Genomic DNA, 144179 nt, shown 5'->3' with positions numbered 1-144179 from the left:
CCAGTGCTTCCAACTATTTCTTGATATCATGTGAAGTGAATTGAATGGTCTGAAGACTGACATCTGTGATGCTGGTGACCTTATGAGGTGCATTAAAAGTCTTCATAAATTATGTTGTGTTACTGCAATGTTGTTAAGGGGAGATTTCAGTATGATGTGAATTAAACTGTAAATCCACATGAAGTTCCATTGGGATTAGAAGATAATTGAAGATTCATTTTCATTTACTTGAGTCAAGAAATTATTCAGGTTAAAAAACTTTGTTGAACTGCATAAACTGACAGTTTACATAGCAGATGGACAGAGTTTTTGTGAAAATGCAATGCAGTTGAGCCAACATTAACCCTGTGGAAAATGGAATGCGAGGATGACTCTATACAACGAGGAGAAAGTGAGGACTGCAGATGCTGGAGATCAGAGCTGAAAATGTGTTGCTGGAAAAGCGCAACAGGTCAGGCAGCATCCAAAGAGCAAGTGAATCGACGTTTCGGGCATGAACCTTTCTTCAGGAATGAGGAAAATGTGTCCAGCAGGCTAACATAAAAGGTAGGGAGGAGGGACTTGGGGGAGGGGCATTGGAAATGCAATAGGTGGAAGGAGGTCAAGGTGAGGGTGATAGGCCGGAGTCAGGGGGGGTGGGAGTGGAGAGGTCAGGAAGAAGATTGCAGGTTAGGAAGGCAGTGCTGAGTTTCAGGGATTTGACTGAGACAAGGTGGGGGGTGGGGAAATGAGAAAACTGTAGAAATCTAGGTTCATCCATTGTGGTTGGAGGGTTCCTAGGCGGAAGATGAGGCACTCTTCCTCCAGCCGTCGTGTTGCTATGGTCTGGCGATGGAGGAGTCCAAGGACCTGCATGTCCTTAGTGGAGTGGGAGGGGGAGTTGAAGTGTTGAGCCAGTTGGGTTGGTTGGTCCTGGTGTCCCAGAGGTGTTCCCTGAAACATTCTGCAAGTAGGCGGCCTGTCTCCCCAATATAGAGGAGGCCACATCGGGTGCAGCGGATGCAGTAAATGATGTGTGTGGAGGTGCAGGTGAAATTGTGGCGGATATGGAAGGATCTCTTGGGGCCTTGCAGAGAGGTGTGGGCGCAAGTTTTGCATTTCTTTCGGTTGCAGGGGAAGGTGCCGGGAGTGGAGGTTGGGTTGGTGGGGGGTTGGACCTGATGAGGGAGTCACGGAGGGAGTGGTCTTTTCAGAATGCTGATAGGGGAGGGGAGTGAAATATGTCTTTGGTGGTGGGGTCCGTTTTGAGGTGGTGGAAATGACGACGGATGATACGATGTATGTGGAGGTTGGTGGGGTGGTAGGTGAGGACCAGTGGGGTTCTGTCCTGGAGGAGATTACCACTCTAGAAAGATTCATGAATCAGTAAGTACAGTGAGAGAGGTGCATGCACAGAAGCTGTGTAAATATGAATCTCAGAGCACACAAGTGAGATGCAGGTAGGTAGGCAGTAAGTATGAACATGACCTGGACAGTATAGTGAGAGAAGTGTAGGCTGGCAGGGAATGAGAAAATGAATCACAGAGCACTGTGAGAGAGATGTAAGTGGGTAAGCAGTGTGAACATGAAGTATAGAACACAGCGGGAGAGATGCAGGCAGGTAGCATGAATGTGAACCAGATGGCAGAGACAGAGAGATGCCGGCATAAAAGGTGAGTGTGAACCAGAGAGCACAGAGAGTGCAATGCAGGCATGTGAACATAACCAGAGAGCATAGTGAGAGAGATGCAGGCAGGCACACATTGTGAACATGAACCAAAGAACACAGCAAGGGGGATGCAGGCAGGCTGTGTGAACATGAATCTCAGAGTACAGTAAGTGAGAACATAATTGAAGAGTGTGGTGGTGGAAAAGCCCAGTTGGTCAGGCAGCATCTGAGGAACAGTAGAATCAATATTTTGAGCATAAGCCCTTCACCAAGAACGAGGCTTGCGGTCCAAGGGGCTGAGAGATAAATGGGACAGGTGTGGGGCTGGTGTAAGGTAGCTGAAATGCGATAGGCAGATAAAGGTGGTGGTGAAGTTGATGGTGGAGCGGATAGGTGGGAAGGAAGATGGACAGGTAGGATAGTTCAGGAGGGCAGTGCTGAGTTGGAATGTTGGATTGGGAAAAGGTTGGGGGAGGGAAAATGAGAAAACTGGTGAAATCTACATTGATCCCATGTGGTTGGAGGGTCTAAGGCAGAATCAATGTGGATCAACTCTGATCTCCAACATTTGCAGTCCTCACTTTCTCCTGTTAAGTGAGAACTTGGTCCAGAGAGCACAGTAAGGGAGGTAAACAATGAGAAATGAATCAGAGATCTCAGTGAGAGATTGATACAGGAAGTCAGGCAGTGTGAACATGAACCAGAGCAGAAAAAAAGAGGGCTTCAAGCAAATGGGCAGGGTGAACACAATCCAGAGAGCACAGTGACAGAGATGCAGACAGACAATGTAGCCATGAGAGATGTAAGCAAGCAGGCAGGTAGGGAGAGTGAATGTGCACCAGAGAACACAGAAAGAGAGGTGCGGGAAGGGCTATTATGCCCTCAAAGACAGTTCCCCAGCAACACATTGATCTGGACTAAATTCCAATTTCTCCAATAACTTGGACACGGCACAAGAAGTCATCCAGAGATGACTACCTTTTACGTCCTGTTCCTTGCTCCCTAATGTCCGCTTTTATGATGACAATCCCTTTTCTATTCCTGTCTTGGTACCAATATGTACCACAATCTCTGCTTTTTAAAATATGACTCTCTTTACTGTTACTCTGTTTAGAATGTCTGGCAATGAATAACACTCATCCAGCATTTTCACTTCAGAGTGACCCATTATAAACAATGACACGTCACTTGGAGATAATATGGATCGCAGATGCTGGACAGCCAGAGTAGGTAGACTGTGACACTGGAAAAAGCACAGCAGGTCAGTCACCACCTGAAGAGCAGGAGAGTTGATGTTTCAGGCAGGACCCTTCATCCACCATCGCCATCCCAACTTATCGCCATCCCAACTACCTTTCTCCCAGCCCAACCCTGCTCCTCCTATTTGTTTCTCAGCCCCCTTTCCATCCCCAGTCCTAATGCCACATTGCTTGGTGACCCAATATAAATATGAACATATTCCACAGTGAACCATTATAAATGCTGACACACCCTCCAGTGACCCATTGTAAATAGTGGCATACTCCCCAGTGAATCATTGCAAAGACTTATGCATTCCCTTGTTTACTATTCTCAAGACTGAGACATTCCCCTCCGAACCATAAAGATAACACTGTTTCCAGTGAAACATTATCAATTTGGACACATACCCCACTGAACCACCATAAATTTGGGCAAATTCCCCAGTGAGCCATTACAAAATACTGACACATTCCCCACTGAAACATTTTTTAAATAGTGACACATTGACTGGTAACCTAATATAAATACTAGAGTCAAAATTAGAGTGGTGCTAGAAAAGCACAGCAGGTCAGACAGCATCTGGGGAGCAGGAAAATCGAGGCCTCATTCCTGATGAAGGGCTTTTGCCTGAAACATCGATTTTCCTACTCCTCAGATGCTGCCTGACCTGCTGTGCTTTTCCAGTACCACTCTAATCTTGACTCTGATCCCCAACATCTGCAGTCCTCACTTTTGCCAACATAAATACTAACATATTCCCCCTTTAAACATTATAAATAGTGACCCAATCCCAGTGAACCACTATAAATATTGACACACTCCCTAGCTAACCATTATAAATATTGATACATTCCCCAGTAAATCTTTTTAGAGACTGACACATTGATTGATAACTCAACATAAATATAACATAGTCTCCAAATGGTAACATATACCCTCTTGCTACATTATAAATAGAGATCCCTTCCCCAGTGAACAATTATAAATACACATTGACTGGTAAGGAGAAAGTGAAGACTGAAGATGCTGGCGATCAGAGTCGAGAGTATGGTGCTGATAAAGCACAGCAGGTCAGGCAGAATCCAAGGAACAGGAGAATGAATGCGAAGGGCATATGCCCTAAACGTCAATTCCCCTGCTCCTTGGATGCTGCCAGACCTGCTGTGCTTTTCCAGCACCACACTCTCGACATAGACTGGCCAGTATAAAAATTGACACACTCCCCAGGGAAACATTATAAGTACTGGCACATTCCCATGTACACCTTTCTAAAGACTGACATACTGACTGATAACTGTTACGACACGGGGTAAACATTCCTGCTTAATATAAAAGCAGCAACACAGAAAAGATTTATCCCATGCAGTAATCTGTAAAAATTCAAAAGGCCAAGAACGAGTTAAATTGAAAATTAACAATTATATTTCTTAAAGTATAACAGAGAATAATTAGCTAACAACTATTTACAATTCCTTCATCTAACCTATCTTTTACCTTCCCTTCTATAATACTAGTTCGATAAAAGGTCCCAATTACGATTTACAAAGCAAAATGTCTTTTCTCAAAAGTAGGCAGGTTTTATTGTTCTCTATATTTTGGTGCTGTTCTTGGGGGAATAATGTGTCACAGGTTGCTGATTGATAAAGGTACTTTCAAAAGAACTGTTTTTCAAGCAGTCTTTTTTCATGCTGGTAGCTGTGCAGTTCTCCTCTCAACCATTCAATTTTCACTGGTCTTATACCTTCAAAGCTTCGGATTGTGTCATTGGCTTTTAAGATTGTCAATATACTAAATTCAAACTGGATTGGAGTTTGGTATTTTTCAGGGTATAATTTAAACTGATGGGCTGAATTCAAATTTGTTTTTGTCTCCAGGCCACAACCTAATCAAGTTGTTTGACCAAGTGTTACATTGTTACCTTACTGAGAACCCTTGGTGCTGTGTCCAGTAGTTCTGCTGCTTTTAACTCGCTTAAAGGTACAATACACCCAAATCTTCATAACACCTCCCCTTGAGAAAAAAATTAACAATCATAATGATAATATAGCTTCATTTTTTCTCTACTTTTTAAACACATTACCTTAACATACCGATAACTTTAATATAAGTTCACTTTAACATCTTCCCATACACCCATATATAGGAACCTTGATTATCCAAATGAGATGGGTGGGCACTTGTTTTGTTATTTTGTTCAGATAATTGATTATTCAGTTTATAGATTCAATGCCTCTCCTCTCAGGCTCTGAGTTTTCTGTTATGTCCACTCTCCGTTCAGGAGATGAGGCAGTAGCACACCATACGCGAGCCCCTGCTTGCTCCGTCTGCCTCCAAACCCATCCAACACTGACCCCTGCCCGTACCCACCCCCAACCCTGCCCTCACCCTAACCCCGTCCAACACCACTCCCCATCCACCACCACCCCATGCCGCCATCCACCCCTGCCCACCCCAATCCCATGAAAAACGGCCCCATCTGCCCCACCCTCACCCCAACCCCATCCAACATTACACCCCCAACCACCCCCAGCCCCGCACCTCATCCATTCAACACCGCGCTCTCGTCCGCGCCATCTGCCCCTGCCCACCCCAACCCCATCCAATAATGTCCCATCTGCCCACACCGCTCCCAGCCCCAACCCGTCCAACATCGCCCCCATCCTCCCCAACCTCGCCCTCCTGCCTGCCCCATGCCTGTTCAACACTGCTGTCAGTTCCCTGCCCCTCGTCTGCTCTCAAACCCGTCCAACACTGCCCTTTCTACACCCAACACCGCCCCCCCAAAAAATACCCTGTACGCCCCCAACACTGCCCAACACCACCCCCTGCCCCCATCCCTGATAGTTGATATTCAGATAATCGAGGTCCCTCTGTATAACATTAAATAAAGACAAATGTCATTTAAATTTTTCAGTTAAATCCACAATAACGGATCTGCAATTACATTCTTCCAGCCCACAACACATATGACGTTTAAATTAATAGTCTGTAACATAAAACCCCAATGAAATAGTCTCATATACTTATCTTTAAAGCATTCTAAGAATGTAAGCAGATTGTGGTCAGTGTACACGCTATCTCCAGCACACTGTTCATGACATACACATTAAAATATTGTAAGGCTAGTATCAAACTCAATAGTTCTTTTTTGATGGGTATTTTCTCTGGATGTTGAGCTTCTTTAAAAAGTAACTGGCAGTTAAATCCCACCCTTAACTTCCTATAGGAGTGCAGCTCCAACTCCAATGTCACTAGCATCGATGGTGACTTTAAAAGGTTTTGAAAAGTTTGGTATAGCTAAAACTGGTTTGCTGATTAATATCGATTTCAAATGGTCGAATGCCTCCTGGCATGATTCTGTTCACCATAACTTTGTGTATTTCTTCAGCAAATCAATACACTGCCAAAGTTTGGAAAAAACTCCCGACAGAATCCGCTGAGTCCTAAAAATCGAAGCACCTCTTTTTTCAAGGTTGGTTGTGTAAATTCCTTGATGGCCTTCATCTTTGCATTCCGTGGGGTCAACCTTCCATGACCAATGTTATGTCCCAAGTACGTCACCTCTGCTTTCATGAATTCCATTTTATATACATTTACCATCAGCTTTGCTTTTCATAGTCGTTCAAAAAGAGCTCTGATAACTGTACCATGTGATCTTTCCAGGACTTACTAAAGATCACCTACATTGCACCAAGAAACTGCACAGTTTGTTGACCCAGCCACAAGTCTGTTAATGAGTCTTTGGAATGTGGCGAGCGCGTTCTTCATTCCAAAGGGCATCATTTTAAACTGATATTGTCCTTCTAGGGTTACAAACAAAGACATTTCTTTTGCTGTCTCAGATAAAGGTACCTGCCAGTAACCATGCATTAACTCCAACTTGGTGATGTAATTGGCTTGTCTGACTCTCTCAGCATAGTCCTCCGATTTAGGAATTGGATATGAGTCCGATTTTGTAAAGGCATTGACCTTCCGATAATCTATGCAGAGTCATTGAGTCCCAGCTGGTTTGTGAACCAAGACGATCAGCGAACTCTGCTTGTTCTGGCTTGGTTTAATGATGTTCTCATCGAGTATGGCCTCCACCTCCATCTGGACCTTCTGATTTTGAAAGGAGTAAGCCAACAGGAGTGTTGCTTTATTGGAGCAATATTCCTTAAGTCTACTTCATGTACAACAGCAATACTCCTCCCCATCTGATTCTTACATATGTTCTTGAACTGCAGTAACAAATCTTTCAACTGCATTCTATGCTCCTGACACAGATAGCTTACTCACATATCCCATACCTCAAGGACTTCTTCATTTTTAAATCTATTTTGAGGCACATCAATCTGGATTTGATTCCTCACCCTGCGGGGGGCAGTAACTAACACCTGTTTCTCCAGTTCTTTCTCTGTAGTGTAATAGAGTTTCAACATATTCACATGACATACCTGATAACTTTTTTCAATCTAGCGTCTTTATTAAATAGTTCTCAACTTTCTCAATTTCATAGGGACCACTAAACCTGGCTTTGAAGGGATCTCCTATCATTGGTAACAGTATTAAATGCTTGGGAAAATTATCCCCTTTGGGAAAATGTCCAAGTCTCAGAGTTTTTATCTGCCACTTGTTTCACTCTATACTGTTCCCTTTTTACCTACTGTTTAGATAACTGCCTTACTCTATTTAATGTCTCCTTCACCTTCGATATATAATTTAATTGTGAGATCTCTAACTTTGGTCCTGTCAATTTTTCTTTAATTAATTTGAAAGGGCATCTCGCTTCATGACTATATATTAACTCAAAGGGAGTGAACTGAGTAGCTTCATTTGGGACATCCCTAATAGCAAACAATATGAATGGGACACCTTTATCCCAATCATTCAGGTAATCCTGACAATATGCTCTCAACATGGTCTTCAAGGTCTGATGCCATCTTTCTAAAGCTCCCTGGGATTCTGAATGATATACTGGATTTAAAGTACTGTATACCTAAGTTATCCATAACTTCCTTAAAACAGCCTAGCAGTAAAATTTGACCCTTGGTCCAACTAAATCTTTCTGGGTAGCCCATGCCATGTGAAGAAAGCTACCAAATCCTCTACTCCTCTTTTTGTCTTGATACTCTGTCATGGAATTGCCTCCAGAAATCTGGTAGACACATCCATTATGGTTAACAAGTACTGGTTCCCACTTCTAGTTCTTGGGAGGAGACCTATGCAATCAATTAAAACTCATCTGAAAGACACTTCATATGTGAGAATTGGCAGCTGGTTTTATGACTGCCTGTGGTTTATCTATCATTTGGCACGTATGACATGTACGGCAAAAGTTAACCACATCCTTGTGCATTCCAGTCCAATAAATATGTTGTTGTACCTTATCCTGAGTCTTTCGTACCTCTACATGACCTCCTACAGGTAGTTCATGTGCTACCCATAACACCTCCTATCTGTATGCTACTGACAACACAATCTGGTGCACTTCGGCCAATTGCTGTTCTGCACTAAATTGCCATGATCTCAATTTCCGCCTTAGGATTCTATCTTTCAGATAATAACCCTCTGGAATATTCTCTGCCTCCTTTTCAGAGTACACATCCACATATATATCTTTTACTGTGTTGTCTTGCTGTTGGAAGTCTCTTAGCCTTTCAGGACTAAATACTGCTGTCTGACCATCTGCCTGTTCTGGTTTTTCCTGCACCATTACAACAAAACCTCAATTCCTTCATCTTTTCTTTTTTTTTAACTTTTTGCTGTGACTTGCGATAGTAGGATCTGGTTACCACACAGTCTGGGAAAATACCAGGATATTTCTGTTTTAATTCCTCAGTTTCTTGGTCTTCTCCACAACAAAGGGTGTCACTCCCACCTTGGATCCTGCTAAATCATTCCCCAGAACAAATTGTATTCCTGGAACTGACACTGTCAATCACTCCCACTGTAACTTCCCCAGTCTCAAGTTGGCACCCCAACCTGATCTTACATTGGGGAATGCTAAATTTCTGTCCATCTATCCCACAAATTACCACACTCTCGAATAACAGATTAGAAAAAGTGCATATTCGCTTATCTCTTACTATCAGGGACTGGTTAGACCCTGTATCTCTCAAAATTATAACTTCTTGTCCTTCTCCCCCTGTTCATTCTGAGTAAACGGGTGGCACGGTGGCACAGTGGTTAGCACTGCTGCCTCACAGCGCCAGACATCTGGGTTCAATTCCCAGCTCAGGCGACTGACTGTGTGGAGTTTGCACATTCTCCCCGTGTCTGCGTGGGTTTCCTCCAGGTGCTCCGGTTTCCTCCCACAGTCCAAAGATGTGCAGGTCAGGTGAATTGGTCAGGTCAAGCTAAATTGTCCGTAGTGTTAGGTAAGGGGTAAATGTAAGGGTATGGGTGGATTGCGCTTCGGCGGGTTGGTGTGGACTTGTTGGGCCGAAGGGCCTGTTTCCACACTGTAAGTAATCTAATCTAATCTAAACCTTACCCACAGAGGTGAATTCTTTGTAGAGATCAGGTACTAACTCCATACCCAGCCCCTGCATAGGCTGTGCACTCTCCTGCAGCTCCTTGGCTAACATTCCTTACATTCGCTAATGCCACTGGCTTAGCTTCTTTTACCCATCTTTTCCCACAGTATTTTTCTTTAACAACCAATACTATGACTTTACATGTCCCACTTTGCCACAGTGGAAACACCTCAGGCCTTTTCCCACTTTTTCATTCTATTGGGCTTCTTTTTGTACCCTGTGGTTAATTCTTACCAGTGCTCTGTACTCTTCGTCCTTTTCTCCCAACTACTTTCCCTCACAGAACAAGAGATTCTGACTGGGAACTTGTGTTATGCACCAACATGTCTGCTAAATCTGCTACCCTTCTCACTTCCTGAACTTTCTGTTTCTCCACATGAATTTTTGCCATCTCTGCAAGTGAGTTTTTAAGCTCCTTCAAAATGATCTCTGTTAGAGCCTCAAATGTCCTATCTATTTTCAAAGCACACACCCATCGATCAAAATGACTATGTTTAATTCTTTCAAACTCAACATAAGTCTGACCTGGTTCCTTTTTTGTGTTTCTGATCCGCTGTCTATATGCTTCTGGTACCAATTTACAAGCACTTAACCTGTTAACCTCTTCATAATCTCTTGACACCTCATCTGACAGTGCAGCAAATACCTCACTAGCTCTGCCTACCAGTTTAGTCTGAATTAGCATTACCCATAAATCCTCAGACCTAGCCAATTTGCTGAGCCAATTTTTCAAATGAAATGAAGTTTCAACATCTTTCTAATTAAAATGTTGCAGAGTTTTGACACATATATATCTCACTACCTTCTCTTTTAGTCTCCATCTGTTAACTTGACTTTGCTGACTAAGTCACAACTTCTCAAGTTCAACTTTTCTTTCTTTTAGTTTCTCCTTTTCTTCTCTTCCTCTTTGCTCAGATAAGAACCTTCTCTTTCTCTTTTTCTTTTCTCTCTCCTTTTCTTCTCTCTTTCTCTCTCTCTCCCCCCCCCCACCCATTTTCTTTGCTCAGCCAAAAACCTTCTCTCTCTCTCTCTCTTTTTCCTCTCTCTCTCTTTCTCTTTCCTCTTTCTCTCTTTGTTTATCTTCTCACTCCATTTTCCTCAATTATAATTTAAGTTTTTCGATCTGTACTGCACTTATCTGTTTCTGTGATACATCTAAGAGTTTGAGTGAATCCCTTACACTTTCGGCTTTACTTTGTCCTTGTTTAAACCCAAACCTAACTTACTTGCTAATTCTAAAAGTATGGCCATCTTCTTTCCTTCTAAACTTTCTTGGCAAATTTGAGAATTGTCTTCAAATCCCAGCTGAAAATGTGTTGCTGGTTAAAGCACAGCAGGTTAGGCAGCATCCAAGGAACAGGAAATTCGACGTTTCAGGCCAGAGCTCTTCAAATCCCAGAACCTTTTTAGCAATTTTAAGAACCATTTCTCTCACTTTTAATTTAGTCAATCACAAGTAACCAAAATTGAACAAAACATCTCACCTATGTTTTATTTAAAGATCAAGGACACTAACCTGCAAGTGTTTAAATCTGCCAGGATGTTTCATACACCCACATCTATTCAAAACTGTCTAAATCATTTCAAGTCACAAACCTGAGTTTCCAACCTGTTACAACATGGGGTAAACTCTCCTACTTAATATAAAAGCAGCAATATAGAAAGGATTTATCCCATGCAGTAATCTGTGAAAATTTGATAGGCCAAGAACTAGTTAAAGTAAAAAATTAACAACTTTATTTCTTAAAGTGTAACAGAGAATAATGAACTAACAACTACTTACAATTCCTTCAGCTAACCTATCTTTTACATTTCCTTCTCTAATACTAGTCCGATAAAAGTCCCGATTATGATTTATGAAACAAAACATCTTTTCTCAAAACCAGGCAGATTTCGTGGTTCTCTGTATTCTGGTCTTCTTTTCTTTTACTTGGGAATGATGTGTCACAGTTTACTGATCAATAAAGGTACTTTTAATGGAACTATTTTTCAGGCAGTCTTTTTACCTGCTGGTAGCTGGGCAGATCTCCTCTCAACCATTCAGTTTTCACTGGTCTTATACCTTCAAAGCATCGGATTATGTCATTGGCTTTTAAGATTGTCAACATGCTAAACTCAAACTGGATTGGAGTTTGGTATTTTTCAGAGTATTATTTAAACTGATTGATCGAATTCAAATTTGTTTTTGTCTCCAGGCAACAACCTAATCGACTTGTTTGACCAAGTGTTACATTGTTACCTTATTGAGAACACCTGGTGTCATGTCCAGTAGTTCTGCTGCTTTTAACTCTCTTAAAGGTACAATACACCCAAAGCTTCATAATATAACCCAATATAAATGCAAACATAGTCCCCAAATAGATCCATGCCCCAGTAAACAATTATAGATACTGACACATTCTCCAATGTGCACTCAATATAAATGTTAAAACATTCTCCCTTAAAACATTATAAATAGAGATCAACTCCCCAGTGAACTACTATAAATACTAACTCACACCTTGGTGAACCATTATAAAATCTGGCACACTCCACAGTGAACCATTATGAAGACTGACATATTCCCCAGTGACAAACTACAAATACTGACAAACTTCCCAGTGAACCATTACAAATATTGACATAATCACCAGTGAACTATTATAAATACTGACACATTACCCAGTGAACTGATATAACTGCTGAAATTCTCCCCAGTGAGCTATTATAAAAAAATGACGCATTGACTGGTAACACAATATAAATGCTAACATTGTCCCCCTTCAAGCATTATAAATAGAAATCCATTTCCCAGTGAACCATTATAAATACTAAGATGTTCTCCAGTTACCAGTATAAATATTAACAGAATCTTCAGTGAACCATGATAACATTTCTCCAGAGAACCATTACAAATACTGCCATATTCCCCAGTGAACCATTATGAATACTGACACATTCTATAATGAACCATTATAAATGATGACACACTCTCCAACGACCTATTATAAATATTGACACACTCTCCAGTGATCCTTATAAATGTTAACACATGATCCGGTGATCCATTACAATTACGGGCACACTCCCAATGAACCATTATAAATAGTGGCATACTTCCCAGTGAATCATTGCAAACACTCGTGTCCAAGTGTCTTTTAAATGTTGTAATTGTATATACCTAAACTACTACCTCTGCAAGCTTGTTCCATATACATACCATCCTCTTTGGAATAAGTTGCCCTTCAGGCTTTTCCCTCCCACCTTAAATCCCTCTAATTTTGGACTCCTCTACCCTGGAGAAAAGACCTTTGCTCATCACCTTATCTATGCCCCTCACAACTTTAAAAATCTCTGTAAAGTCCCCTCAGCCTCCCATGCTCCAGGGAAAATGTCCCAGTCTCTCCTTATAACTTGAACCCTCCAGTTACGGGAACATCCTTGTAGATCTTTTTTTTTGCACACTTTTTGGTTTAACAGCCCTGTAGCTGGGCAATCAAAATTATACATTGTACTCCGAATGTGTCATATCAATGTCTTGTACAGCTGCAACATGATGTCCCAATTCTTGTACCAAGTGCTGAGACTGATGAAGGCAAGCACCCAAAATGCCTTCTTCACCACCCTGACTACCTGCGACACCACGTTCAAGGAACTATGTACCTGCACCCCAAGGTCTCTTAGTTCGACAACATTACCCAGGGCCCTACCATTACATGTGTACTTCCTGCCCTGATTTTTCTTATCAAAATGTAACACTTCACATTGATCTGAATGAAACTTGCTCTTCCTTGGTCTACTGGCCCAGTTGATCAAGATTCTGTTGTACTCTTAGATAACCTTCTTCACTGTCCACTATACAACCAATGTTCAGATTAATAGATAGAGCACAACTCCCTCTTTATTTTGTGTTTTGGGCTCAGTCAACTATGTTAACACATACCAGGGACAGCCTGTGTCATGTTCAGAGTACAGCTTCCTCAATATTTCATTGTGTTAGCCTCAGACTGCAAAGTTAACACAAATTAGGGCCAATTTGCATTATATACAGAGCACTGCATTCTCATTGTCTCATGGCATAGTCAACTGGATAACACAGACCCGTAACAGTGTGAGTAAGGTACAAAATAAACACCCCTCTTTGTCTCTGTTCTAGGGCACAGCCAATTGTGGAAGGACAGCCACAGTGGCTCAGTGGTTAGCACTGATGCCTCAGTGCCAGGGACCCAGGATAGATTCCCACCTTGGGTGACTGTGTGGAGTTTGAAAATTCTCCCTGTGTCTGCATGGGTTTCCTCCCCCAATACAAAGATGTGCAGGTCAGATGAATTGTCCATGCTGAAATGTCCACAGTGCTAGGTGCATTACTCAGAGGGAAATGGGACTGGGTGGGTTGGAGGGTAGGTATGGACTTGTGGGGCCAAATGGCCTGTTTCCATACTGTAGGAAATCTAATCTATACAAATTACAGATTCCTCATTGCCTCTGCGTAATGAGCTCAGTCATTTGGATTAACGCAAATTAGGCACAGTCTGAATAATATACGGAGCACATACACAGGAGTAGAGGGAGAGGCGACAATGAGGACTGGGGGCTGCCAGGAAGGTAAACTTAACACTGAAAGGACTTACCTCAAGCATTAGCAGCCTTCATTTTACAGGAACAGAGGGAGAAGCGATACCGAGGACCATGGGCTGCCAGGAATATATTTGGGCAGTGGCTAAACCTGAGACACTACATATGTAGTGTCCCCCACCTGCCATCCTCCACTAACCAAAAAAGAGGACTCTGTGGTGTATTGATAAGGTAAGGCCTTTCTATTTATAGTTCTTCAGTATCGTGTGATTGGTTAAAAGTTTACATTGATTTTTATTTATCTACTAATTGGTTATTTGAATAAGGCTATAGCAGAGAAGTAATTATTTAACTCATAAATTTGTATAAATTAATTAACTAAGTAGAGACGATTGGGGCAGGTGATGTGCTATAGCTGTATGATGTGGGAGCTGGCTGATTCCACTGTGAATGGCAGTGATCACATCTGAAGCAAGTGTTGGTTGCTGGAAGATCTCAGGCTCAGAGGTGATGATCTGGAACCTGAACTTCACACACTGGCATATCTGGGAGGGGGCGAGTTACCTGGACGCTTTGTTTCAGGAAGCAATCACACTCGGTAGATTAGTGATCAGGGACAACAGGGTGTGATTGCAAGTGAAGCAAGTGGGGGAATCCTGAGTTCAGGAGTGGAGGAACAAAAAACAAAGAAAATTTACAGCCCAGGAACAGACCCTTCGGCCCTCCAAGCCTGAGCTGATCCAAATGTACTGTCTAAACCTGTCGGTCAATTCCTAAGCATCTGTATCCCTCTACGTCGCACATACTCATGCATTTATCCAGACGCATCTTAAAAGAATCTACCATGCCTGCCTCTACCACCTCTGCTGGCAGTGCATTCCAAAAGCCCACCATCTCTGTGTGAAGTGCTGGCGGCATGTATCTCCCTTAAACTTTCCACCTCTCACCTTGAAAGCGTGATCTCTCATTATGGAATCCTTCACCCTGGGAAAAAGCTTGTCTCTATCCACCCTGTCTATACCCTTCATGATTTTATAAACCTCAATCAGGTCCCTCCTCAATCTCATTTTATAGCTAGCACCTTCCTTCATAGCTAGCACTTTCCATACCAGGCAATATCCTCACAAAACCTTCTCTGCACCCTCTCCAAAGCAACCTTTTGGTAATGTGGCGATCAGAACTGTACACAGTATTCTAAATGCGGCCGAACCAATGTCTTGTACAATGTTAACATGACTTGCCAGATCTTATACGCAATACCCCGTCCATTGAAGGCAAGCATACTATATGCAGTCTTGACCACTCTATCCACCTGTGCAGCAACCTTCAGGGTACAATGGACCTGCACTCGCGGATCTCTCTGCTCATCAACTTTTCCCAAGGCTCTTCCGTTCATTGTATAATTCACCCTAGAATTAGTCTTGCCTAAATGTATCACCTCACATTTGTCTGGATTTAAATCCATCTGCCACTTTTCCGCCCAACTCTCCAGTCTATCAATATCCCCCTCTATTCACTGACATTTCCTTACGCTTTCTGCGACTCCACCAATCTTCGTGTCATCTGCAAACTTGCTGATCATACCAACAGTGCCCTCTTCCAGATAATTTATGTATATTATAAACACCAGTGGCCCCAAAACTCACCCCTGTGGAACACCACTGATTACCTTTCTCCATTTCAAGAAACTCCCTTCAACTACTACTCTCTGCCTCCTGCTGCTCAACCAGTTCTTTATCCATCTAGCTAGAACATCCTGCACACCATGTGACTTCACTTTCTCCATTAGTCTACCATGGGGAATTTTATCAAATGCCTTACTAAAGTCCATGTATATGACATCAACAGCCCTTCCTTCATCTATCAACTTGGTCACTTCCTCGAAGAACTCTGTTAGGCTGGTAAGGCACAATCTCCCCTGCACAAAACCATGTTGCCTATCGCTGATAAACCCATTCTTTTCTAAATATAAATAGATCCTATCCCTCAGTACCCTCTCCAGCAACTTTCCCACCACTGATGTCAGGCTCACTGGTCTGTAGTTACCCGGAATATCTCTGCTACCCTTTTTGTACAGGGGGACAACATGAGCAATCCTCCAGTCTTCTGGCATTTCACCTGTTTTTAATGTTGCCACAAAGATATCCGTCAAGGCCCCAGCTATTTCCTCTCTCGCCTCCCTCTGCAACCTGGGATAGATCCCATCCAGTCCTGGGGTTTTGTCCACCTTAATAGCCTACCCAACACATCTTCCCTACTTATGTTAATGTGATCCAGATTAATCAAACTTCTATCTCTAATCTCAACATTCATCATGTTCCTCTCATCAGTGAACACTAATGCAAAGTATTCATTCAGAATCTCACCCATTCTCTCAGGTTCAACACACAGCCTTCCTTCGTTATCCTTTGGTGGACCAATCCTTTCTCTAGTTACTCACTTGCTTCTTATATAAGAATAAAATACTTTGGGATTCTTCTTAATTCTGCTTGCTAAAGCTATTTCATGACCCCTTTTAGCCCGCTTGATTCTTGTCCTACTCTTCCGATATTCTTGCAGGGCCCATTTTGTTCTTAGCTGCCTAGACCTTATGTGTGCTTCCCTTTTCCTCTTGGCTAATCGTACAATTTCTCCTGTCATCCACGGTTCACGAATCTTGCCCTTCCTGTCCTTTGCCTTGAACAGGACATGCCTATCCTGCACTATCTTTAACCTATCTTTGAAAGCCTCCCACATCTCAAATCCACATTTCCAAGCTTCCGCCTAATTTTGAGGCGGGAAATGAACCCGGGTCTCTGGCGCTGTGAGGCAGCAGTGCTAACCACTGTGCCACTGTGCCACTCACTAATATAATTGGCCTTGGCCCAGTTTAGTACTCTTCCCTTAGGACCACTCTCTTCTTTATCTGCAAGTATTCTAAAACTTACAGAATTGTGGTCACTGTTCCCAAAGAAATCCCCCACCACAACTTCTACCACCTGTCCTGGCTTGTTCCCCAGTACCAGGTCCAATATGGCCCCTTCCCTCTTCGGACAATTGACATACTGCTCTAGAAAACTCTCCTGAACGCGTCTTACCAATTCTACCGTTTGTAGACCTCTGATATTAAGTATATCCCAGTCAATGTTGGGAAAATTAAAATCTCCCATCACGACTACCCTATTGCCTCTACATCTTTCCATAATCTGTTTACTTATTTGATCTTCTACATCACTCTCACTATTGGGAGGCCTGTAATACAGTCCCAACAATGTGACTGCATCCTTCTTATTTCTCAGCTCCACCCATAATTCCTCACTACCCAAGACCTCCAGGAGCTTCAGCTTTTGACCTTATCCAACAGGTATGAAATTCTTGCTCCCTGTGTAGATAGAGCCATAGAGTCATAGAGATGTACAGCATGGAAACAAACCCTTCGGTCCAACCTGTCCATGCCGACCAGATATCCCAACCCAATCTAGTCCCACCTGCCAGCACCTGGCCCATATCCCTCCAAACCCTTCCTATTCATATACCCATCCAAACGCCTTTTAAATGTTGCAATTGTACCAGCCTTCACCACTTCCTCTGGCAGCTTATTCCATACACGTACCACGCTCTGTGTGAAAAAGTTGCCTCTTAGGTCTCTTTTATATATTTTCCCTTCTCATCCTAAACCTATGCCCTCTAGTTCTGGACTCCCCGACCCCAAGGAAAAGACTTTGTCTATTTATCCTATCCATGTCCCTCATGATTTTGTAAGCCTCTATAAGGTAACCCCTCAACCTCCGACGCTCCAGGGAAAACAGCCCCAGCCTATTAAGCATCTCCCTGAGGCTCAAATCCTGGCAACATTCTTGTAAATTTTTTCTGAACCCTTTCAAGTTTCACAACATCTTTCCGATAGGAAGGAGATCAGAATTGCACACAATATTCCAACTGGAAAAGAGCTGCATTGAGGGTGAGCCAACTGACCATGGAACCATGATATAGAAGGCCATTCAAGAGGGGGAGCAAAAAGACAAGTGGTAGTTATAGTGGGACTCTATAATTAGGGCATAGATAGTTTTGTTTGCAATTGTGAGTCCCGCATGATGTGTTGCCTGCCAGGTGCCAGGGTGCAGGACATCTCTGACTGGTTTGAAAGGATATTGGAGCAGGAGGAAGAGTATTCAGTTGTTGCGGTCCATGTGAGGACTAACAACATAGGCAAGCCTGGGGTGGCACGGTGGTACAATGGTTACCACTGCTGCCTCACAGCACCAAGATCTCAGGTTCGACTCCAGCCTCGGGTGACTGCCTGTGTGGAGTTTGCACATTCTCCCTGTGTCTGCGTGAGTTTCCTCTGGGTGCTTTGATTTCCTCTCACAATCTAAAGATGTGCAGGTTAGGTGGATTGGTCATGCTAAATTGCCCATAGTCAGGGGTGAACATGGAGAATAGGTCTGGGTGGGTTTCTCTTCGGAGGGTTGGTGTGGACTTGTTGGGCCGAAGGGCCTGTTTCCATACTGTAGGGAATCTAATCTAAACCTGCTTGCGTATTATCAAGCAAGCACTAGGAATGAAATTAAGGCTCCAACTCTCCAAATTACTGCCTGAGCCACATGTAAATTGGATTAAGGATAAGAAAATTAAGGAAGTAAACATGTGGCTAAGGGAATGGTGTGGGAAAGAGGCATTTCATGGGGCATTGGCATTAGTTTTGGAACCGGAGGGTTCTGTACCGATGAGACCATCTCCACCAGAATCAATCTGGAACCAGTGTTCTAGCAAAAGGATAAACAGGGTGGTCACTAGGACTTTTAATTCATGAGTCGGGGAAAGGGAAAGAGAAGACAACAGGAAGTATGACGATAAATAGAAAGATAAGCAGCAGGTTAGCATATATGCAGGAGAGTTTAAGTTCAAGGCAGACTATGAAAGAAGCAAAAAGGAAGGATAACTCAGGAAATATTAGAGATGTTGTGAATCATGATGGAAGAAAGCTATCATAAAGGCACTTTACCTGAATGCTTGTAGCATTTGTAACAAAGCTGATGAGTTAACAGCACAAATCATCGTGAATGAATAAGCTTTGGTAGCCATTACAGAGACATAGTTACAGAATGGTCACGACTGGGAGTTAAATATCCAGAGGTAACAGACTACTCGGAAGGACAGGCAGGAAGGTAAGGGAGGTGGTGTAGGATGACATCGGGGCGGTGCTGAGAGATGATATAGGTTCTCTAGAGAATGAGGTTGAATCCATTTGGGTGGAAATTAGAAATTCTAAGAAGAAAAGGTCACTGATAGGCCACTAAATAATAATATTACATTGGAGTGGGCAATAAACAAAGAAATAAGTAATGCCTGTAAAAATGGTATGGCTATTACCATGTGGGATTTTAATCTACATGTAGCTTCGTTGAACCAGCTCAGTCAGGGTAGTCTTGAGGAAGGGTTTGTTCCATGTATCCATGATAGTTTTCTTGAACAGTACGTAATGGAACCGAGAAGGGAGCAAGCTATCCTAGATCCAGTCCTGTGTAATGAGACAGGAATAATTAATGACCTCATTGTCAAGGATCCTCTTAGAAGGAGTGTTCACAGCATGGTTGAATTTAGAATACAGATGGAGAGTGTGAAGATAAAATTCAAAACCAGGATCCTATGCTTGAACAAGGGGGACGACAATAGAATGAGGAAGGACCTGGCTAAAGTAGACTAGAACAAATCTACTTTATGGTGGGACAGTTGACAAGCAGTGGTGGACTTTCAAAGAAATCTTTCAAAGTGCTCAATAGAAGTATATTCCAGTGAAAAGGAAGGACTGTAAGAAGAGGAGTAATCTGCCATGGATGTCTAAGGAAATAAGTGAAGCTATCAAATTGAAAGAGAAGGCATACAAAGTGACCAAAAACAGCATGAAACTAGAAGATTGGGAAATCTTTAAAGGTCAACAGAAAGATACAATAAGAGCTATAAAGAAGAGTAAAAATTTCTATAAATATATAAAATGAAAAAGAGTGGCTAAATGTTGGTCCTTTAGTGTACGGGAAAGGACATTTAGTTATGGGATATGATGAAATGGCCTGGGCATTGAAAAGGTATTTTGTGTCGGTCTTCATAGTAGAGGATTTTAATAACAGTAAGTGATGAAGAGATGAAGGTAAGTGAGGACCTGGAAACAACCACTATTACAGAAGAGCTAGTGTTAGGCAAGCTAATGGAGCTAAGGATAGATAAGTCTCCTGGCCCTAATGGATTGCATTCCAGGGTACTAAAAGAGATGGTGGGAGAAATGGTAGGTTCTCTGGCAGTAATTTTCCAAAATTCGCTGGACACTGGAGCAGTCCCAGCAGATTGGACAACAGTAAATGTGGTGCCACTAATTAAAAAAGGAGGTGGACAAAAGATGGAGGATTATAGACCAGTGAGCTTAACAAAGAACAAAGAAAATTTACAGCCCAGGAACAGGCCCTTCGGCCCTCTAAGCCAGAGCCGATCCAAATGTACTGTCTAAACCTGTCGTTCAATTCCTAAGCATGTGTAATCCTTCTGCTGCCCACCTAATCATGAATTTGTACAGACGCATCTTAAATTAATCTATCATGCCTGCCACTATCACCTCTGCCGGCCTCAATAACCTCTATAGTGGGAAAGATGCTTGAGTCGATTATCAAGGAAGAAATAGCAGGGCAGCTCGATAGAAATTGTCTCGTTGGATAGACACAGTATGGGTTCATGAAGGGCAGGTCATGTTTCACAAATCTTTTGGAATTCTTTGAAGACATTTTGAACAAGGTGGACAATAGGGACCCAGTGGATATGACGTACCTTGATTTCCAAAAGACTTTCAACAAGGTTCCGCATAAGAGGCTGCTGCATAAGATAAGGATGCATGGTGTTAGGAGTACAGTATTAGCGTGGATAAAGGATTGCTTCACTAACAGGAAGCAAAGAGGGGGATAAATGAATGCTATTCTGGCTGGCAATCAGTGACTAGTGGTGTGCCTCAGAGATTGCTGTTGGAATTGCAATTATTTCCAATTTATATAGATTATGTGGAGTCACGGACCACATGTACAATGCCAAAGTTTGCAGATGACATGAAGATGAGTGGCAGAGCAAAGTGCGCAGAGGTCTGTAAACCTTGCAGAGGAACATAGATACATTGAATGAATGAGCAAAGGTCTGGCAGATGGAATACAATGTTAATAAATGTGAAGTCATCCATTTTGGTAGGTGTAACAGTAAAAAAAGATTATTACTTGAATGGTAAAAAGTTGCAACATGCTGCTATGCAGAAGGACCTGGGTGTCCTTGTGCATGAATCACAAAGAGTTGGTCTGCAGGTACAACAAGTAATTAGGAAGGCAAATGGAATTTTGTCCTTCATTGCTAAAGGGGTTGAGTTTAAAAGCAGAGAGGTAATGTTACAGCTGTGCAAGGTGCTGGTGACGCCACACCTGGAGTACTGTGTGTCTTGGTCTCCTTTCTTGAGAAAGGATGTACTGGCACTGGAGGAGGTGCAGAGGAGGTTCACTAGGCTGATTCCTGAGTTGAGAGAGTTAGCTCATGAGGAGAGACCGAATAGACTGGGATTATATTCATTGGAATTCAGAGGAACAAGGGGGGAAATCTTATAGAAACGTGTAAAATTATGAAGGGAATAGATAAGATAGAATAGGATGCTTCCATTGGCAGGTGAAGCTAGGACAAAAGGGCATAGTCTCAAGATTAGAGGCAGCAGATTTAGGACTGAATTTAGAAGGAACTTCTTCACCCAGAGGGTGGAATTCCTTGTCCTAGGAAGTAGTTGACGCTACTTCAGTAAATACTTTTAAAGCTAACATAGTTTTTAAAAAAAAATGGAATTAAGGGATACGGTGAGAGCGTGGGTAAGTGGAGTTGAGTCTAGGAGAAGATTAGCCATGATCTTATTGAATGGTGGAGCAGGCTTGAAGGGTCGGATGGCCTGTTCCTGCTCCTAGTTCTTATGTGAGGAGCTCAGTCAGCTGAGTTACACAGACCAAGGGCAATTGAGTAATGAGCAGAGCACAGATACTGCATTGTTTCTGTGTATAGGTCAGAGAAAGCTGGTTAAACACAGAACAGGGGCTTTGTAATATATAGAACACAGCTCTCTTGTCTCTGTGAGTGCCTCAAACTGATGTGTTAACAGAGATCAGGGAAAGCCTGAGAATTATTCAGAACCAGCTTTCCTTCCTCATGGTGTGGAACCTAGAACATAGAACATAGAAAAGCACAGCACAGAATAGGCCCTTTGGCCCATGCCTCCATGCCTCTCATTATCTTGAATACCTCGAACAGGTCACTTCTCTTCCTCCTTCTCTCCAGACAGAAAAGTCTGAGCATAGTCATACTTTCTTCATAAGATAAGCCCTCCAGTCCAGGCAGCATTCTGATAAACCTTCTTCACACCCTCTCCAAAGCCTCCACACCTTTCCTATAGTAAGATGACCAGATTTGGACACAGTATTCCAAGTGTGGTCTCACCAGGGACTTGTAGAGGTGTAGCAAAACCTTGCAGTTCTTAAACTTGATCCCGCTATTAGTGAAAGCCAAAACATCACATGCTTTCTTAACAACCCTATCCACTTGGGTGGCAAGTTGGAAGAATCTATGCACTTGCACACCAAGATTCCTCTGTTCCTCCACACTGCCCAGAATCCTGTCTTTAATCCTATATTCAGCATTCAAGTTTGACCTTCCAAAATGCATCACTTCGCATTTATCCAGTTTGAACTCCATCTGCCATTTCTCAGACCAACTCCGTATACTGTCTATGTCATGCTGCAATAGCCCTCGACACTATCAACGGCACCTCCAACATTTGTGTCATCTGCAAATTTACTGCCCCATTCCTCAACCTCCTCAAAAAACGTCATTCTGTAATTGGGTTTGCAACAGTTGTTTAGTTGTTACAATCTCTTCCTCTGGTGTGGAAGCTTCTTTAGTTTCTCCAAATAGATTAGGATTCTGGACAGAGGAGCATCCAGGCTGTTTCTCCATCATAACAGAGCAGGGAAACAGCACAAAGTGCATTCTCTTTAATGTTTTATTGCTATGAACAGTGACGATATTAAATTAGATTAGTCTCTGCACTGTGACCACCAATCATTGGTTGCTTTTAAATCCAGGTATCTTAGATTTTACAGTGTACTTTAACACTGTTTAAAGATCTGTTTATAAAGGCTACTTTGTGCAATGTTACATGAAAAACACTATTGGACGGCAGAAAACAGCATAAAATATTTGCCATTTTGCTGCCTTCCTTAATAAGTTGCCCAAGAGTATTAGCTCTGATAAATGCAATCTTCAGAAAGAGAGTCTGGGCACTCACTGTCACCCAACAGCTGTTCAAATACCAAGCAAAAATTGAGAGTTAATTGCTTATCCATCAACCATTAAATCCATCTGTAATTCATGAGGCTTGGAATCTGTCAATACTTAAATGCAGCAGATGAATGGACTAACTAACCTCAGCAACCCAATGATACGCCCTTCCAGGTGGTGCTATTATAATCTGGTTCATTCAATTTTCAGTAATTGCACAAAGCCTTTTTTAAAAAAAAATGATGCTTTAAAGATGCTGAACATTTTCCTGTTAAGATTCTTGTGCCTGAATCAAAGTTATGGATACTGGCAAGTATCATTTGGATTATTATAATTTCATATAATATACAATAATAGTGTTTGGATAGGTTCAAAGTTGGAATCTAAGTCAAGCCATTGAAATTATTGAAAATTAACAGCAATTTTGGGACAATTACAGTTGATGTTCAGTAAGCTACATAATATTTACAGCACAGAAACAGGCCATTTGGCATAACTGATCTACGCTGGGTTTATGTTCCATAAGTCTCTCTTTCTATCTTTCTCAGCCAAATTGCATAACCTCTGTTCATTTTCCCCTACATAACTTCATCTTAATACCATCTATGCTAATTCCTTCAACTTCTCCATTTTGAGAGCAGCAGCGGGAGCAGTGAAAGCGAGGACCAGGGTTTGCCAGGAAGGTAAATTAATCCTTTAATAACTTATCTCGTGAATAGACGGAGCACACACTGAGCAGAAGCAGACTTGAGACTGCTGAGTATGTGAGCTAATATATTTGGGTGGTTGCTATACCCGAAACATTACTTAGGTGGCTTCCCCCACCCATCATCCTCCACTAAGCAAAAAAAATGTTCTGTGCGCCGATTTGGGAAGATTACTAGTTTTTTCAATAGTCTCTTTGGGAATTCCGAACAGTGGGAATGGAGGTTAGGGCAGTTGCATGTTCCTCCTGTCGGATGTGGGAGGTAAAGGTCACCATTAGTGTCCTCACTGACTGCAGCTGCAGGAAGTGCACTCAACTCCAGCTCCTCGGAAACTATGTTAGGGAACTGGAGTTGGAGCTGGATGAACTTCGGATCATTCAGGAGGCAGAAGGGTAATAGAGAGAAGTTACAGGGAGATAGTCTCAACTCAGATACAGGAAAAAGGTAGATGGATTACAGTCAGGGATGGAAAGGGAGCAGGCAGACAGTGCAGAGATCCCCTGTGGCCTTTCTCTTCAATAATAAGTATACCATTTTGGATATATCCTACCATAGTGGCCAGGTTTCTGGCACTGAGACATGCTCTATGGCTCAGAAGGGAAGGGGGGAGAATAGAACAGTGCTAGTGGTAGGAGAACCAATAGTTAGAGGAATGGACAGGAGATTCTGTAGTCATGAATGGGACTCCCGAGGGCATGTTGCCTCCCAGGTACCAGGATCAGGATGTCTCTGATCGAGTCTACAAAATTCTGAAGGTGGAAAGTGAGCAACCAGAAGTTGTAGTACACAATGGCACCAATGACAGCCAGGAAAAGGAATGAGGATCTAAAAAGTGATTTCAGGGAGTTGGGCTGGAAGCTAAAAAGCAGGATGAGCAGAGTAACAATCTCAGGATTACTACCGGTGCCACATGTTAGTGAGGCTACAGGGAGTAAGTGCAGTTAAACATGTGGCTGCAGGGCTGGTGCAGGAAGGAGGGCTTCAGATATGTAGATCATTGGGGTACCTTCTGGGACCTGTACACGAAGGATGGGTTGCACTTAAACTGGAGCGGCACCAATGTCCTGGTGGGAGATTTGCTAGAGCACTTTGGGAGGGTTTAAACTAGTTTGGCAGGGGGATGGGAATCAGAGCTACACATCAGGAGAGGGTAGTTGTTGAACAGGCTGAAATAGAATGCAGAGAATGTGTCAAAAAGGATACACATTTGATAGGGCAAAGGGATGGGTTAAAGTGTGTCTGTTTCAATGCAAGGAGTGTCAGGAAGAAGAGTGATGAACTTAGAGCACGGATCAGTATTTGGAACTACGATGTTGTGGCCATAACAGAGACATGAATTTCACAGAAGCAGGAATGGTTGCTGGATGTTCCAGGATTTAGATCTTTTAAAAAGAACAGTCAGGGTGTAAAAGAGGAGGGGGATTAGCATTATTAATTAAAGTGTGCATCACAGCTGCAGGAAAGGAAGTTGGATTTGGTGCTTGGCAACGAGCCAGGCCAGGTGTCCTATCTCTCATTTGGAGAGCATTTCAGTAACAGTTACCACAACGGCCTCACCTTTACCATAACCATAGAGAGGGATAGGAACAGACAGTATGGGAAGTTATTTAACTGGGGGAGGGGAAATTATACTGCTGTTAGACAGGAGCTATGGAGTATAAATTGGGAACAATTGTTTCATGGTCAAAACACAATGGAAATGAGGAAGTTCTTTAAGGAGCACTTGTAGCAAGTATTGGATAACATTATCCCAATGAGACAAACAAGGAATGGTAAGGTGAAGGAACCTTGGATGACAAGAGAAGAGGAGCTTCTCGTCAAGAGGAAGAAGGAAGCTTACTTAAGGTTGAGGAAGCAAGGATCTGGCACAGCTTTAGAGGATTACAGGGTAGTTACAAAAATACTCAAATATGGACTAAGGAGATCTAGGAGGGACACAAAAAAGCCTTGGTGGGAAGGATTTGGGAAAACCCAAAGGCGTTCTGTATATAAGTGAGGAATGAGAGAATGATCAACAAGAAGTTCGGGCCAATCAGGGATAGTGGAGAGAACTTGTGCCTGGTGTCTGACGAGGTAAGGGAGGCACTAAATGAGTTTTTTTGCTTCAGTATTCACTAGAGAGAGGGACCTTGTTGATAATGAGTACACCATAGACCAGGTTAATAGAACAGATTGATATCAAGGAAGTGGATGTGCTGGAAATTCTGGGATGCATCAAGATAGATAAGTCCCCAGGACTGGACCAGATATATCCAAGGTTACTACAGGAAGTGAAGAATGAGATTGCTGTGCCTCTGGCGATGATCTTTGCATCCTCACTCTCCACGGGACTAGAACCTGCTGATTGGAAGGAGGTGAATGTTGTTCCTCTGATCATGAAAGGGAATAGGGAAATCCCTGGGAATTACAGGCCAATCAGTCTTATATCTGTAGTAAGCAAGGTACTGGAAAGGATTCTGACAGATAGGATTTATGACTATTTGGATAAACATAGTTTGATTAGAGATAGTCAGCATGGCTTTATGATGGATAGGACATGCCTCACAAGGCTTATTGAGTTCTTTGAGGATGTGACAAGACATGTTGATGAAGATCGAGCAGTGGATGTGGTGTATATGGATTTCAGTACGGCATTTGATAAGGTTCCCCACGGTAGGCTCATTCAAAAAGTTAGGAAGCATGGGATACAGGGGAATTTGTCTGGATACAGAATTGGCTGGCTGAAAGAAGACAGCGAGTGGTTGTGGATGGAAAGTATTCCGCCTGGAGGTTGATGACCAATGGAGTCCCGCAGGGATCTGGTCTTGGGCCTCTGCTGTTTGTAGTTTTTATAAATGATTTGGATGAAGAAGTGGAAGGGTGGGTTAGTAAGTTTGCCGGTGGCACAAAGGTTGTGGTGTTGTAGATAGTGTCAGGGTTGGTGACAAGGAAGCATTGACAAGATGCAGAGCTGGAGTGAGAAGTGGCATGTGGAGTTCAACCTGGATAAATGCATAGTGATTCATTTTGGATGGTTAAATTTGAATGCTGAATGCAGGGCTAAAGACAGGATTTGTGGCAGTATGGAGGAACAGCAGGATCTTGGGGTCAACGTACACAGATCCCTCAAAGTTGCCACCCAAGTTGATAGGATTGTTAAGAAAGCTTATGGTGGTTTGGCTTTCATTAAGAGGAGGATTGAGTTTAAGAGCCACAAGGTTTTGCTGCAGCTCTATGAAACCCTGGTTAGATCACACTTGGAATATTGTGTCCAATTCTGGTCACCTCATTATAGGAGAAGATTTATCAAGATGCTGTCTGAACTGGAGGGAATGTCTTATGAAGACAGGTCTTATGAGTGAGCTTGAGCTTTTCACACTGGAGAGAGAAAGGAAGAGAGGTGACTTGATAGATATGTACAAGGTAATGAAAGGCATAGATAGAGTAGATGGCCAGAGACTTTTCCCCAGAGCAGACGTGGCTATCACAAGTGGTCATAATTTTAAGGTGATTGGGGGAAGGTAGAGGGGAGATGTCAGAGGTAGGTTCTTTATGCAGAGAGTGATGGGTGTGTGGAATGTACAGCCAGCGGTGATAGTAGAGTCAGAGACATTAGGGACATTTAAGTGACTGCTGGATAAGCACATGGACGGCGGTAAATTGAGGGGTGTGTAGATTAGGTTGATCTTAGATTAAGATAAATGTTCAGCACAACATTGTGGGCTGAAAGGCCTGTACTGTGCTGTATTGTTCTACGTTCTTTATTCTATATTCTACTCCATGTGATCGAGTGCAGAATGTAATCAGGAAAACTAATGGAATGTTAACTCTTATTACAGAGGGATTGGAATATAAGGGAAGCCTTACTGGACTACATCTGGAGTCAAGTTTTGGTCCCCTTATTTAAGGGAAAATATTTCCTCGAAGAAGTTCAGAGGAGGTTCACTGGGGTATCTCTGAGTTGGAAGGGTTGTCTTCTGAGCAAAGCCTACACAGGTTGGCACTGTACTCAGTGGAGTTAAGAAGAATAAGAAGTGATCTCATTGAAACACCATGGATCCTTCAGGGGTTTGACAGGGTGAAGGCCGAGAGGATGCTTCCCCCTCATGGCAGGGTCTAGGACCAGAGGACACCGTCTTAGAATAAAAGGTGTGTCAATTTCGGACTGAGAAGAAAAGGAATTTCTTCCTTCAGATGTTTGTCAGTCTTCAGAACTCTTTGCCACAGAGAGCTGTGAGGGCAGAGTCCTTGTGTATATGAACGGCTGAGATAGACGGATTCTTGATGAGTCATGAATCAAGGATTATGCGGTAAAGGCGGGAAAGTGGACGTGAGCCATGTTGGATTAGGCATCAAGTTATTGAGTGGCGGGACTGGCTCTAGAGGCTGAATGCCTGATCCTATTTCTCACGGTCTTATGACCCTTCCATATTCTAACTACTCTTGAGTTAAACCGAGCAGCATTAACATTAACACTGTAGAAGCACCATATTTGTGCAATTGACTGGATGAATGGAGCACTGATTCCCTGCACCATTTTGTTATCTTTTTGCAATTTGTACTCATTTCCCATTCATGACTTATCATAGAGTCACAAAGTCCTGCAGCATGGAGACAGGCCCTTTGGCCCAAACTAGTCCATGCCAACCCAAATATCCTAACCCCATTAACCCCATTTCCCTGCTGATGGCCCATATCCTTCTAAATCTTTCCTACCCATGTATTTTCCAAATGTCTTTTAAATGTTGTTAATGTAATGTTGTGGGCGGCATGGTGGCACAGTGGTTAGCACTGCTGCCTCACAGCGCCTGAGACCCGGGTTCAACTCCCGACTCAGGCGACTGACTGTGTGGAGTTTGCACATTCTCCCCATGTCTGCGTGGGTTTCCTCCGGGTGCTCCGGTTTCCTCCCACAGTCCAAAGATGTGCGGGTCAGGTGAATTGGCCATGCTAAATTGCCCGTAGTGTTAGGTAAGGGGTATATGTAGTGGTATGGGTGGGTTGCGCTTCGGCGGGTCGGTGTGGACTTGTTGGGCTGAAGGGCCTGTTTCCACTCTGTAAGTAATCTAATCTAATCACCCGCCTCAACTACTTCCGCTGACACCTAATTCCGTATGCGTACCACCCTCTGTGTAAAAATGTTGCCCCTCTAACCTTAAACTGATGCCCTATTATCCTTGATTCCTCAAAACTGAGAAGAAGACTGAGTGCATTCACCCTATCCATACCGTTCATGATCTTATTCACTTCTGTAAGTTCCCACCACAGCCTGCCACACTCTAAAGAAAAATGTCTTAGCTTATCCAACCTCTCCCTATTACTCAGAGCCTTGAGTCCTGGCAACCTCCTTGTAAATTTCTTCTGCACTCTTTCTAGTTTAATAACATCCTTCCTATAACAAGGTGACCAAAACGGAACACAATACTGCAAGCATGGCCTCACCAATATCATGTATAACTGCAACATAACTTCCCGATTTCTATACTCAGTGCCCTGACTGATGAAGGTCAGTGTGCCAAAAGCCTTCGTCACTGCCCTGTCTACCTGGGACTTCACTTTTAGAGAACCATGCACCTGAACTCCAAGGTCCCTCTGTTCCACTCCACTCCTTAAGGTTCTAACATTCACCATGAAACTCCTACCTTGATTTGACTTTCCAAAATGCAAGACCTCACACTTATCTATATTAAACTCCACCTGCAATTTCTCGGCCCACTTCCCCAGCTGATCAAGATCCTGCTGCAATTTCTGATAATCTTCCTCACTATCCACGATACCAGCTATCTTAGTGTCATCTGCAAACTTATTAATCATGCCTTGTACTTTCCCATCCAAATCATTGATCCAGATAACAAACAGTAATGTACCCAGCACTGACCCCAAGGCATTCCACTAGTCACAGATCCTTCTGATAAGTCTGACAAGCATCCTTCCACTATTACCCTCTGCTTCTTACCATCAAAGAACCTCTTTGGATTCACCATAATCTTCTCAGCCAAGGCTACCCTGTGCCCCCTTTTCGCCCTGATTTCCTTCTTCAGTAAACTCCTGTATCCCCTACATATCTCCAGGGATTCCCTTGATCCCAGTTGCCTGTACCTGAGCCATAACTCCCTTTGTTTTGGTCAAAGCCTGAATATCTCTTGTCATCCAGGGCTCCCTTTTTCTGCTAACCTTGCCTTTCACCCCCCAAAAGAACATTATAGACCTTGAACTCTAGCTATCTCATTTTTAAAGGCCTCCCACTTGCCAGAGGTCCCTTTACCTGGAAACAAACTCCTCCAATCAACCCCTGAAAACTCCTGCCTAATTCATCAAAATTCACCTTGCCCCAGTTTAGCACTTGAAGTTGTGGACCAGTTTTGTCCCTCACCATAACTATTTTAAAATTAATAGAACTATGATCACTGGTCCAAAGTGCTCCCCCACTGCCACCTCAGTCACCTATCCTGCCCTATTTGCCAAGAGTAGGTCGAGTTTTGCCCCTCCCCAAGTAGGACCCTCTAGATACTGCTTGAGGAAACTTTCCTGAATGCACTTCACAAATTTCACCCCATCCAAGCCCTTAATGCTATGGCAGTCACAGTCTGTGTCAGGAAAATTAAAATCCCCTACCATGACAACCCTATTAGAGTCATAGTACATAGTACAGCATGGAAACAGACCCTTCGGTCCAACTTGTCCATGCCGACCAGATATCCCAACCCAACCTAGTCCCACCTGCCAGCACCTGGCCCATATCCCTCCAATCCTATTCAAATATCCATCCAAATGCCTTTTAAATGTAACAATTGTACCAGCCTCCATCACTTCCTCTGGCAGCTCATTCCATACACGTGCAACTGTGTAAAAAGTTGCACCTTATATCTTATAAGTTGCCCATTATAAGTTGCCTCTTACCCTAATCTTTCCCCTCTCACCCTAAACCTATGCCCTCTAGTTCTGCACTCCCCAACCCCAGGGAAAAGACTTTGTCTATTTATCCTATCCATGCCCCTCATAATTTTATAAACCTCTATAAGGTCACCCCTAGCCTCCGACGCTCCAGGGAAAACAGCCCCACCAGCCTGTTCAGCCTCTGCCTATAGCTCAAATCCTCCAACCCTGGCAACATCCTTGTAAATCTTTTCTGAACCCTTTCAAGTTTCACAACATCTTTTCGATATGAAGGGAACCAGAATTGCACGCAATATTCCAATAGTGTCCTGTACAGCCACAACATGACCTCCCAACTCCTGTACTCAATACTCTGACCAATAAAAGAAAGCATACCAAACGCCTTTTTCACTATCCTATCTACCTGCGACTCCACTTTCAAGGAGCTATGAACCTGCACTCCCAGGTCTCTTTGTTCAGCAACACTCCCTAGGACCTTGCCATTAAGTGTATTAGTGCTACTAAGATTTGCTTTCCCAAAATGCAGCATTCGCATTTATCTGAATTAAACTCCATCTGCCACTTCTCAACCTATCTCCTACAAGTTTCACCAATCTCCCTGCATATGTGTTCCTCTAATTCCCATCGACTACTTGGGGGCTTACAGTACAACCCTATTAAAAGAGCATTGACTAAGTTTAACAACCTTGCAAGGAACCCCTCCAACCTCATGTGTGTGCATTTAAATATACTGATTAAACAATAGAATTTCGAATTTAAATTCATGCGTATTTTGTACAAGAAAAAAATTCTATGAAAAGTGTAAGTTGCCCTACCATGGCGCCTACATTATGACAGAATCATGATAAAATCATAAGTTACAAAATGTAACCATAAGACAAAGCTCGCTCAGGTCCATTTGAAGGCTCCTGGTCTCCAAGAAATCCGATCAGGAGACGATGGACACAGCCAGACTGAGAACCACATCCACAACGACACTGACACAACGAGATGAAAGCTAAAATGCTGGGACGCCAATCCATCGGGCCGAGAGCCTCTGAAGAAAAACCTCAGCCAAGAACGCCACGTAAATAAAAACCACTGGGCTGTCGGATCACTGAGCCAGGGCAAGACCGCCACCCATGGAAAAAAACGGCATGCCGAGACGTGGGAACACCAAGCCGGAAGCGCTTGCCGAAGATTAAGATTGCATCGAACCGCCGTCCAGATCTCAACCCAGGACAAACCGTTCCATTGGAGACCACTCTCCGCAGGTCGACACCAACGGGAAAGACCACCACTTCGGACCGCCGGAAGCAACAGCCGCTCAGGAGACACTCACGGCTGGAGCTTCCAAATGAAAGTAAAATGAAGTTGATGTTATCTATACTATCTATACTAACTGAAAAAACATTAAAAACAGAAAAAAAAGACAACGTAAAGGCGAACAGAGTAGATAAGCAACAGGCTCCTCGGCTGACAGTGTGGAGTTTGTACACTCTCCCCAAGTCTGTGTGAGTTTCCACCCCCAATCCAAAACTGTGTAGGTTAGGTAGATTGGTTATGCTAAGTAGTCCATAGTGTTAGGTGCATTAGTCAGAGGGAAGTGGGTTACTTCTTGGAGAGTCAGTGTGTACTTGTGGGGCCAAAGGGCCTGTTTCCACACTGTGTAGGGAATCTAATCTAGATGAACAGCACCATGGCAGCGTAATATGCACAGGCTCCTCAGCCTATAACCTCCACACAGTTAGCCGAGGCTGGAATCGAACCTGAGTCCCTGACAACGTAAGGCAGCAGTGCTAACCATTGAGCCACCATGCCAAAGGTACTAATATGCACATTACTCTTTCGTTTTTAAACAGTTAATGTAAATTAAATACTGCAGCCTGCTCTCAACCAACACAATTTTTGCCAAAATGACAGCAGGTTCAGAGAACAATTTTAGTGTTTTTTTTAACATGACTTTAAAAAGACATAAATTTTCTAGATAATAAACATCAAAATCAATCCCACTTTTATTTCCTAAAGCCTTAAGGAATCAGCAAACGTCTGTAAAAGACTTGGTGCAAAAATCATTCAATACATTTGTCAATGATCTGTCAACAGCTGGCTTTTATTAGACCTTTGAGCAATTTAATTGATACCCTGTGTGCACTGTAAAGAGTGAAGACAGGTCATTTCACTCAGATTACAAAGATTCATTAAGTAATTGTTGTTAATAAAGTGATATGAAAGTATTATTCAGCACACTTCTTTTCAGCTCATTTGTCATGAATTTTCTTCACTACCCCATGTACGATGCATCCACCCCACCCTCCAAACTCCCATTCCCTCCACACACCCCCTCCCAAATAAAAGCCTCCTTGCCTTCTTACGGCTGTTTTATTGCTCAGTCTGTACAGTCCCACGGGTGCAAGGAGGGGGTTGGGTAGCAGAGGATTAAGGAGAACAACAACGAGCTTTTTATACAGCAGCTTTAAAGTCGAGAAAACCATCTTACTAATTCATACACAAAACAGGAGCAGAATCTAAAGCTCAACAGGGAGCAGAGACCAAAGTTATCAGTGTGAGGAGATTTTTTAAAAGTGGAGCTTTTGACTGTTTTTTTATTTTCTTGTATTGGTTTGAAAGGATTAATGCTTTATTGGTATAAGCACCACCCGTTGTGATACTGACATGAGGAGTTGGAGGAAGAGGTGAGGTGATAGCCTAATAGTATTATCACTAGACAATCAATAGACAGGAGTGTTCCGTCCCAATTGGGGAGCACTTCAGTGGTCCAGGACATTTGACCTCGGACCTTCCAGTGACCGTCCTCCAAAGTGGACTTCGGGACAGGCAGCAGCGAAAAGTGGCCAAGCAGAGGCTAATAGCTAAGTTCGGTAACCATAGGGAGGGTCTCAACCGGGACCTTGGGTTCATGTCACACTACAGGTGACCACCATTGCATTACACACACACACACACACACACAGACTTAGACCCTTTTACACTCACATACACATCTACACTCTCTCTCACAGACACTCGCAACCCCCACCTCACACACACATGCACAGACATACACATATACGTTTGTGAAGTGAATTTGTACTTGCAGAGTTATATTGTACTTTGCTCAAAAACTACATGAATCTGTTAACTCATTTTTTAGATTAGAATCAGTCTAAACACTATGACGCACACAGGGGGCTAACACGTTCAACATATTCTGGATTAGTGGTGCTGGAAGAGCACAGCAGTTCAGGCAGCATCCAAGGAGCAGCGAAATCGATGTTTCGGGCAAACGCCCTTCATCAGGAAGGGCTTTTGCCCGAAACGTCGATTACGCTGTTCCTTGGATGCTGCCTGAACTGCTGTGCTCTTCCAGCACCACTCATCCAGAATCTGGTTTCCAGCATCTGCAGTCATTGTTTTTACCACCTTCAACATATTATCTTACCTGACACCAACTGTTACAGTTCACTTGAGAATGTAACATTTTAAAAAAGGTTTGCTATTTACATACGAAAGAAGTGAAACTATCATGGTAATTCTAACAGATGAGAGACATAACAAACGATCAAGGTATTTTTCAATGTATAATTTCAGTTACATCACACAAAACTTTTGCTATAAATTCTGTGTCTTACAATTGTGTACTCCACAGCCACCTGATGTAGGAGCAGCACTCCATTGCACTATACACAGACAGCAGACACACACACTCCCACACTCACACATGCACCCTCTCACAGACTTAGACCCCTTTACACTCACCCACACACACATACACACTCTCTCTCACAGACACTCACAACTCTCCACCATAGACGCACACACAACACATGCGCGCACACACACACACACATACACATTTGTGGGTGAATTTGTACTTGCAGAGTTACTTGTACTTTGCTCAAAACTGCATGAATCCACGTCAGACTCTGTTAACTCATTTTTTAGATTAGAATCAGTCAAACCTTATGGTACAGACAACAGAACACAGGGGGCTAAACCTTCAACATATTATCTGGCTTGCACCAATTGTTACAATTCACCTGAGAATGTAATTTTTAAAAAAAGTTTTGCCATTTACATATGAAAGAAGTGAAACTATCATGGTAATTCTAGCAGATGAGAGACTTAACAAACAATCAAGGTATTTTTCAATGTATAATTTCAGTTACATCACACTGTAAACTTTTGCTATAAATTCTGTGTCTCATAACTGTGTCCTCCACAACCACATGATGAAGGAGCGGCGCTCCGAAAGCTAGTGCTTCCAATTAAACCTGTTGGACTATAACCTGGTGTTGTGTGATTTTTAACTTTGTACACTCCAGTCCAACACCGGCATCTCCAAAGCATGACTACCATCGACACCACTAATTGCCGGCTTCAAGTGGAGTGGATCTCCAAAAAGATCGCATATAACGACACAGACGTCAGGTTTCTACAGAAATGCAAGCAAGCAGGAAAGATCCCAAAAGGATAACGGATCACGAACCCGCGCAAGTGGACCTACAACAGACTACGCAGAGGAACTGCCACTGCACCTCTTGTAAACTCCTCAACCCTCTCATGCACCAACTCTACAGCAGGCGCCACAACCTTGAAATTCAGATGGAGTCCACACTCTCATCCTGTGCTCAGGATGCAGCAGTATAATTATGTGACATTGCCAAACAGACAAGGTGAAAAAACTACACCATGTACATGCACACCAAGAACAAAAAACTGGAGGAACTTGGCATTCTCACCAGTAGTAGCGAAGCCCACCCTGGCACCACATTATCACTGCGGGGAAGTCAATCGTCTACTTATCGCACCACACCCTTTGACCGGAAGAGATAGAAGTCCTGAGCAGTGGTCTCAATTTCTGCCCCACCACCAAAATGGACCCCTTGGTTCTTGCAGCAGACACAGAGGAGTTCATCAGGTGAATGAGATTCCGTGAATTCTTTTAAGGTGCCAGCAGTGATCCCAACAAGCCCACTGATGAACCAAAACAGTCATCACAGGGAGCTGTAGAGGAGCGACCAAAGAAGGAGTAAACTTGGACCCCACCAGAGGGTCGCTGCCCTGGCTCAAACCGTCATCAGCCGTACCCACAAGGTAGAGAAAAATATCACCCAATCACAACGCAACACCATCAAAACCAATCACAACATTGTCATCAAATCAGCAGATGAAGGAGGAGCCATCATCATTCAGAGTAGAACAGATTACTGCAAGGGAGTGTACCGACAACTGAACAACCAAGAACACTACAGGCAACTACTGGCTGATCTGACCAAACAGCACACCCATGCACTAAACACATTAATCAGGACTTTGGACCCAGTCCTTCAGAGTTCCCTATGCGCCTTCATCCCACGTACTTCTCGTGTAGGCAACTTCTACTGCCTTCCAAAGATACACAAAGCCAATACACCAGGACGTCCCATCGTATCAGGCAATGGGACCCTGAGTGAGAATCTCACCGGCTATGTTGAAGGCATTTGGAAACCCATTGTATATGGGATCCCTAGCTTCTGTTCCAACACTACGGATTTCTTACAGAAACTCAGCACCCACGGACCAGTCCAACCGGGAACATTCCTCGTCACAATGGATGTTTCCGCACTCTACACCAGCATCCCTCCCAATGATGACATCACGGCAACAGCTTCAGTACTCAACACCAACAACTGCCAATCTCCGTACACCGTCCTACAACTCATCCACTTTGTCCTTGATCACAACGTCTTCACCTTTGACAACCAGTTCCTCATCCAGACACATGGAACAGCCATGGGGACCAAATTTGCACCCCACTATGCCAACATCTTCAAGCACAGGTTTGAACAAGACTTCTTCCCTAAGCAGGACCTCCAACCAACATTATACACCAGGTACATTGACGACATTTTCTTCCTCTGAACCCATGGCGAGGACTCACTGATAAAACTACACAGTGAGATCGATAAGTTTCGTCCTACCATCAAACTCACCATGATCTACTCTCTACTATGTCTCATTCTTGGACACATGCATCTCAATCAAGGATGGACACCTCAGCACCACACCTCAGCAAACCCACAAACAACCTCACAATGCTACACTTCTCCAGCTTCCACCCGAAACATATTAAAACAGCCATCCCCTATGGACAAGCCCTATGCAAACACTGGATCTGCTCAGATGAGGAGGAACATAACAGGCAACTAGAAGTACTCAGGGATGCCCTCATAAGAACGGGGTGCAATGCTCAACTCATCGACTGCCAGTTCCGACGTGCCACAGCAAGGAACCATAATGACCTCCTCAGGAGACAGACACATGCTGCAACCGACAGGGTACCCTTCGTTGTTCAGTACTTTTCAGGAGCTGAAAAACTGCACCATGTTCTTCACAACCTGCAACACATTATCAATGAGGATGAGCACCTCGCCAAGACCTTCCCCACACCTCCACCGCTCACCTTTAAACAACCGCCAAACCTCAAACAGATCATTGTTTGTAGCAAACTGCCTGGCTTTCAGGACAATTCCATACAACTCTGTCATGGTAGGCACTGCAAGACCTCTCAAAGTGTGGACATGGACACTACCATTACACGTGGGGACACCTCCCACAATGTACGTGGCAGGTACTCATGTGACTCAGCCAACATTGTCGATCTCATACACTGCAGGCAAGGATGCCCAGAAGCCTGCTACATTTGTGAGACCGAGCAGAGGCTACAGCAATGGATGAATGGGCACCACACAACAATCAGCAGACAGGAGTATTGGGAAACATTTCCCAGTTGGAGAACACTTCAGTGGTCCAGGACATTCAACCTGGGGCCTTCCAGTGACCATACTCCAAGGCAGACTTTGGGGCAGGCAGCAGCGAAAAGTGGCCGAGCAGAGGCTGATAGTTAAGTTCGGTAACCATAGGAAAGGCCTCAACTGGGACCTTGGGTTCATGTCACATTACAGGTGACCACCATTGCACTATACGCACAGACAGCAGACACACACACTCCCACAGTCACACATGCACCCTCTCACAGACTTAGACCCCTTTACACTCACCCACACACACATACTCACTCTCTCTCACAGACACTCACAACTCTTCACGATAGACGCACACACACAACACATACGCACACACACACACACACATATACATTTGTGGGTGAATTTGTACTTGCAGAGTTACTTGTACTTTGCTCAAAACTGCATGAATTCACGTCAGACTCTGTTAACTCATTTTTTAGATTAGAATCAGTCAAACCTTATGGCACAGACAACAGAACACAGGGGGCAAAACCTTCAACATATTATCTGGCTTGCACCAATTGTTACAATTCACCTGAGAATGTAATTTTTTAAAAAAGTTTTGCCATTTACATATGAAAGAAGTGAAACTATCATGGTAATTCTAGCAGATGAGAGACTTAACAAACAATCAAGGTATTTTTCAATGTATAATTTCAGTTACATCACACTGTAAACTTTTGCTATAAATTCTGTGTCTCACAACTGTGTCCTCCACAACCACCTGATGAAGGAGCAGCACTCCGAAAGCTAGTGCTTCCAATTAAACCCGTTGGACTATAATCTAGTGTTGTATGATTTCTAACTTTGTACATTACTAGATGATTAATTCAAAGGTCCAGCTAATATTCTGAGGACTTGAGTTCAAATCTCTTTCTGGTATCTTATGATGACCATGTTGGAAAAGCCCATCTACTTTGCTAATTGTGTTGAAAGAAACTGCGACCCTTATGGGGTCTGGCCAGCATGTGAATCTAGACCCACAACAATGTGGTTGACTCTTAGTTGCCCAATGGGCAATATTTGCTGGCCTGATAGACATCATTGTGAATAAATAAAAATGCTGTGGGAGTTGGGAGTAACTCACCGCAACTGCTTAATAGCAGTATCCGGTTCTCCAAGTACAGGGACAGCAAGTCAAGAATTTTAGCGGCACAGTTGCTCAGTGGTTAACACTGCTGCCTCATAGACCCAGGAACCAAAGTTCAATTCCAGCTTCAGGCAACTCTCTGTGTGGAGTTTGCACGTTCTCCCTGTACTTGCATAGGTTTCCTTAGATTAGATTAGATTAGATTTACAGTGTGGAAACAGGCCCTTCGGCCCAACAAGTCCACACCGACCCGCCGAAGCGTAACCCACCCATACCCCTACATTACCCCTTACCTAACACTACGGGCAATTTAGCTTGGCCAATTCACCTGACCCGCACATCTTTGGACTGTGGGAGGAAACCGGAGCACCCGGAGGAAACCCACGCAGACACGGGGAGAACGTGCAAACTCCACACAGTCAGTCGCCTGAGTCGGGAATTGAACCCGGGTCTACAGGCGCTGTGAGGCAGCAGTGCTAACCACTGTGCCACCGTGCCGCCCATTAGTCTGCTCTAGTTTCCGCCCACAGACCAAAGATGTGCAGGTTAGGTGGATCGATTATGCTAATTGTCCCCAGTGTCCAGGGGTGTGCAGGCAAGGTCGATTAGCCATGGAACATGCAGGCTTACACGGAGAGGGTCTGGGAATGCTGCTCTTTCGAGGGTTGGTGTGGACTCAATGGGCCGAATGGCCCACTTCGGCACTGTAGGGATTTTGTGATAAAGTAGAATCTCATGGGAGACAGAGTTAAGATGAGGTCCTCTCAACAGTCTTTGTAGCAATGTAGAACTGATTCTTATGACCAGTAAATAATTAGATGCAAATAAATGATATCATTTTTACCTCGACAAGACCCTTCTCAGCAGACAACAAGATGTCTATCTTTGCAGTAAACCATGTAAGCTGCTAAAGAACCCATACCAAAGTTTCAAATGGCAGCACATGCTGCATGGTAAACATCATAGGAGCTGAAAATTTAACACTTGTCCCAACTATTTCAAGGAAACTAGATACAGCTGATTGTGGAGAATGTCCCCTTCCCCAAACAAAAAGGCCTCCTAGCAACAATCATCACTGAAGAAAATTAAAGATCATCAGAAAGCTTTTCAGATCTGATTGATGATGCTGTAGAAATGAAGACATTTGCGGCTTCTAGCTAGCAATACATTCTGCATGACAAAGCTGAGGTCTGTTGACGCACTCCCCAGTCCGAGTTCAACCAGTCGGCAATTAGAAATCAGAAACTGCTTGTTTCAACACTGGGAATACAAAGGAGAACCTTTAAACAAGCAGTGATCTAGGCTGAAAGGGCCAGAACTTAACAAGAAGTTGCAATCTAAATCGGGTATCAGTTTAGGTATAATGAGGCAGATGAACAAACTCCGAACCTAACAGGGCCCAGACAGAAACTCACATAATCTGAGAATGGAGCATCAAGGAAATTGTAAGTTTACATTTCCAGCTGATAAACATTGGACAAGTTAAAGATGCGAGCAATTTTGGGCCAAGAAGGATTTAAAGCTGAAATCTTGCATTAAAGCGATGGAGAGTGGAAAACCCTCCAGTAAAGCAGTGAAGAGTACAGGAGAAGCATAATTAATGTAATATAAAGTATAGAAAGAAAATAAAATATTTTATCACAATAGGAAGCTATGGCATTAGAAATAGTATTGCCAGGGTGATCCAGTTCTAGAGATGGGTTAAGCATAATATTGGACATCCTGGGGAAAAAAATCTTGAGATGTAGAACACCTTCTAAATTGAATACATTCTCAGAACCTGAACAACTAAGTGTTTTTCCTACACAACTGGGAAGATAACAAACAATGATATTGTTGACCGAATAAGGAAAAGCAACAAAACAGTCAAAGAGGTACTCTTCATCATATATTCCAACCTCAGAGCGAATAAAAGTCTTGAAAGAGTTAACAGATGAATGGAACATCAAGTGAACCTATAGATGACTTCATTAGTGATGGAGGTTGGCTAACGCGGTGCCACTAATTAAGAAAGGTGGTAAGGAAAAGTCAGGAAACTATAGACCAGTGAGTCTGACATTGGTGGTGGGTAGGTTGGTGGAGGGAATCCTGAGGAACAAGATTTACATGTATTTGGAAAGGCAAGGACTGATTAGAGATAGTCAACTTGGATTTGTGCATGGGAAATCGTACTTCACTAACTTAATTGAGTTTTTTGAAGAAATAACAAAGAGGATTGATGAGGGCAGAGCAGTAGATGTGATCTATATGGACTTCAGTGAGGTGTTCAACAGGGTTCCTCATGGTAGACTGGTGAGCAAGGTTAGATCACATGGAATGCAGGTAGAGCTAACTATTTGGATACAGAACTGGCTCGAAGGTAGTAGACAAAGGATGGTGGTGGAGGATGTCTTTTCAGACTGGAGGCCTGTGTTCAGTGGTGTGCCACAAGGATCGATGTTGGATGCATTGCTTTTTGTCATTTATATAAATAATTTGAATGCGAACATAGGTGGTATAGTTAGTAAGTTTGCAGATGACACCATAATTGGAGGCATAGTATACAGTGAAGAAGGTTACCTCAGAGTACAATGGGATCTTAATCAGATGGGCCAATGGGCTGAGGAGTGGCAGATTAATTTAGATTAATATGAGCAGCTGCATTTTGGAAAGTTAAATCAGGGTAGGACTAATATACTAGGAGAAAGTGAGGACTGCAGATGCTGGAGGTGTTGCTAATGGTAATGTCCTGGGGAGTGTTGCTGAACAAAGAGACCTGAGAGTGCAGGTTCATACCTCCTTAAAAGTAGAATTGAAGGTAGACAGGATAGTGAAGAAGGCATTTGTTACGCTTGCCTTTATTGGTCAGGGTACTGATTATAGGAGTTGGTAGGTCACATTGCGGTTGTACAGGACATTGGTTAGGCCATTTAGGAATACTGCATTCAATTCTGGTCTCCAGGAGGAAGGCTGTTGTGAAACTTGAAAGGGTTCAGAAAAGATTTACAAGATGTTGCCAGGTTGGAGGGTTTCAGCTGGGGTTGTTTTCCCTGGAGCATCGGAGGCTGAGGAGCGACCTTGTAGAAGTTTATAAAATCATGAGGTGCATGGATAGAGTGAATAGCAAAAGTCTTTTCTCCAGGGTAGTCGAGTCCAAAACTAGAGGGTTTGGTTTAGGGTGAGAGGGAAAAGATTTTAAAAGGACCTAAGGGGCAACTTTTTCACACAGAGGGTGGTGCGTGTATGTAATGAACTGCCAGAGGAAGTGATGAAGACTGGTACAATTACAACATTTAAAAGGCACCAAAACAGGTATATGAATAGAAAAGGTTTAGGATGATTTGGGCCAAATGTTGGCAAATGGGGTGAGATTAATTTAAGATATTTGGTCAGCATGGATGAGGTGGACTGAAGGTTTCACTGTTGTACAGTTCTGTGACTCTGTGATCTCTACAGACTACCACAGAAATGTGACTGCAGTGACCTAAAGTTGGAAAAAGCAGAGACTGTAAGAGACCGAATTGTTGTAGACATTGTTGATGAGTCTTTGTCAGAATTATTACAGAATGAGGCAAATGAGGTTGAAAAATTACCAGTAGAAGACAAACTCAAACATTTCCCAGGAGAAATTGATGACTCTGTGGTATCAATCAGTGAGTAGAGAAAATCGCCTCTTTATTCAGCAACCGCAAATAGCACAAGTTCAAAGTAGCAATAGAATCCAGAAATAGTTCTTCCAATAGCCGCTTTGTACACAGTTCTTACATAGAATAAAGTTTTATTACTATGGTGTTACATTGTTTTATTTACAGTATACAAAGATTTGGGGGGGCTTCTGTCCCGGAAGATAGGAGATGGGTTAAAACATGCGCTCAGTTCTCGCTACTCCCCCTGATAGAATTAAGTGTGTCTGTCCTGTCTGCTTGCATAATTAAGAGGTACTAGTCATAGAACACTACAACGCAGTGCAGGCCCTTCGGCCCTCGATGTTGCATCCTTTTGTCTTTTAAGATAATAAAAGAGGCCAGGCTGATATGCTCTAAATAAGTTAAAAATCTACCTGTACTAATAACAGAATAAAGGATATTAAACCGATTACCGCAGCTGGGTTGGAGATTTGTTTACTATTTGCCAGTGTGAGTTTCATTCATTCATGTAATTTCACATAAGCTATTTTGACACTTAGTTTCTTAAAGGGATACTGGCCCAGTTAAAAGGTATTTAATAAGTGCATGCTAATTGGGGAAAATGTTTGGTGTTCTGCAATCTGTTCCAGTCCAAGAGATGATTTGGAGGTGCTGGACAACCACCTGATGAAGGAGCAGCGCTCCAAAAGCTAGTGCTTCCAAATAAACGTGTTGGACCGTAACCTGGTGTTGTGTGATTTTTAACTTAGTCCAAGAGATAGTTGGTAAGGGCTGATTAATATTATAATATTTTGTGGACTCATGATGGTGGTATTGTTTTGAATCTGCTACTCTTACTTAGAGCTAAATACGCCTAAACACTGCTTGTAGCAAGGGCTGATAGGAATTGAAAGTAGGGAAAAGCAGTCATGATAGAAAGGGTTGCTTTAACTTGGAATATCTTGTAATAGTAAAATATACTACAGAACTACAGTTTTATGGATGAATGAATGAAACCATGTTATAGCAAATAATGGGTTAGTAAAGGGTTATGAATGAATGAATAGGAACCCGGTATTAATGAATATAGCAAACCGATGAGTCAGTCATTAAAGATAACTCAATTTATTCGGAAGCTATGAGGAGAGAGGGGCAGGGCTACTAGGAGGTACATTTCCAACTTAAGATAGATAGACTCCCTACAGTGTGGAAACAGGCCCTTTGGCCCAACAAGTCCACACTGACCCTTCAAGGAATAACCCACCCAGACCCATTCCCCACATTTACCCCTGACTAATGCACTATGGGCAATTTAGCATGGCCAATTCACCTTACCTGCACATATTTGGATTGTGGGAGGAAACTGGAGTACCCGGAGGAAACCCACACAGACACAGGGAGAATATGCAAACTCCACACAGACAATTGGCCGAGGCTGGAATCGAACCCGGGTCCCTGGAGCTGGGAGGCAGCAGTGCTAACCACTGAGCCACCGTGCCGTCCCTCGAGAATCAGGCATGCATTTTTTCAGGAGCTGCAAGGAGAGAGGGAGAGAGGCTGCCTGGACGGTTAATGACTGTATTAAAACCTTACCACATGAATAGGCGGAGCACAAGCTGAGCAGGAGTGAATATGGGACTGCTTACAAGACAAAAGATGGAAAATTATAGGCCGATTAGCCTAGCCTCGGTTGTCGGTGAAATTCCAGAATCCATCATTAAGGAGGAGATTTCTAAATTCTTGGAAGTGCAGAATCAGATTAGAATGAATTAGCATGAAGGGGAGGTCGTGCCTGACAAACCTGTTAGAATTCTTTGAACAGGTAACAAGTAGGTTAGACCAGGGAAACCTAGTGGATGTTATCTATCTACACTTCCAAAAGGCCTTTGACAGGTGCCTTTGATAAGGAGACTGCTGAGTAAGGTGAAGGCCCATGGTGTTCAAGGTGAACTACTGGCATGGAATGTGGATTGGCTGTCTGACAGAAGGCAGAGATTGGGATAAAAGGTTCTTTTTTGGAATGGCAGCCGGTGACAAATGGTGTCCTGCAGGGCTCAGTGTTGGGGCCGCAGCTATTCACTTTATATATTAATGATCTGGATGAAGGGACTGGGGCATTCTGGCATGAAGTTAGGAGGACAGGCAGGTCGTACTGAGGAGGTGGGGAGGCTGCAGAAAGATTTAGCCAGTTTAGCAGAGTGGTCCTGGAAATGGCTGATGAAAGTCAACATGAGCAAATGTGAGGTCTTGCACTTTGGAAAAAAGAAGACAGGCATGGACTGTTTTTTAAACGATGAGAAAATTTATAAAGCCAAAGTACAAAGGGATCTGGGAGTGCTAGACCAGGATTCTCTAAAGGTTGATTTGTAAGTTGAGTTCATGATTAAGAAAGCAAATGTAGTGTTGTCATTTATCTCAAGAGGGTTGGAATATAAAAGCTTCTGAGACTTTATAAAGCTCTAGTTAGGCCCCATTTAGAATATTGTGTCCAATTTTGGGCCCCACACCTCAGGAAGGACATACTGGCACTGGAACGTGTCCAGTGGAGGTTCACACGGATGATCCCTGAAATGGTAGGTCTAACATACGATGAATGGCTGAGAATCCTGGGATTGTATTCATTAGAGTTTAGAAGATTGAGGGGAGATCTAATAGAAACTTACAAGATAATGCATGGCTTAGAAAGGGTGGACATTGGGAATTTGTTTCCGTTAGGCGGGAAGACTAGGACCCATGGGCACAGCCTTAGAATTAGAGGGGGTCAATTTAGAATGAAAATGAGAAGACATTTCTTCAGCCAGAGAGTGGTGGGCCTGTGGAATTCATTGCCACGGAGCACAGTAGAGGTCGGGACATTAGGTGTCTTCAAGGCAGAGATTGATAAATTCTTGATCTCGCAAGGAATTAAGGGATACAGGGAGAGTGTGGGTAAGTGAATTTGAAATACCCATCAGCCATGATTAAATGGCAGAGTGGACTCGATGGGCCTTGCTTCCACTCCTATGTCTTATGATCTTATAATCTTGTGCTGAGTAAGTGAGCGATTGTGTTACCTGAAACACTACTTCAGTCGTGTCTCCCACCCTTTGTCCTCCTCTAACCAAAAAAAAATTTTGTGTGCTGGATTGGGAATTTTTTTAATCTTTATTTTTGAATAGTCTGCTTGGGAATTTAGAATAGTGGGAATGGAGGTTTGGGCAGTTGAATATTCCTCCTGCAGAATGTGGGATGTAAGGGTCATCAGTAGTGTCCCTACTGACTGCATCTGTGGCAAATGCACCCAACTCCAGCTCCCCGAAAACCACGTTAGGAAACTGAAGCTGGGGATGAACGGGAGGTGGAGGGGGTTATTGTGAGGAGTTACAGGGAGATAGTCAGACTGGATTACTGTTAGGGGACGGTAAGGGAATCAGCAGGCAATGCAGGGATCCCCAGTATTCTGTTTCGGATACTGTTGCGGGGGTTGTGGTGGGTGGGGGAGGGTACACTTACCAGGGGTAATCCATGGGGTACAGGTCTCTGGCACAGAGTCTGTCCCTGTTGCTTAGAACAGAAGGGGGGAGATGGGCATTGCATTAGTCATTGGCGACTCTATAGTTAAGGGAACAGATAGGAGGTTCTGTGGGAACAAGAAAGATGCATGGTTGGTGTGTTGCTTCCCAGGTGCCAAGGTTCATGATGTCTTGGGATCCTTGAGGGGGAGGGGGAACAGCCCCAAGTCATGGTCCTCATAGGCACCAATGATAGAGGTAGGAAAAGAGATGGGGATGTAAGGCAGAAATTCAGAAAGTTGGTTGGAGTTGTTATCTCTGGTTTTGTTAGCCATGCCATGTGCTAGTGAGGTGAGAAATAGAGAGAGAGAGAGGAGTTGAACACGTGGCTACAGTTATTGTGCAGGAGGAAGGGTTTCAGACACCTGGACAATTGAGGCTCTTTCTGGGTTAGGTGGGACCTCTACAAACAGGATGGTTTAACTCTGAACCAGAGGGGTACCAATATCCTGGAGGGGAAATTTGCTAATTCTCTTCGGGAGGGTTTAAACTAATTCAGCAGGTGGACGGGAACCTAAACTCAAGTTCCAGTGTCCAGGGCTTGAGAGTAGTGAGGTCTGAAATGTGGTTTCAAGGTCACAAAAGTACACCAGCAAGCAGGAAGGTGGTTTGAAATGTGTCTATTTCAATGCCTGGAGCATCCGGAATGAGGTGGGCATGGGTTAGTATCTGGGACTTCAATGTTGTGGCCATTTCAGAGACATGGATAGAGCAGGGACAGGAATAGTTGTCACTGGTTCCAGGATTTAGATGGTTCAGTAAGAATAATAGTCAATTGGGTAAAAGAGGGGGAGTGTGGCCTCTGTTGGTCAAGGACAGTTTTACGGTGACAGAAAGGATGTTTGAGGACTGATCTACTGAGATAGTATGGGCTGAGGTTGGAAACAAGAGTACACTGCCTGCAACAGTAATAGACTCGCCAACTTTCAGGGCATATAAATGGTCATTGGATAGGCATATGGACAAGAATGGAATAGTGTAGGTTAGATGGGCTTCAGATTGGTTCCACAGGTCGGCACAATATCGAGGGCCAAAGGGTCTGTACTGTGCTGTAATGATCTATGTTCTATGCTCTATGCTCAGGCCCCACCTAAGGCACATATATATTCACGAAGTGAAGCACCATGCCTCTAAAACGAACCATGAGCTGGAGCAGATGGCCTGGCGTATGCTCCTTAACCTTCAAGATCATTGATTAGAAAAAAAAGAGGCCAACAAGATAGCCATCCTGCCAGAATTGGAGGCCAGGTGACTCAAGAAGACCCTTCCTTGCCCCATAGCTTCATCTCCTGAAATGATATGAGTCTCTTGCAGGAGGCTGACTGAGGAGTGAGAGGATACGGAATCTACACTGGGCCTTTCCGCTGCCATTGACGTTGTGACTGCAGAATATGGCACCACCATCAGTTCGAACAATGAAAGAAAACCCATGCACTGAATGGAGGAGGGACGCTTGCCCTCCTCCACTGCTGCATCGTCTTTCTGTCACTCCTGAGGCTGCTTATAGCTGTTGGGCAGACATAAGTTGAAGCAGTAGAGAATTTCATCTCCCTTGTGCTTGACAGTAAACACCTCCATGTCCTCCTCCTGGGCCAGGTAATTGATTACTTGTTGCCTAAAGGAGTAAACGTGATTCAGGTGGGCCTCCTTCAGATGGAGCAGCAGCAATGCCACACCCGACCTCACCTCCCCTAGCAGGCAGTGGTGGGGAAGAAGGAGCTCAGATGGCACAAACACTGGGACGTTCAATAAAATAACCTCTAAGCAACTACCCCCAGAGGATAGTCAAGAATGTCCCACCGATAATAAGCCCGTTCTCCAGGGCGAAGTGCACTGACCATTTAGTCTTCAGGAAGAACATCATCTTACGTACATCTTTAATGCAGCGACAATGGTGGGGACGTTGACTATCCCTGCCAAGACCACTGCGCAATCCTCCAAGATTATCTTGGGGTACCTGTATCATTTCACTCCGAGCTTTCTAGTCAGATATGCAAAGGAGGACAATGAGGTCCCTGGTGCCTCTCAACCAGCACCACCACCTTCCCACGTACACATAACAGAACAGAAAATGACAAAGCCTTCTCAGGCCTTACCTGTCCCAACCAGCTACCCAATCCATAGGTTCCACACAACAGTCCTCAAAGTCCACATCAGTCACTGACAGAGTAACAAAGAGAGGACCCATTGTTATGAAATTGTAGGCGTATGCTGTACCTTTAAGAGAGTGAATGCTGTTCTGCATTGAGAGCTTAAAAACATCTGTCATGTGATGAACTAGCAGTTCCTGAGTGTACTGTAACATTTGGCTGTGAAATAGCTACCTGAGTTGGTTTCTGTTTTGATAACAATTCAAGTTCAACCAATCAGTTTAAATTATGTCCCAGGACACTAAAACCCAATCGAGTATGAATTTATTGTTTTGCCAACATCTAACCAATGAGACGATCCAATATTGGGGATATAAAAAAAGGCAGGCAGTTTGAAAGTCAGACAGAGTAACTGTCATCAGCAGAGCAACTGCCAATTAAAACACTCTGTATCAAAGGTATCATTTCATATGAAACATATTTGCAGTAACAGAAAGATGATGATCCAGGGAGATCTTCAGCCAGAAGGAAGAAACACATCAATGACAAGTGCCACTATATGGTTTTGTAAATAAGTTGACATAATTTTAATAAGTGTTTTATTGAAACAGTATATTGTTGCAGAGTTGGATGCAGATAATAAGCAGTAAAGAGAAAGAGGGGCTTAGAGTTGTGAATAGTTGGTTAATGTTCACTTTTTGAGTTAAAGAATAAATTGATATTATTTTCTGTAAATAGTGGAATTTGTCTCTCATTTTCAACAGATTATGAGGTGAGGTGAGCTTTTCTGAGTGTTTGGTTTAATTGATAGAAGGGTTCACCGCCGTGTCATAACACCATGCTTCAAACAGTTCCCAGCCCCAGACTGCAAACTAGTCACTCACATACAAGGGTTCAGGCGCCAAGTTGTCAATGTCCAGGTCTGAATCCCCAGACTGAAGAAAAATATCCACGCTGCAGGAATCAACTCTTCTGGGCACCAGCTGAGCAGAAATGTAGACCGCCAGGCTTCCCAGGGCAGCAGCAACAGAAAGCCCCAAACTCGAGGCCTCAATTCAGCAGCAGCAACTCCCAGGCACAGCAGGTATTGTTACTTCTGTCTTTAACTCACTGAGGAGTGATACAAGCCACCAGGATTCCAAAGGCAGCAGCAACAGAGTCTCAACGCTTGCAGGCTGCATCACCCAAGGCCTCAATCAGCAGCTGTTACTCCTCCCAAGACAGCAGGTGTTCCCATTTCATTCTCGAATCTCTAACTGACGCAGGTAGCAAGCATAGTGCAGACTGCCAGCACACTACTCTGTACAATCAAGGAACTCTCCTACTGCCACCCTCTGTGTGTTACTGTTGAGCAAATTTTATATCCAAATGGCTGGCTCTCCTTGGATTCTATATGATCTACCTGATTACTGAGTCTACCATGTGGAATTTTGTCGAAGACCTCGCTAAAGTCCACATAGGCAATATCTACCACTCCGCTTTCATCTATTGTGTTGGTCACCTTTTTAAAAAGCTTGTGAGACACGATTTCCCATGCACAAAGCCATGCTCACTTTCCCTATTCAGTCATTGTCTTTCCAAATGCATGTAGGTCCTGTGTCTCAGAAACCTATCCAACGACTTACCCAGTGACATATGACTCACCAGTCTACAGTTCCCTGGCATTTCTTTACATCCCTTCTTAAATAATGACACAACATTAACCACCCTCCAGTATTCTGGCACCCCACCTGTGGCTGTCAATGGTACAAATATCTCTATGAGGGGCACCATAATGTTCTCACAGATCTTGGACAGCCTGCTATTATACGAAGCGCTGTTCCCTCATTGTTTTTGTGTGAGTGCATTAGCATGCTGCGTAATCACAGATCAGGAACAAATTAATGTATAGCAGACCACATCTCCCTCTTTGTGTTGGTCACAGTTGGCTCTGTTAACACAGACCTGGGATATCCTGGGTAGAATACAGTATTTCGTCTCTGTGCCATGTGGTTTTTTTTGCTGTTAACATATAACCAGAGATAGCCTGAGTAATGCAGAAAGTACAGGAACCTTGTTGTCCAAGTATGAAAGTCTCAGTCTGCTGGGTTAACCAGGGACAGCCTGTGGAAGATACAGAATACAGCTCCATCATCATCTGTGTGTGTAGGGCTCAATCAGGTGGGTACGTACAGAACAGGGACAGACTGAGAAGTGGGGTTTATCATGATATTGGAATGTTTAAGATGTGCACTGCATAGTATTTTAATTACCTCAGCCTCTCACGTCCAGAATCAGTTTAGTGGAGATAAGGATTTGAAGGGTGTAGTAACTTTGTGAGCACAATCCCAACAAGTGTCTGCACCTTCTGGAGAGACACTTCTGGCTCAGAATGAAGGGCAGCTATTAAAACTCAGTATACTCAGAGAAGCCTCACAGCTCATTGTCAATTTCATCAAACCAACACCAGTTTTGATTAGAGAGATAGAAACCAGTTGTGACACAGAAACAGTCTTGTTCAATTGAAACAGATTGATTGAGGAGCCCAGCCACATGACAAAAACTCTGGTCTTCGATTAAAGGTTTCATTATACATTTTTGTGAGCCCTTGCTCAGGTCTGGTGAGAAGCAATTTTAATTGTTACCATTCAAATCTAATAGCCACTGCCGAAGTCTGCCTCTTGTATGATCTCCTTTGAAACCTTGTTCAGGAAGAAACCTTGCAGGTGCTGGAAAAGTGGGTATCAAGCTGATGGCATTGTGCTGCCTTCAACTTTAAAAATGAAGTCAGTCAAATGCACCCACTTGAAATTCATTGGTTTTTAAGTACTAATCTCAGATGACAAACACATAGACATATGTACACTCGCAGACAGACTCACACAGAGACACACAAACACTTCTAGACACACACACTCCTACACACAGACACACTCACTCCTACAGACACATACACTCATGCAGACCCTCTCTCATACACAAGCTCTGTCTCATATGCTCACCTATACATTCACACATTCACACACACACACGCACTCTCTCAAAAACTGTAATGGAAATGTTACGTTTACTGTGAAATTTGAAAGAGAATGCCTTCCTAAAACTTAATGATATGCTGAGCTTTGTAAAAAAAAATACTTTGATGAGGTTTTCAGCCAGCTTGTCTCTGTTTGAATTTTGTAAACATTTAACTCGGCCTTGTGACAGTCGAAATAGGCAAAAGCTCAAGAACTGTTATGTCCAAGACCAGGGGATGAGAGAATAACAACTTGAGTTTTCCCAGTCTTTGCCCTTGAGAGCATGATAAGAAACAGTATAAAGCTGAACAATGCTCAGGTACCCCTTACATTGAGGCATCTAGCTGAATGTACTGGGTCAATTCTGCAGAATTTAAATAAAGCTCCTTTCTTTGCACTTACTAACAGTTGAGCCAAGTCGATTTAATTTCCACGACAGTAAACCTGGGGGCTCATCCTGGGACCCTGCGACTGGGTGGGATTCTGAAGATTCCCAGGAGGCATAGGCACCAGCACCTTGAAGGACTTTCACTTCATCTTGAGTGCTGAATTGGCCCTTTTGCATAAGAGGACTGGGAATCTGTAGATCGCCCTATCATCAGGGTTTGAACTGAATAGGGTCGGGGTAAGAGACGTGGCTTAAGTAATCCTGCATGGAGACTCATTCTAAGAGAATAAATACAGCAGGTAAAGGGTTCAGTGAACTCTCGCATGGTATTAGATCAAAACCCAAGGGAAGGGGATTGCCGTCTCTAGAGTGTTTAGGAGACAGCAAGTTTAAGGGTGGTTTTAGACTTGGATCCACCACTGGCTGAGTTGGAATCGCCAAAGACGTACCGAATATGTGATTTCTTGGTTTACGAAAACCAAGGCATTGAGGCGAACCCACCCAATGCGAGAGGGGACCTCCAGAGATAAGAAAGCAAATCAAAGGGAAAAGATAATGGTACCACGAGAGAGAAAGAGAGCTGAACATTTTTCCAGTTACACTAAAAATGGGCTCCGGCAAGACCAAACAAAAGGAGAGTCCACACAGGACTTGGAATGGCCAACCAAAAATACAATACATGCTAAATAATTACAGCCCAGAGTCTGTTAAGCAGTTAGAATTGTGGACCAAGGAATGTGATTTTCCGGTGGGAGGAAGTTTTAGTAAAAGACAGCTGGAAATATTGAGATCGAGGTTGGAGGAGAGAGAGAAGGAGAAAAGGAAGGGAAAAATAGAAGCTGTGAATTGGATTGCTTATAACATGTGGAAGGTTGAGGCTGATATCAGAGAAAGGAAATCTCAAGGGATAGATCAAATACACATGCAAACACCAGCGCACATGCAGATGCATGTGGAGAACAACCTAACAAAGTTGTACAGTCTCTTAAGTCAGTTTCAGATCCTGACCTTGATGACTGCCCTCCAAGACCTACAGCCCCCCAAGACCTACAGCCCACCTACAAGATCCGCCTGGCGAAGGTTCCACGTCAGCGGCAGCCACCTCAGAATCTGCTGAATCACCAATAGCCCGCCATACTCGCAACCAATTGAAGCAAGAAGCCCAAAAGAAGGACGGCCACTCCAAGATGGAAAGGCATCCAGGGCCTGTTCGCGATCACCCCCCAATAGATGATGAGTCAGACAGTGAGGGTACTGGTGTACGATCATCTAACCAGGTAGTTCTGCAAGCCCCAATGGTTGAAGTTGTACATCCAGAAGGGTATCCAGTGTTGGTCCACTGACCATGGACAATGAAGGATTGGAAAAGTGGCTATGGGCAGTTGCCTGACCCACGTGAGGTTAGAGGTAACAAGTTCACCAAAGAAGTGACAAAGTTCTGTACTGAGTTCCGTTCCACGTCACATGAGATGAGACGTCTTCTGGGACAAAAACTAGGTGCCGATGTCACCAAAATCAAGTGTAGATGGCCAGCCGTAAACATCTATATCAGATCAAGTGGAAGAGAACAGAGACTTTGCAGCGCTGGCAACCGCCTGTAGGGAGGCATTCCCAGTTTGAATGGACATGACCAAAATAGCAATGTGTAAACAATGGGAAGGTGAGACAGTGTCCCAGTACCTTACACTGAAGTCCATAACGCCCATAGTGGACTGAGACCACCCGACGACATAACGGCGGCAGAGATCACGGCGTATGAGACATACCTGAGGAACAGCTTCATCAATGGAATGAAGGATGAAATAGCGATAAAGGTAAAAGACACATGTATTACCTGGGACACGAGAAAGCTGAATTTGATAGAACAACATGTGATTCATGCTGAAAAATTGCTTACCCAAGAGAAGGATAAGCGGAAACTAAAGGTGGATCAGCAAGCACATACAGCTCAGCTTACTCTGATGCAGATGGTCACCCAGCCGTTGGAGGGAGGTGCTGCGGAAAAAGAGAGAGGAAGAGGTGCTGGCAGAGGTAGCTCTGGCGGGTGCTTTGTTTGCGGAGCAATGGACCACTGGGTGAGTCAGTACCCACACAGACAGCTCAATCGGGCCTGGAGGCTGGACAGCAGGGTGACTGACAGGGGAAGGCTGAGGTGGAGGTGGGCAGCCCACAAGGTACAGGTAAGCCTCGTTCCTTTATGCTTGGCAACAAAGACTCGCTTATGCTAATCTCTTCTACTAACGTTACGGGCACTGAGACATGTCCCACCTCTATATAGAGCGCTGAGATTGCAAAGTGTGGACAGTATGTTCAAATCACAATGATGTGTATAAGTCAATGCCTACCTCTATGTTAAATGTGGAAGGTACTTCAGTTACCTTTTTGGTAGATACAGGGGCAACATAGTCCTTAAATTAAGCCAGTTTAGACAATCGATGCAAATAAAGGTGAGTGAAAGGTTCCTGAACTCAATGGGTGCATCAGGGGTCGTGCTACGAGAGAGATTTACCGCATCCTTGCAGAGCACAATACCTGTTGAAACCCGAGACTACAGAAGGAATTACTCCAGTCTTTGAATTCCTCCTAAAGGCTGGAGTGATAATCTTCTGTGAAAACTCACCGGTGAGAACCCCCATTTTTCCGGCCAAAAAAGCAAACATTCCAGGTGAACTGGAGGAATGGAGGCTTGTTCAAGACCTGCAGGCAGTCAATAACACTGTTGTCCCGTGCACCCTAAATGTTCCTAACCCCTATACTATATTAGCTCAAATTCCACCGGACAGTAAATGGTTCTCTGTTGTGGATTTAGCAAATGCCTTCTTTAGTGTACCGGTGCACCCAGATAGTCAATTCTGGTTCAAAGGGAAATCATATGCATTCACGCGACTTTGTCAAGGTTACTGAGTCCCCTACCATATATAATGAGGCTCTACGAAGGAGTCTGGAGATTCTTGTCTTAACCCCGGGATCAGCGCTTCTGCAATGTCCTTACTGCTTCCTGAGCAAAAGACAGAACTCATGTCGGCAGCATGTTGGCTGAGGTACAATACTGTGTTATTGGAGATGCCTAACATAAAGCGATGTAACGTCCTTAACCCTGCTAGCCTTCTCCCCGCAGAAGGAGATGGAGACCCATATGATTGTGTCGCTGTAACTAATGAAATTTGCAGCCCCAGACAGATTTGCAGGATTCACCACTTCAGAATCCGGATATGGAGTTTTTTGTGGATAGGTCAGCATTCAGAAGCAGGGAGACAGGCCAGAACTGTTTTGTTTATGCTGTAGTGACTACCCATGAGGTAGTCAAAGCGGGATCCCTCCTCAACAGAGCTGATTGCCTTGACTGAGGCATGTAAATTGGCTAAGGGAAAGACAGTGAATATTTACACTGATAGCAGATATGCATTCGGGGTTGTACATGACTTTGGAACCCTGTGGAAACACAGGGGCTCCTTGACCTCCACCGGAAAGCCCATCACACACCGTGGCCTGATTTCTGACCTCTTGGAAGTGGTCCTGTTGCTGTGTGTAAACATGAAGCCCACACAAAAAAACAATGATTTTGTTTCTTAATGCAATGCAAGGGCAGACTCAGCAGCAAGAACGGCAGCCCAGCAGCCGCCAAGTAAGCAGATTGACATGTGTAAGACAAAAATTTGTACCCCAACAGCAGATATACAGGAGTTACAGTCAAAGGTCACACTGGAAGAAAAGAGTGAGTGGACAAAAGCAGGATTCAGTGAGGGAAGGAGTATGGTATGGTCCCAATGGTAAACCCTGTCTACCATGATCATTATTTCTATTCTATGCCAAACTAACACACGGTAAAGGCCATGTGTCAAAAGTGGGGAATCAATGACAGTATTTCGGCACACTGGTACACTAAGGGATTTACTCATTGCTCCCAGGAGTATTGTGAATGATGTGTTATCTGTGCCACTAATAATGTGGGGAGGGGAATTCAGATGAGTCAGGCAGCACACCCCCAACCCCAAAGCCCTTTGAATATTACAGATGGATTTTATTGAACTAACACCCAGCAAAAGGAAAAGGTATTGTCTGGTAATAGTTGATATGTTTTCCAAATGGGTGGAAGTGTTCCCCATGTCTAAACAGGATGCCAGTGCAGTAGCCAAAGCTTTGCTAACTGAGATAATTCCGAGATGTGGCATCCCTGAAAGGCTTAGTAGTGACAATGGGGCACCATTTGTCAATAATGCCTGATAGCAGATCAGTGATTATTTGAGAATAAACATGAGACAACACTGTGCCTACCACCCAGCAAGCGGTGGGGCAGTAGAAAGAGAAAATGGTATCTTAAAAAATAAATTGACAAAATGTTGTGAGGAACTAGAGGTGACATAGACAAAGGCACTTCTGATTGTGCTAATGTATATGAGATCTAAGTGGAGAGGAAGAGCTAATCGTAGCCCGTTTGAGATGTTGTTCAGTAAGCCGCCCAACACAGGAATTGACCCAAGACCTAAGGTAAGACAGATAACAGGCCACTGTTAAGAGATGTTGTGTTACTGTATGAAACTCTTTTGTCTGAAATACAGAATCAAGTGAAAGCAGCACTACCCCAGGCAGCAGAAGGGAAGCTGCATGACCTAGAACCTGGAGACTGGATACTGGTGAAAGACTTCAGGAGGAAAATCTGGAAGGCGAAGTGGTGGCTGGGACCATTTCAAGTGCTCCTTACAACACAGACAGCTGTTAAGATCACTGATTTTTAGTTATCTGGCTCTGTATTTCTTTTAAAATCTGGCTGTTTTATTTGGTTGTTGTCCTTGTTGTCGTAAAATGACAAAAATTAAGAAATCTTATATTTATCAGAAATTTTACATTTCACTGTGATGTTTGAAAGAGAATGCCATTCTAAAATTTAATGCTGTGCTGAGCTTTGTAAAAAGTACTTTGAAGAGGTTTGCAGCCAGCTTGTCTCTGTTTGAATTTTGTAAACATTCAACTCGACCTTGTGACAGTCGAACTCAGCGAAAACTGAAGAACTGTTATGTCCAAGAACAACTGTTATGTCTCAGTCTTTGCCCTTGAAAGCATGATAAGAAACAGTATAAGGCAAGTATCTGAACAATGCTCTTACATTGAGACTTCTAGCTGAATATACTGGGTCAATTTTGCAGAATTTAAATAAAGCTGCTTTCTTTGCTCTTGCTAACAGTTGAGTCAAGTCAATTTAATTTCCACAACACAGACTTATACTCCTTTACACTCACATTTGCACACAAACTCATACTCCCTCACAGACACTCATAACCATTCCCCCACCCCCACATACACATAAAAGTTTTGTGGGGTGAATTCATCTCAACCTTGCGACAAACTAACTAGGGCCGAGGCCACATTAGATTGGGGTGTACATTTGTACTTGCAGAGTTACATTTTATTTTGCTCAAAGCTTGCATGAACCCAATTAAGATTCTGTAAATCTGTCTTTCAGATTAGAATCAGTCTGAACATTGTAACACAAACAGTCTCACACAAGGCACCTCACACCTTCAATGCATTATCTGGGCCGACATGACACCAATTGTTAAAGTTCGCTGAGAATGTAGTTTTAAAAAAGTTCTGTGATTTATGTATGAAGGAACTGAAACCAACATGTTCATTCTAAAAGATGAGAGACATAACAAACAATGCAGGCTTTTTTCAATATATAATTTCAGTTACATCACACTATAAACTTTTGCTATAAAGTCTGTGTCTTTAATGAACCGGCAAGGTTCATTATCCAGTACCAAATCTAATGTGGCCTCGTCCCTTGTTGGTTTGTCTACATACTGCGTCAAGAAACCCTCCTGCACACATTGGACAAAACTGACCCATCTCAAGTGAATTATAGTATTCCCAGTCAATATTTGGAAAGTTAAAGTCCCCATAACAACTACCATGTCTCTCTCTTGCTCCTATCGAGGATCATATTTACTATCCAGCCTCTACATCTCTGGAACTATTTGGAGGCCTATAGAAAACTCCCAGCAGGGTAACCTTCTCTTTCTAGTTTCTCATCTCAGCCATACTACCTCAGTAGATGAGACCTCAAATGTCGTTTCTGCAACTGTAATACTGCCCTTGACTAACAGTGCCACACCACCACCTCTTTTACCATTTTCTCTATTCATGCTGAAGCAGACATACTCCTTTGAGGAAGTATCTGCTCTTCTTAGCTCCATCGGTCAGTGTAAATTCATTCTTGCTGGAGAGATTAGATTAGATTAGATTAGATTACTTACAGTGTGGAAACAGGCCCTTCGGCCCAACAAGTCCACACCGACCCGCCGAAGCGCAACCCACCCATACCCCTACATTTACTCCTTACCTAACACTACAGGCAATTTAGCATGGCCAATTCACCTGACCCGTACATCTTTGGACTGTGGGAGGAAACCGGAGCACCCGGAGGAAACCCATGCAGACACGGGGAGAACGTGCAAACTCCACACAGTCAGTCGCCTGAGTCAGGAACTGAACCCGGGTCTCAGGTGCTGTGAGGCAGCAGTGCTAACCACTGTGCCACCGTGCCGCCCAAAGATCTCAACTGAACCCAGAAGAGGGGGGACTATGGTGATAATCAGAAGAGCTCATCATCGTTCGTGCACCTAGTTAAGACTTTTGACTTGGTTGACATCTGCCAAAATCTCCACCCCGATTCCATAGCCATCATCTCTGTGAGGTCTGAGGTTGGAGTATCTAGACAGGACAGTGAAGAAGGCTTTTGACACACTGACCTTTATGAATTAGAATTAAATTAGAATTAGAATCCCTACAATGTGGAAACAGGCATTGTGCATGTGAAATCATGTCTCACAAACTTGATTGAGTTTTTTGAAGAAGTAACAAAGAAGATTGATGAGGGCAGAGCAGGAGATGTGATCTATATGGACTTCAATAAGGCTTTCAACAAGGTTTTTTCATGGGAGACGGATTAGCAAGGTTAGATCTCATGGAATACAGAGAGAACTAGCCATTTGGATACAGAACTGCCTCAAAAGGTAGAGGACAGAGGTGGTGGTATTTTTCAGTCTGGAGGCCTGTGACTAGTGGAGTGCCACAAGGATCGGTGCTACTATTTGTCATTTACATAAATGATTTGGACGTGAGCATAAGAGGTACAGTTAGTAAGTTTGATGAAGACACCAAAATTGGAGGTGTAGTGGACAGCAAAGAGGGTTACCTCAGATTACTACAGGATCCGGACCACATGGGCCAATGGGCTGAGAAGTGGCAGATGGAGTTTAATTCAGATAAATGTGAGGTGCTGCATTTTGGGAAAGCAAATCTTAGCAGGACTTATACACTTAATAGTAAGGCCCTAGGGAGTGTTGTTGAACAAATAGACCTTGGAGTGCAGGTTCGTAGCTCCTTAAAAGTTGAGTCGCAGGTAGATAGAATAGTGAAGAAGGCATTTGGTATGCTTTCCTTTGTTGGTCAGAGTATTGAGTACAGGAGTTGGGAGGTCATGTTGCGGCTGTACAGGGCACTGGTTAGGCCACTGGTGGAATATTGCATGCAATTCTGGTCTCCTTCCTATCGGAAAGATGTTGTGAAACTTGAAAGAGTTCACAAAAGATTTACAAGGACGTTGCCAGGGTTGGAAGATTTGAGCTATAAGGAGAGGTTGAACAGACTGGGGCTGTTTTCCCTGGAGCGTCGGAGGCTGAGGGGTGACCTTATAGAGGTTTACAAAATTATGAGGGGCATGGATAGGGTAAATAGACAAAGTCTTTTCCCTGGGGACAGGGAGTCCAGAACTTGAGGGCATAGATTTAGGGGGAGAGGGGAAAGATATAAAAGAGACCTCAGGGGCAACGTTTTCACACAGAGGGTAGTACGTGTATGGAATGAGCTGCCAGAGGATGTGGTGGAGGCTGGTATAATTGCAACATTTAAGAGACATTTGGATGGGTATATGAATAGAAAGCGTTTGGAGGAATATGGGCCGGGTGCTGGCAGGTGGAACTAGATTGGGTTGGGATATCTGGTTGGCGTGGACAGGTTGGACCAAAGTGTCTGTTTTCATGCTGTACATCTCTATGACTCTATAAGTCCACACCAACCATCCGAAGAGTAACCCATCCAGACCCATTCCTCTCCCCTATATGTACACCTGACTAATAGCCTACACTATGGGCAATTTAGCATGGTCAATTCACCTAACCTGCACATCTTGTTGGATTGGAGCACTCGGAGAAAACCCACACAGACCTTGGGAGAATGTGCAAACTCCACACATTCAAATCAAACCTGGGTCCCTGATGCTGTGAGGCAGCAGTGCTAACCACTGAGTCACTGTGCCGCCCCTGACTTTATCAATCAGGGTATAGAGTACAGAAGTTATGTTGCAGTTATAAAGGATATAAGTGAGGCCGTACTTGTAGTAGTGTGTTCAGTTTTGATCATCTTGGTATTGGAAGGATGGTATTAAACTGGAAATAGCACAGAAGAAATTTACAAGGACGTTGCCTGGACTCAATGGTATGGGTTATAGGGAGAGATTGGCCAAGTTAGGACTTTTTCTTTCAAACATAGGGGACTGAGGGTAGACCTTATAGTGGTGTATAAGATCACGAGAGGCATGGATAGAGTGAACGTTGTCTATCTTGTACGTTGCAGGCAAGGATGTCCGGAGGCATGGTACATTGGGTAAACCGAGCAAAGGCTATGATAATGGATGTATGGGCACCGCACAACAATCAACAGACAGGAGGGTTCCCTCCCAGTTGGGGAACACTTCAGTGGTCTAGGACATTCAGCCTCGGACCTTCAGATGACCATCCTCCAAGGTGGACTTCGGGACAGGCAGCGGAGAAAAGTGGCCGAGCAGAGGCTGATAGCTAAGTTCGGTACCCATAGGGAGGACCTCAACTGGAACCTTGGGTTCATGTCACATTACAGGTGACCGCCATTGCACTACACACATGCACATATATTCCTACACACACACACTCCTATACACACAAAAGCGCACACAGACACCAACACACCCTTACAGACACACAGACTCCCACACGCACCCCCTCACAGACTTAAGACACTCTGCACTCATTACACACACTTTCTCACACTCACAACCCCCACTCCAGTCACACACACACACACACCCATATATTTTGTGAGGTGAATTTGTACTTGCAGGGTTACATTGTACTTTGCTCAAAAACTGCATGTATTCATGTAGAACTCTGAGCTCATAAACTGCATGAATTTATATACAACTCCGTTATCTCACTTATTAAATTAGAAACAATCTAAACATCATGGCATAGACAGAGAACACAGGGGGCCAACACCTTCAACATATTGTCTAGCTATCACCATTGTTAACAGCTAACTCAGGAATGCAACTTTTTTTTTAAAAAAGGTTTTGTGATTTACACATGAAAGAAGTGGAACTATCACTGTATTGTAACAGATGAAAGGCTTAACAGACAATCAATTTTTCTAAGTATAATTTCAGTTACATCACACTGTAAATTTTTGCTATAAATTCTGTGTGTTAGAATTGAGCCCTCCACTATCACCTGATGAAGGAACGTCGCTCCGAAAGCTAGTGTTCTTCCAGTAGGAGGGGGGGTTGGGCTGGGGAGAAGGTAGCAAAGAGTGCCATAGACGGATGGGGATGAAGGTTTGCCTAGTTGAATATCATAACATTCAAAGTTATGAGACAAGTGCTGAAAAACAGGACCAGTGGAGATTCAGTAGTGTGTATTAAAGATTCTGTTCTCTCCATGAGCCTGCTCTGTGCCATTTGTGTCTTTTACTATGCGCATCTAAATAGAGGGTGACTTGGTGACAGGATAGTAGCCTTCATGGAGTTATGTCAGTGGCGACAAGAGGAAAAATCATCCCTGAAGAGATTCACTGCAAGTGTTGCCTTTGAATTGGGGTAAGCATTTTTTTTCCCAGGCGAAGAACAATGTGCAATTTGTTTGCGCACGCAGACCCTCAGGTTTTTTTTTGATTATTAGGTGTGGACAAAGAGTTGAGCTGGAAGAAAAATAGCAGGTCAAGCAATAGCAGAGAAGAGTCGTCGACCTTTCAGGTCAGAGCCTTTAATCAGGACTGCAGAGAACTCTGTTTCCTGGTTATTAGGTGCCTAACTTTCCGAGAGACAACAGATATTAAATCCCATCAAGAGTTGACAGATTTAGCTAAGGAATATCATGATCCCAAGCCACCTCTAATTCTGAGATGACATCGGTTTTATGCGATAGTTTGAGAACCAGAGAACCCAAATCGGGTATCTTGAGGTTAAGATGACTGGCAGAGGCATGTGATTTTGGTTTAACCTTAAGTGAAGTGCTGAGACACTGTTTGGTATGTGTGATTAATGATGTGACCACGCAAAAGCACCTTCAAGTTACAACCCAACTGGACTGCAAACAGATACTACAAGTGACTTTGCAGTAAGTGAAGCTTATGGGTTACAGGGTATGCCAAAGGAATTTATGTCAGGCTGACTGAGCACCACTTGACTGAAGATAATTGTATAACCTCACTCAGACCATAGTCTGAACAGAGGGACCCTCGAAAAGCCCATAGCAAAACCTCAAACCAAAGCCAAGCTGTTTAAATTTAGTCAAGGATCCCTGGGCCAGCAAGCCATTGTAGTTGCTGCCAGGATGCAGACTTGTTATAGCAAAGGAGTCCCACTACGCCTGACTTGAGTAAGAGAACTCACTGGCTGGTATCCAGGAGCACGCACATCCTGCAAATTTCACCAACAGCTGATTTGAAACAGTTATTTGGATGCTGCTAAACAATCAAAATAAATGTCTAGTTAAATGGTCACCCAGTTCCAATGGCTGTCGATACCAGCACAGCTGTATTAATGATTGCAGAATCAAACTCTACTCCAACCCATACGTTTGTGTGAAACCTCAGCAGGGCTGAGAACCTACATAGGTGAATCTTTACAGATTAATGATACGATTTCAGTTCTGATCTTTTGTGAAAAGTAGCTGGTTCAGTTACTACTGATTATTGTAAAAGGTTTGGGCCCAAGCTTGACGGTGAAATTGGTTGCAAAAGATTCAATTTGATTAGCTCAACACTTTTTGATTAGAAATGGCTGCCTAATTAAATACCCGGAGGCTTTTCCAGGAGGTCTAGGGACGATCAGAGGCCAAGGCCAAGACCAAGGCCACCTTCCATGTTGACCAGGAAGCAAACCATGACTAGACAAGACCCACCCAGTGCCATTTGCCTTGCATGCAAAAGTAGAGGCAAAAATCAGGAGGCTTGAAAGTGAATGAATGATCAAACCAGTATTGTTTGCAGGATAGTTCCCACTGGAAGTAGCAATTGCGAAGCCAACATGATATTTTTGCCTTTGGGAGGATTTCAGACTTATGACACAGGATAAACCCTCCTGCTTAATTTAAACCCGCAATATCGAAATGATTTATCCGGTGCAGTAATCTGTGAAAATGTGAGGTGCCAAGAACTAACTAAAGTAACAACTTTATTTCTTAAAGTATAACAGAATAATTAACTATCTTTTACTTTTCCTTCCATAATACTAATCTGAACCCCACCGCCAATTGAGATTTACCATGATTTCAGGTGTTTATAAAACTAGTTAGATGTCAAATCTTCTCTTCAAGTCTTGTCTTTTTTCCTTAGGGATTTCGGTTTCACAGGTAAAGGATCAATCAAGGTACCTTTAAGAGAGCCATTTTTCAGGCATCTCTACATGCTGGTGGCATGGCAGTTCTCCTCCCAACTGTTCAATTTTCCCCAGTCTTATACACCTTAAACATCAGATTGTGTTATTGGCTTTTAAGATAGTCAGTATACTAAATTCAACTGGATTGGAATGTGGTAATTATTTCGGGTATGATTTAAACTGATTAGCCTAATTTGTATCTGTTTTTGTCTCTAGGCAACCAGCTACCCCAGTAGCTGGACCACATGTTACATTGTATCTTATTCAGAATACTTGGTGCTGTCAGGTCATTCAGCTAGCTTTTAATTTTCTTAAAAGATACAGTACACCCATATCTTCATAACAAAACAAAGTGAACTGTTTCTTGCACTTGGATAAATACACAACCCCACAAATAGAGCACTTATACACAAAACTGGCTTTTTTGGGGGGGGGGGGGTGGGGGTGGAGAAGACATAGCTGGACATAGGCTTAGTGCAATGGCAGTTAGAAAACGATTTTCAGAACTATGCTACAATTAATAATCATAAGAGCTTGTACCAAGAAACTGTTCTGCCGTTTGTGGTATCAGTTTGTGCCATTTCCCAGATGACGGAGTAAGATTTTATAAGGTTCATTCAAGTTACCATTTATCTGGATGATGTGTTAATAACTGAGAACAGAGAACAGAGCCAGAATGCTTAAATATTTCTCCAAGATGGTGGTATGCCTCAGGAGATAAAGTGTATGTTCTAGACATTCCAAGTGACCTACTTGAAATACAGGGTCAACAAGACTGACAGCATATACCCTAGGTTACTACAGGAAATGAACTAAGAGATTGCTGCACTTTTGGCAATGATCTTTGCATCGTCACTGTCCACTGGAATAGCACCAGATTTTTTTTTGGGGGGGGCAGGGGGAAAATGGTGGCATATTATTCCCATGTTCAATAAAGGGAATTACAGACCAGTCAGTCTGACATCGGTAGTGGGCAAAGTATTGGAGGATTCTGAAAGACAGGATTTATGATTAGTTGGAAAACAATAATCTGATTAGAGATAGTCATCATGGCTTTGCATGGACAGGTCAAGCCTCACAAACCTTGCTGAATTATTTGAGGATGTGACAAAACACGTTGATGAAGGTAGAGCAGTGAATGTGGTGTTCATGGATTTTAGCAAGGCATTTGACGAGGTTCCCCATGGTAGGCTCATTCATAAAGTGAGGCAGCATGGGATACAGGGAAACCTGAAGACATATGGTGTATTGACTTTCATTAACAGGGGGATTGAGTTTAAGACAAAGGATAGCAGTAGATTGAAAGTATTCAGCTTGGATCACTGTGAACAGTGGTGTTCTACAGGGATTGGTTCTGGGACCTCTGCTCTTTGTGATTTTTATAAATGACTTGGATGAGAAAGTGGAAGGTGGGTTTGTAAGGTTGCCAATGACACGAAGTTTGGAGAAATTACAGATAATGTGGAGGACTGTTGTAGGTTGTAATGGGACATTGACAGGATGCAAAACTGGGCTGGTAAATGGCAGATGGAGTTCAACATGGAACAGTGTGAAGTCAGAAACTTTGAAAGGTCAAATTTGAATGCAGAATACAGAGGTAAAGGCAGGATTCTTGACGTGTGGAAGAACGGGATCTTAGAATCCATGTCCATAAATCCATCAAAGTTGCCTCCCATGTTGGTTGGATTGTTAAGGTGTATGGTATGTTGGCTTTCATTAGCAGGAGGATTGTTTTGAAGAGCTGAGAGGTTGTGCTGCAGCTCTATAGAGCTCCGGTTCAAACCATATTTGGAATATTTGTTCATTTCTGGTCACCTAATTATAGGAAGGATATGAAAGTTTGAGAAGATGCAGAGGAGATTTAGCAGGATGCTGCCTGGACTGGAGGCCATGTCTTGTGAAGAAAGGTTGAGGGAGTTAACACTTTTCTCTTTAGAGCGAAGAAGGATGAGAGTCTTGAGGGGTCTTGATAGAGGCAAGAGGCATAGAGTGGATAACGAGAGACCTTTTCCTAGGGTGGAAATGTCTATCATGAGGGGACATAATTTTAAGGTAATTGAAGAAAGCTTTGGGCGAGATGCCAGAGATAGGTTATTTGCAAGAGTGATGGGTGTGTGGTATGCACTGCTGGCAGTGGTAGTAGAGTCAGAGACGCTTAAGCGGCTTTTGGATTAGCACATGGGAAATAGAACAATGAAGAGCATAAAGGCTAGTCTGATCTTAAGTAGGATAAAAGGACAGCACAACAGAGGATTAGATTACCTAAGTGTGGAAACGGGCCAATTGGCCCAACAAGTCCACACCAACCTTCCGAACAGCAACCCACCCAGACCTACTTCCCCATCCTATATTTACCCCTGACTAATGCACCCAACACTATGGGCAATTTAGCATGGCCAAATTCACCTAACTTTTATGATGGTGGGAGGAAACCTGAGCACCTGGAGGAAACCCACACAGACAAGGGGAGAATATGTAAACTCCACACAGATAGCCATCCAAAGTGGGAATTGAGCCTGCGTCCCTGGCACTGAGAGGCAGCAGTGCTAACCACTGTGCCACCATGCTGCCCTGAATACAGTCAGGCTGATCAGTGGCAAGTGGAATTCAATCCAGATGATTGCCCAGCCTCAGTGCATCAGCTCTCATGATTACATGATGAACGTGGCCCTGGGAAACACTGAGGATCACAAGGATCTTAGTGTTCATTCCCACCAATCCTTTAAGATAGACCAATTATTTAAAAAAGCAAATACCAATTATGTGTCATTAGCCAAGACAGTGTGTTCAACAGCAAGGAAATGTTAGAATTGTAAGTAAAACACCGCAGTCATAAAGGATCACTGGGCTGCCCTCTTAAACAGATGACTGATTGTGAATTGCTCCTAAGGATCACCATGCCTCAGATAAAAGGTTGGGGTACTTCAGGGTAACCTCAGCCAGTGCAGGAATTCAACTCGCATTTTTGTCAACTGAACAAATCAACCCCTATCTGCATAAAATGTTGGTTCAACCATAGCTAAAAAGCATTGCTGTTTCAGAATCCTAATTTTAGAGGAGACACACACTGGAAAAGGTTCAGAGGAGATTTACCAGGATATTACGGAGCTGGAGTGTTTCAGTTGTAAAGCTGGATTGCAGACACTGTGGTTTTGCCCTTGACTGAGGGGAGACATGATTTGCAGATAGAAAATTGAGAGTCAAGGGTACTGGAAATCTGGAACATTTTACTTGTAACGGTAGGAGAGGCAGAAACCCTAAATATTTTACTGATATTCAGGTCTGCACTCAGGATGCCACGTGCTGGAAGATGGATTAGAATAGCAACTTTTTTTTGACCAGTGCAGACTTGAGGGGCAAGTGTCCATTTTCAGCGGTCTAAATTTCTATGACTAGAACAACGTTTAAGTATTCACATTCCTTAAAAAATTTAATTTTAACATTATGACCAAAATGAAAAATCTCACTTCTGCATGTTATGTTTTTCACCTTTTTTTGCCTACTCACATAGCCTGTGATTCTTTGTAGCCTACACCCCTCAGTTTGCATTCTAACCTTACATTGTCAGCAACTTTTATTTACTGGAGGCTTCTTCCTTCAAGACATTAATATAAAATAGTTTTTTTGCTGAAACAGAGGTCCAGGATCTTATGAATACCTTTTGCAAATCCTAGCGTACTATCGTTGCTCCCCTTCGATCTTCTAGAAAAGTTGCATGCCCTTAATAATAGGACCTTCATCTAGAAGTTTATACGACAATATGCAAAAGAGCATGTGGTCCTTCTGAACCTTTTACGCAGTGGATCAATGACTATAAAAGACAGCTCTCAAAAGTCATTATGATAATAGAACCTTGACTATTGGAACTCAACGCATTTTCAGATACAGACTAGAGGTTATGTAGCTTTTATGATGAGTATAGAAAACATTACAGATGACACGACACCACCAACGGAATGCATACAAATCTTTGGGTTTAAGTCATTAGGGAACAGATTGTTCAATCACTGGCATTTCACATTAAAAGAAGTTTGATGGGAAGTAACAAAACACATCTAAATCACACATCACAGTAAGAACAGAACAGCACTGGGAAACTTTTCTACATTAAATATTCTATAATAAATGCAAGTTGCACTGAGTGATTATAAATAGCATGTACCAAATTGGTTTTGTTTGTGAATATTGTCCTTATAATGTTGGAAACAGAAGTGTAAAAATGCAGCTTTGATCAAACTCTTTACTGCATAATTTTTTTTATTGGCACCCTTCAAAGATTCCAGGACATACTGTATATGGTTCTTTTGAGACAAACTTACTCTTATTAGTGCTCAGCCAAACATTCACTGAATGCAGGAATTGTAAGGGTATAAATATTTCAGTGATACAGGTACAAATGTAGAACCAAATGCAATAAAATGTACAGGTACTCCATGTTCCAATAACTGGAGCGTAACATGGTTCAAGTCGATTAAACTAACAATGCAGAGTACATCCCGCATATCATCTTAGCTTGGAGGCTAATTTTTTCTTTTAAAAAAGTACAATTAATTCAAATTGACTACTGAACAGAAAGCTAATTAGGTTAGTTTGTGAAAGCTCAGAAAGCATGTTGATACTTTGCACCAAAAATAAACAAATTGCTCAGATACTGTATATCTTTAAATGTTATCAGTTGCCTACAGAATCACAACTCTAAGCTCGAGAAATTGCCTAGATATGTCTCAACATTAATACTACTGCAGCCCAGATTGAAAATGCAATGTGGTTATCTGCACTCAATTTCATTTATACCCCCTTTCATCACATACATTCTAAACTTTTAAATTTACATTTATGCATTTAAGCCTTTTATTTAGTCTATTTATTTACTTTAGTATTTCAAAAACAAAAAGAAAACTGGACCTCCAAGTTTAATGCTCAAACAGTATTTGTTCAAGACAACATCTATCAACTCTGAACCCAAAGTTATGCTAATATTAATGAATATTCACACATGTTTAGTTCTTTAAATTATTCCATTAACTTGGACATTCAATTAATTTCAGCACCACATTGGTGCTTAATCCAAATGCAAACAGAATATCAGAATAAGCAATAATCAGTGATGATTGTTAGTTATTGTGACTTAATGTGATGCCATTTTATTACTGGGCCATTCAGTGACTCCGATCACAATTGAAGTGGTTACAACTCAAATACACAGGCTCAGGTTACTTTACCAGAATACCAACTGCGGTTAAATGCTTCAAAACAAAGATCACCCAATGAATGTGCAAGATCAGCATGAGAAATATTTCACATACTGTCCCCATTCTCATTATGCAAGTTGTTAACTGCTCATTTCATATTCCAACTTTTTTTTAAAGAAATAGAATACAGAATTCTTAGGTAGCCCCAAATTTAAAACCATTAAGCACCACATTATGCAGCATACATAACCCTTTTCAAACTATGTTGAATATGTGTACTCCTGGTCAAAGAATTAAAACAAAACAAATCACTGTCTATCATGGTTATTCAGTGGTAAGATCAATAAAGAATATGGTGCGTAAACTAGCCAATAAGCTACCAAATAAACATCTACTCATCCAACCAGAGTGAAATATTGATCACTGAAATACAAGGATAATTCTGTCATGGTTAGTTGGGTAGAGCTACCATGTTAGAAACTGCCTAACCAAGTAGGCTGTGAATGAGTTTGTTTAAAAGCTATTGAAAAACTCAAATGATGAGTCAGTGAGTTTCCAGAGAGTGCAACTAGCATTTAGACCAAGAAAGTCACACCACTATGTTCTGGCTAAACTGATCCTAGTCAAGCCAACAGTAGGGACACCATAATGGGTCACAGGACTGCAACAGAATAAGAGAAACAATCTAGCTTCTAATTATTTCAGAAGTAGTTACAAGAGGAGTCGACAAGAGACAGTGAGAGGAGAAATGTATTGAACTATGCAGTGACGTGCCCTACCACAACAGCCTGTTGTCAATTATGAACAGTAACCAAATAGAGAAGGCCAGGTGATGTTCATGGAGTATGAATGGGATATAGAAATAGAAAAAAAGTGACAATGAAGTGACTGCTAGCAGACGTGGACATAAAGAGACACGTGCCGCCTTAAATTTTCATTTAAAATCAACCACTGCACTAAAATCTTTTAGGTGACAATGAATAAGTGCCATCTTGATCGAACTCTTCGTGTAACAATACACACAACAATCAAATTAAGTTGCAAAAAAAAAATTCCTTACCATAACATCAGAAAGGTTTTCAGAATGACACTGTCTGCGTCACTTATTCAGAATAATTTTCTGAAGCCAAAATGGCAAGGCTTCATTTCATAGCACTTAATAAATAAGATGAGAGCCACACTGACATGTTTATATTATTGTCTCACAACAGTTCTCATCAACATAGTCACTACTATTTTTAGCTCATTGAACTTCACAACAAAAGACATGAAGTTTTAAAAGGCCCACGAGCCTAAATATTATTGCCATTTCACAATGCAGCTTACAATAATGGAACCAAAATTAATTCATTACTTTGGTGGCACGACCTGCTATTTAAATATAGAGAAATAGTCATTCTGTAGGGCAGCTTGTTAGCGACCAATTTAAACTAGGAAAATTGGATTATAGCAAAGCAATTTCCTGCATTTAACTCTAACTTCTAAACCTTTGTATTTTACTCCAGATTTTAAATTGGACTGTCAATTGGGAAACTCAGCAATCATTACAGGAGTAGGAAAAGATACTGCAGCATGCTGCGTGCAAATCAAAGTACTTGCAATGTTATATTTTACATTAATTATAGGGTCAATTTCAATTACATTCACTTTGTTTTGACGTCCAATTTTGTTAATGCAAAACATTTGCAAAGTTTTGATGCTTCAAAAGCTAATTTCAAATGCAAAAGGAACAAAGGACATATTTTGCCCAGTCCCTCCTTCAGCACTGATGTTTGCAAAATGTAGAAAGTAGTTTCAAAAACATTCAATAATGTGAAATGACATCACCTTTTTCTTTCTACAGTATAGCAGCAGGTTTAGATACTGTAATAATACTTCCCTAAAACACACATCGCTTCCTTCCTCTCAGCTACATACTATACTACATTTCTCCTATGTTTCCCTTTAAAGCAATGCATGCCTGTAAACAGCAACATCATCTACATGCACCATTACTCTATATGGTCAAATAGGTTTTCCCTTGGATCTTGAGTATTCGGCTTGATTATTAACTGATGATTCGGCTCACAGACTGGAGAGTGGGAAACTCATCATCCTCAAAATGTGAAGCCTTGTGGGTGGCAAAGTCTTTCTGAGTCAGCACTTGTTGACATGTGGGACACACCTGGTAGTCAAAATCAGAATTCATGGTGGTTTGCCATGCATTTTTCTTGTTCTTTTTTGATTTGTTTGAACCTTGCTTCTCTCTTAAGTCCTTATGAGCAGAAAGAAGTTCCTGCTGCTTGGCTGTATCCGGCAGCAAAACCAACAGTTCATTGAATATTTTCAAGAAATTTTCTCCCAGAAGTTCTCTGCAACTCCTATAATAGTCTGCAGCAGAAATCCGACCCTGGGAACGCAAGACAGCGATGTAAAAATGAAAGTAAACACAGTTCACCTGATGCTGAATAATTTAAGAACAGTCCACAGGAATCAAATAATTATCAAACTGAGACTGAAGCAAGCAACTGTTTTGGTGCAGACTTAAAGAAGGTAAAGTACAACAACACAAAAGCCATGAAACTTCTACCAGGTTCCTATTATAAGAATAGTAATTACATTGGTGCAAAAGCACCTTTGAAATATTATGTCAGGAAGCATCACTTTTGATTTGCTTTCATCTCAGTTGATATGGGAAGTCTTCTGTGCAATTCAGGATTCACAATTAGAAGTCTCATCCATTGCTCAATCTGAATATCCATGATATGAAAAAAAAGCCAAGGAAAAAGGAACATTTAAGATACTAAAGTAACTTGAGCATAAAACAAGTTACACCTGATAGCTATAAAAAATGAAAATTTTTAAAAATAACTTTAGTTAATTCCCACTATTTGACTCAAAACATGTGTTACAATCTATTCTTATGAAACAATAAAAAAATTAAGGAAAACATTTTATGCCGCCACACCTTTCATGAACAGAAAGACATTTGAAAAGACAGTATGCCCTCCTCCATCATCATCTCCCTTTTGCTGATACCGCTTACCTGTCTGAATTGTCCAGACTGTGTTTTGAATTTGTTGAATTTTGTTTCATCATTGTGCAAAATCGTATTTATTGATTGAATTAGTTCAACATTCCTCTGCTTAAAGTTCTCAGGAAGGAGATAAACATTTGATGATCTATATTGAAACAAATTAAGAACTATTTTGTGAAAACAGATCAAACAGAAAAGTCACTTCTAGTCTCATCTTTTCAGTCCTGTGCTTGCCAGTGATCACACCCAAAACATTAGATAAAGTTGTTTCTGCTATAACGTGAGTTAGCTTTAACCCGACTGGAGAATTTAGATCGTTATTGCAGAAGATGAGCTTTCCTTACCTGTACTGGCTATATGATCTGGCCCCATTAGTTTGAATGGGGCCGCTATGGCACGATTTTCATGCTCGCACAAGATTGGAACTATTATGTTATTTCAGAACTGACTGTACATCAAATTAGTGCATACAGTACACTATTATGGGTGGAAGCCACATAAGTCGTAAGCATTAATGCAAATGATTTTCTACTTTAATTCCTTCTACCTATAGAACAAGTCTTTGAATTGGGATTACAAATTAACTCAGATTAATCCAAAAGGTATTGGTGATTAAACAATGGAAAAACATCACAAATTCTGTTATCTAATAGATGTGAAAAACTAGGAAAATGTTTTGTATTTAGTACAAGAATACACACAAAACATTTATAAAATGCACATAAGTCCACTTGCATGGCTTGCAATAATAATGTACCACTAAGTAGCTCTGAAGCACCCTGGAAATACTGCAACACCAGTAAATTAGGATGATATCTATTTTAAACATTCAACATCCAGTCTCAGATCTTCAGAACGTGTTCCTAAATGATATAAATCTGTTTCACTAATAAAGTCAGAAAATAAATACACTTACAAAACATCAATTTGTACTTGAATTCAGGATTTTGGATGCCAGAAGCTGATGTATTTCATGCCCAACTTTTCTTTCTGACATGAAGTCCACAGATATTCAGAACCAATGCGTAGATAAACCATTCAACAGTGGAAAGCATCACAGCTAATTCCAATTCTACTCCAAAATGCCACACATTTCTAGGTGAGTGTCGTGTTAGCAAATAAAAACTAGATGTAAATAATCTCCATCAGATCTGCTCACATTCCAACAGAAACAACAGATTAAACCAAGAAAATCTGTAATAGCTCAGTTCTGTAAGTACACAAGTTAGCTCACTGAGCTGGAATATTTATTTTCAGACATTTTGTCACCATACTAGTAACATCTTCAGTGAAAGTCTCCAGTGGAGCACTGGTAGTACGTCCCAACCCCCCTATTTAGAGGTCTTAATTTCTTAAAATGGATGATGTAATTTCTGGGTTTTTTTCCCCAAAGGGAGGTAGATAGGATCTAAATTGACATGTTTACATGACATGGACATACCAGCGCTTCACCAGAGACTGTCACTGAAGAGGTTACCTAGTATGGTGATGAAACGTCTGAAAACAAATTTTCCAGGCCAAGTTAACTTACATACTTATCAACCTGAGCCACAAATCTTCTCAAAAATCACTAGCTCAGTTCTATATTGAGCAATGAATTTACTACCTGAACCAGTAACACGACTATAAAAAGTAGGAACTGGAGTAGGCTTTTCTACTCCTCGAGCCTGCTTCACCATTCATCAGGATCATGGCTGATCAGATACTCCACACATCCACTTTCCTGCATTTTTTCATAATCCTCAATTTCCCTACTGATCACGAATCAATTTAGCTCAGCTTTAAATATATACGACGCTGCCCCCACGACTTTCTGTGGCAAAGAGATTCAAAGACAACTCTCAGAAGAACTTCTTCCTCAACTCAGTCTTAAATTGGCACCCCTTAATTTTGAGACTATGTCCTCTGGTTCAAGACTGTCTCATGAGGGGAACACCCTCTCAGCAATTACTGTTAAGCCCCTTAAGAGAATCTTACAAGCTTCAATAAGATAACCTCTCATTTCTCTAAACTTCAATGAGTAGAGACCCAACCTGTTTAGCCTTTGCTCTGAAGACCATCCCTCTGAACTAGAGATTATTCTCTGAGCTGCCTGCAATACCTTTTTCTCTTGGTACGCAAGGTGGTCGCACTTTGTATGGTTGCTGTAAATACTTCTCTACTCATACTCCAACCCTCTTGGAATAATCTCATTCTGACGAAGGACTTTTGCCTGATCTGCTGTACTTTTCCAGCACACTTTGCAATTCTTGAAGGGTTAACATTCCATTAACCTTCCTGATTCCCTGCATTCCAGCATGAACTGGCCATGGTAAATGCAGGGTTGTGGGGTTGGGGCCTGGATCTAGTTGGAATGCTCTTTGGAGCATTAGTGCAAACTCGTTGGGCCAAATGGCCTCGTTCTGCACTGTAGGAATTATATGAAGTGCTTCTATTCTATAGATAAACCGAGACTGAATCATACCAGAAGGTATTAGGTCAGTTGGTCAAATGTAGAAGATGGTAGTACCTTAGGGTATACAGTAAATGACAAGACCCTTCAGAGCATTGATATACAGAGAGATCTTGGGGTGGAAGTCCACAGCTCTGTGAAAGTGACAATACAAGTGGAAATGGTGATAAAGGCAGCATGCAGCATGCCTGCCTTCATTGACTGGGGCACCAAGTATAAAAGTTGGCAAGTCATTTTGCAGCTGTATTAAACCTCAGTTCGGCTACTTTTGGAGCAGTGTGTACAGTTCTGATCGCCACTTTATAGGAAGGATGTGGAGACTTTGGAGAGGGTGCAAAAGAAAGAGGTTGACAAGGATGTTGCCGGGACTGAAGTGTATTAGCTTTGAGAAGAAGTTAGACAAACTTGAATTATTTTTGCTAGACTGGCATAGGCTGAGGGGCAATCTGATAAATGTATACAAAATTATGACAGACATGGATAGGGTGGATAGTTAGAGTCTCTTTCCCAGGGTAGAGATATCAAATACTAGGAAGCGGGGTTTAAAATGAGAGGGAGAAGTTTAACAGAGATGTACGAAGGAAGGTGCCTGGACCACTCTGCAGAAAGGTGGTAGAAGCAGATACAATAAAAATGTTCTAAGAGGAATTTAGATAGACACAAACAGGTAGAGAAAACAGGGATATACAGAGGAACCTTGATTATCCGAACGACATGGACAGGCACTATTTCATTCAGATAATTGAGTATTCGTTTAATTGCTTTCCTCTGGGGCTTGGAGTTTTCTGTGAAGTCTGCTCCCCATTCAGGAGACTAGGCAAAAGTACACTGCGCGAGACCCCACCCCACACCCGACCCCAACCCCGTCCACAGCCTCCAGTGGCAAAGAATTCCATAGATTCACCATTCTCTGGTTGAAGACATTTCTCCTTAACTTCACTCTGAAGGAACTTCCTTTTACTCTTTGGCTATGCTCTCAGGTCTTAATCTCTCTCTGCTAATGGAAACCTCTTCCAAACATCCACTCTATCCAGGCCTTTCGATATTCTCCAAGTTTCAATTAGACCCTCCCCTCAACTTTCTAAACTCAAAGTATAGACCCAATGTCCTCAAATGTCCCTCATATGTTAAGCCTTCCATTCCCGGCATCATTCTTATGAACCTCCTCCGGACACACTCCAGGGCCAGTGCATCCTTCCTGAGGTACGGGGCCCAAAATTGCTTATAATATTTTTAATTGTGATCTGACCAGAGCCTTAAAGCCCCAGAAGTACATGCCTGCCTTTATATTCTAATCCTTTCGAAATGCGAACATTGCATTTGCCTTCCTAATTACCGACTCAAACTGTAAGCTACCCTTAAGAGAATCCTGCACCAGGGCTCCTAGGTCCCTTTGCACTTCATATTTCTGCATTTCTTCCCCATTTAGAAAATAATCTATGCCTCTATTATTCCTGCAAAAATTCATCACCTCACACTTTCCCACGTTGGATTCCATCTGCCACTTTTGTCCATCCTCCTAACCTATCTTTCTGCAACCTCTCCATGTCCTCACTACTACCTGCCCCTCAACCTATCTTTGTATCATCTGCAAATGTAGCCAGAATACCCTCAGTTCATTCTTCTATATCATAATGAATAAAATGAAAATCTGTGGCCTAACACCGTCCTTTTGCAGATGAGACTAAAACAGACAGTGACAAAAGTTACTGAATGTGGGGTCACAGGTAAGTAGGGAAATGAAGGCAGCTTTTGGCACACAGACCTTTATTAGTCAAAGCACTGAGTACAGAAGTTGGGAAGTTATGTTACAGTTGTAGTTTCCTGTGTAGGAGACTAAGGGGGGACCTTATTGAGGTATATAAGATCATGAGAGGCATGGATAGGGTGAATGCACTCAGTCTTTTTCCCAGGGTTGGGGAATCAAGGACGAGAGGACATCAGTTTAAAGTTAGAGGGGAAAAAATAAAAAGGGAACCTGAGAGAGGGTGGTACACAGATGGAATGAGCTGCCTGTGGAAGTGGTTAAGGCAGGTACGTTAGTCATATTTAAAAGGCATTTGGACAAATACATGGATAGGAAAGGTTTAGAGGAATATGGGGCAAGTGCAGGGAAATAGGATTAATGTGTATGGATATTTTGGTCAGCAAGGACTTGTTTGGGCAGAAGCGTGCATCTCCACTCCAACTCACAGGCTGCCATCCTGAGAAGGACCCTTTTATCCCCACTCTGCTTTCTGTCAGACTACCAGTCTTCTATCCAGGCTAGTACCTTACCTTTAACACCATGGGCTCTTATCTTACTTAGCGACCTTCTGTGATGCACTCTCTCAAAGTCCTTCTGGAAGTCCAAGTAGATAACAACCATTGGCACTCCTTTGTCTAACCTGCTCAATACCTCCTCCAAGAGTTCTCACAGATTTGTCAGGCATGACCTCCCCTTGACGAAACCATGCTGACTTTGCCCATCCAGAGGCAGTTTATCGCAGTGACAAAGAAATCCATGATCACCTGAAACATTGTGATGGGAGTTGAAGGGACAGGGGTGTAGGAAGATATTCTAAAGTAAGAGATAGGACAACCTTTGCATTCTAGCCCGAAGAGTGAGCACTTGAGCGGACAAGAGGAGGAGAGGTCACCTTTTAAACAGGTTACATCAGGCAATATATGACTATGTACATTACCTGCTATATCCTTTTAAGTCTGCATACATACAACAGACATTAAAAGAGACAATATGGAATAGCCAGAGGATTGTGTCATGGTTTTAATGCGGATTACAGTAAACATCAAGGGGAGGATGTAATCAAGAAAATCATGAGCTGAACAACGTGGTGAACACCAGACACGAAATAAGAAATGTAAACTGCAGCTTAAGCCACTCATGGGATAGTTTATTGCAGGGTAGGATACTGCAGGAAGCACAATAGGAGAAATAGATGATGGCAGGTGATGGTTTGGTTCTGTGGTGGAGGTGGGAAGGAGGAGGTAGCTGGTTGGGTAAGTAATAATAAGAAAACAATATTTCTAAGGAAAATGATTATACAAAACTCTCCTGTCAAGGGCACGGATTGTGATAGTAATCATGAATATAGGACTTTCCTGGTACTAGGATTAAGGACGTCTCAAAACATTTGAAGTATATTGTTAAGGGGAAGTATGTGAAACTGGAAGTTATTGTATACATCGGTAGGAGTTACATGGGTAAGGGAAAGATTAATGCTTTACATTGTGAATACAAGAGGTTAGGTCTAAGATTAAAAAAACAGAACTTAAGTAGTAATCTCCAGTTCACAGCCAGTGCCAAACTCAAATGAGGGTAAAAATAAAAAGATAAAGGAGATGAATCAATGACTGAAAAGGTGATGTAATGTTCAGGGATTCAGGTTTAGATCATTGTGATCTCTTCTGGGGCAGAAAAATCTGTTCAAAAAGAATGGGTGCCACCTGTACTGAAAAGAGTCAAATATCCAAATCTTCCTAGTAGGAAGATTTTGCTAATTCTATTAAAAGAGACTGCAAATTGTTTTACTGGGTGGGAAGGGGAGGGGTGTAGCATAGTTAATAAGAAGTTGGAGAAGGAAGGCTGATGAACTTAGGGCATGTTTGGGAAAATGGGATTAGGACATAAATGCTAGAACAAAAACTTTCGAAGAGGGATGGACAGGACTAGCAGCTCAATGTTCTGGGTTTCAGATGATAAGGAATGATAGGAGGAGAGGTAGAAGAGGAGGGGGAGTGGCCTTTTGATTAAGGGAAACATTACTACTGCATCTAGAAGTTATTTCTCAAAGATCATCCAGTGAAAGTATATGGCTCAAAATTAGAAAATGAATGATTACCATGATGGGATTGTACTACAGACCATTCCCACTACTTCCCTCCCACCCCATAACAGTCAGATGGAAATTGAAGAATAAATATATGGAGATCTCAGATATATGCAAAATTAATAAGGGTGTAATACCAGATGATTTTGATTTTCCAAACATTGATTCAGGCTACCTTAGTGTGAAAGGTTTAAATGGTGATGAATTTGTTCAATGTTTTCCAAGGAAATTTTCTTTATGCAAAATGTCCCTACTGAAGGAAAAGCAAAAGTTGACCTTCTCTTGAGTAATAAGACAGGGCATGTGACTGAAGTGATAATGAGGTATACTGATCATTATTCTATTTATTTTAAAATAGTTATGGAAAAAAATTAAAAGTTTTTAATTGGAATAAAACAAACTTTAAATGATGTGGAGGGGCCGGTATTATAGGGTAGACAAAAGTTAAAATCATACAACACTAGGTTGTAGTCCAACAGACTTATTTGGAAGTACAAGCTTTCGGAGCACTTCGAAAGCTTGCACTTCCAAATAAGCCTGCTGGACTACAACCTGGTGATGTAAAATTTCAAACTTTAATGGTGAGACACGAACTTCCAAAAATTGATTGGAGTAGACTGTTCATTGCTAAAGGGACTTCTGATAGATGGGAGGCTTTCAAAAGTATGATGACGACAGTTCGGAGTCATTAGGTTCCTGTTAAGAGTGAAAAATAAAGCTGGTAGGATTAGCGAACAATGGATGAATAAAAATATTGTGCTTCTAGTAATAAAAAAAAAATCACATATTAGATGCTGACAACTGGGTTCAAAAGAATCCTTTCAAGAGTGTAAAAAGTGTAGGGGCATTCTTAAGGAAATCAGGAAGGCAAAGAAAGATATTAAATAGCCTTGACAAATAAAGTTCAACATAATGCAGAGAGATTCACGTGCATTAAGAGCAAGACAACAAGTAGAGAGAAGAGGTGTTAAGTATTCAGTTTTGTTGTGAAGAAAGAAATGGAGACTGAAGGATTCTGGGAAATAAATATTGATGTTTTGAAAATAGTTCATATTACAGAAGAGCAAGTGATGAGGGTGCTGAAAATATAAAGTTGGATAGATCTCCAGGCCCTGATCTAGCATAGCCAGGATATTGTGGAAAGTTAGGAAGGAGATTATGGGATTTCTTGCACATCTAAAACTGCAGGTAAGCTGCTAGATGACTGGAAGTGACTAATGTTGTGTATAAGAATGGATATAAAAGGAGAAGGTCAGGAAGTAGGAGATTACAACTGCAACATAACTTCCCAACTTCTGTACTCAGTGACTGATAAAGGTCTATGTTCCAAAAGCCGCCTTACTTTCCCTATTTACCTGTGACCCCACTTTCAGTAACTTTTGTCACTGTCCAAGATACCGCCTGTTTAGTCTCATCTGCAAAGGGACAGTGTTAGGCCACAGATTTTCATTTTATTCATTATGATATAGAAGAACGAACTGAAGGCATTCTGGCTATATTTGCAGATGATACAAAGATAGGTGGAGGGGCAGGTAGTATTGAGGACGCGGAGAGATTGCAGAAAGATAGGTTAGGAGGATGGACAAAAGTGCAGATGGAATCCAATGTGGGAAAGTGTGAGGTGATGCACTTTTGCAATAATAATAGAGGCATTGATTATGTTCTAAATGGGGAAGAAATGCAGAAATCTGAAGTGCAAAGGGACCTAGGAGCCCTGGTGCAGGATTCTCTTAAGGGTAGCTTGCAGTTTGAGTCGGTAATTAGGAAGGCAAATGCAATGTTCGCATTTCGAAAGGATTAGAATATAAAGGCAGGCATGTACTTCTGGGACTTTTTAAGGCTCTGGTCAGATCACATTTAAAACTATTATGAATATACAACTGAGAGTCTGATGTTGGTGGGAGGGGGATTGTGAAAGAAAGAATTTATATAAATTTGGAGAGGCAAGAAGTGATTAGGGATAGTCAGCATGGTTTTATGCAAGGGAAATCCTGTTTCACAAGTTTTCTGAGGAAGTAACCAAGATGACTGAGGAGGGCAGAGCAGAACACATTCTTTAGTCTTGGACAAGGACATGGTTGACAAATTAGTAAAGTTAGATCACAGGTTTCAGGGCGAGCTTGCCAATTAAATACAAAATTGGATCAAAGGCAGGAGACAAATAGGTTTGCTTTTTGGACTGGAGGCCTGTGACCAGGAGTGTTCCACAGGTATTGATACTGGATTCACTTAATTTTATTATATGAATGATTTAGATGAGAATTTAGGAGGCACAGTTCTTGGGTTTGCGGATGTCACCAAATGGGAGAGGAGAGTGAAGGTTATCCTACAAAGACATATGGATTGCTTGGGTCAATGGCCTTAAGACTGGTAGATGGAGTTTACTTTGGAAAAAAGTGTACGGTATTGCATTTTAGTAAGACGAACAAGGGCGGAACTTGTATAATATACAATAAAGGAGGGAATTTATGAGTGAAGTTGGAGGCCTTAATGAGTACTTTGTATTGGTATTCACGAAAGGAGAAGGACATGATAGACAGACGGATGGATGGACAGATGAAGTTCAGAGAGGGGTCTGTCGATATTTTAGGACATTGACATTTTTTAAAAAGTGCCTCATTGGATATTTTGAAAAGCATTAAGGTAAACAAGTCCCGAGAAAATGATAGGTTCTATCCCAGAATACTGAGGAAGGAAATTGCTGGGGGTTTGTTTGAAATTTCTAAATCCTCTGTAGTCACAAGAGAAATCTCAGAGGAATGGATAACAGCCAATGTCTGTATAAGAGGAGCAACAAGAACAATCTGGGAAATTGCAGGCCTGTAAGCCTTAACGGTAGGTAAATTATGAGAGATGATGATTTTTAGGACAGGATTTCTTCACATTTGGAAGAATATGGATTTATAAGTGATAGGCAGCATGGTTTTGTGGGGTAGATTGCATCCCACAAACTTGATTGAGTTTTACTGAGGAAGTAAGATAGATGATCGGTAAAGGCAGGGCATTGTATACATGGACTTTAGCAGCACCTGTGACAAGGTCCCTCAGGGCAGGCTGACACAGCTGAGCCACATGGGATGTGCAGTGAACTGCTAAGATACAGAATTGGCCTCATCATAGAAGACAAAAGAGAGGTGGAAGAGTGTTTTTCTAATCGGAGATCTGCGACCAATGCTATCCCGCAAGGATCAGTACTGGGACCCCATTGTTTGTCATATATACATATTTTACATATAGATGGAGAATGTATGTGCTCTGATCAGTAAATTTGCAGGTGAAACAAATTGGGGGAACTGGGGATAATGAGGAGGATTACCAGAGGATAAGCAGGATATAATTAGGCTGGAGACTTGGATGGACAAATAGAATTTAATCTCGACAAATGTGAGGTGATGCACTTTGGAAGGTCTAATGTAGGAGGGAATTAAACAGTAAATTGTAAAACCTTTAAAAACATCAACAGAGGTATCTAGGAACGTAGGTCCATACTTTCCTGATAATAGCAACAACAGTGAATAAGGTGGTCAAAAAGGCAAATGGTATGTTTTCCTTCATCAGCCAGGGCACTGAGTATAAAAATTGGCAAATAGCGCTGCAGCTACATAGATCTTTAACTAGGCTATATTTGGAATACTGTGTACAGTTTTGAGCACCACACTACCAGTAGGATATAGAGGCTTTGGAGGGGGTACAGAAATAGTTTTCCAAGATGTTGCCTGGTTTGGAAGGTATTAGCTATGGAGAGAGGTTGGACAACTTGGTTTGTTTTCATTTAAACGTCAGAAGCTGAGGGAAGACTTGATATAATTTTGTAAATTTATGAGAGGCATGGATAGAATTAGTTTTCACGGCCCATGGTAGGAAGGTCAGTTACTAGGGAACATAGGTTTAAGATACAAGAGGAAGAGTTTAAAGGAAATGAGAGAGGCAGGTTTCTTTTTAAAAAAACAAAGTACTCGCAATGTGCTGCCAGGGATGTTGGGAGAAGCAGATATAACAACAGAGGTATCTTGACAGATACATGAATGGGCAGGGAATAGCAGGGCTTTTGCCTGAAACGTCAATTTTCCTGCTCCTCGGATGCTGCCTGACCTACTGTGCTTTTTCATCACCACACACTCTACTCGAATCTCCAGCATCTTCAGTCCTCACTTTCGCCAAGGGAACAACAGGAACAGCAGTAGAGGCAAAAGGTTTTTAGTTTAAAAAGGCATGTGACGCAGACTTGGTGGGATAATGGGTCTGTTCTTTGAAATAGTTATGGTAAACCAGTGAGAGTATCGTTATTGGTATTTTACTTTTATTGAAAATAATGATTTTGAAAGTGACAAGAGTGATCAAATGAATGCTGAAAGGAAGTGGTGATTGGACTAAAGTCTGACCTGGTGGGAAGCAGGGCACATCATGACAATCCCAGGAAGGCAAATGAACAACCTTCAACCAGATTTCTGTCAATGTCAAAATTGATCATGTACTTAACCAAGTTAATGGAAGGCAGGGCCTCGTGCAAAACTGAACAAATATTTTATACATATCAGAAGGGAACTGATCTAATGGAGGAGACTGCTGTGGCATAGTAAATTTGAGAGGGACAAAGTCAGCAAGATGAGCAGGCATGCCTGGTAGGAAGGACAACAAGAAATAATGACACAATAATAAGCTGCTGCACATAATAAACCGGTGTTTCATGTCGACAGGTACAAAGACATAGACTCATCTCACAGGGATTCAACCATGGATTGGCAGCAAGAGACCAGGAAGTTCAAGGAGTACTGCTGGGAAAGAGATGCAATTGGGAGGACAGAGTACCAGAGAGTGGAGAAGTGAAACGAGGTATGAAGAGAAAAGAATAGGACCTTAGAATGTAAAAGGTAAAAGAAGAAAACGTGGAAACAGATCAATGGATTCAGGTCTGGAGTGGCAACCAAAATGCATGCAAGATCGAATTCTGATACAGTTCAAGTTCTAAGATCAGATTACCTAAAAACCTGATTACAAACAAAATAGACCTTTAAGTGAAATGACTGTTTCCTACATTGGTAAGATCACAAGATTATTACAGTTACTTAGCTTTAAATAATAGTCAAAAAGTCTATTGCTATAGGCAGTTAGCAAGGGATTACTGGTCTACTGGACCTCAGTAATTTGTATAATCTCTAGTAAAGTGGCAAATAAAATACTTGACCAGTCAAACCACCGCAATGCTTAAAAGTGGAAAAAGATTTGCAGCATTTTTCCATTGTTCCAATATTTTTGTGTCTCATCAGACTTTTACAAGTCAGACTGCACTCCACATAAACACAACAACCCCCCAAAACCAACATGAGCCAAAAATTTGTGGAACAAATCCGCACATGCAACAGGAATTAACTTTCTGGTTATTTGCCCAATTTACCAAGATGTGGTTCACTTCAGGACAATTTGCAAGAATACTAATTCAAGAGGAAATCCAATATTTCTACCGCATAAGAGTGATAATTTATATCACCATGAAGAATAATTTTTAACTGATGCATGCACCATGGTAATGTGTCTTATCAACTACAGTCCATTTGCCAGTCAATCAGTACTCCCTTTGCACGCAGTATAAATGCTGGTTTTCCTCTTCGATTGATATCTCTTGCAAAATGTCCTAATGAAAAGCTTCAACAAAATGATTTTTTTCTCCAATATTCCTGCATCTATACTACTAATAACTAAAAATATAGTTCGCAGTCTTCATCAGTGAAAGTTACAGTAAATAGTCCCATTATAAACATTCAGATAATTTGAAGCAGCCAAAAGTACTGAGGAACTAAAAGTTAATTGTGTTGTTTTGACAGGGAGATCCACCAGTACTGAACCCCTGTATTACCAAGTGGTAACAGAAGAATTGCCTCAGTGGAAAGTAATTTACATACTGTTTTGGTGCTGGAATCATAGGCTCGCTGATGTTTGAATTCAGAGGGACACCAGTAAAGCCAGGAGGGGGTTTACTAACAGGGGCAGTCAATCCTGGTGGAGGAGGAAGGTTGGATGGTGGGCTCTTCACTGGTAATAAGTTGTTAAAACCTGGATAAAAAATAAATTCAGAATTAAATGTCTAAAATTTGCTCAAACTTTAAATTGCTTAAACAAAAAAAAATACCTTAGTTACCATTACAATTTAGCATTATCAAAAGCAAAGAATTCATTAGCTCACTCCACTGAATCACAAGCACAGAGCCTCAAATTTCACATTTACCACTATAGTGTTTAAGCCCCACCTGCCTTGTCAGAAACTTTTATTTCCATGCAGTTCTTTAGCTGCCAAATGTTGATTCAAGCACTTACCCATTCTCCAGCACACAATCCTTAGAATCTCATGTCCATAAAGAGATGGCTCCAATTTAACTAGAAACATTTAGTTCTGACAAATAGAATTTCAGTGACCCAAGTTTTAAAATGGCTGAAGGTTACATACAGTATCAGGAATATCCATGTCAAACCTGAAAACACATTTTAAAACAATGCAGTGCACTGTTCAAATGATGGCAGACTTGAGCCTTGCTATTTCTTGTGACATGTCCTTTGAAGAGATGTCAACAGCAAGGTAGACAGTTTAAACAACCTTCTAATCTACTAAAGATTTTGAACATTGTTGACCATTTCTAGTCCAAAGCATGGTCACAAATATCACTGCTTATTTCAAGCTCTGCATTGGCAGAGTTGGGACTCCCACAATAGCTAATTGCAATGAAGCTAAGATTTTTGAACCATCGCATCATATTTTATATGATATCCATCTACGCCATTGGAAACAACCCAAGCCTGTTTCACTTTAATGAAATAGTGTGAAATGCCAGTGTGAAGGCAAACACAACACCATCTTATCAACATTAAATTGCACTTAATGAAACGAATGACTAATTCACTTTCTTATATTTGACCATTTGAAACAAGAGCATGGGGAAAGTTTTTTTCATACAGGATAAGCCTCAACTGATTAGTTTACCATGGGGGAGTCAGAAGGGAAACAATGGAGAAAGTGAAGTCACAGTGTGCAGAGTGTTCTAGCTAGGTGGATAAAGAACAGGTTGAACAACAGGAGACAGTAGTAGTTGAAGGGAGTTTCTCGAAATGGAGAAAGGTGACTGGTGTTCCACAGGGGCGAGTGCTGGAACACTGTTGTTTGTGATATACATAAGTGATCTGGAAGAGGACACTGTTAGTCTGATCAGTAAGTCTGCAGATGACATGAAGATTGGTGAAGTAGCAGAAAGCATAGGGGACTGTCAAAGAATACAGGAGAATATAGATAAACTGGAGAGTTGGGCAGAGAAGTGGCAGATGGAGTTCAATCCAGGCAAATACGAGGTGATGCATTTTGGGAAGTCTAATTCTAGAGCAAACTATACTGTTAACAGATGAGCCTTGGGAAGAGTTGATGAGCAGAGAGAGCTAGGAGTTCAGGTCTATTGTACCTTGAAGGTGGCTGCACAGACGGATAGAGTGGTCAAGAAGGCATATGGTATGCTTGCCTTCATCGATCGGGGTATTGAGAAGAAGAGCTGGCTGGTCATGTTAAGCTTATACAAGACATTACTTCGGTCACATTTAAAATACTGTGTACGGTCCTGGGCTGCCACATTACCAAAAGGATGTGACGCTTTGGAGAGGGTGCAGAGAAGGTTTACGAGGGTGATGCCTGGTATGGAAGGTGCAAACTATGAAGATAGGTCGACTAGGTAGGGTTGTTTTCATTAGAAAAAAGGAAATGGAGGGCGGACCTGATTGAGGTCTTACAAAATCATAAAGGGTATACACAGGGTAGATAGCGATAAGCATTTTCCTCCAAGGTGAGGGATTCAATATACATTCAAGGTGAGAGGTGAAAAGGTTAAGAGGGATATATACGGCAAGTACTTTACACGGAGGGTGGTAGGTGCCTGTAACACGTTGCCAGCAGAGTCGAAGAGGCAGGCACGGCAGATTCATTTAAGATGAGTCTGGACACATGCATGAGTAGGTGGGAAGCAGAGGGATACAGATGCTTAGGAATTGGGTGATAGGTTTAGATAGTGGATTTGGGTCGACCCAGGCTAGGCGGGTCAAAGAGCCTGTTCCTGGGCTCTAATGGCCAGAGTGGCATGGTTTAATACTTCAGTGGAAGGCTAATAAACCATTCCCTTAGCACCCTCACTGGAATGGTAGCCTAGACCATTCACAAAATTCTTTAGGATTCAAACTCACAACCATTGAATACAAAAAGCAGCAACCAAATCATCCAAAGTCCAAGCAATTTGTTTAACAAGTTAACACATTATAGGAGCACATAAAAACTTCCATACAAAACTCTGAACTGACAGCAACAGATAGTCTCATGTTCCCCTCCTAAAAGTCAAATGTATGTCCTTATTCAGAGATGTAATTTCCTGGATATAAGTTTGCTCACTGAGCTGGACGTTTCGTTTTCAGACATTTCATTACCATACTAGGTAACATCAGTGAGCCTCCAGTGAAGCACTGGTGTTGTGACCCACTTTCTACTTATTTGTTTAGGTTTCCTTGGGTTGGCGACATCATTTCCTGTGGTGATGGCATTTCCTGTTCTCTCTCAGAAGGTGGTAATTGGTGTCCAAGTCAATGTGTTTATTGATAGAGTTACGGTCGGAATACCATGCAGCTAGGAATTCTCGTGCATCTCCCTGCTTGCCTTGTCCAAGGATGGATGCGTTGTCCCAGTCAAAGTAGTGTCCTTCTTCATGTGTATGTAAGGACAGTAGTGATAATGGGTCATGTCTTTTGTGGCAGTTGATTTTCATGTATCCTGGTGGCTAGTTTTCTGCCTGTTTGTCCAATGTAGTGTTTGTTACAGTTCTTGCAAGGTATTTTGTAAGTGACGTTCATTTGCTTGTTGTCTGTATAGGGTCTTTCAAGTTTATTAGCTGCTGTTTTAGTGTGTTGGTGGATTTGTGGACTACCATGACGTCAAGAAGTCTGAGTAGTCTGGCAGTCATTTCTGAGATGTCTTTGATATTGGGGAAAGTGGAAAGGGTATCTGGATGCATTTTGTCTGCTTATTTGGGTTTGTTGCTGAGAAATCAGCAAAGTGTGATCATTGGGTACCCGTTCTTTTTGAATACGCTGTATAGATATTCAAAAAGAACGGGTACCCAATGAACACAGTCCACTGATTTTTCATCAACAAACCCAAACAAGCAGACAACACATGTCCGGAAACACTCACCACTCTCCGCTACAAAGACATCTCGGACAAACAGGCAGAAAACTAGCCACCAGGATACATGATCAACTAGCCACAGAAAAACATGACCCACTATCACTCGTATGCTTACATACAGATGAGGAAGGGCAACACATCCATTCTAGGACAAGCCAAACAGAGAGACACGAGAATTCCTAGAAGCATGGCATTCCAATTGGAAGTCTATCAACAAACACATTAACTTAGACTCCATTTACCAAACTGAGAAAAAGAACAGGAAATGACATCACCAACCCAAGAAAAAAACTTGAGAAAATAGAAAGCGGGTCACAACACCAGTACTTCACTAGATGCTCACTTATGTTATCTAATATGGTGACGAAATGTCTGAAAATGAACCTTCCAGCTCAGCAAGCAAACTTACATCCAGAACCTCAACCTTAGCTATAAATCTTCTCAAAATGTAATTTTGTAGCTACAATATCTGAAATTCATCACTCAATCAGTAACTGGAAAATGGGACTTCAGATTGCACTACGGTTGTTTCAGAATGTGTCATAACCCAGAATAAACGAGTTAAAAATCACACAACACCAGGTTATAGTTTAACAGGTTTAATTGGAAGCACACTAGCTTTCAGAGCAATGCTCCTTCATCAGGTGATTGTGGAGGGCTCGATCGTAACAGAATTTATTGCAAAAATTTGCAATGTGATGTAACTGAAATTTTACATTGAAAAATTGATTGTTAAGCCTTTCATCTGTTAGAATACAGTGATAGAAGTGAAACTATTCCATTTTCACCCATATGCCTATCTAATGACCATTTAAATGCCCTTAAAGTTGGCGAGTCGTCTACTTTTGCAGGTAGTGTGATCCATGCCCCTGCTACCTCTGACGTCTGACCTATATCCATCACCCCTCAACTTAAAACTGTGTCCCCTCAGGCTAGCTATCACCATCCGACAAAAAAAAGGCTCTCACTGTCCACCCTCCAATTATCTTTTTTTTAAGATTAGATTAGATTACTTACAGTGTGGAAACAGGCCCTTCGGCCCAACAAGTCCACACCGACCCGCCGAACCACACCCATACCCTTACATTTACCCCTTACCTAACACTACGGGCAATTTAGCATGGCCAATTCACCTGACCCGCACATCTTTGGACTGTGGGAGGAAACCGGAGCACCTGGAGGAAACCCACGCAGACACGGGGAGAACGTGCAAACTCCACACAGTCAGTCGCCTGAGTTGGGAATTGAACCCGGGTCTCAGGCGCTGTGAGGCAGCAGTGCTAACCACTATATCTTATATGTCTCAATTAAGTCACCTCTCAATCTTCTTCGCTCCAACGAAAACAGCCTCAAGTTCCACAGCCTTTCCTCGTAACACCTTCCTTCCATAACAGGCAACATCGTAGTATATCTCCAGCGAACCCTTTCCAAAGCTTCCACATCCTTCCTATAATGCAGTGACTGGAACTGTACATAATACTCCAAATGTGGCCACACCAGAGTTTTGTACAGCTGCAGCATGATCTTCTTGTTCTGAAACTCAATCCTTCGACCAATAAAATCTAGCACACAGTATGCTTTCTTAGCTACCCTATAAACCTGGATGGTAACTTTCAAGGACCTATATACCTGGACACAGATCTCTCTGCTCATCCACAATACCAAGAATCTTACCATTAATCCAGTACTCTGCACTCCTGTTACTCCTTCCAAAGTGAATTACCTCACTTTTTAGCATTAAACTCCATTTGCCACCTCTCAGCCCAGCTCTGCAGCTTATCTACGTCCCTCTGTAACCTACAGCATCTTTCATTACTATCCACAATTCTGCTGAAGTTACTGTCATCTACAAATATATTACACCATCCTCTTCTGCCCTCATCCAGGTCAGTTATATAAATGACAAACAACAGTGGACCCAAAACAGATCCTTGCGATACACCACTAGTAACTGAACTCCAGAATGAATATTTCCCATCAACCACCACCCTGTCTTCTTTCAGCTAGCCAATTTCTGATCCAAACCGCTAAATCCCATGCCGCTTGTTTCTGCAACACCCTATCATGGAGAACCTCAAACATCTTACTGAAATCCATATACACCACATCATCCACTTTCTCCTCATCCACCTGTTTGGTCACCTTCTCAAAGAACTCAAAAGGGTTTGAGGCATGACCTACCCTTCAGAAAACCGTGTTGACTATCCTTAATCAAACTACTCCTTTCTAGACGACTATAATTCCCCTCTTATAACCCTCTCCAACAGTCTTCCCAGAACTGAAGTAAGGCTCACTGGTCTATAATTACCAGGGCTGTCCTACTCCTTGAACATGGGAACAACATTTGCCATCCTCCAGTCTTCTGGCACTATTCCTGTAGACAATAACGACAAAGATCAAAGCCAAAGGCTCAGCAATCTAGTCCTTGGCTTCCCAGGGAATAAGAATAAATCCCATCCAGCCCAGGGGACATATCTATTTTTACACTTTCCAGAATTGCTAACACCTCCTTATGCAGCTCAATCCCATCTTGTCTAGTAGCGTGTATCTCAGTATTCTCCTCAACCATGTTGTCTTTTTCTAGTGTGAATAATGACGAAAAGTATTCATTTAGTGAGTTCCCTATCTCCTCTGACTTCATGGACAACTTCCCACTATTATGTTTGATTGGTCCTAATCTTACTTTAGTCATTCTTTTATTCCTGATATAGCTACAGAAAGCCTTAGGGTTTTCCTTGATCCTCGCTGCCAATGATTTCTCATGTCCCCTCCTGGCTCTTCTTAGCTCTCTTTAGATCTTTTCTGGGTAACTTGTAACTCTCAAGTGGCCTAATTAAGCGATCACACCTCATCCTAACACAAAAGTCTTCTTCCTCTTGACAAAAGATTCAACTTCTTTAGTAAATCACAGCTCCCGCGCTCGACAACTTAATACTTGACAAGTGCAAACCAAAGAGAGGTCCAAAGGATGCACCACAGGCTAGCAAGGCTGTAATTTAAAACAAAAGTTGTAAATCTAAATGGATAAAATTGAAAAGTAGGAGCTTAAGTTAAACCGTAGCACAATACCATTCCAGCACTAGGTCATTATATTACAAAAAGAATACAGATGTTGGCTAGGTTACCAAAAGAACTTGAAAAGATGAGACCAGAAATGCAAAAGGTCTGCATTTATTTTTTTAAAATGTCTATGTTTTCCAAAAGACATTTGAGATGGTCTTTAAAATAAAAAGTTTGACAGATAGATACAGAGAGAATGTTTCCTCTTGTGGGGGAGACCATAAACTAGAAAGCACCAGTCTAAGATAGCAAACAAATAATTTCTAGGGTGAATTTAGAACAATCCTCTTCATCCAAAGAATGCTGAGAATGTGGAACTCACTATCATTGGGAGTGGGTGAAGTGCATAGTTTGGATAAATTTAAAGGGAAGTAAAACAAATGGAGGGAGTAGTGAATACATTATTACAATACTAGAAGCTTGAAGTAATCCTGTACTTTTTATCTTCTGCAATCCATTGCAAATGTTACCAAAATCTTTATTTTTCCTACAATTTAGACCACCATATCCTCAATCAAACTTGTTAATCTTTAGCAGTGACTTCCATTTTACAATACTCAAGTTTAATTTCAAGTTTAAAAAAACGCTCAAAATGGCATCCTGGTCAAACATTCATGATAGGCCGAAGGGCCTGTCTCGCTGCTGTACTGTCTTTGTTTTATAATAATCATTCAAAATAATACCAAAAATAATCATTTCAACTTCAACGTATTTACACCGTGACATATGTATTTCAACTTAGTCTAGCATTTCTAAAATTCCTACCTGGAGGTGGCATTTTTGTTATAGCTGCATTCCCAAGCGCAGGAAAATCTTCTTCATGTAAAGGACCTGGATCATCATCAATTTTCTTAAAACCCGGTGGTTCCTTTAGTGTACATAAACTTGCACTTTCAGGACATAGTTTGTCAATGTGACCATTCAATACACTGGAAACAGGTGCACTCTGTTTAGTTTCTGGAACGTTCTCCTTTTGAGCTTTATTTATTACAGTATCACTACCCAGAGCAGGAAAAGAATTTTGTTTCTCACCCCCTATCTTTTTCTTTTTACCAACTTTACAAACAGTCTGCGCTGAAGTTGTTAACAAAGAAGAAATATCTAGCATTGTCGGTGCACTTCTGAACTCTTGAGTTGTCAAACCACTGCCATCATCCTCTTCCTCATTATCAGACTTTAAAGCAGCTTTAGTTTTTGCTTTTGCACCGTGAGTTGATAAAGATTTTTTAACAGTCTGATTAGAACTGCTGCCACTGGAATGGGCAGTTTTAAAACTACTTTTGCCGGAAGCAGTGGTCCACGCAGATCCAGATGTAGCTGTAGATGGTTTTTGTTGTTTAATTTTAGACACAAGGGCAGGAAAGTCCTCCTCCTGAAAAGTGGTATTTTTCTTGGCTGCAGAAGTATAAGTTGGAGTAAGGCCTGTGGTACTGACATGTGCTGTAGCAGATAGGCTTGGAAATTCATCTTCATTTAAACCAACAGGAACTAAATGATTAGAACTGTGAAAAGAAAGAAAACGAATTGTAGGTAAGCGTGTGCCTGGAAAAATCTAAACCACTGATCAAATTCCTTCCATTTGCACCAAATAATTAATCCTCTCTCATTAAATCCCATAAGAATTAAATAATTTGAAGGACTTCAAACGTAATGTTGCATTTGATGTTTGTCTATGGTTCAATGCAACAAAGGTGATTGTTATATCATTATTGCAAATGGTTCACACACTTTAGAGTATACTTCCATCTTTAGAAAAACTCATTTTTAATAACTGAAGTCAAAAAAGTGTGAACAAAGAAATCAGCATGTTATTCCATTTTAAAACGTCTGAATTGTAGACCTAACACTAACTAGGCAGATGGAGAAACTTCAATATCTGGCTGAACTGAAAACTGAAAATTGCAATGCAAACGAGAAGAAACTGATCCTTCCCCTTTGCTTAGAAACTTTGGAAATCAAAGCTATATAAAGGGACTCAGCCACCAAGCTCAGTGGTTGAAGTTTAAATCTGGTGTGGATACAATTCATTAAATCATAGATGAAGTAAATGATGGACAGCCCTGCTCGTTGAGAGAGTAAGAAAACTAACTTCATAGTTCATTGAATGGAATGCAGATCTCAGTCTGAATGCAGTGAGGACACAGAAGATGGAAGGTTGCAGAGTTTGAAATTAGTGGAAGAATCTGCAGAGTTTATACATTTACAGTTACCATAAGGCTGTGGGTAGTCCTGTAGAACAGAGACCCCCTAGGGATTCAGGTACTTATTTCTTTGAAATTTGGGGCACAGGTAGACAGGGTGGGTAAGGCAACAACTAACATGCTTGACTTTGTTACTCAGATCTTACAGTACAGGAGTTGGAATGTTACATTGAGGTTGTACAGAATATTGGTGAGGCCTTTTTCAGAGTACACTGCACAGTTGCTTAGGAAGAATATTATTAAAGTGGAGAAGGTTCAGAAAAGATTTACGAGCATTTTGCCAGGAATGGAGGGCTTCAGTTATAAGGAGAGGCTGGAGACGCTGAGACTTCTTTCAGTACAGCTCAGGAAGTTGAGGGGTTACCTTATCGACATTCATAAAATCTTGAGAGGCATACACAAAGTGAATAGCAAGGGTATTTCCCTTAGGGTGAGAGTGTTCAAAGCTAGGGGGCATACTTTTAAGGTGAGGGGAAAGATTCAAAACAAACCTTTTTTCAAAATATAGAGTGGCTCATGCGTGAAAAGAATGGGGGGAGTGGGGAGCGGGGGGAGAGAAGAGGAGCAGTGGATGCATATACAGTTACAACATTTAGAAGTCATTTGGATAAGTTTGGAGGGATATGGGCCAAATGCAGGCAAGTGGAACTAGTTTATTTTGAGAACATGGTCAGGGTGGACTGTGCCAAAAAAAAAAGCCAGTAATAAACCTTGAAGTATTATTACAAAAACAGAAAGCACCCACAATTTAGAGATGGTAAATGTAAGTTTTACTTCTGAGAACAGCTGTTTAAAACTTCCCAGAGCCCTGAGATATATTTTTGCTTATTAAGGGAAATAATAGAGATCTCATAATAAGTGTGGTTCTGCAAGCAACCCACAGCACCTGGCATACATGGATATAAAACTCCTAATTTAACTGTTACACTAGTCACCCAAGCTAATGTTGTAGGAACATCAGATCAAATACTAAGATAGCCAATTTTCATTTTAGTTGATACATCCGGAATTTAAATATAATTACAAATCCCATCTGATTAAATAATGCTCTTTAGGGAAATAAATCTCCCATCTTTACCTGGTCTCGACTAGATGTAACTCCAAACCCTCAACAATATGATTGATTCTTAATGGCCCTCTGACATCCACACCACTCAGTTCAACGACATTCAGGGACAGGCAAAAAAGGCTAACCTTATCAGTGACACCCATAAAGCAAAGAAAATCATAACATCTTGTTGAGGGTTCAACGCAAGTATAATATCAGGATACACTGCAGTTATTTCAGATAGATATTTGAGAAATTCACTCATTGTTGAACCTGTGCAATTGTCTTATCACTGAGGGCTGTAGAGGCCAAATCACTGATTTTTTAAAAAATTCACTAATGGGATTAGGATGTTGTGAGCTAATTACTCAGAGGGCAGTTAAGAGTCAACCAAATTGTTATAGGTCTGCAGTCACATGTAAATCAGACCAGACCTGCAAGCAAGCAATACCTGCTCAGTGATGCCCAGTTTGGGTTTTGCCAGGATCACTCAGCTCCTACTCTCGTTACAGCCTTGGTTCAAACATGGACAAAACAGCTGAATTCTAGAGGTGAGGTGAGTGTGATAGCCTTTGACATCTAGGCCGCATTTGACCAAGTATGACATCAAGGAGCTCTGCCAAAGCTGGTTTCAATGGGTATCGGGGGAAAACACTATCTGGTTAGAGTCATAGCTGACATAAAGGAAGATGTTTGTGGTTGTGGAGCGTCAGTCATCTCAGCAGGAGTCCCTCAGGGTAGTGTCCTCGGCCCAACAATTTTCAGCTGCTTCATCAATGACCATCCCTCTAACACAAGAGCAAAGATTAAAGAAAATTTACAGCCCAGGAACAGGCCCTTCGGCCCTCCAAGCCCGAGCTGATCCAAATCACTGGCTAAACCTATCGCCCAATTCCTAAGTATCTGTATCCCTCTACTCTCCACCTACTCATGCATCTGAACCGATGCATCTTAAATGAACCTACCATGCCTGCCTCTACTACCTCTGCTGCCAACGTGTTCCAGGCACCTACCACCCAAGGTCAGTACTGGGGACGTTCACAAATGATTGTGAAGTGTTCAGCACCACTCATGACTCCTCAGATACTGATGTAAAAACAATGACTGCAGATGCTGGAAACCAGATTCTGGATTAGTGATACTGGAAGAGCACAGCAGTTCAGGCAGCATCCAAGGAACAGCAAAATCAACGTTTCGGGCATTCCTGATGAAGGGTTTTTGCCCAAAACGTTGATTTCGCTGCTCCTTGGATGTTGCCTGAACTGCTATGCTCTTCCAGCACCACTAATCCAGAATCCTCAGATACTGAAGCAGTCCATGCTCAAACGTAACAAGATCTGGACAATATCCAGGCTTGGGTCAACAAGTATCAAGTAACATTTGCACCACGCAAATGCCAGGCAATGACCATCACCAATAAGAGACACTCTAAACAACACTCCTTGACATTCAACGGTATTACCAGCACTGAATTACCCCACTGTCAACATCCTTGGTTATCGTTAACCAGAAACTCAGCTGGACGCACCACATAAACTAGGTGGCTACAAGAACAAGTCAGGGTCTAGGGATACTGCAGTGAGTAATTCATTTCCTGACAAAGTCTATCCACCATCTACAAGACAAAAGTCTGGAGTATGATGGAATACTTCCCACTTGCCTGAATGGGTGCAGCTCCAATAACACTCAAGCAGCTCGAAACTATCCAGAACAAAACAACACGCTTGATTGGCACATCTACAAACATTCAATCCCTCCACCACCAGCGCTCAGTAGCATCAATGTGTATCATCTACAAGATAGCCAGAAACTTTTTCCCAGGGCAGAAATTGTTAACACGAGGGGTTATTGTTTTAAGCTGTTTGGCGGAAACAGAGGCAGGTTCTTTACGCAGAGAGTTGAGAGAGCATGAAATGTGTTGCCAGCAGTTGTGGAAGCGAGGTCATTGGGGATAGTTAAGAGACTGCTGGACATACATATGGTCACAGAAACTTGAGAGTTCGGACATTAGGTTGACCTCACATGAGGATCAAGGGTCGGCACAACATCGTGGGCTGAAGGGCCTGTTCTGTGCTGTACTGTTCTATGTTCTATACACTGCAGAAATTCACCAAAGATCCTTAGAAAGCATCTGCCAAACCCACAACTACTTCCTTCTAGAAGGACAAGGGTAGCAGGTACTTGGGAACACAACCACCTGCAAGTTCCCCTCCATACTACTCACTCGGAAATTTACTGCCACTCCTTCAGTCATTGGGTCAAAATCCTGGTATTCCCTCCCTATCAGCATTGTGGGTCAACTCACAGCAAGTGAACTACAGTGATTCAGGAAGGCAGCTCACCACCTTCTCAAGGGCAAATAGGGATGAGCTATCAATGCTGGCCAGCCAGCAACACCAGGGGGTTGCTGGGGGTGGCACAGTGCCTAGCATTGTTTCCTCACAGCGCCAGGGTCCCAGGTTCAATTCCGGCCTTGGTCAACTGTCTGTGTGGAGTTTGCACATTCTCCCAGTGTCTGCGTGGGTTTCCTCCAGGTGCGCCAATTTCCTCCCACAATCCAAAAGATGTGCAGGTCAGGTGAATTGGCCATGATAAATTGCCAATAGTGTTAGGTGCATTAGCCAGAGGGAAATGGGTCTGGGTGGGTTACTCTTTGGAGTGGACTTGTGAAGGGCCTGTTTCCAAACTGCAGTAATCGAATCTAATAATAAAAAAGATGGCAGTTTCTTTCCCTAAAATGGACATTAGTAAACCAGATGCATTTTTCCAATAATTGCCAATGGATTTGCAGTCATTATTAGACTTTTAATTCCAGAATTTTATTGAATTCAAATTCCACTTTTTATCTCGGTGAAATTTGAACTCGGCTCTTCAGAAAACTACGTGGGTCTTTAGACCAATAGTCCAGTGATAACATCATTAGGCTCTCACTCTCCAAATAACATATTCAAAGAAAACAAAATATCTGGAAGAGGCTTAAGGCATCAGGGACAAGGGGAAAGATTGGGAGTGTGGCATCGAGACACAAGACCAGCCATGATCCTGCTTAAAAGCAATCAATGGGTCAACTGTCCTCCACCTATTTTCTGTTCACTTTGTTATTTATTCAAATAGTTTGAATTTTAATAGTTCTATTGTTTAACAAAATTTGTCTCATTTTAAATACTGGAACCAAAGTATAGAAATACAAAACTGTATAGCATAGTCAGCACTATCCATAAAAGTTCAAAAATATTCGCCACTCATTACAAAACAACCGTGTATGGATTCCCACCTGCAAAAATGTCCAGTCAACAACAGATAAAATTAGCAACTTAAAAACTCAAATTACATAGCTGACAAAATTAGTTTGGAGCTCCACCTTTTCAACTTTTATTTGAAAACAGAAGTCGTCTCATTGTTGCTAATCTACAGGATTTTGGTGTTTCATAAACTTAAACCAAAATAAAGCCACTTTGGAATCTGTGCAGAAAGCATCTGAATTATATACCACTGGCAACAAAAAAAAAAGTCATTTAGCGAAATATGTAACAATCATACCGTACCTTGGGTTAGACACAGCAGTCGTGGCCACTGTTTGGAGATTTTCTTGTTTTGAAGAACCTTTAACAGCCTCTTTGGTGCCTTAAGACAAATTAGATCCAGCTTACTCACACTTTGATAGTGAAGCAATATTTGCAATAAATCCAACAATGGCTATTGCTGTGCTCTAACGGTTATAGTATATAATGTTACACAAAGTCAGCATTCTGGTCAAGTCAGTCACTGTCCAGTATAGTGTGGACAAATGTAACGTTAGCCACTTTATGGAAGGGAAGAGACCTATAAAACTCACACGTAGTTAGACAGAGTGAACAGAGGACGGATGTTCCCAGTGATCAGGAAGTCTAGAAATGTGGGTCACAGTTTAAGAATATGGGGTAAACCATTTAGAACCGAGATGAGGAGACATTTCTCCACCTCGATTGGGGTAAGTTTATGGAAACAGCCACAGAAAGTAGTTAAAATCAAAACACAATGTTTTCAAGGAATTGATCAAGATCTTAGGGCTGAAGAGATAAAAACGATATGGAGACAGAGTAGGAAGCGTTTAATGAACATTTTGAACAACAGAGCAGTCTTGAAAGGATGAAAAGCCTCCCATTTTCTATGTTTCTTCAAATAAAAAAAACATTAAAAGGTTAATATTCAGGGTCAAACAGTGTTCAAATACGAAATCACACAAACATTGGGGTGGCAAGACGGCTCAGGGACCCGGGTTCGATTCCAGCCTCGGGCGACCGTCTGCATAGAGTTTGTACATTAAGACCATAAGACACAGGAGTGGAAGTAAGGCCATTCGGCACATCGAGTCCACTCCGCCACTCAACCATGGCTGATGGGTATTTCAACTCCACTTACCCGCATTCTCCCCATAGCCCTTAATTCCTTGTGACATCAAGAATTTATCAATCTCTGCCTTGAAGACATTCAGCATCCTGGCCTCCACTGCACAGGCCCACCACACTCTGGTGGAAGAAATGTCTCCGCATTTCTGTTTTGAATTTACCCCCTCTAATTCTAAGGGTGTGTCCACGGTTCCTAGTCTGCTCACCTAACAGAAACAACTTCCTAGCGTCCACCCTTTCCAAGCCATGTATTATCTTGTAAGTTTCTATTAGATCGCCCCTTAACCTTATAAACTCCAATGAATACAATCCCAGGATCCTCAGCCGTTCCTCGTATGTTAGACCTACCATTCCAGGTATCATCTGTGTGAATCTCCGCTGGACACGCTCCAGTGCCAGTAAGTCCTTCCTGAAGTGTGGGGACCAAAACTAGACACAGTACTCCAAATGGGACCTAACCAGAGTTTTATACAGTCTTAGTAGTACAACGGTGCTTTTATATTCCAACCCTCTTGAGATAAATGACAACATTGCATTTGCTTTCTTAATCACAGACTCAACCTGCATGTTTACCTTTAGAGAATCCTCGACTAGCACTCCCAGATCCCTCTGTACTTTGGTTTTACAAATTTTCTCACCGTTTAGAAAGTAGTCCATGCTTGTATCCTTTTTTCCAAAGTGCAAGACCTCGCATTTGCTCACATTGAATTTCTTCAGCCATTTCCTGGACCACTCTCCCAAACTGTCTAGATCCTTCTGCAGTCTCCCCACTTCCTCAGTACTACCTGCTTGTCCACCTAACTTTGTATAATCGGCAAACTTAGCTAGAATGCCCCTAGTCCCTTCATCCAGATCATTAAATATATAACGTGAACAGCTACGGCCCCAACATTGAACCCTGCGGGACACCGCTTGTCACTGGCTGCCATTCTGAAAAAGAACTTTTTATCCCAACTCTCTATTAGACAGCCAATCCTCAATCCATACCAGTAGCTCACCTCGAACACCATGCTCAGCAGCCTCCCGTGTGGCACCTTATCAAAGGCCTTTTGGAAGTTTAGATAGACCACATCCATGGGTTTCCCTGGTCTAACCTACTTGTCACCTCTTCAAAGAATTCCAACAGGTTTGTCAGGCACGACCTCCCTTTACTAAATCCATGTTGACTTGTTCTAATCCGACTCTGCTCTTCCAAGAATTTAGAAACCTGATCCTTAATGATGGATTCTAGAATTTTACCAACAACCGAGGTTAGGCTAATTGGCCTACATTCTCCCAGTGTCTGCGTGGGTTTCCTCCGGGTGCTCCGGTTTCCTCCCACAGTCCAAAGGTCAGGTGAATTGGCCATGCTAAATTGCCCGTAGTGATAGGTGCACGAGTAGGGGAATGGGTCTGGGTGGGTTATTCTTTGGAGTGTCAGGTGGACTTGAAGGGCCTGTTTCTGAACTGAGGGAATCTAATCTAATAAATCTATATAACCCAACAGCCCATGGTATTGAGAGGAATATATCAGAATGCACAGAAACTGGTTAACTAATAGAAGAGAGTTGGGATAAAGTGGGCATTTTCAGGATAGCAACCTGCAACTAGTGAAGTACCACACAGCTGGGGCTAAACTTACTTCCAATATCCAAGTATTTGGCTGAGGGAAATGTATGTGCCAAAGCCAATTTTGTGGATGAAGAAAATAGGTGAGAAAGCAATTAGTGAGGATAAAAGTATGCAGAGAGATTTTTCTATTTAATTATGAACTATTAAGAAGAAAGAATGGCTTCAAAAACTAAAGACTGCCACATGGTTTGCAAGTAAGTAACTTGGCTGCAAATGTGTTGCTGGTCAAAGCACAGCAGGTTAGGCAGCATCTCAGGAATAGAGAATTCGACGTTTCGAGCATAAGCCCTTCATCAGCTCGAAACGTCGAATTCTCTATTCCTGAGATGCTGCCTAACCTGCTGTGCTTTGACCAGCAACACATTTGCAGCTGTGATCTCCAGCATCTGCAGACCTCATTTTTTACTTAAGTAAGTAACTTGGAACCTGTTGCAAGCACAGTTTCCATAGCTGCATGTTCAAGCAGTATTTGAAGTGCTGTATTTAAAGCTGGTGGGTTATGTACAAACAGAAAGCTGATCAGGCTGTACACAAGGGAGCATTTATGATGACATGCCAAGGATGACAACAATGGCCTTCGGCTTGCCAACAATATGATGCATTCTCAGGTAGGTGAACAGCCTGGGGCTGTGAAGATAAAGAGAAGCCATCAGGGGTCTCAGCTCAGGAGAACCTGCTGTATTCTGCAGTAAAAGTTAGATCAAGTCTGAAGAACCTTCCTTTCATTCTGCAGATGATTTAAACTGTGTTTTTAAAATTGTTAAGTCAGAGATCTTACTATAAGTATGACCGGCTCCCTTGTGCCTCCTGCAAACCTGCAAGACACCAGAGAATGAAGACTGAGGAGCAGATTCTGACCAGTACAGGAGTCAAAAAAAATCTCAAAAACCCTGTAAAGTGAAGAAATTCAGGTGTGGCAACAACTGAGAGAAAGATAGAACTTTTTTGAGGGGGTTGGTAATGGAGCATTGTGTGAGGGATGAGGTAATGAGGGATTCGATTTTTACTTGGTAAAGTTTTACCAAACAGTTCATAACTGCTTCACAAGGCTGGCATGTCGCTTCAAGGTGTACTCTCTTGCATACTTTGTTGCAGCAGGGTTCATTCCCTGGATAGACGGTAATTGTAGAGAGGGATATGCCAGCCATGAGAATCCAGATTGTGTTACAGAATGATTCTGATGGCCCACAATATCTCAGATGGGTGTAAAAGTCAGCTAAATTAGGGAAAGTTGTGCACTTTTAAAAATATTTAACTTTTGTCATGACAGAGGTCAGCAGGACTTTATTTCCAGCACACTACCCAGTGATGCAGAATAATTTGAGCAGGTTAAGTGAGTGGACAAAACTGGGTAAATGGAATATAATGTCAGAAAATGAGGTTATGCACTTCTACAGGAAGAATAGAGGAGCTGAATATTATTGAAATAAGGAAAGACTGCAGAAACATGCAGTACAAAGGGCATTTACCCACAAGCATTTTTTTAAAATTGTCTGAGATTCATATGCAATAGCAACTTCCAAAACTAGAAGCCAATGCTAGAATCTGCACCAGCACATTGAAAGGCAACCTCAGCAAACTCAACCTCAGTGCAGCTGCGAGGGAACATTAATTCTCACACAATAATCACAAAAAGATAGTTGTGTATTTTTTAGGAAGACAAACGGAACACTGACTTTTATTTCAAGGGAATGAAATATAAAGTAGGTGGTCTTGCTAGAATTATTAAAGGCACTAGTCAGATAACATCTGGAATAGTGAAAAGTTTTGATCTCTATCTACTGAAAGAAATACTGACATTGGGGGCAGCTCAGATGGTTTACTACATAAAATCCTACTCAACAAGGATTCAATGAAAGGAGGTTAAGTAGTTTGGGCCTAGACTCACTAAAGTTGAGAATGAGAGTAGGCATTATTGAAACATGACAGATAGAGCTTGACAGGATGGATGCTGAGAGGCTATTTGTCTGCTTCCAGAAAAGTCTAAGACCTGAAGGCATAATTGCAGACTAGGAGTTAAGAGAGGGTTTTTGTTGATAGAAGTGAACCTGTAGAATTCTTTACTGCAGAGGACTGTCAAGGCTGAGTCACTGAATTCACCAATCAGATAGATTTTTAATTATAGAGGATTATCAGATCAGCCGTATCTTTGAATGGTGGAGTAGACTCGATAGGCACACATCTTACAGGCTTATGGATCTCAAAGGAATTCTACCATTTAAATTCAAAACCAAGATGTTTAATGCAATTCTCCAACATCAGTTTGTTTAATTTGCTTCCACTTCAAGACTGACATTAGATGAAAACAAACTGGAGAACCCCACTACTGGTGTCACTCCAGTCACCAGTGGAGAACCAAAAGATAGAAATCTGCAATATAAAACTCATCTCATTTTTAACACTACATTCAATTTACAAATTGATTTAACAATTTTCCTGTAACTGTTAACCAGTTCAGATACTATACATCAGTTAGGTTGCTACTACTTGTCATAATTAGAGTTTTTACTTTCAGAGCCAGTATTTGTTAATTTGCAAGAAAGAAAATGGGACTTCCAGGAGTATTGCAATCCTTGTAGACAGGCATGTAGAATCGCAATTTTTCCTGCTCTTCAGGACGAAATCCAAAAGTGAAAAGGTGTCCCTATTATGGAGCACTGATACCGAGTAACCCAGTCAGAACATATTCAACTAATGACATTCTTCCAAATAAGTCACCCCACAAGTCCAAATTAAAGAAACTGGAGTCTTTCTCATGCCAAAACAGTTTCATAAACAGTTAGTCCATGACCTGCGAGTTAACCATCCTTTTAGCCACTTTAGAAACTTTCACAACTTCAAACTTCAAGGCAAACACTTTACAAGAACATAAAAATCTTGTTGTTTTTGGCTCATGGAATTTCAACACCATTGGCTAATTCACTATTTACTGCCTGTCCTTAAACTGCCTGGGAAAAAGGCAGTGAACTACCTTTGTGAATTTCTGCAGGGAAGTGGCAATGGCCTAGTGACATTATTGCTAGGTTATTAATGCAGATATTCTGGAAATCCAGGTTTGAATTCCTTCATGACACATGGTAAAATTTGAATTAAATTAAAACCGGAGTGCAATGACGACCACAGAACAATTGTCAATTGTTAGGAAAAACCCACCTGGTTAACTAATATCCTTTAGTGAAGGATATAGCTATCCTTCCTTTTTCTTGGATGCGACTACATGCTAAATCGCAACATAGCTGACTCTTAACTGCTATCTAACCCAATTAGGGATAGGCAGCAAGTGCTGGCCAAGATTTACCTCGTACCCGGCAAAACAATGGTGATAAAATTCTATGATAAGTGTGTGGCCAAAGGAGAAAATTCCATGATGTGCCACATCTCAGCTGCCTTGTCATTTTAAGTGTTAGGGACGAAAGGTTTGGAAGCTAATACTGAAGGAGCCTTGGTGAGTTGAAGCATACTTGGTAATGCTTTTGCCACTGTGCAGGTCAAGGAGGAAATTAATGAGGAAGGTGACAGATGGGGTGCTAATCAAGTGGACTGCTATGTCCCAGACAGTATCAGGGTTGCTGAGTGCAGTTGGAAATTTGCATGACCATTCTGACTTGTACCTTGCCTGTGTGATTGGGCTCATTTTGTTTTTTTTTTGGGGTGGTGGGGCGGAGAATTGGCAGGCATGCTAGTCATAGAATTCAAGAGCCCTGGACTGGTCATTAATTGCAAGTTCCTGTAAATATCTAAGTCAATAATATTTCCTTCAGGTCAACCCCAGTTAACATTAGGCCCAACAGCAGTCGTAACATCTCTATATGGTACTGCTTATTCAAAACCAGAAACAGAAACACATACATATCTTAAACTTCTCTTGCCTGTGCCCAATAGGAAATAGGAGCAAAGCTAATATAAACCTGATATTTCATTGGATGTCCGAACCACATTTTTCACATTACAAGTTTCATCCATCTCCCTTTCACTCTGGTTATTTTTACTATCATCGGTTTCTTTTTTCAAAGCTGCTTGCTTCTTTTCCTCTTGTCTTTGTGCTGCTATAGATGCACGAACAGCGGCAGCAACATCCCGATCTTCCTCCTCCCTAGAAACCAAAAGTACCAGTCAGTTACAAAGCAGATGAATTAATTATACAGTTAAAAAAAAAATCATCCATGCTATCTGAATGTCACTGACTGTGACAGCATTTACTACCCAACCTGAGTTATACTTGCCGGTGGTAGTGCTGAGTTGGCTTTTTGAACCTTTCCTGCCTTTTTGCTATCAGTACATAATGCCATTAGGAAGGAGTTCCAGGATTCTGACCCAGTAACCTTGAAGTAATGGCCATATTTTTTCCAAATCAGGATCACAGGTGGCTTTTGGGGGGGGGATGCAGGTGGTGATGTCTCCCTATATCTGCTGCCCTTGGCCTTCCAGATGATACTAGTTTCAGCTGTCTTAAGGATCACATTGGCTGTGGCAGTGAGAGGACCACAGAGATAAATGCAACATATAGAATAGACAAATCAGCATCTGAAGTGTAGCAACCACAGGAGGAAAACCTGAGAAGCTATTGATCAGGGTTTAAAACTATGAGCAAAACTATGTGGGCGGCACGGTGGCACAGTGCTTAGCACTGCTGTCTCACAGCGTCTGAGACCCTGGTTCAATTCCCAACTCAGGCGACAGACTGTGTGGAGTTTGCACATTCTCCCCGTGTCTGCATGGGTTTCCACCGGGTGCTCCGGTTTCCTCCCACAGTCCAAAGATGTGCGGGTCAGGTGAATTGGCCATGCTAAATTGCCCATAGTGTTAGGTAAGGGGTAAATGTAGGGTATGGGTGGGTTGCGCTTCAGCGGGTCAGTGTGGACTTGTTGGGCCGAAGGGCCTGTTTTCACACTAAGTAATCTAATCTAATCTAATCTAAAACAGTCTAAAAGTGATCTGGGGCAAGGTAGTGTACACTGCTGAACAAATACTGTATGAATCAATAAAAAGGTAAGAGCCAGCACTGATCATTTAATCAAGCAACTTTGTGAAGCGATGAACTTTTGCTGGGCAATATCTAAGCTTCGGAATGTAACGGAAATGATGAAACAAACTCTATGACTATGAAACGTATTAAGACGTGACAATAAAAGAAACAACACTCCTACTATCTCAAGAATGGCGCAAAAATAAAAACTTGGTATATATATTTCACAACCAATAAGAGAATGAAAACGCGACTAACAGTTGTCATTCTGTTTTACCAAGATGCAATACAAAGGCAAGGCTTATACAATTAAAAGTAGGGCCTTGGATAATGTTGTAAAACAGAGACACCTAGGGGTTCAGGTTCATAATTCTTTGAAGTTTGCATAACAGAAATAGGATGATTAAGAAGGTGTTTTACATGCTTGCTTTCATTGCTCAGATCTTGGAGCATGTTGAGATTGTACAAGACTTTGGTGAGGCCTCTTCTTAAATAATGCACCTAGTTCTAGTTGCCTTGTAATAGGAAGGATATTACTATGCTGGAGAGGGCTCAGAAGAGACCTATCAGGGTGTTACTAGGAATAGAAGTTTTGAGTTATAAGGACAGGCTGGATAGGCTGGGACATTTTTCACTGGAACATACGATGTTGAGAGATAACCTTAGAGGTTCATAAAGACATGAGGGGTAGAGATAAGGCGAATGGCAGGTGTCTTTTCCTTAGGGTGGGAATTTACAGACATGGGGGCATATCTTTAAGGTGATAGGAGAAAGATTTACCAAAAAAATGACGAGGGGCAACTTCTTTTAAAAAAAAAAGTGGCTCCTGTGTGGAATGAACAATGGACAACACAGCATAAGGATAAGCCCATCAGCCCTCCAAGTCTGTGCCAACATATTTTGCCTTTCATACTAAAACTCCCTTCACTTAGAGGATCCATAGCCCTCTATTCCCTTCCTACTTACGTGTTCGCCCAGGTGCTTCTTGAATGCTGCTATTGTGTCTGTTTCCACCACCACCTCTGGAAACACATTCCAGGTACTCACCACCCTCAGAGAAAAAAAAACTTGTCTTGCACGTCTCTTAAAAATTCCTCCTCCTCCACACCCCTCCTGCCCCAAACCTCAATTGACCTTTCCACCCTGGGAAAATGCTTCATACATCCACTCTATCTATGCCATTCGCAATCTTATAAACTTCTATCAAGCCAAACCTCAACCAACCACCTGCATTGTGTGAAAACAAACTGTCTATCCTTACTTTCTTGATGGCCAAAATCCCCCATATCCTGGTAAACCTTTCTTTTCCAGATTAGATTACTTAGTGTGGAAACGGGCCCCTCGGCCCAACAAGTCCACACCGACCCACCGAAGCATATACCATACTCCTACATTTACGCTACGGGCGAATAATCATGGCCAATTCACCTAACCTGAACATTTTTGGACTGTGGGAGGAAATCCACACAGGCACTGGAAGAATGTGCAATCTCCGCACAGAGTCGCCTGAGGCAGGAATTGAACCCGGGTCTCTGGCGCTGTGAGGCAGCAGTGCTAACCATTGTGCCACCATGCCTTCTCCAAAGTATCCACATCCTTCTGGTAGTGCAGTGACCAAACCAGCATGCAATATCCCAAGTATGGCTGAAGGGTTGCTGCCTCAGCACCAGGGACCAGATTCCAGCCTCAGGTGACTGTGCAAACTCCACATAGATAGACATTCTCCCCATGTCTGCATGTGTCTCCTCCTGGTGCTCTGGTTTCCTCCCACAGTCAAATGATGTGCAGGTTATGTGAATTGGCCATGTTAAATTGCCCATAGTGCTCAGGGATGTGTAGGTTAGGTGCATTATTCATGGGAAATGTGTGGTAATACGATAGTGGAATGTGTCTGAGTTAGATACCCTTCAGAGAGCCAGTGTGGACTTGTTGGGCCAAATAGCCTGTTTCCACACTATAGGGATTCTACAAAAGCTGCAGCATAACTTGCCTATCCTTATATTCAATTCACCTTGCAATGAAGGTGAGCATGTCATAGGTCTTTTTAACTAGCTTCTCTACCTGTGCTCCCACCTTCATTAATCTGTAGACGTGCACAGCCAGATCTCTCTGCATGTCAATACTCCTAAAGGTTCTGCCATTTACTGTACAATTTTCATTTGCACTTGACCTTCCAAAATGGATCATCTCACATTGGTCTTCTAGAGAAAGTGCTAGATGTGAGTTACATTTGAAAGACACTTAGATAAGTACATGAATAAGAAATGTTTGGATGGATAGGAGCCAAACACAGGCAAGTGGGACTAGTTTAATTTCGGATTATGGTCAGCACGAACTGGTTTCCGTGCTGTGACGATGTCAGCTTCACTGCAGTTCCCATGCTCTTCGAGAGAATTCTAGGATCAAGACCCAGCGACAGTGAAGAAGCAGTAGTTTGGAATGGAAAATGCACATAGCAATGTTCCCATATAGCTGCTGCCTTCTAGATAGAAGTGGTTGTGGGTTTGGAGGGTACTGTATAAGCATCTTTGGTGAACTTCTGCAGTGCACCACAGTGATCCTACTGAGCATAGGTGGTACAGAGAACACAGCAACACTTTGAAATTACAGCTATAATTACCCCCTTCTAGGTGACATCTCCAGTGCTGTGCAGCCTCTGAATGAAGTACTGTTGGGGTGATCTGCTCAGAATTTATACGGTTCTGTCCATCATTGCAAACAAAAAAAATCAACCGGCTCAGAGAACCAACCAACAACTCCAACCACAATCTAAGCTACAGATCTTCATAAAAATGTTAAAAATGACAGCAATAAGTTGTATATTTACTCTCAAGACTTTCATGAAAGGTGAAACTTTAATCAGAAATGGTTCTCAACTATTATACATACCTGGTGTACTTCCATCTGCCTCTGCGGTTTTGTCCTCTGTTTTGGCCACCCCTTCTATTCAATCTATCCACTTCTTCATAATCCTCTCCACTCACCATGCCTGCAGTAAAATGCAAAATGCAACTGTTACTCTCTGCAATACGAAATCCCCGAGATACATTACAGCATAGAACAGCACAGTGCAGGCTCTTCGGCGCTCAATGTTGCACCGACCTGCACCAATCTGAAGCCAATCTAACCTACACTATTCCACTTTCATCCATATAACTATCCAATGACCATTTAAAGGCCCTGAAAGTTGGCAAGTCTACAACTGTTGCAGAGAGTGTCTTTCATGCCCCTACTACTCTCCAAGAAACTACCTTTGACATCGGTCCTATATGTACTACCCCTCAATTTAAAGCTATGCCCCCTAGTGCTAGCCATCACCTTCCGGGAAAAAGGCTCGCACTGTCCACCCTATCCTACCCTCTTATTATCTTGTATATCTCAATTAAGTCACCTCTAAACCTCCTTCCCTCTAACGAAAAAGAGCAGTGGATCCAAAACAGATCCTTACGTGCAACACTAGGAACAGGATTCCAGGATGAACATTTCATCAACCACCACGCCCTTATAGCCAATTTCTTATCCAAACCACTAAAGCACCCTCAATCCCATGCATCTGCACTTGTGCAATAGCTGACTGTGGGGAACCTTATCAAACGCCTTAATGAAATCCATATACACAACATCAACCACTTTACCCTCATCCATCTTCTCAAAGAACTTAATAACATTTGTGAGGCACAACCTACCCTCCTCAAAAGCATGTTGACTAGCTCTAATCATCTTATACCTCGCTAAGTGATTATAAATGTTGTTGTGGTTCTGTTCGCCGAGCTGGAAGTTTTTGTTGCAAACGTTTCGTCCCCTGGCTAGGCGACATCATCAGTGCTCTGGAGCCTCCTGCGAAGCGCTTCTTTGATGTTTCTTCCGGTACTTATAGTGGTCTGTCCTTGCCGCTTCCGGGTGTCAGTTTCAGCTGTCCGCTGTAGTGGTTGGTATATTGGGTCCAGGTCGATGTGTTTGTTGATGGAGTTTGTGGATGTGTGATCAAAGAAGTGCTTCGCAGGAGGCTCCAGAGCACTGATGATGTCGCCTAGCCAGGGGACGAAACGTTTGCAACAAAAACTTCCAGCTCGGCGAACAGAACCACAACAACGAGCACCTGAGCTACAAATCTTCGCACAAACCTTGATTATAAATGTAATTGTAATCCTTTATGCACAATTGAAGTAAGGCTCACTGGTCTATAATTCCCAGGGCTATCCTACTCCCCCTCTTGAACATAAGAACAATGTTTGCTATCCTCCAATCTTCTGGCACTATTCCAGTGGACAATGACGACATAAACATCAAAGCGAAAGGCTCAGCAACCTCCTCCCTGGCATCTCAGAGAATCCTAGGATAAATCCCATCCAGCCCCAGTGACTTATCTGTTTTTTTTTTTACACACTCTCCAGAATTACTAGCACCTTCTCTTTGTGAACCTCAATCCTATCTAACCTAGTAGCCCGTTTCCCAAAGTATTCTCCTTGACAACATTATTTCTTGTCAATATTCACACTGAAAAAAGATATTCATTTAGCGCTCCTCCTATCTCCTCTGACTCCACACACAATTTCCCACTACTATCTTTGATTGGCCCTAACCTTACTCTAGTCATTTTTTATTCCTGATATACCTATAGAAAGCCTTTGGATTTTCCTTGATCCTATCCGCCAATGACTTCTCATGTGCCTTGATCCTATCTGCCAATGGCTGCTCTTAACTCTCTCTTTAGGTCTGCCCTGGCTAATTTGCAACTCTCAAGTGCCATAAGTGATGCTTCACATCTCATCCTAACACAAGCCGCCTTCTTCCTCTTAACAAGATTCAACATGCTGGACAACTTTCTCCCTGCCCGACAGATACATACTTATGAAGGACACACAGTAGCTGTTCCTTGAATAAGCTCCACATTTCTAGGGTGCCCATACACTTCAGTTTCCTTCCCCATCCTGTGCATGCTAAATCTTGCCTAATTGAATCGTAATTGCCATCCCCTCAGCTATAAGTCTTTCCATCACTGAAGTAAACATGACCCAATTGTGGTCACTATCACCAGAGTGCTCACCTACTCCCAAACCCAACAACTAGCTGGGTTCATTACCTAGTACCAAATCTAATGTACTCTTGCCCCTTGTTGGCCTGTCCACATTTGAGAGTGTAATGCTACAATTTGAAAGCGCTACTTGAGGACAAAATAGACTATTGGTGGGTAATGGCCGAAAAAAAAACTTGGAACAAGTCTACTTGCAGTAAGTGCCATAAATCTTATGTTTTTAACTGCCCCTTCAGTGCACATTTTGAGGGGTGCAGATTGTATTTCTGGGAATGTTTACTAATTTTGAGACATCAATGGGGTGTTCCAGGACCTCAAATGTTGGGTTCAACATTCCATCTCCTTAACCAATAAAATTTCTGAATAGAGGAAGAAACAGGCCATATGGCATGAGGAAGTGGGGTGACTTAGTGGAAAAAAATACTGAAAAAGGTAAAAAAAAATTTGAAAGGAGGGGAAAAAAATTGACAATAAAACCTAAAAGCTTTCACATTTGCAATTTACTTCCCAGAAAACTCCAAATTCACCTGTTCCTTTTCTGACCTTCCAAGGGCTAGTGATTTCTCAGAACCATAAATTACATCCCTGACAGAATTTCTTCAAACAACAGTCTTAAATCAGTGTAATGAGATTCATCTATATTAGTGGCACAAACCCAGAAATTCCACGACACACAATTAGGGTCATGATGTAACAGGTTATTTTTCATTTCCAATTTTATTGAGGTTTATGGTGGAGCATTGGAAATTTTCCAGCAATTTGTGGAGAAGCGGAAGTCATAGCAATTTATGGGCCAATGCTGTGATAGAACCTTTTATTGACTTCTACATTTTTGTTTAATTTAAGTTTTTGGTTTGGAGCTGTGAGCTGAACTTTGGACTGAGAGCAGTGGCTGGTGTTAAAAAAGCCAGTATTTATTTTTGAGGCAAGGCCAAGGTAATCGCAGCTGGATTCTTGTTACCAAAAAAAAAAGGCACTTCTACCCCAGAAAGACAATATGCTCAAGACAGATATTGAACATTAACTGAAACCCATAGGATGATGTGCAGTCTGCCTCAGTGGTTGAACTGGTTTTTGGACCAAGTCTGGATAAGGAGGGGTTTAGCGCTTGATGCTACAGCTTGAAGATTTTAAACCTTCCTGCTTAATCTCCCATTATCAGTTATTTAATAGTCAAAAATAGAATCTCAATTATAAGAATTAATGAATATTCTTTAGAGTCTATCTGAATGCATCAGTGTCCTCAGAAAGCACAATACAATTCCATATGCCAGTGAGGTTATGGATTGTCAAGATTTTTTTTCTTTTTTATTTGCCCCTTAACTGTGGCAGTTTGTCTGTCTTTGAGAGTGGGGGTCTAGAATAAAGGATGATTCGGCTTAAATCAGAGAAATTAGATTATGTTGTAGATTAACTTTGTTCTGCTAAAGCTACCGTATTAATAAATGGTTAATTCTTCTGTTTATATTGGCATCTGCTATTGATTATTCACAATGCCTGGTTAGGAACCACTGGGATCAACTTTGACAGTCATGGAGTATTTTTATTTTACTTTGTTGCAAGTACAGGAATAGAGAGGTTGATTTGATTTGGCTGCATGCCCCAACAATTGGCTCATTCTCATCAAGAGACAACTGAGAACAACTGTTCATAAAAGTGTGTAGGTATTAGCCAGCAGTCAACATCACAACACAAAAATATCACTGAGACATGCATATCACCCAAGTGAAAGGATGAAATCATGACACACAAATTTGTCTCTGTGTTTAGTCCCAATTTTTAAGTGGAGTCCTAACATTAAATTCTGAAAAAACAATGACAGTCAAGAAAATTTTTTTGGCAAATAGGGTTAAAAAAATCCAAAGGGATTTTATAAATATATTAAGGACAAAAGGTAACTGGGTAGGGAATAGGTCTCCTCAAAGATCAGCAAGGCAGCCTTTGTGGAGTGGCAGGAGATGGGGAAGATACTAAGTTAGTATTTTGCATCAGTATTTACTGTGGAGAAGGGCATGGAAGATATAGAATGTGGGAAATTAGATGGTGACATCTTGGAAAATGATAAAATTATAAAGGAGGAGATACTGGATGCCTTGAAATGCATAAAAAAAAAGGTTAAATCCCCAGGACCTGATTAGGTGTACCCCATAACTCTGTGGGAAGTTAGGGAAGTGATTGCTGGGCCCTTTGCTCAGATAATTGTATCATCGATAGTCACAGGTGAGGTGCCGAAAGACTGGAGGTTGGCTAATGTGCTACCACTATTTCAGAATGATGGTAAGGAAAAGCATGGAAGTATAGACCGGTGAGCCTGACATCGGTGTTAGTTAAGTTGTTGGAAGGAATCCAGAGGGACAGCATTTACATATATTTGAAAAGGTGAGGACTGAATAGGGATAGTAAGCATGGCTTTGTACATGGGAAATCATGCCTCACGAACTTGATTTGAGATTTTTGAAGATATAAGAAAGGGGACTGATGAGGGCAGAGCAGTGGATGATTCACATGAACATGAGTAAGGCTTCGACAAGGTTCCCCATGGGAGATTGGTTAGCAAGGTTAAATCTCATTGAAAATAGGGAGAACCCATTTGGATACAGAACTGGCTTGAAGGCAGATGATGATTGGGGTTGCTTTTCAGACTGGAGGCCTCCGATAGTTAGTAAGTTTGCAGATGGACCAAAATTGGTGTAGTGGACAGGGAAGAAGGGATCTTAACCAGCTGGGCCAATGGACAGAGGAGTGGCAGATGAAGTTTAATTTAGATAAATGAAGGTGCTGCATTTTGGAAAGGCAAATCAGAGCAGGACATATACACTTCGTGGGAAAGTCCTGGAAGTGTTGCTGAACAAAGATCTTGGAGTACAGGTTCATATTTCCTCGAAAGTGGAAAGTTGATAGGATAGATTAGATTAGATTCTCTACAGTGCGGAAACAGGCCCTTCGGTCCAACAAGTCCACACCGAACCTCCAAAGAGCAACCCACCCAGACCCATTCCCCTACATTCACCCCTGTCTAATGCATCCAACACTATGGGCAATTTAGCATGGCCAATTCACCTAACCTGCATATCTTTGGACTGTGGGACGAAACCCAAGCAGACACAGGGAAAATGTGCAAACCCCACATAATTGCCTGAGGCAGGAACTAAACGCAGATCCCTGGCACTGTGGGGCAGCAGTGCTAACCACTGCTGCCTCACTGTGGGTAGTAGTTTGGTATGCTTTCCTTTATTGGCCAGAGATCAAATACAAGAGTGGGAAGGTCGCGTTGTGGCTGTGTAAGATATGGTTAGGCCACTTTTGGAATAGTGTGTTCAATTCTGGTCTTCCTCCTATCGGACGGATGTTGAGAAACTTGAAAGGGTTCAGAAAAGATTGATAAGGACGTTCTCAGGGTTGGAGGGTTTGAGCTATAGGGAGAGTCTGAACAGGTTATGGCTGTTTTCCCTGGGGTGTCGGAGATTGAGGGGTGATGTTATAGAGGCTTATAAATCATGAGGGGCATGGTTAGGATACGGAGATGCCAGTGTTGGACTCGGGTGTACAAATTTAAAAATCACACAACACCAGGTTATAGTCCAACAGGTTTAATTGGAAGCACACTAGCTTTCGGAGCAACGTTCCTTCATCAGGTGATTGTGGAGGGCTCGATCGTAACACAGAATTTATAGCAAAAGTTTGCAGTGTGATGTAACTGAAATTATACATTGAAAAATTGATTGTCTGATAAGCCTTTCATCTGTTAGAATACAGTGATAGTTTCACTTCTTTCATGTGTAAATCACAAAACCTTTTTTTAAAAAAGTTGCATTCTCGGGTTAGCTGTTAACAATGGTGATAGCTAGACAATATGTTGAAGGTGTTAGCCCCCCGTGTTCTCTGTCTATGACCTGATGTTTAGATTGATTCTAATCTAAAATGTGAGGTAACAGATTTTTACATAAATTCATGCAGTTTTTGAAAAATAAAGGAAATATCTAATATTTCCAATAGGAAGTATATAAATGTCAGATTCATCAGCCATACCACAAGGTAGAGCAAAACATCACCCGCTCACAACGCAGTGCCATCCAGGCTCTCAAAACCAATGACAACATTGTCATCAAACCAGCAGATAAAGGAGGAGCCATTGTCATTCAGAAGAACAGATTACTGCAAGGAAGGGGACCGACAACTGAACAACCAGGAACATTACAGGCAACTACCAGCTGATCTGACCAAAGAACACACCCAAGAATTAAACACACTGATCTGAACTTTGGATCCAGTCCTTCAGAGTTCCCTACGCGCCCTCATCCCACGTACTTCTCGTGTAAGCGACTTCTACTGCCTTCCAAAGATACACAAAGCCAACACACAGGAACATTCCCATCGTGTCGGGCAATGGGACCCTATGTGAGAATCTCTGTGGCTATGTGGAAGGCATCTTGAAACCTATTGTACAGGGGATTTCCAGCTTCTGTCGCGACACTGTGGATTTCTTAGAGAAACTCAGCACCCACGGACCAGTTGAACCGGAACATTCCTTGTCACAACGGACATTTCAGCACTCTACACCAGCATCCTCCACAAGGATGGCATCGTGGCAACAGCCTCAGTACTCAACACCAACAACTGCCAGTCTCCAAGCACCATCCTACAGCTCATCCGCTTTATCCTCGATCATAATGTCTTCACCTTTGACAACCAATTCATCATCCAGACACACGGAACAGCCATGGGGACCAAATTTGCACCCCAATATGCCAACATTTTTATGCACAGGTTCAAATAAGATTTCTTCTCTATGCAGGATCTCCAACCAACATTGTACACCAGGTACATTGATGACAATTTCTTCCTCTGGACCCATGGCGAAGAGCCACTGATAAGACTACACAGTGACATCAAACTCACCATGGACTACTCTCAACTGTCTGTTCCATTCTTGGACACGTGCGCCTCCATCAAGGACGAACACCTCTGCACCACACTATCGCAAACCCACAGACAACGTCACAATGCTACATTTCTCCAGCTTCCACCCAAAACAGCCATTCCCTATGGACAAGCCCTACGCTTACACCGGATCTGCTCAGATGAGGAAGAACGTGACGGACATCTGGAAGTACTCAAGGACGCCCTCACAAGAACGGGGTACGATGCTCAACTCATTGACCGCCAGTTCCGACGTGCCACAGCAAGGAACTGTAATGACCTCCTCAGGAGACAGACACGTGCTGCAACTGACAGGGCACCCTTCGTTGTTCAGTACTTCCCAGGGGCTGAAAAATTACGCCATGTCCTTCATGACCTGCAACACACTATCAATAAGGATGAGCACCTCACCAAGACCTTCCCCACACCTCCACTACTTGCCTTTAAACAACCGCCAAACCTCAAAGAGATCATTGTTCGTAGCAAACCGCCCGGCTCTCAGGACAACTCCATACAACCCTGTCACGGTGGACGTTGCAAGACTTGTCAGATTGTGGACATAGATACCACTATTACGTGTGGAAACACCTCCCACCTTGTACATGGCAGGTACTCCCGTGACTCAGCCAAGTTGTCTATCTTATACGTTGCAGACAAGGATGCCCGGAGGTATGGTACATTGGGGAAACCGAGCAAAGGCTATGACAACAGATGAATGGGCACCGCACAACAATCAACAGACAGGAGGGTTCCCTCCCAGTTGGGGAACACTTCAGTGGTCTAGGACATTCAGCCTCGGACCTTCGGGTGACCATCCTCCAAGGTGGACTTTGGGACAGGCAGCAGAGGAAAGTGGCCGAGCAGAGGCTGATAGCTAAGTTCGGTTGAGGAAGGGCCTCAACCGGGCCCTTGGGCTCATGTCACATTACAGGTGATCAGCATTGCATTACACACACACGCGGACACAGGTACATACAGACACGCACACACACACTTATATAGACACACACTCCCACACCCACACATGCACCCCCTCACAGACTTAAGACACTTGCACTCACTACACACACACTTTCTCACACTCAACCCCCACCCCAGACAGACAGACACACACACACACACACACACACACACACACACACACACACACACACAGACAAAGACCCACATACACACATTTTGTGGGGTAAATTTGTACTTGCAGAGTTACATTGCACTTTGCTCAAAAACTGCATACTTTCATGTAGGACTCTGAGCTCAAAACTGAATTTATGTAAAACTCCGTTATCTCACTTTTTAAGATTAGAATCAATCTAAACATCAGGTCATAGACAGAGAGCACGGGGGGCTAATACCTTCAACATATTGTCTATCACCATTGTTAACAGCTAATCTGAGAATGCAACTTTAAAAAAAAGTTTTGTGATTTCCACATGAAAGAAGAGAAACTATCACTGCATTCTAACAGATGAAAGGCTTAACAGACAATCAATTTTTCAATGTAAAATTTCAATGTAAAACTGCAAATTTTTGCTATAAATTCTGTGTTACGATCGAGCCCTCCACAATCACCTGATGAAGGAGTGTCGCTCCGAAAGCTAGTGTGCTTCCAATTAAACCTGTTGGACTATAACCTGGTGTTGAGATTTTTAACATGGTTAGGATAAATAGTCAAGGTCTTTTCCCTGGGGTGAGAAATCCAGAATGAGAGGACATAGATTGAAGGTGAGAAGAGAAAATTTTGAGACACCCAAGGGACAACTTCTTCACACAGAGGGTGGTGCGTATATGGAATGAGCTGCCAGAGGAAATGGTGGAGGCTGGTACAATTACAACTTCAAAAGTCATCTCAATGAGTGTATGAATAAGAGGAGTTAAGTGGAATATGGGCCAAGTGCTGACAAATGGGACTAGATTAGGCTGGGATATCTGATCCTCATGGATGAGTTGGGCCAAAGTGTCTTTTTCTGTGCTGTACATCTCTATGACTCTAACCAAATTGTCAAATCAACAGTCAACTGACTTTTAGAAGAAAATTAGAAGGTATTTTTCCACACTATTTTCCTCCACACGATTTATCAAAATATGAAAAACACTGAAGCACTTTGTAACAAACCACTCTTAAAACCACTTCATGCCACTTGGGAAATAATTAGATAAAGTAATTATAGAAAAACAAGGAAATAGCAGGGAAAAAGGGACTACATTCCCTTCAGTTATATCAAAATTCCTGCAATGGTCTTCGTTTCTTGGGTGCTTCAATTCCTTTCTTGGGGCTTAAAATGCAACTACAAAAGCATTAGAAAAGGTGAGAAAACAAATTACTTTAAAAACAGGTTGACTCCAACTGATTCTCATTTAGCTGTAAACTGCATTCCCGATGAACAAAATGTTAGTAAAGCACAAGATACAATTCATACTGAAACCAGCATAACCTTTACCTTCATTTCGCCTTGGGTGTCGATGAATATAGTTAAATTGGAGATCTATCTGTCTATTTTGTCGGGCCTCTGCTCTATTTTTGCTATGAAAGGTAGCTTTGTGCGCTTTGTAATCAATTTCTGAGCGAAAAGCATGAGTAAATTGCTCAGTGTTACAACGCCCCTCCTCACACAGATAGTGCTTCTCACGGAAATGATCACGAAGATAATCATAATCACTACAATAAAAGAAATCGGAATAGTTTTAGTTAATTTTACCAATAGTCAAGTGAACATTTTAAATCATAATTGCATAAATCAGAAGTATTCCAGAAATATTCAGTGATAATAGCAAAGCATTCCATAATTGGCCTCTGAGAAAATGGAACTTGGGGATTAAAAAAAAAACACCTACACTTTCGGCCATCAACTGTTCACTAGAGACTTGAATTAGAGCTTCTTCAAAAGGAAGACAGACTGAATTCATGATGCCACCCCAATTCTTTCCCTCCACCATCCAACACACCTTTCACATTACAATCAGGCCAGTAAAACAGCAGAAAATTAGGAATAAAAATGAAAATGTTTAACTTCAAGGTTTGAAGTGGAATGAAATCTTGTGCAAACACAACTGATGAACAGCAACAGATTCAGTCATGGAATGTCATCACTTTGGATTACAATAGCTTGGTAATTTACCCTTCGTGTTTAAGTCTGTCATGGAACATAGAAAAGTACAGCACAGAACAGGCCCTTGGGCCCACGATGTTTTGCCGAGGATTATTCCTAATCTAAAATCTAAAATAAAATAACCTAACCTATGCACTCCTCAATTCACTGCTGTCCATGCGCATGTCCAGTCGCTTAAATGTCCCTAATAACTCTGCGTCCACCACCACCTCTGGCAACGCATTCCATGCATTAACAACTCAGTGTAAAGAAACTACCTCTGACATCTCCTCTATACCTTTCTCCTAATATCTTAAAACTATGACCCTTGGTGCCAGTCAATCCTGCCCTGGGGAATAGTCTCTGGCTATTGACTCTATCCAGCCCTCTCACTACCTTGTATAGCTCAATCAGGTCTTCTTCCTTCTCTCCAGAGAATAAAGTCAGAGCTTAGTCAACTTCTCTTCATGAGACAAGCCCTCCAAGTCCAGGCAGCATCCTGGAAAACCTTCTTTGCACCCTCTCCAAAGCCTCCGTATCTTTCCCATAATAGGGCAACTAGAACTGGACACAATATTCCAAGTGTGGTCTCACCAGGAACTTGTAGAGCTGCAGCAAAACTTCGCAGCTCTTAAAACTCGATCCCTCTGTTAATGAAAGGCAAAACACCATATGCTTTCTTAACAACCCTATCCACCTGGGTGACAAGTTGAAAGGATCTATGCACTTGAACACCAAGATCCCGGTACTCCTCCACACTGCCAAGAATCCTGTCTTTAATACTATATTCAGCATTCAAGTTCAACTTTCCAAAATTCATCACTTCACATTTATCCAGGTTGAACTCCATTTCTCAGCCCAGCTCTGCATCCTCTCTAAGTTGCACTACAGCCTGCAACGGCCTCCGAAACTATCAACGGCACCTCCAACATTTGTGTCATCTGCAAATTTACTAACCCACCCCTTAACCTCCTCAAGTCATTGTTAAAACTACAAAGAGCAGAAGCCTAAGAACCAAGCTCTGCAGGACCCCATTCAACACCGATTTCCAGGCAGAATGCTTTCCATCGATAACCACATAAGGTTATCGAAGGTTGGCCTTCTGTCAGCCAACCAATTCTGAATCCAGATAGTCAAGTCTCCCTTTATCCCATACCTCCTGACCTTATGAATGAGCCCACTGTGGGCGACCTTATCAAATGCCTTCCTGAAGTCCACATACAGCACAGCCACTGCTCAACCTTCATTGACCTGTTGAGTCACCTCCTCAAAAGAACTCTAAGATTTGAGAGGCACGACCTGCTCCGCACAAAGCTATGCTGACTGCCTTTAATCACGATATGCTTTTCCAAATAGTCATAAATCCTATTCCTCAGAATTCTTTCCAAAACCTTGCTGACCACAGATGTAAGACTGACTTGGTCTGTAACTGCCAGGGATTTCCCCATTCCCCTTCTTGAAAAGTGGAACTTTCGCCTCCCTCCAATCTTCCGATACAACTCCCATGGAGAGTGAGGAAGCAAAGATCTTCGCCAGCAGCTTAGCAACCTTTCTCGCTTCCCGAAGCAACCTAGGATAATTCTGGTCTGGCTCTGGGGACTTATCATCTTAATGTTTGCCAAAGTTTCAGCACATCAACTTCATCAATCCTGATCTGTTCAAGCTTGTATCCCAGCTCCTCAAAGTTCTCATTCACAAGTTCCCTTTCCTTTGTGAAAACCAAAGCAAATAACTCATTTATGGCTTCCCCTATCTGCTCAGACTTGAGTCAAGTTCCCTATGCTATACCTGATCAGCCCTACCTTCTCCCTGATCATTCGCTTATTTCTCACGTATAAATAAAATGCCTTTGGGTTCTTCCTAATCCTTCCTGCCAAGCCTTCCTCCTGGCTCTCCTCAGCCCATCTCTGAGTTCCTTTCTAGCAAGCCTGTAATCCTCTAAGGCTGTGCTAGATCCATCCTTCCTCCACCTTATATAAGCTGCCTTCTTCCTTTTGATAAGAATCTTCCATGTTCTCATCATCCAAGGCTCCATAATCTTACCCCTTCTTGCAGTCTCAGGGGGAACAAATTTGTGCATCACTCGCAACAACTGCTCCTTAAAACAGTCTCCACATGTCTGTTGTGCCTTTTCCGTGGAACAATTGCTCCCAATCCGTACTTGCCAACTCCTGTCTGATAACGTCATAATTTTCTTTTCCCCAATTAAATATCTTCCCCTGGTAAGTGCTCCTTTCCCTCTCCAAGACTATGGATAAATGGGAGGCAGTTGTTGTCACTGTCACCAAAGCATTCTTCCACCTCGAGATCTGGCACCTGTCCTGGCTCATTGCAGAACACCAAATCCAAAATGGCCTCTCCCCTCCTCGGCCTGTCCACATACTGAAGGAAACCCTCCTGAACACACCTGAAGAAACGGCACCATCCAAACCATCTGTACCAAGAAGGTGCTACTAAAACTAGGTGGTCTTTCTCCACTCACCTATAATATTCTTGAGCACCATCAGAATCACAGAAGTGACAGAAATAGTGGTCCCTTCTTAAATGTTTCAACAGTTCATCATTATCCAGATAGCGATCATCACAGAACTTGCACAAAGGATGCCCACGATGTGAAGTATCATCTGGGTCACCATGCATTCTATGGCGTGCAAGATCTTTCCGATTATACCACTTGCGCTCATAGGTAAAAATCTGGAAAGAAAAAATAATACGAAAGCTTAATCGCAATGGTCTAACGTTGTTCTGTATTGTAGCAAATAAAAGGCCGTTATTCAGCAACTGCTATAGTGAGGCAAAGCAAAACATCTGGAACGTCAGCAAAATTGTGTCTGAACCAATGATCTTTCATATTCAAAACAACTCATCCGACAGAGCCCTCAGCACTCAAGCACCTCGAGGCAGAGGTCCAGTTAATAAGGAGTTAAAAAAACGAAGCACAAGATTCATCGTCTAATGAGACATCAGGCAAGAATTGTCTCCAGACAATAAAGGTGATATAATGGGTTGTATGAAACATTCTACATTAGTCATCTTTGCTTACAGGAAAGGGACTAAACTCATGAAGGCAATATAATCTCTGTTGTCAATGCTAAGGGAAAAGTTTAAAAGGGTTATTAACTATAGTGGTAGGGTAATTGGAAGAAATTGAGAAAGGGTAAATACTGAATTGTAGAGTACATCCACACAAGAGAAAAAGGTCCTTTGGCACATCACACCAATGCCAGTCAAAAAACATGACAACAATTCTAATCCCATTTTCTGGCACTTGATCCAGAACCTTGGCATTACAAATGCACATCTAAAAATTTAAACGTTAGTAGATTTTTTGCCTCCGTTACCCTTACAGGCTGTGAGTGCCAAATCCACATCATCTGAATGAAAATGTTTTCCTCACTTTTCCTTTACTTAAATCTATGACCGTTGCCACTGACCTCTCCAACAATGGAAAAGTTTCTTCATATCTATCCTATGTCCCTCAATGATTTATTCATCTCAATCATGTCCCCTCCCAATCTCTTCTGCTCCAACCTCTCTTCAGAAGGACAATGAGATTTGATGGAATTAGACAGGATATTGTAGCGGTTGTTTGGAGTCGTTTGCTTGCAGGCAAAGGGACCTCCTGCAAGAGGGAGGCCTTTAAAAGTGAGATAGCTAAGGTTCAAGGTCTATATATTCTTGTGAGGATGAAGGGCAAGGTTGACAGGAATAAGTAACAGATTCCTGATGAAGGGCTCTTGCCCGAAACGTCGATTTTCCTGCTCCTTGGATGCTGCCTGACCTACTGTGCATTTCCAGCACCACTCTAATCTCCAGCAACTGCAGTCCTCGGTTTCATCTAGGAATAAGGAACCCTGGTTGACAAGAGATATTGAGGGTCTGATCAGAAAAAGGAAACATGGCAAATGGAAAACAGGCAGCTGGGATCAAGGGAATTCCTGGAGGTATATAGGGGATGCAGGAGTTCACTGAAGGAGGATGTCAGGAGAATGAAAAGGGGGCATGAGATAGCCTTGGCTGAGAAGATTAAGATGAATCCAAAGAGGTTCTTAAAGGAAAAAGAATAATTGGAGAAAGAATTGTACCCCTCAAGGATGATAGTGGACATGTATGTGTGGAACTGCAGGACTTTGGCATGGTCCTCAATGAATATTTCTCCTCTGTGTTTACCACAGAGAAAGATATGAAGACTTGGGAAGTTAGTGGGCATACCTTGAGGACAGTCTGTATCACAGTAGAGGTGGTGCAAGACATATTAGAATATACGAATTTCCTGGTCATGACTAGTTATATCCAGGAACACAAAGAGGCTAGAGGAGAAATTGCGGGGCCTTGGCTGATATTTTTGCATCATTTTTGGCCACGAGCCTTGGAAGATAGTGAATGTTGCCTTCTTGCTCATGATGGACTGCAAATAAAAACCAGGAATCTACACAGACCAGTAAGCCTAACATCTATGGTAAATAAGTTGCTTGAGAAGATTCTGAGAATTCTTTGATGAAATGAACAGGAAGGTTAATGAGGGCAGGGCAGTAGATGTAGCCTACATGAATTTCAGTAAGGCCTTTGATAAGGTTCCACATGGTACACTTCTCTGGAAGGTTAGATTGCATGAAATCCAGGGGGAGTTGGCAAATTGGATATACAATTGGCTTGATGGTAGGAAGCAGAGAGAAATAGTGAAAGGATGCTCGTCAGACTGGAGGCCTGTGACCAATGGAGTGCTTCATGGATCAGTGCTAGGCCATTGCTGTCTGTAACCTACATCAATGAGTTGGATGAGAATGTACAAGGCATGATTAGTAAATGTGCAAATTACACTAAAATAGGCAGTATCATTGATAGTGAGAAAGGTTGTCAGAAGTGCAGCAAGACCTTGATCAGTTGTGGAAGTAGAATGAGAAATAGTTTAATATAGATAAGAGTGCAGTCTTGCATCTTGGAACATCAAATCAAGGTAGGAGTTTCATGGTGAACGGTAGGGCCTTAAGGATTGTAGTGAAGCAGAAGGACCTTGGGGTTCAGGTCAAGGTTCCCTGAAAGTGAAGTCACAGTTAGACAGGGCAGTGAAGCAGGTTTATGGTACACTGGCCTACATCTGTCAGGGCATTGAGTATAGAGATTGGGAAGTTATGATGCGAATATACAGGACATTGGAGAAGCCGCACTTGTAGCGTGTTCAGGTTTGGTCATCTTGCTATAGGAAGGATGTTATTAAAAGAGTGCAGCGGAATTTTACAAGGATGTGGCCTGGACTCAGTTATAGAGAAAGGTCTGAGTTATAGAGAAAGGTTGGACAAACTAGAACTTTCTTTAGAGTGCAGGAGATTGAGGGGGTACCTTATCAAGGTGTATAAGGTCATGAGAGGCATGGATAGCGTGAATGCACTCGCTCTTTTTCCCCCAAGAGTTGAGGAATTTGTGGGCGGCACGGTGGCAAAGTGGTTAGCACTGCTGCCTCACAGCACCAGAGACCCGGGTTCAATTCCCACCTCAGGCCTTAAGGATTGTAGTGAAGCAGAGGGACCTTGGGGTTCAGGTCAAGGTTCCCTGAAAGTGAAGTCACAGTTAGACAGGGCAGTAAAGCAGGTTTATGGTACACTGGCCTACATCTGTCAGGGCATTGAGTATAGAGGTTGGGAAGTTATGATGCGAATATACAGGACATTGGAGAAGCCGCACTTGTAGCGTGTTCAGGTTTGGTCATCTTGCTATAGGAAGGATGTTATTAAAAGAGTGCAGCGGAATTTTACAAGGATGTGGCCTGGACTGTGTGGAGTTTGCACATTCGCCCCGTGTCTATGTGGGTTTCCTCCGGGTGCTCCAGTTTCCTCCCACACAGTCCAAAGATGTGCGGGTCAGGTGAATTGGCCATGCTAAACTGCCCGTAGTGTTAGGTTAGGGGTACGGATGGGTTGCGAGTCGGTGTGGACTCGTTGAGCCGAAGGGCCTGTTTCCACACTGTAAGTAATCTAATTTGAATCAAAGGCTAGAGGGAGAGGACATCAGTTTAAGGTCAGGGGGAAAGAATAAAAGGGAACCTTAGGGACAAATTTCTTTTTTTAAACACAGAGGGTGGTACACATACGGAAAGAGCTGCCAGCAGCAGTGGTTGAGGCAGGTACATTAACAACATTTAAAATACATTTGTACAAATACATGGATAGGAAAGGCTTGGAAGGATATGGCCAATGGAGTTTGCCTGGATGGGCATTTTGATTGGTATGGACCAGTTTGGACCGAAAGGCCTGTCTCCATACCGTTGGTCTCCATGACTAACTTAAACTCTCCAGCCCAGGAAACATCCTGATAAATCTCCTGGGCACTCTCTCCAGTGCTATTGCACCCCTCCCAACCCTAGATTCCAGAAACGCACACCATGCTCTAGCTGTGGCCAAACCAATATTTTTCACAGTTTCAGCATAAGCCCACTGCTCTTAAACTCTGTGCTTCGGAACTAATAAGAGCAAGTCTACCATTACCTTCCGAGCCACACGCATGTGCTAGTCCTCAAACCTAAAGGGATGTTTAAACATGCACACAAAGGTCAGACACCTCAGTCAATCCAAGGGTCTCACTGTTCATCATACATTCCCTATCCTGATTTGTCCTATCCAAGTGCACCACCTCTGATTTATACAAATTGAATTCCATCTGCCACTGAACATAACGTTTGGAGTCCAGTGATCCTCTTTCTGAGATATTTTGTTTCCTCTCCACAGACACAGTCAGGCTTGTATAATTTCTCCAACAACTTCTAGTTTTGTGTGTTTCAGATGCCCAGTAAGCATAGTTCTTTGTTTTATTCAAATAAATTTTGGAGCTGGCTTCCATCACAGGATACGTCTTTTTAAAAAGAATGTTTCTAGCATATTGCAGGTCCTCTTGTTTGCCACTTATACATAAGATTTGTATAAAAGAAGGCATAGTTAGTACGTTTGCAGATGACACTAAAATTGATGGCATTGCTAAGATTACAAACAGAACTTGATCAAATGAGTCAATGGCTGAAAAACAGCAGATGGAGTTCAATTTGGATAAATGCAAGCTTTTTACTTTGGTACAACAGGATTGTACATTTATGGGTAAGGCCTTGGGAAATGTTTAAAATAGGAGCACCTAGGGGCTCAGGTACATAATTCCTTGAAGTTTGCAATCATATATTTGATGGTGGCTAAAACATGTTTATCATGCTTGACTTCATTTCTCAGGCTTTTGAGTGTAGGAGTTGGGAAGTCAGGTTGAGGTTGTACAGGACATTGAGACCTCTTCTGCAGCATTACGTTCAGGTGTAGGACCATTCAGCACAGCCACTTTGGCGCAAGCGATTCGGTGCGACCCATTTCAGCACAGACCCATTTCGGCATGAGCGGTTCGGCGCAGCTCTTATTTATTCCTTTTCAGGCTTAGTTACAAGCATTAATGAAAGCAATAAAAAGAAAAATAATGTTTATTCTCTTTAGTAAAAATGTTAAAAAGAAAATAAAATGAAAGAAATAAGGCAAATACAAAATTATTGAAGGCGTTTTAAAGGGTTTTATTCTATTTCAATAGTTTGGATATTAATGTTTTATTTCAATATATTTTAATAATATTAGTTTAATAACTACTACTGAATAACTACAAAAACAGATCTGCGCCGAAATATATTTTATTTTAATAATAATAGTAGTTTAATAACTACAAAACAGTTCTGCGCCAAACCGGCCGCGCCAAATCGCTCGCGGCCAAGTGGCTGCGCCGAATGGTCCCACTGCGACTACGTCCGGTTCTGGTCACCCAGTTATAGGAAGGATATTATTAAGCTGGAGAGGGCTCAGAAGAGATTTACAAGAATGTTACTGGATCTGAAAAGTTTGAGACATAAAGAAAGGCTGGGACTTTTCTCATTGGAGCATAGGAGGTGGGGAGGTGTCCTAATAGAAGTTTATAAAATCATGAGGGGTATAGATAGGGGTAATGGTAGAAGGGGCACACATTTAAAAGTGAGAGAAGAGAGATTTAAAACAAAAGATACGAGGGGCAAACATTTTACACAGAAGTGTGTGTGTGTGAAATGAACTTCCTCAGGAAGTGGTGGATGCGAGTATAATTACAACATTTAAAAGACATTAAAGTACATGAATTGGAAAGGTTTGGGAGGGTTACGGGCCAGAAGTTTAGTTTGGGATTATGTTCGGCATGGACTGGTTGCACTGAAGGGTCAGTTTCTATGGTGTTTGACTATAAAGATGAATACAATTAAACAAAGTTTTACAACAATTCGGAGATATAACAAAAAATGTTTCATTTTCTAATTCTGGACAGTACAAGTACCATTTATTACTGAAAAATAAAGTAGGCCAATTCTGAAAGCTCAAATATAGTAATCAATATTACACTTTACAATAAAGTTAGCTATATCCCAGATCTGTTAACTGTATTAAAAAACATTCTTTTGCAAATTGATCTCTACTAAATAAAATACAACATGTAGAGCCAAATAAATCTGCATAACTGATATCATTAGAAAACCAATTTCTCGAATGGGAGTCAGGTAACCTACCTGGAGGTGTCTTACACAAAGCTTACAGCTGAACATCTCATGCTGCTTTCTCATGTGATGTTCTAGGTCTTCAAAAGTATTAAATGGTCTTGACTCAGAACATACAGGGCAATCATGTTGCAGAAGCTTCCTAATGAAAATTTTGGAAATATCAAAATTATTAAAAAGCCTGAAAGGGAGTTTGTAATTTAGTTTTATTCTGTTTCTTGAAATGTATACTTACATTCAGCATTCTGAAGAACTAAACAATAGTAAGGCATAACCACAATTTTAGAATTTACTCCACAAAACACTCAAATCCTGCAAGACATTCCTTAAAACTACTTACTTTGACTAAACTTTTCATCATAAATCCTAACACCATCTTGTAAGTTTCAGTGTCAAACTCAGATCTATAGTGCAGGGTCTTAGTTCATTAAAGGCAAGTCAAGTTGCGAGCAGAGGAGTTGATGGTCTATTGGTATTGGATTACTGATCCAGGTAATATTCTGAGAACCTGATGAAGGAGCACCGCTCTGAAAGCTTGTGATTTCAAATAAACCTATTTGATATAGCCTGGTGACATGTGACTTCTGACTGTCTACCTCAGTCCAACACCAGCACCTCCATATCTTCACTAAAGAATGATGGGGTTCCCTTGTCCTCACTTTCCACTCTGCCAGTCCCACATTCATAGAATCATTGTCCCAATCTATCCTTCTTCATAGCTCAGACCCTCTATCCTCGCATCCTGACAAATCTTTTCTGCACATCTTTAGTACAAGCACATCACCACCAGAACTGCACGCAATACTCCAGTTGTGGCCTAACCAGCAATTTACGTAGTCCCAGCATATTCTCCTTGCCATTGTATTCCATGCCTTGGGTAACAAAGTGAAGTATCCCATATATCTTCTTAGCCATCTTACCTACCTGCCGTGTTACCTTCAAAAGGTCTATAGATCAGCACAAGGTCCCTGTGGTGTTCAGTACTTTCCAGTGTGCTAACATTCATAATGTAATCCCTTGCTTCATTTGTCTTCCAAATTGCACTACCTCACCCTTTTCCAAGTTGAATTCAGTCTGTCACTCTGCAGCCAGTTTACCGATATCATCCTGCAATTCATTGCCAGAGGGCACAGGTTCAAGGTGAGAGGGGAAAAGATTTAAAAGGGACCTAAGGGGCAACGTTTTCATACAGAGAATGGTACATGTATGGAACGACCTTCCACAGGAAGTGGTGGAAGTTGGTACAATTACAACATTTAAAAGGCATCAGGATGGATATTTGAATACAAAGAGCTTACAGGGCTACAGGCCAAATGTTAGCTAGTGGGACTAGATTAATTCAGAATATCTAGTTGGCATGGATGAGTTGGATGAAAGGGTTTACTTCCATGCTGTACAGCTATATGATTCAATCTACTGGTATTCTTTTTTACTGTAGATTTCTAGCATCCACCATATTTTATTTTTACTTTGTTTTAGGACTTGCATAGATTTACTGTTTGACATAAATATGTTAAATATATTAAATTACTTAGCATTAAGATACATCATCACATCGCGATCAAGAATACAAAAGATGCAATTGCGAATAGCGGGAGGTAGTTTTTTCATTTATAATGTTCCAAAAGCCTGTAAACACAATTTACTTTACAATTAAACCTTACGCAGGTAGTGTTTATCAACCTTTTAAATGAAGATTCATAGAATTTCAAGGTGTTAATTCAATAAGCTAAATATTATAACTAATATAACTAATCAAAATCATTTTAAGCTGTGAAAAAAAAGTTTAGATATTGAGTTACCCATTCTATCATCACCAAAAACAGAGTTTAAGATTTTAAAGTTGCTTCCTTATCTGAAACATGAATGGGAGTATATTGTACAATTGCCTTTACAGTGGAAGTAAGCATATTTACAAACTAATTCTCAAAATATGTAATACGTGAGAATGGGGACAGAGCTTCTCTGACAGCTTGCAAACTTGTATTCAGAGGGCCTGGGACCTTAGCCACAAATAACAGAATCTTGAATTATCACAAGATGACAAATAGTAGGTTAATCTTTACGCAAAGAGGAAGGTGACTAAGGGTGCTGGAAATCTGAAACTGGCACTGAATGATGGATAAACTCAGTAGATCTAGGAGCATCAGCAAAGAGAAAAAGAGTTAACCTTTAGAGTCCGATTTGACTTCTTCAAAACTGAGGAAGCTCTACACCAGACTCAAACATGAATTGTTTTTCTCTCTCCATAAATACTGCCAGAACTGCACTGGTTTGTTTAAAGAGTGTTGGATTTTGGTGCAATTACATGGCTTTAGCCAGACCTCAGAGTCAGAGATGTACAGCACGGAAACAGACCCTTCTGTTCAACTCGTCCATGCCGACCAGATATCCCAACTGAATCTAGTCTCATTTGCCAGCACCCAGTCCGTATCTGTTCAAACTGTTCCTATTCAATACCTATCAAGATACCTTTTAAACATTGCAATCGTACTAGCCTCCACCACTTCCTCAGGCAACTCACTACAAATACCACCTTCTGCATGAAAAAAAGTTGCCCTTGAGATCCCCTATCTTTTTTCCCTCTCACCCTAAACCTTTGTCCCCTAGTTCCGACTCCCCCACCCCAGGGAAAAAAAAAAACTGTATTTATCCTATCCATGCTTCTCATGATTTTATAAACCTCTATAAAAGGTCACCCCTCAGCCTCCGACATTCCAGGGAAGCCAGCCCCAGCCTATTCAACCTCTTCCTTTAGCTCAAATCCTCCAATCCTGGTAACATCTTCTAAATCTTTTCTGAACCCTTTCATCTAGAACACTAGAGTCATAGAATCATACAGTATGGAAATAGATCCTTTAGTCTAACTAGTCCACACTGGTCATTTTCCCAAAGTACACTAACTCCACTTGCTTGCACTTGGCCTATATCCCTCAACACCTTTCCAATTCATGTACTTTCAAATGTCTTTTAAATGTTTTAACTATACCTGCATCCACCACTTCCTCTGACAGTTTATTCCATACATGCAAAGTCAACCCCTCACCACCACTCCCCACCCCCCTTCCCCACCCAGAATGCTTACACTCAAATGAAAACTGTCCGAACATTTTCAACCCATCTTTACAACGTAAAACCGCCATTCCCAGCGGCAAACTAGTAAATCTTTTCTGAGTGTGCAATTCTGATCTCATTCCTATAAGGAGGATTTTGTGAAACCTGAAAGGGTACAAGGATATTGCCAAGGTTGGTGGATTTGATCTAGAGGGATAGGCTGGGGCTTTTCCCCTGGAGCAATAGAGACGAAGGGGTGACCTTATAAAGGTTTATAAAATCATGCAGGACATGGATAAGGTAAACAGAAAAGGTATTTTCCTTGGGCTAGCAGAGTCCAGAACAAGAGCACCCAGGTTTAGGGTGAGAGGGGAAAAGATTAAAAAGGGAACTAAGGGGCAAATATTTCATGCAGAGGATGGTGCATGAATGGAATGAGCTGCCAGAGGATGTGGTGGAGGCTGGTACAATTACAACATTTAAAAGGAATCTGGATGGATATATGAATAGGAAGGGTTTAGAGGGATATGGGCCAAGTGCTGGCAAATGGAACTGGATTAGGTTAGGATATTTGGTTAGCATGGATGAGTTGGACCAAAGAGTCTGTTTCCATGCTGTGCATCTCTATGACTCCATGAGCCCTCTCCAATTTAATAACATCCTTCCTATGAGAGAGTGACCAAAGAAGCACACACTACTCCAGAAGAGGGCTCAAAAATATCCTATACAACCTCAACATAATGTCCCAATTCCTATACTCAAAGGTCTGAGCACTGAAGGCAAGCAAGCTAAACGCACTCTTAACCACTGTCTACCTGTGACACAAATTTCAAAGAATACTGTAACAGGAGTTGTCTCTGCTCTGCGTTTATCATCCTTTCAACAGAAAGAAATTAATGCAAGAGTTTAGATTAAATCTTTAAAAAGAAACAAAGCGCTTCCCTTGATTCACAATCACATCTTTTACCCTTACCCAAGACAGCCTCAGAGGAAGTGCAAAGATTCTTTAGACTGATCCTAAGCTTAAGGGTTATCCTATGAGTTACCTTAGTTGTCAATCTTAATTGAAGGATACCACACTATCTGGATTTTAAAAGAATCAAGCGATTGAAACAAATAGATGTCTAGAAGGGAAAGATCAGCATAAGGAGAAGGACATTCAACTACAAAAATTCAGAGGACACTACAGTGCAGCTTACAAAATAGCATGGAGTTGTTGTGCCGAATGGCCTGTTTCTATGCAAAATCTCACTGTTTGTCATTATTATTCCACTGAATAGTTGGATTAAATAAGTTAATATTTGCCCAAAAATGCATAGGGCACACTTTTCTATTCCTGGCTACACAAGAGTTATCTGGGATAGAAACCAAACAGGATTGAGATCAGTCAGATAACCAGTACAATTCCATCAATTTTATTAGACATGAAAATTCCTCATGTTTAGCTCCCGCCTCACCCACTCAATTTTCATCTGTACACGATCCAGCACGCCCAGGAAGAAAACCTTCAAGTGTCTGAACAAGATAAAATTCCACATTTGTTTATTTTCTTTTAAAAATACTCAAAGTGGATGTCACTGGCAAGCTTTAATGCCCAGAGGACAGATTAGATCCAACCATATGGGTCTGAACTCACGTAGGCCAAACAAGATGGCAGTTTCCTTTCCTGAAGGATTAGATTAGACTTACAGTGTGGAAACAGGCCCTTCGGCCCAACAAGTCCACACCGACCCGCCGAAGCGCAACCCACCCATACCCCTACATTTACCCCTTACCTAACACTACGGGCAATTTAGCTTGGCCAATTCACCTGACCCGCACATCTTTGGACTGTGGGAGGAAACCGGAGCACCCGGAGGAAACCCACGCAGACACGGGGAGAACGTGCAAACTCCACACAGTCAGTCGCCTGAGTCGGGAATTGAACCCGGGTCTACAGGCGCTGTGAGGCAGCAGTGCTAACCACTGTGCCACCGTGCCGCCCAAATTAGTGATATTAGTGAATCAGATGGGTTTTCCTAACGATCTCAATGATTTCATGGTCATGAGACACCAGGTTTATACTGTACTCAAATTCCACAATTTGATTTGGTAGATTTGAACCTAGGTACCCAGAACATTACCTGGACATCTGAAATAAAAGTCTAGCAATAAAAGCATAGGAAAGCTAGTAAAAAAAAACTTCTGCATGTACAATGTGTTAATAATATCACTATTTTAAAATATAAACATCAAATACCTAAATTGGGCATGAATCCTCCCATCAGCAATATATATATCAAATTTCTTTTCATGATGGAACTGATGTGTTACTATTGTTGAAAACGGAACAACTTTTTTCATAAATACAACCTGTATGGAACAAAAGGAAAAGTATTCAAGCAATGAGCAAAATTTATATTGAATAGCTAACGCAACAGCAAAGGTTTGCAATAAAAAATAATGGTGAATTTAATAGTACTCATTTTGACAATAAACTGGATGACAAATTTTGACAATTAAAATCAGTAAACAAATGTTTTCCATGTTGTCCTACTTAAAAAACTACTATGCAGGCATCCCGTTGAGTCAGTACTGTATTCAGGTGAATGAAAGGATGCAAGGTTGGGATAATTATGTCAATCACACCAAAAAACATTGGGCCTGTCCATTCAGGCATAAGTGATTTTAAGCAGAACAATTTCTCTGGCATTGAAAGATAACTTCTACAATTTCATTCCTTCACATAGTAATTATTTTAAAATTTCCATCTCCACTCTTACCCACTCTAAAATTACTTCCAGCATGTGGTTTATCAGGAAATGGCAAAGTTTAAGATACACTTTCTAATTCAGCATGCATTACTCAACAAGGATTATTTCATCAGATTGATGAAAATATATTGTTACGTTTCCTATTCACAAAAGCCCAAGTTCCAGAAGGTGCTGCAATGTTTTGGATTTCTAAGCATTGTCAATTCCACAGAAAGCAAGTGCTTGTACTCTTCTCAAGGAGTCACCTAACACAAAACGTTGACTCTGCTTTCTCTCCACAGATGCTGTCAGATGTGAATTTCTTCAACAATGTCTGATTTTGACGCTAGTAGTTTATTCATCACTAATTCCAGCATTTGGACTATGACATGACTACAAAAATCCAAAGTTCAAGACTAATTCACACAGTCGCCATTAAATCTTTGAGGACAACTTTGAGTATCGTACAGTAGAAATTCAAAGCAGCCAAAGGAAACGCTAGATTAGAGTTGTTTGACTAATTTCTAACAAAGAGCCCCACCCTTCCCGATAGATGATCGTTTCCAACAACCTGCGAAATCAAACCGAACTTCTCGGATTCCCATCGCCAGGAGTGGAAACTGTATATTACAAATGCTATCCCATTCCGATGAGGAGAATGTCAAAACCAAGTACCAACAGCCCCAAGGCGGAGGATCACAGTCACAATGCATCTCACACACTTCCACCGAGAGGAACCAAATGACCGATGGCCCACAGCCAGGACAGTCCCCCCGCCCCCAAAGACAGACTACCCAACACCCACGTCCCGTTCTCTAGCCACCTTTTCCCTCTTATCTTCCGGATCTCATACTCCCTTCCCACCCAAAGTCCATGAAAAGCCGCTGTGTCCTTGCGGTAACATAAACTCCTCATTGACTGACTCGTCCGTCGGCCGAAGGGACGACAGCCCCGGTTATGAACCTTTCCTGCACAGCCAGAGTCCAGTCCGTGCCCTCTCTGATACCGCCACAGCCACAGCCTCACCTTGTCGAGTTCAAGCCGACACACAGCGCAGTACCTCTGGCCACACAAGGCCCGCATCTTGGTGGAGCAGCGGTAACACACTGGGTGGTCACACTTGCCCACGGCGAAGATCTCCAGCTCCTGGCAGCACAGCACGCAGGACTTGTCAGCCCCCGTTGGGCCCGACTCCCGGGCGCTGCTGCCGGAGGCCATACCAGTGGCACCCGTCCCCGCCGCTGAACCTGAACTGAACCCTTCCCCCAACACAAAAACCGGGCCGCCGTAACGTCACATCGACATCCGGCGGAAAGCGCACCGCGCGGCCCAGCCTGTGACGTAATAAGCACATAGGGGCGGGGGAACGGATCACATTTAAGAAAACATCCGGTGGAGGGCGAGAAATGTCAAGGAACGATACTTGTTGGGGTTGGGGTAGCGGGAAGTTAGGGAGTAAGGGATGAGAAGGAGAGGAAGTGGGCTTAGGGAAAGAAAAGTGAGGAAGATTGATGGGTAGGACAGGTCATGAGGACAATGCTGAGCTGGAAGGTTGGAACTGGGGTAAGGTGGGACGAGGGGAAATGAGGAAACTGTTGAAGTCCACATTGATGCCATGGCGCTAAACTTTACCCAATCACATCATAATTGCCTTTCTTCCACCTATAAGTTTGGTCCTGCAGTATATACTTATACCTTTCCATCGCTAAATTAAACATAACTGAATTGTGGTCACTATCACCAAAGTGCTCACCTACCTGCAAATCTAAAACCTAGTCGGGTTCATTACGCAGTCCCAAATTCAATGTGGCCTTGCCACTTTTTGGCTTGTCGACATATTGTGTCAGGAAACCCTCCTGCACACATTGGACAAAAACTGACCCATCTAAAGTACTTAAACTATAGTATTCTCAGTCAATATTTGGAAAGTTAAAGTCCCCCATAACAACTACCCTGTTACTCTTGCTCCAATCCAGAATTATCTTTGCTATCCTTTCCTCTACATTTCTGGAACTTTTCAAGGTTGAGAGAAACCACCCTTTCCAGTTTGTTTCTAACCTCAGCCTATACTACCTCAGTAATGAGTCCTCAAACGTTCTTTCTCCCACCATAACAATGCCACACATACATCCTCGCACCCCCCCCACCTCACCCTCTTTTATCATCTTCTCTGTGCTTACTGAAACATCTAAATCCCAGAAAGTGCAACAAACATTCCATGTCTCCAAAATGACCACATTATCGAAATACCAGGTGCACGTTCACCCACCTTATTCTGGATGATCCTGGCATTGAAGTAGACACATTTCAAACCAACATCTTGCTTGCCAGTGCCCTCTCTCAACCTGGAAAACTTATTTCTGACTTCATTACTCTCAACCTCCTGTACAGTGGAATTACAATTTAGGTTTCCATCTCCCTGCTGAATTAGTTTAAGTCATCCTGAAGAGCATTAGCAAATTTCCTCCAGGATATTGGTACCCCCGTGGTTCAGGTGAAGACCATCCTGTTTGTAGCGGCCGCACCTCCCCCGGAAAGAGAACCAATTATCCTGGAATCCAAAACCGTTCATTACCACCTGACCTCTCTTAAGAATACTCCTACTGCCCTTGTATTCTTCTAAAGATTCACTCGATCTCTCCTGCTTTTTCTTAATCAAACCTCAATTTCTTTAGGCATCTAGCATTCCCTACACCCACCAGCCTTTCCTTTCACCCTAACAGGAATATACTTTCTCTGGACTCTCATTATCTCATTTCTGAAGGCTTCCCATTTTCCAGCCATCCCTTTACCTGTGAACATCTGCGCCTAATCAGCTTTTGAAAGTTCTTGCCTAACACCGTCAAAATTGGCTTTCCTCCAATTTAGAACTTCAACTTTTAGATCTGGTCTATCCTTTTCCAGCACTATTTTAAAACTAATAAAATTATGGTCGCTGGCGCCAATGTGCTCCCCCACTGACACCTCAGTTGTAGTGTGTCCCTCAGCATGTACTCTTGGACTTTGGAATGTACCAATCTGCATAACGTGGTCAAGGTTAACATGTTTTACTGCAAGACCAAGAAGTTTCAGGCCCACCAAAGAGCATCTTTCACCACGTTGATAGTCCTCCAGGTGCAGTCTTGGTGTGCATCCTGAGGAAAAGAGTGCAGAGACCTACGTCACGGAACTGCTTGGAATAAACCTCAACTAAAAACACTACATCTTTCTTCAGACTTCCTTCGCAAAGGCACATTCCAGAAAGAGATTTATTATAGTCCCAACCACCCAATGTCTTTCTGGAGGGCAGCATTCGTAATAAATATTCTGATGGCTGGCTGCATAATTAAAGGTACCAACAGCAGTTTTCCATGTTGGGATTTCCTTTGCAAACAGAGAGCATTTAGTATAACAACAGGAGTGTTTCCCAAAAGATATCATTAGCTTGGAATCCTATGATGATTCCAGGAAGACGGGGACAGGACAGGTGGTAAGGAGGATAAAGAAATCCTTCTCTGAGAATCAGCACACACAAGGGAGGCTCAGAAAGAGAAAATTGAGTTGAATTTGTGTGCCCTTGCTTTGAGGAATGTTTCAGTGTTTGGTGAGAGAGTTGATTGAGTGAAATGTTTCTCTGTGAGATGGCAATTACTAAGAAGTTATTATCGTCAGTCAAAGCAGCCATGAAGGAGGCGTTCGTAGAATGGATCTGTGATGGTTTCCTCAAACAGTGTGTAATGAAATCTATGAGGGAGCAAGCCATCTTAAATCTGGTCCTGTGTAATGAGACAGGAATAATTAACTATCCTCTAGTTAGGGATCCTCTTGGAAAGAGTGATCACAGAATGGTTGAATTTAAAAGACAGATGAAGTGTGAGGTGGTAAAATCCAATACCAGTGTCTTGTGCTTAAACAAAGAACACTACAATGGGATGAGGGAGGAATTGGTGAAAGTTGACTGGGAGCATAGGTTATACAGTGGGAAATTGAGGAACAGTGGAGGACTTTCATAGAGATATTTTGCTGTGTTCAGCAAAAGTATATACCAGTGAAAACCATGACTTCAGGAAAAGGGATAACTGGCCATGTATAACTAAGGAAATAAAGGAGGGTATCAAACTGAAAGTTAATGTATACAAAGTGGCAAAGATTTGTGGGAAATGAGAGGATTGGGAAATGTTTAAAGGTCAACAGAAAGCAAGGATAAAAGCTATAAAGAAAGGTAAGGTAGAATTGAGAGTAAATTAGTTCAGAATATAAAAAGACAGCAAATGTTTCTATAAATACTTAAAATGAATACGAGCGACTAAGGTAAATATTAATCCTTCAAAAGATGAGAAGGGGTATTTAATAATGGGAAATGAGGAAATGGCTGAGGTTTTGAACTGGTATTTTGTGTGAGTCATCATAGTGAAAAACACAAATAACATGAAAATAATTAATGACAAGGAGGCTATGTCAGGTGAGGACCTAAAAATGATCATCAAAAGAACAAATAAAATTACAGCACAGGAAATTACAATCCTTCAAACCTGTGTTGATCCAGATCCTCTATCTAAATCTGTCACCTATTTTCTAAGGATCTGTACCCTGAGCGTAATCAAAGGTCTATCCCTAATCTTAACATCCGTCATGCCCCTCTCATCCGTGAATACCAATGCAAAATACACATTCTCAGTCAGATCCACCAACGTCAAGCTGGTGTTCTTCTCTGACTACTGACTCCTGCTGGCTGACCATCATCTACAATGATGATGGATGTATGTATGTAAAGATTTTTTTGACTAAATATATTTTTAAAATTTCAGCACATTTACCACATCTGAGAAGGTAATCACAGAGGAAGTGGAATTAACAAAAGGAGAACACATTGGTGCTCAAAAGGAGGGAGAGCATCCAAAAGAGGTAATAGTGACAATTGAAGGATTCTGGGAGAAACTGGCTCACTGACTATAACTGAGAAGACATTCACATAGGTGTTTGACTACAGGCTGAGCATCCAAAAGAGTGTGGTGGTCAGAATTGACTGAGGAAGATTCTGGGAGAATTCAGTTTGCTGCTGCAAATGTGTTGCTGGTCAAAGCACAGCAGGCCAGGCAGCATCTCAGAATTCTCTATTCCTGAGATGCTGCCTGGCCTGCTGTGCTTTGACCAGCAACACATTTGCAGCTGTGATCTCCAACATCTGCAGACCTCATTTTTTACTCGAATTCAGTTTGCTCACCACAACTGATTCCCAGAAAGCATGTGACTTCTTATTTTAACCCTTAATGAGATGCTGAGAAGCAAACTGTCATGAATACCCCAAGAATTGAGGTAAAAGATCAAATCTCTTATTGTGTGCCACCAGAGATTCCTCACATTACTCTACTGAAAAATTATAATCTTAAAGAGATAACCAAACTTTTTGATATGAGCTGAAACTTACATAATTTAAAAGAGTTTGAAGGACTTTTGTTTTAAGCATATTTAATCATAAAGTGGTCAGGATGGAATCCGACAATGGATTTCGCTACAGACTGGTTAGTGATAACTAATATGTCTTGAAAGTCAAAGCCTCTGTTTTGTTCGGACTGTTTACTTTCACAAATAAATAGTGTAAATTGTGATTCAGGCAGCCTGACTATGTTTAGAAACCATTATGAACAGGCTTCTTTAAATTCCATATGCCTTGAGCAGATATTCAAGATGAGGGTCATGGCCTCTGAACACTCTAAACACTTCTGCAGGCTGTGTTCCACCTCCGAGACTCAGCACAGTGTCTCTGAACCTGCGAATAGGTATGAAACAAATAACTGGTTGTTAGTACAGAACTAACTTCTTAAAAATTTGATCAAATTGTCAAACACAATCATCCCTTAACAAATCCATGCTGGTTACTCCTGATTAATCCATATTCTCTCAAAGTTCTGGTATATTCAGGTTCTCAGAATTCTCTGTAATAACTTCACCTCCATTGAAGTTATACTGAATGGCCTACAATCTCATGGTCTCTCTTCCTTTTTAATAATAGGACATTGTCAGTAGCCTTCCAGTCTGCTGGCACTTCAACTCTGGACAGATAGGATTTGAAAATTACTGGTCAGGACTCCTGATATTTCCTCGTTCGCCTCCCTCAACCGCCTGGGACACATCTCATCAGGGTCTGCAGATTTATCCAGCTTTAAGGCTGCTGAACTCAATAGTACCTTCTTTACATTTAGTCAGTTTCTTTTGTCAGAAATTTCAGTCATTCACTCCAATGTCTGTATCTGGATCATCCATTTCCATTGTAGTAATTGACGCATCTTCCAGGTCCATACACAGATGACATTAATGGTCTTCAATGAGTTCTAATCTTCTCCTAGCTAGTCTCTTGCTCCTTAGATATTTGAGAAGCTTCTTTAAGATTTCCTTATTGTACCCACTAATGCTTTCTCAAGCATGCTTATCTTTCCTAATTTCCTTCTTAAGTTCCCACCTGACATTTTTTATTACATCACGAGGGGCTCTGGCATGTTGAGCTCTTAGTAACTGTCATAAGCTTCTTCTACTTCTTAATCCTAACCTTTTATCCCGTTGATATCTGAGGTTCTCTAGTCTTGTTCCACCCTTGTGTCTTTTCTCTCACTATTTCTTTGCTTCCTGCAGTTCTGACAGTTTTATCTGCAAGTAACTACTCTCAATCCATTTGGGCCAATTATACCTCATTTTAGTCAAATACTCTCAATCCATTTGGGCCAATTATACCTCATTTTAGTCAAATTAGCCTTTTCCAAGTTTAAGGCTTTAATTCCTCTCCCGTCCTTATCCTTGTTCACAGCTATGCTAACTCCAACTCCGTTATGGTCAACATCTGCAAAATGCTCCCCAACTGACGTACCACTGATACGCCTTCCATTGACTATTAGGCCTGAAATGCCCCCTCCCTTGTTAAGCTTTCTATGTACAGGCTAAAAGGTTCTCCTGGATATAGTTTAAAGAATTGCTACCTCCCTACATTGCAAATAAAATCTATCCCTGCTAATATTTGAGGAGTTGAAATCACCTACAATTATTATTCTTATATTTCTTTGAAGTTTGACTCCACATTGATTTTCAATCTCTGTTTGACTACTGGGGGCTCTTGTGGTGCAGTGTTAGTGTCCCTACCTTTGCACTAGCAGCCCCGATTCAAGTCCCACCTGCTTCAGAGAAATGTTATTTTAAAAAAAAACTCCCTAACTGTTTGGGAATCCTATAATACATGCCCAATAGTGTTTGTCCCTTCTGTGTTTTTCTATTTCTATCCAATGGCTTAATTTGATTATACGTCCTTACTGCTGTGATTGTTTCCTTGATCAATATTGCAACCCAGCATCTCTTGAATCTCCTCTTTAATTTGTCTGAGTACCCTATAACCAGGAATGTTGAGCTGCCAATCATAGTCATAGAGGTCTGCAACATGAAAACAGGCCCTTCAGCCAAACTTGCCCTGGCCGCCCAGTTTTCACAATTTAAACTAGTCCCATTTGCCTATGTATGGCCCATATCCACTATACCTGTCTGATCCACGTACCTGTCTAAATGTGTCTTAAATGATGAAATTGTACTTGCTTCTACCTCTCTCTCTAGTAATCCATTCCAAATACTCCCTCCCCTCTGCATAAAAAAATTGCCCTTCTGGGCAGGTGTAGGGAATTTTGAATGACTAGAGAAATTGAAGTTTTGGTTATGAAAAAAAAGGAAACAAATGTCAGGTATAGACAGCAGAAATCGAATGAATCCTTAGAGTGCAAAGGTAGTAGGAGCACATTTAAGAGAAATCAGGAGAGCAAAAAAGGAGGCATGAGATAGCTTTAGCAAATAGGGCTAAGGAGAATCCCAAGAGATTTTAGAAATACATTAAGGACAAAACAGTAACTAGGGACAGAATAGGGCCCCTCAAAGATCGGCAAAACAGCCTATGTGTGGAGCTGCAGGAGATGGGGGAGTATCTTGCATCATGGTTTGCTGTGGAGAAAGACATGGAAGATACACAAAGTGGGGAAATAGATGGTGACATCTTAAATGTCCATATTAGAAGAGGAGGTGCTAGATGTCTTAAAATACATAAAGGTGGATAAATCCCCATGTCCTGATCAGGTGTGTCCCAGAAATCTGTGGGATGCCAGGAAAGTGATTACCATGCCCCTTGTTGAGATATTTGGATCATTGGTAGTCATAGGTGAGGTACCAGAGACTGAAGATTGGCTCACCTAGTGCCACTTATTTAAGAAAGGTGGTAAAGAAAAGATAGTGAGCCTGACATTGGTGGTGGACAAGTTGTCGGAGGAAGTCCTGAGGGACAAGATTTATATGTATTTGGATAGACAAGAACTGATGAGGGATAGTCAACATGGCTTTGTGCGTGGAAAATCGTGTCTCATGAACTTGATTATTACTTCTTCAAAAACCTCAGAGGATTGAGGGCAGAGCGGTGGACAAGATTTATATGGACTTCAGTAAGGTATTCAACAACATTCCTCATGGTCAATTAACTAGCAAGGTTAGGTCACATGCAATACAGGGAGAACTAGCCACTTGGATACAGAACTGGCTCAAAGGTCGAAGATACGCTGGTGGTAGAGGCTTGCTTTTCAGACTGGAGACCTGTGACTAGCAAGCGTGCCTCAAGGATCAGTGCTGAGTTCACTGCTTTTTGTCATTTATATAAATGGTTTGGATGTGAACATCGGAGGTATAGTTAGCAAGTATGCAAATGACACCAACATTGGATGGCTAGTGGACAGCGAAGAAGGTTACCTCAGAGTACAACGAGATTTTGTACAGACTGGGGAGTGACAGATGAAGTTTAATTTAAATAAGTGTGAGATGCTGCATTTTGGAAAGGCAAATCATGACAGGACTTTAAGGTGAGATCCTGGGGACTGTTGCAGAACAAAGAGACTCTTGGAATGCAGGTTCTTGGAAAGTAGAGTCTCAGATACATCTAATAGTGAACAAGGTGTTTAGCATGCTTTCCTTTATTGGTCAGATCATTGAGTATAGGAGTTGGGGAGGTCATGTGCAGCTGTACAGGACATTGATTAGGCCACTTGGGAATATTGTGTGCAGTTCTCATCTCCTCCTAGGAGCAGGTTGCTGTGAAATTTGAAAGGGTTCAGAAAGAATTTACAAAGATGTTGCCAGGGTGGGAGGGTTTGAGCCATAGAGAGAGGCTAAATAGGCTGGGGCTGTTTTTGCTGGAGTGACGGAGGCTGAGGGGTGACCTTATAGAAGATTATAAAATCATGAGGGGCATGGATAGGATAAATAGATAAGGTATTTTCCCTGGGTTGGGGGAGATCAGAACTAGAGGGCTTAGGTTTAGGGTGAGAGGAGAAAGGGACCGAGGGGGCAACGTTTTCACTCAGAGGGTGGTGTATGTATGGAATGGGCTACCAGAGGAAGTGGTGGAGGCTGGGACAATTACAACATTTAAAAGGCATCTGGATGGGTACATGAATAGTAAGGATTTAGAGGGATATGGGCTAAGTGTTGGCAAATGGGAGTAGATTAATTTTGGATATCTGGCCAGCATGGATGGGTTGGACATAAGGGTATGTTTCCACGCTGTACATTTCTATGCCCTCTAGTTTTAGACTCTCATAAACCATGGGGAAAAGCTGTCTGGCAATATACGTTATCAATGCCTCACATGGTTTTATATACATCTATAACGTCACCCCTCAGTCTCCTATGCTTCAGAGGAAGGGGTCCTAGCCTATTTAATCTATCCTTATAATACAAACCTCCAAGTCCAGGTGGAATCCTAGTGAATCTTTTCTGGACTCTTTCTAGTTTAATAATATCTTATAGTAGGGTGACCAGAACTGCACACGGTATTCCACATGTGGCCTCACCAATGTCCAGCTGTAACAAGACATCCTATCTCCTGTACTGGTGCTCTGACCAATGAAAGCAAGCACACAAGCCTTTTTCACAGCTCGGTCTACCTGTGACTCCATTTTCAAAGAGCTATGAACCATCACCTCTAAATCACTTTGTTCTATAACACTCCCCAAGGCCCTCTCTTTGACTGCGTAAGTCCAACCCTGTTTTGCTTTACCAAATGGAAAACCGTTTGTTTATCTAAATTAAACTCCATCTGCCATTCCTCACCCGACAAGCCAAGTTGATCAAGATCTTGTTGCATCCCAGATACCTCCTAAATTCTCATCCAAATTATTGTCTAGCTCTCCCTGGATCCTGTGAGATTTAACCTTACTTAACAATCTACTATGCTGTACAATGGCAAACGCCATGCTAAAGTCTATGTCAGCAACATCTACTGCACTGCCCTCATCTACTTCCTTTGTCACCCATTCAAAAACTCAATCAAATTCTTGAGACAAGATTTCCTACGCACAAAACTTTGCTAACTCTCATCAGTCCTTGTCTCTCTGAATGCCTGTAAATTCTGTGTCTCAGAATCCCCTCTAACAACGTACCTACTACAGATGTAAGTTTACTGGTCTGTAAGGCATTTCTCTGCTATCTTTCTTAAATTATGGCACAACATTAGCCAACCTCCAATCTTCGACGACTTCACCTGTGGCTGCTAATGATACAAATATCTCTGCTTGGGGCCCCACAATTTCTTCCCTAGCCTCCAATAAAGTCTTGGGATATACTTCATCTTTCCCGGGGATTTATCTACCTTGATGCATTTTAAGACTTCTGCAACACCTCTTCTGTAATGTGGACTATTTCCCTAGCATCTATACCTTTCTCGATGTTAAACACTGACACGAAATATTCATTTAGGACCTCACTCCTCTCTTGTGGCTCCACACCTATGTGACCTTGTTGATCTTTAAGAGGCCCTATTCTCCCCTAGTTACTCTTTTGTCCTTCATGTACTTGTATTGGATTCTCCTTTTACCTTAATGCAAGTTCATAGTTCCTTGAAAGTGGAGCCCCACATCAACTGGATAGTGAAGAAGGTATTTGATATGCTTGCTTTTATCAGTTTCTGCATTGAGTATAGGAGTTGGGAGTCATGTTATGACTGTACAGGACATTGGTTAGGCCACTTTTGGAATACTGGTCTCCCTACTATAGGAAGGATGTTGTGAAACTTGAAAGGGTTCAGAAAAGATTTACAAAGATGTTGCCAGGGTGGGAGGGTTTGAGCTATAGGGAGAGGTTGAATAGACTGAAGCTATTTTCCCTGGAGTGTTGGAGATTGAGGGGTGACCTAATAGAAGTTTGTAAAATCATGAGGGGCAAGGATAGGGTGAATAGCCATGGTCATTTCACCAGGGTGGGGAGTCCAAAACTGAAAGGTGTGGATTTAAGATGAGAGGGGAAAGATATAAAAAGGGCCTATGGGGCAATCTGTTCATGCAGATGGTGGTATGTGTATGGAATGAGCTGCCAGAGGAAGTGGTGGAGGCTGGCACAATTACAACATTTAAAGTGCATCTGGGTGGGCTTATGAATAGGAAGGATTTCAAGAGATATGGGCCAAATGCTGGCAAATGGGACTAGATTAATTTACAATGTCTCGTCTGCATGGATGAGTTGGACTGAAGGGTCTGTTTTCACACTGTACGCTCCATGACTCCATCTGCCAATGCCATTTAGTATCCCCTTTTAGCCCTCCTGATTTCTCTTGTAAGTGTACTTTGACATCCTGTACACCTTGAGGAATTCATTTGATTCCAGCTGCCTATACCTATCATATGCCTCCTTGTTTTTCAAGACCGGGGCCTCAATAACTCTAGTCATCCGGGGTTCCCTACTCCTGCCAACCGCCCTTCACTCCAACAGGAATAGGTTGACCCTGAATCCTCAGTAACCCACTTTTGAAAGTATCCCACTTACTTGGCATCCCTTTGCCTGTAAACAGCTTCCCCCAATCAACTTTTGAAAGTTCCTGTCTAAGATTGTCAAAATTGATCTTGCCCCAATTTAGAACTTTAACCTATGGATCAGATCAATCCTTTTCCATAGCTATTTTAAAACTAACGGAATCGTGGTCATTGGTCCCATAGCGCTGCCCAAGTAACACTTCTGTCACTTGCCATGCCTTATTTCCAAAGAGATCACGTTTTGCATCTTCTCTGGTAGGCCACCTACATACTACCTGAGAAATTCTTCCTGAATGCACTTAACAAATTTCTCTCCATCCAAGCCTTTGAGACTATGGCAGTCCCAGTCAATGTTGGGAAAGTTAATATCCCCTAATATTCTTCAGCTATCTGCCATCTCCTCAATCTCTCATGACTATTTGGGGTGCTTATAGTACAATGCTATCAAAGTAATCTCCCACTTTTTATTTCTCAGTTCTACCCAAATAGACTTAATGAACGAATCCTCATGAATGTCTTTTCTCAGTACTGCAATGATGTTCTTCCCTAATCAAAAACACAACTGCCTGCCTCTTTTGCCTCCCTTTCTGTCCTTCCTATAGCATCTGTAACCCAGAACATTGAGTTGCCAGTCCCTCCCTCAGCTATATCTCCGTAATAGCCATTTTACCAATGTACCCATCCATGCCTTGAGTTCACTTCCCTTATCTGTCAGGCCTCTTGCATTGAAATAAATAAAGTTTAACCCAGATTTCTCTTGCTTCTTCCCTGCCCTCTCTAGTATTGGGATAACCAACACAGTCTTTATTATTTAACTTGCTCTCATTTAATCTCTATACTGTTCTCCCTTTGTATGGTGTCATACTCAATCCCCTCGCACTGGCTAGACCTTCCTGTGTGGCTCCAGCAAATCTCCCTGCCAGGATATTGCTCCGCTCCAGTTTAGGTGTAACCCATTCCTCTTGGACAGGTCATTTTTGACCCAGAAGAGATCCCAAAGATTCAAGAATCTG

The 144179-nt window shown here is 42.1% G+C and overlaps 1 protein-coding gene across 2 annotated transcripts; it reads right to left on the bottom strand.

The window, feature by feature from the left end:
- Positions 1-66953: 66953 nt before the first annotated feature.
- znf598 (zinc finger protein 598) lies at positions 66954-132631 on the bottom strand. 2 transcript variants are annotated; one of them, XM_060840927.1, is made up of 12 exons: positions 132398-132631; positions 130879-130991; positions 125598-125727; positions 119535-119746; positions 116405-116622; positions 106898-106997; positions 102951-103135; positions 96589-96667; positions 90560-91296; positions 83433-83583; positions 71260-71395; positions 66954-70623 (listed from the first exon to the last, which is right to left on the bottom strand). In XM_060840927.1, the coding sequence occupies exons 1-12, from the start codon at positions 132587-132589 to the stop codon at positions 70282-70284; spliced, it is 2595 nt and encodes an 864-aa protein (XP_060696910.1). In that variant the 5' UTR covers positions 132590-132631; the 3' UTR covers positions 66954-70281. The 2 variants fall into 2 exon arrangements, with proteins under 2 accessions (XP_060696910.1, XP_060696912.1); XM_060840929.1 differs by lacking the exon at positions 66954-70623 and adding an exon at positions 70852-70963.
- Between the last annotated feature and the right edge of the window lie 11548 nt (positions 132632-144179).

The sequence above is a fragment of the Hemiscyllium ocellatum genome, chromosome 20 (assembly GCF_020745735.1).
Source record: "Hemiscyllium ocellatum isolate sHemOce1 chromosome 20, sHemOce1.pat.X.cur, whole genome shotgun sequence".
Taxonomy (NCBI): Eukaryota; Metazoa; Chordata; class Chondrichthyes; order Orectolobiformes; family Hemiscylliidae; genus Hemiscyllium; species Hemiscyllium ocellatum.
The sequence above is the reverse complement of the archived record's forward strand: the minus strand, read 5'-3'. Positions and strand labels throughout refer to the sequence as shown.

Excerpts from the sequence above, each read along its gene's own strand:
- znf598 (XM_060840927.1), bottom strand. The coding sequence starts at position 132,589 with ATGGCCTCCGGCAGCAGCGCCCGGGAGTCGGGCCCAACGGGGGCTGAC. Across the intron at positions 83,584-90,559 it reads AACAAAAATGCCACCTCCAG|GTTTTAACAACTTATTACCA; the intron begins GTAGGAATTTTA and ends TTTTTTATCCAG. Across the intron at positions 70,624-71,259 it reads AGTCTGGACAATTCAGACAG|GGTCGGATTTCTGCTGCAGA; the intron begins GTAAGCGGTATC and ends TTGCGTTCCCAG.